The sequence below is a fragment of the Anguilla anguilla genome, chromosome 6 (assembly GCF_013347855.1).
Source record: "Anguilla anguilla isolate fAngAng1 chromosome 6, fAngAng1.pri, whole genome shotgun sequence".
Taxonomy (NCBI): domain Eukaryota; kingdom Metazoa; phylum Chordata; class Actinopteri; order Anguilliformes; family Anguillidae; genus Anguilla; species Anguilla anguilla.
In genome coordinates, this window is record NC_049206.1 from 59,700,538 (window position 1) to 59,825,188 (window position 124,651).

General features: G+C 47.8%; 8 protein-coding genes and 1 pseudogene across 15 annotated transcripts in view; 5 read left to right on the top strand and 4 right to left on the bottom strand.

The window, feature by feature from the left end:
- Positions 1–775: 775 nt before the first annotated feature.
- On the top strand, positions 776–29,118 carry xkr6b (XK, Kell blood group complex subunit-related family, member 6b). Of its 2 annotated transcripts, XM_035422586.1 has the most exons (4): positions 2,097–2,201; positions 12,514–12,599; positions 27,477–27,673; positions 28,112–29,118. In XM_035422586.1, exons 1-4 carry the CDS (start codon positions 2,196–2,198, stop codon positions 29,086–29,088), a joined length of 1,266 nt encoding a protein of 421 aa, XP_035278477.1. In that variant the 5' UTR covers positions 2,097–2,195; the 3' UTR covers positions 29,089–29,118. The 2 variants fall into 2 exon arrangements, with proteins under 2 accessions (XP_035278476.1, XP_035278477.1); XM_035422585.1 differs by lacking the exon at positions 12,514–12,599 and having other exon boundaries at positions 776–2,201.
- A 14,892-nt stretch (positions 29,119–44,010) lies between these two features.
- On the top strand, positions 44,011–55,573 carry ccm2 (CCM2 scaffold protein). Of its 2 annotated transcripts, none has more exons than XM_035422598.1 (10): positions 44,011–44,394; positions 48,385–48,561; positions 49,179–49,262; positions 49,636–49,819; positions 50,089–50,225; positions 50,769–50,904; positions 51,183–51,240; positions 51,442–51,586; positions 51,963–52,101; positions 53,172–55,573. In XM_035422598.1, exons 1-10 carry the CDS (start codon positions 44,365–44,367, stop codon positions 53,450–53,452), a joined length of 1,371 nt encoding a protein of 456 aa, XP_035278489.1. In that variant the 5' UTR covers positions 44,011–44,364; the 3' UTR covers positions 53,453–55,573. The 2 variants fall into 2 exon arrangements, with proteins under 2 accessions (XP_035278489.1, XP_035278490.1); XM_035422599.1 differs by lacking the exon at positions 44,011–44,394 and adding an exon at positions 46,553–46,686.
- LOC118229975 (transport and Golgi organization protein 1 homolog) lies at positions 55,483–60,475 on the bottom strand. 2 transcript variants are annotated; one of them, XM_035422600.1, is made up of 12 exons: positions 60,002–60,473; positions 59,690–59,721; positions 59,420–59,558; positions 59,051–59,121; positions 58,641–58,772; positions 58,407–58,494; positions 58,057–58,195; positions 57,562–57,682; positions 57,414–57,449; positions 57,166–57,230; positions 56,805–56,905; positions 55,483–56,722 (listed from the first exon to the last, which is right to left on the bottom strand). In XM_035422600.1, the coding sequence occupies exons 1-12, from the start codon at positions 60,123–60,125 to the stop codon at positions 56,556–56,558; spliced, it is 1,215 nt and encodes a 404-aa protein (XP_035278491.1). In that variant the 5' UTR covers positions 60,126–60,473; the 3' UTR covers positions 55,483–56,555. The 2 variants fall into 2 exon arrangements, with proteins under 2 accessions (XP_035278491.1, XP_035278492.1); XM_035422601.1 differs by lacking the exon at positions 58,641–58,772 and having other exon boundaries at positions 60,002–60,475.
- enpp5 (ectonucleotide pyrophosphatase/phosphodiesterase 5) lies at positions 59,063–76,575 on the top strand. Of its 3 annotated transcripts, none has more exons than XM_035422595.1 (4): positions 59,063–59,188; positions 74,540–75,394; positions 75,677–75,853; positions 76,076–76,575. In XM_035422595.1, exons 2-4 carry the CDS (start codon positions 74,560–74,562, stop codon positions 76,471–76,473), a joined length of 1,410 nt encoding a protein of 469 aa, XP_035278486.1. In that variant the 5' UTR covers positions 59,063–59,188; positions 74,540–74,559; the 3' UTR covers positions 76,474–76,575. The 3 variants fall into 3 exon arrangements, with proteins under 3 accessions (XP_035278486.1, XP_035278484.1, XP_035278487.1); XM_035422593.1 differs by lacking the exon at positions 59,063–59,188 and adding an exon at positions 73,285–73,355; XM_035422596.1 differs by lacking the exon at positions 59,063–59,188 and adding an exon at positions 73,440–73,742.
- fam167ab (family with sequence similarity 167 member Ab) lies at positions 62,986–66,188 on the bottom strand. Its single transcript, XM_035422614.1, is given in 3 exon segments — positions 62,986–64,446; positions 65,772–65,844; positions 65,846–66,188. Coding segments are annotated over 3 exon segments (624 nt in total). The 5' UTR covers positions 66,133–66,188; the 3' UTR covers positions 62,986–64,182.
- Positions 76,576–79,459: 2,884 nt separating the features above from the next.
- enpp4 (ectonucleotide pyrophosphatase/phosphodiesterase 4) lies at positions 79,460–84,874 on the bottom strand. Its single transcript, XM_035422597.1, has 4 exons — positions 84,693–84,874; positions 82,461–83,358; positions 81,563–81,733; positions 79,460–80,973 (listed from the first exon to the last, which is right to left on the bottom strand). Exons 2-4 carry the CDS (start codon positions 83,296–83,298, stop codon positions 80,603–80,605), a joined length of 1,380 nt encoding a protein of 459 aa, XP_035278488.1. The 5' UTR covers positions 83,299–83,358; positions 84,693–84,874; the 3' UTR covers positions 79,460–80,602.
- Positions 84,875–86,446: 1,572 nt separating this feature from the next.
- On the top strand, positions 86,447–105,770 carry LOC118229971 (chloride intracellular channel protein 5-like). Of its 2 annotated transcripts, none has more exons than XM_035422591.1 (6): positions 86,447–87,378; positions 100,209–100,318; positions 101,167–101,292; positions 102,684–102,790; positions 103,330–103,511; positions 103,787–105,770. In XM_035422591.1, exons 1-6 carry the CDS (start codon positions 86,629–86,631, stop codon positions 103,949–103,951), a joined length of 1,440 nt encoding a protein of 479 aa, XP_035278482.1. In that variant the 5' UTR covers positions 86,447–86,628; the 3' UTR covers positions 103,952–105,770. The 2 variants fall into 2 exon arrangements, with proteins under 2 accessions (XP_035278482.1, XP_035278483.1); XM_035422592.1 differs by lacking the exon at positions 86,447–87,378 and adding an exon at positions 95,341–95,696.
- A 7,978-nt stretch (positions 105,771–113,748) lies between these two features.
- LOC118229978 (zinc finger protein 771-like) overlaps positions 113,749–124,651 on the top strand; it is a 74,683-nt gene continuing 63,780 nt past the window's right edge. For both annotated transcript variants that reach the window (XM_035422609.1, XM_035422608.1), the window contains exon 1: positions 113,749–114,162. The gene's annotated coding sequence lies outside the window, so the exon portion shown is untranslated. The remainder of the gene's footprint in view (positions 114,163–124,651) is intronic.
- Positions 121,075–124,651, bottom strand: part of LOC118230214 — a 58,213-nt pseudogene continuing 54,636 nt past the window's right edge.

Sequence of the window (124,651 nt, forward strand, 5' to 3'; positions counted from 1 at the left end):
GATCTTTTGAAACGTGTAAGTGATTAGCATTTCAGCACCGGACAGCTCCCCGGCTCTCGGCTGAAAGAGCGAGGCCAGTCCTCGTGCACGTACAGTGATGTAGCTAGGGGCGCAGGAGAGATTTTTGAAGGGGGGGGGGGGTTCAGTTCTTTGTGGAACCCTGTATGGTAGATGTGAAAGGTGTAAAAGCTCCCAGACTGCACCGTTTTGCACTAGATAGGGTTCCTCTATGGAGACATGCGTGTGCATGTACGTGTTCATCTCTCTCTCTCTTTCTGTGTGTGTGTGTGTGGCTTAAAACATCAAAGCTGCGCGAGACTCCATTTGAGCCGCGCGAGTCCCCTGTGATGGATCTGGCAGTTCAGCAGTACCCATCCTGATAAAAAGCTTTATAACGACCATCCCGGAATCGCACAAAACACACGGAATATACAGTAGGCTAATCAAGACATCAGACTTTCTGGGTTTTTCGTCGGAAGTTCTGTACTTGCATTTTGAACAAAAATGTTCCATCACCAGAACCCCATAGGTGAACAACATATAGGCTATATATTAACCGGAACTTCTTAACCGAACCAGGAAATACCATAGAATACTTATCTCTATGCTTATTATTGGTTTCTAACCCCCAGCTCACGATTCTAAAATCACGATCAGTGCTCGAGAGCTTGGATGTGCGTAATTTAAGCCCAGCACGTGAGGGGCAACACACACAGGAATGGTCCACGGATCACTTACTAGCAGGGGCGTTAGTGGGTGTTCTTAAATGTTCACATCTTTAAGCTGTCATTCGCCAGCACGTTGCTTACACACGTTTTATCCACCACCTATCGCCGCTAAATGAACTGGGAAATAAGAAATGGCAGAAGAATTAATAAATAATTTTGAAAGGGGCGGTGGGTAGAAAAATGACACTGAGTTTATTTGTCATCCCAATGCAGATGCGGGGGTGGGTGGGATTTCACGAAAATTCCCACTCCACAGCTTATATCAGCCTAGAAGCCTGACTGGCTTTAACTCTCCCACGCGCTGCCTTTTTATAAGAATTACAGGAGGAAGCGAACCAAAGGATTTTGCGTCGTGATTCTCTAAGTTTAAAAGTCTGGAGTTGTGCGACCGTTAACACATTACATCACCTTCTGGGTTCTATGCCTGGTGTATTAAACGAAACGCTAGGTGGCAACACTGACGAGGCGGGGAGAGAGAAAAATAAATTACGTCAAGGGAAAGTACGGGTGATCATTCATGGCATTTTGTAGACCTCGGTGAGAGGAGCGGAGGCTGATACAGCCGCAGTGTCGCGCGGAGGGGCAGGAGGAGTCATTCTGCGCGGGGGCGAGCTCCGCCGCGTGTCCAGACACTCATCTTCATTCCATTTCACCGCCGCGGCTGCTTTGCCAGATGCGAGTGGACTCCGGCGAGGTCTGGTCGAGGCTCCGTCTCCACGGAAGAAGAGGATGGGTTGCGCCGGAGTGCAGGGAGCGGTTTCAGGCACGGGCTCGCTAGCCCCCCGTCCAATTTACCCGGACGCTAGATGGCAACCGTATTTGGGGTAGAGTCAGAGGACAGGTGTCTAGGAAGTGACGTCACTAACCCCGGAAGCCGGAGGTGGGAGCTTCAGAGAGCAAGATGGCAGCGAAATCTGATGGTCTGGGGGTCGTCACCGGTTTCGCCCAACTGCACAACCTGGACGAAACGGCGTGTAACGGCGAGGAGGACCCCGCGGAGGGCAGCTCTTTCCACATCTGTCACTGCTGCAACACCTCGTCGTGCTACTGGGGCTGCCGGAGCGCCTGTCTGCGGTACCTCCTGGGTAAGGGGAAGGACGCCAGGCGGCCGCCGCAGGAGGAGCGCCTGTGGCTGGACTGCCTGTGGATCATCCTCGCGCTGCTGGTCTTCTTCTGGGACGTTGGCACGGACCTGTGGCTGGCCGTTGACTACTACTCCAAGCGGGACTACCTTTGGTTCGGGCTGACGCTGTTCTTCGTGCTCGTGCCGTCGGTGCTGGTCCAGATCCTGAGCTTCAGGTGGTTCGTGCAGGATTACACCGGGGGAGGACTCGGGGCAGTGGAGGGGCTAAGCAGCCGGAGAGCAGCGGCCGGACTGGGCACCGGCGCCCACGGGAAAGGCAGGTGCTGTCGGATATCGGTGTGGATCTGGCAGTCAGTTATCCACATTCTGCAGATGGGACAAGTATGGAGGTATGTAGGGTTGAGATTTTGCTCAATTTTGGACTGCAGACCTGCGCCCCCCTCCCTCTCTTGTGAACCCCCACTCCCCCCTCCCCCGCGCCTGTCTCTTTCTGTCACCTGAAATAACCTGGCGCATGCACGAGGACACACCGCAATCCTGCGCGTGTTTCTGTGTGTCTTGTGGTGGTCAGTAACCCCCCCCCCCCCCCCCCCGCCATGACTTTTATTGTTCTGTGCACCCACCCTGTGCACCGCGACGGGGGTGTTTTTGGTGGTATCTGTGCCGGTGTTGAGTCAGACTAAAGGGTAAAATCTGGCTACCGTGAGCAGAACCCAATCTCGGCGAAAATTTGGCAAGTTCCAGTGCGGTTCATTTTCATTCACCCTGTCCATTGACGATAAAGTCATCCAAAACTTCCCCAGTACTATTAGAGAGATAAAGATGACTGACAGTGGAAGGGTGTTGAGGGTGAGGGGTGAGGGGGCTGGGGTGGGGGTGCAAGGGGCCATGGCTGCACCGTAGTGGCGCGCGCTGCATATGGGGTGCATGTAAGGACTCGGGCGCCTCGCGCTCTTCCTGCATGACATGACTGACTCACGCGAGCAGACAGGGCTTTATTTTGGTTCATACGGATCCGCACTAGACCGACATCGGTCGGTCCGACGAGCCGAGCTATTTAAATGTTTTTCCAGTAATGGTCGTAGTCGTTTTTTGAAGCTTTTACGTATTTATAAAGTGTGGAAGTACATGTCTACTCGATGCCTGCTCGCGCGCGAAATGTGCACATTGATAGTACTACATCCTGGCAAACGGAGGGGGGTGGGGGTGCCGCTGCTAACCGGTATAATGCGGGTTTCCTTCTGGGTACATCTTGTACAATTGTCGATTTGTAGTGAGAACATTAACCCTTTGCCGTCTATTTCCGGGCTGTACTGTTAATGCCTGAGCGATGATTTCAGCTCGATGACCTTTCTTCGTGGTTGGGGGCGGCTGACAGCTTCTTCTTCGTTTCTCTGCATCCAGAATACCAGAAAATAATAAGTAGTGCTCTGGTAAAATGTCATGTCTGCAGTGTGTGTATGTGTGTGTCCACATTTGTGTGTATGTGTGTGGGCACATTGTGTGTGTGTGTGTGTGTGTGTGTGTGTGTGGGTGTTTGCACGTGTGTGTTTATGTGTGCGGTCATGGTGCATGTTTGCGCATGTGTGCGCATGTGTCTGTGTGTGTGTGTCTGTGGGCGTGCATGTATGAGTGTGTGTGTGTGTGTAACTGTGTGTGTGTGTGTGTCTGTGAGTGTGTGTGTGTGCGCATGTGCACGTGCATGTATGAGTGTGTGTGTGTGTGTGTCTGTCTGTGAGTGTGTGTGTGCGCATGTGCGCGCACGTGTATGAGTGTGTGTGTGTGTGCGCATGTGCATGCACGTGTGTGAGTGTGTGTGTGTGTGTGTGTGTGTGCGCATGTGCATGCACGTGTGTGAGTGTGTGTGTGTGTGTGTGTGTAGACTGCCTTCTTGATCCATCGCTGGGGTTAGCGGGTTTGTCTCTGTTCCTGCAGGCAGGGCTGGTTTAGCTCTGAAGCTGCGAGACATTCTGTGCGTTTACTTCTGATGAATTCACAGCCTGTCTCTGCACCACTCTTCCAAGGGGTGCCCGCTGGTTGGATAAAAATGGAAGTGTGAAAATGTGCTGTACTAATGTAGTCTGTGGCCCTGATTCTCTCATGGGAAGCTAAGTGGGATTCCACACTAGTCTGGAGCGGGCGAGTGGGGGAGCGTATCTCTCATCACTGGGCTGAGAGAGAGAGAGAGAGAGGGAGAGAGAGCTGTGTGTATCACCGTCTGTGTGCGGAGGAGTGGAAGAGGAGAGGAGTGGAGGAGGAGTGAAGGAGAGGAGGAGGAGAGGAGGTGTGGAGGAGAGAAGAGGGTGAGAGGAAGAGAGGAGAGGATGGGTGGAGGAGTAGAGAAGAGGAGGAGAGGAGAGAAAGGGTGGAGGAGAGGATGAGTGGAGGAGTAGAGAAGAGGAGGAGAGGAGAGAAATAGTAGAGGAGTGGAGTGGAGCAGGGGAGAGGAAGAGTGCCTGGAGAAAAGAGACAGTGATCTGATCTGATATGTGCTGTCATCAACCCTAACCATTACAGCACTCACACACACACACACACACTCACACACAGACACACCATACAGAAACACACACACACACACTCACACACACACACACACACACACACACACTCACACACAGACACACCATACAGAAACACACACACACTCACACACACTCACACACACACACACGCTCACCATACAGAAACACACACACACACACTCACACACACTCACCATACAGAAACACACACACACACACACACACTCACACACAGACACACTCATACAAATAGCCTTACTTGGTCTGTTCCTACACCCATAATCCCTACATATTTGATCTGCACTCTTATCACTCAAAGACACGTGGGGTTGGGTGGGGTGGGGGTGTGTGTGGGTGTGTGGATTCCCTCAGTCTGTGGGATGAATTATTCAGGTGCAGATAGGGGTGTCATAAGCACAAAATGGTGAAGTCAGATGCAGTGCTGTCACTCCTGGACCTTGCATACAGATATCTCTGTTTGTCTGTCTCTCTGTCTGTGTGTCTCTCTCTCGTTCTCTCTCACTCTCTCAATCTCTCCCTCTGTCTCTGTCTCAATCTCTCTCTCTCTCTTTCTGTGTGTGTCTCGCTCACTTTCTGACTCTCTCTCTGTCTGTGTGTGTCTCTCTCTCTCTTTCTGTCTCTCTCTGTCTGTGTCTCTCTCTCTCTCTCTCTCTCTTTTTGTTGGGTGTGTAGGTGAGGTTTAGTTGTGGTGTTGTGTGCCTTTACCCTGAGTAAAATACTGGCAGCATATGTGTATATCTGTATGTGTGCATGTGATTGTGAGTGTGTGTGTGTGTATATCTGTGTGTGTGCATGTGAGTGTGTGCATGTGTGTGTGTGTGCATGTGAGTGTGTGTGTGTGTGTGTGTGTGTGCATGTGCGTGTGTGTGTGTGTGTGTGCATGTGCGTGCATGCATGTGCGTGTGTGTTTCTATGACAGAAAGTAGAGGAAATGGAATGGAAGGTGTTAAACTAGTAAAATCGGTAATGTACACAGTGAAATCAGACTGTCCTCCGTGGGTCTGTAAACAGGGAGCTGTCCGGTGCTGAAACTCAGCCTGACCGGTTCAGAGCCGTTCTTATGTGTAAACACAGGTGTCTACCTGTCACAGGTGCATTAGACTGAGACTGAGAGGAGCAGCTCTGTTAAATCCCAGAGCTGTGCTCTTCCCCTGCTGCTGTACTGGAAGCGTGCAGGAGGAAACCTGCGCTTTTTGTGGATTTGAATGGGGAGGGGGAGCGAAACAAGAGCGACATTTTGCAATGTTTGCGTTGAGGATTTCAGTAAATCACGTTCCACATGTCAGCGATCACAGGATTAAGTATTATTTCGGTGTGGATTTATCTTGGGAAAGACGATACAGTGGGGTTGTGCTATCGATTAAAAAAAATTGTGAGAATCGTTCTAAAAAAGTTTTTTTTTAAATTTTCTACGAAAATGTTATTAACACATGCAAATGCAAAAGTGTTTCCAAAATAAAATGCTAGCATGCTTGGTTTGGTTGTTGATGTACTTAATGATGAATTATTCCATGCCAGCGAATTCACTGAGCTGATGGTGTTGGGCCACTGCAGGTAGTGACTGTGAGAAAGCAGTACGCTAGGCTAAGCTAACTGCGTGCTGTAGTGTTGGGCCTTCACAGGCAGTGACTGAGAGAAAGCAGGACGCTAGGCTAGGCTAACTGCATGCTGTAGTGTTGGACCTTCACAGGCAGTGACTGAGAGAAAGCAGGATGCTAGGCTAGGCTAACTGCGTGCTGTAGTGTTGGACCTTCACAGGCAGTGACTGTGAGAAAGCAGTACGCTAGGCTAGGCTAACTGCATGCTGTAGTGTTGGACCTTCACAGGCAGTGACTGAGAGAAAGCAGGACGCTAGACTAGGCTAACTGCATGCTGTAGTGTTGGACCTTCACCGGCAGTGACTGAGAGAAAGCAGGACGCTAGGCTAGGCTAACTGCGTGCTGTAGTGTTGGACCTTCACAGGCAGTGACTGAGAAAAAGCAGGACGCTAGGCTAGGCTAACTGCGTGCTGTAGTGTTGGACCTTCACAGGTAGTGACTGGGAAACAACAGGAGGCTAGGCTAGGCTAGGCTAACTGCATGCTGTAGAATACAAAAACTGAACTGACCGTGCCACATTAGCACATCCGCACTGACTCTTCTTCTGTGGTGGTACAGAACACCGATGAGTCATCACCTGATCATGTGACCAGTCATGAGAAACGTTCATGATTTATTTTCATGACACAATTACGCTGAAAATGGCTGTCATTTTTTTTTCTTTGGTTTCTGGTGTTTTTCACTCCTGCAAGGAGTGCATAGTTAATCATTTCTCATGGATAATCGATGTGTAATTTATGGCACAAATTATTTTATGGCTCCTAATTTTTAAAATATATAAAATAACTACAGAAATGACTTTGCCTTTGCTAATTGGACCAATCAAAGGCTTAATAACAGGAACTAAGCTGAGTTGTAATCGCTGTAACAGCTTCCCAGGTGCTCATATGGGATATTATAAATATTATAAAGGATGTTGTAAATCTGTTTTGCGGTTTATGACTTAATCGGATATAAAACAGGCTTATGGACTTAGGAGATGGGATGATCCCCGTGGTGCAGCTGATTCCCTGTGTGGCTGATTCTCTGTGTGGCTGATTCCCTGTGTGGCTGATTCCCTGTGCAGCTGATTCTCTGTGTGGCTGATTCTCTGTGCTGCTGATTCTCTGTGTGGCTGATTCTCTGTGTGGCTGTTTCTCTGTGTTGCTGATTCTCTGTGCAGCTGATTCTCTGTGTGGCTGATTCTCTGAGTGGCTGGTTCCCTGTGCAGCTGATTCTCTGTGTGGCTGATTCTCTGTGTTGCTGATTCTCTGTGCAGCTGATTCTCTGTGTGGCTGATTTCCTGTTCTGCTGGATCCCTGTGCAGCTGATTCTCTGTGCTGCTGGTTTTCTGTGCTGCTGATTCTCTGTGCAGCTGATTCTCTGTGTGGCTGATTTCCTGTTCTGCTGGATCCCTGTGCAGCTGATTCTCTGTGCTGCTGGTTTTCTGTGCTGCTGGTTCTCTGTGCAGCTGATTCTCCGTGTGGCTGATTCTCTGTGCTGCTGATTTTCTGTTTTGCTGATTCTGTGTGGCTGATTCCTTGTGCTGCTGATTCTCTGTGTGGCTGATTCTCTGTGTTGCTGGTTCCCTGTGCGGCTGGTTCTCTGTGCTGATGAATACTTTGGTGGTCTGTACTGATTTTTCCTGACTGAATCATATTGCCGCAAGAGCTTTTCATGGGAGCCAGCATGAACCACAGCCCCCTCATTCGCACAGGGGTGTGCAGAGCTTCAAATTTAAAGTAAATAAATAAATAAATAAATAAATGTGTGACCAAACGTGGTGTTTGTGTGACCAAAGACCATGTGGTTATACTATAGAGGAAAATCCAGTATGGCAGCCATATCATAAGGGCACGTCCTCTGCAGTGCCACTCTGCAGTAACACTCATTTTCATTGGATAAGGATTTGTAACTCAACCAAATTACCTGTCTCTGTGTGTGCGTGTATATATATATATGTGTGTGTGTGTGTGTACAATGTTTGTCTGTCTATAGTGTGTGTGTGTAGTGTGTGCGTGTAAAGCGTGTATATATATTGTGTTCGTGTATAGTGTGTATATACTGTGTTTGTGTGCGTGTATGTGTGTGTGTATGTGTGTACAATTTGTGTTTGTTCATAGTGTGTGTGTATATAAGGTGTTTGTATAGTGTGGGCGCGTTTATAGTATGCATATATATTGTGTTTGTGTGTATGTGTGTGTATATAGACTGTGTTTGTGTGTGTATGTATTGTGTGTGTGTGTGTATATATACTGTGTTTGTGTGTTTGTGTATGTGCACTCATGTGATTGAAGCTCCAGGCTCTTTCTCATTTCTGGGTTGTGGGGGAGAAGTGTTGAGTTTAATGACTCGTCAGGCTGTGGGGGGAGGGGGGGGCAGGCATTCAGTCTGTGTTTGAGAGAGACCCCCAACCCCCCCCCCTCAGCTAGGGTGTGCTGCTCCGGCAGAGAGGAGAGAGAGGAGAGAGGAGGTGGGGGAGAGAAAGGGATACAGATCAGGTGGAAGAGAGAGAGGAGGTGGAGGAGAGAGAGCAGGGAGAGCAGGTAGAGGAGAATGAGGAGGAGGAGGAGAGAGAGGAGGTGGCAGAGAGAGGGAAGAGAAGAGGTGAGAGAGGAGGAGGAGGAGAGAGGGGAGACAGAGGAGAGAGAGTAGGAGGAGGAGAGAGGAAAGAGAGGAGGTGGAGGAGAGAGGGGAGAGAGAGAAGAGGGAGGAGGTAGAGGAGAGGGAGGAGGAGGAGGAGAGAGGAGAGAGGGGAGGTAGAGGAGAGGGAGGAGGAGGAGGAGAGAGGGGAGGTAGAGGAGAGGGAGGAAGAGGAGGAGAGAGGAGAGAGGGGAGGTAGAGGAGAGGGAGGAGGAGGAGGCGCTGGTGCGCTGCCGGTGGGGGCTGTTTTGGGGGTTCATTATCCCTCATAATGCTCTCTCCCTGGGCACAGCACCACCACTGACCTCCATTCTGCCCGAATCTGGAGCACCCCCCCCCACCCCCCCATCACTGCCTGTCCACCTGGCACACAAAAGAGCCCCCCCGTGGCCCATAACTGTGCCCCCACCTCCCCACTCTCATCCTTTCTCTCCCTCTCTCCCTCACTCCCTGGCTTTCTCTCCTTGGCTTTCTCTCTCCTTTCTTTCTCTCTCTCTCTCTCTCTCTCCCTGTCTGTCATAATTAAACTCTTGTGTCCAGATCAGTGTGTAATTAAGGTTGCTGGTGTGTGTGTGTGTGTGACTGTCTGTGTGCCTGTGTGTGTGTGTGTGTGTGTGTGTGACTGTGTGGACTGTGTGTGTGTGTGCGTGTGTCTGTGTGCCTGTGTGTGTGTGTGCGTGTGTCTGTGTGAGGATCAGTGGATGTTCTGTAGGACTGAGAGGACTCTTGGGGTGGGGGTGGGGATGAGTGGTGGTGGGGGGGGCATGGTTGGAGTGTGTATTTGTGCAGTACAGTGTACACAGGGTGGCTGGAAGGGTTTTTTTTAGGACATTAACATTGCCCTTCAGTGGGACAAGGGGGCGCCTGACACCTCATGCCTCCCAGCCTTCCCCTGGTGTGGTGCATTGTGGGTAAATTAATTTAGCTCTTTTTCATTGGAGGATGTTTAATCGCTTGGGCTCTGAGCAGCTTCAGGCTTGCGTGTGAGAGGTAAACTCCACAGGCCAGTCCTCTCACTGTAACCCAACCACTCGCCCTGTGCACCTGACCACAACCCGACCAGCATCACCAGACTGCCCTGGTGATCTGACCACAACCCAACCGGCATAACCCAGCTGCTCTGTGGATCTGACTGCAAGCCAACATAACCTGACCGACTTGCGGACCTGAATATAACCCAACCAGCGTAAGCCAACCGCCCAAATATTTGTTTGGGTCGCGGGTTGCTGGGTCACGGGGTCGTTGGGTCACAGGGGGCTGGGTCGCTGGGTTGTTGGGTCGCAGGGGGCTGGGTCGCTGGGTCGCAGGGGGCTGGGTCGCTGGGTCGTTGGGTCGCAGGGGGCTGGGTCGCTGGGTCGTTGGGCCGCAGGGGGCTGGGTCGCTGGGTCGTTGGGTCGCAGGGGGCTGGGTCGCTGGGTCGCAGGGGGCTGGGTCGTTGGGTCGCAGGGGGCTGGGTCGCTGGGTCGTTGGGTCGCAGGGGGCTGGGTCACAGGGGGCTGGGTCGTTGGGTCACAGGGGGCTGGGTCGCTGGGTCGTTGGGTCGCAGGGGGCTGGGTCGCTGGGTCGTTGGGTCGGATGGTGGCGCTGCGTCTCCTGTATGGAGCAGCCGGACGGGCGGGGTAGAGAGCGGTGTTGGCGTAATGAACGCCTCGCATTCACCAAAATATTTACGGCTGTAAATTCTGCAATGGAGGATCTCCAGGGCAACAAAAGCCTCGCGGTTAATCATATTCATCTTCTGTTATCGTTAATCAAGAACGCCGTCCAGGCGAGCGGGGCAGGCCAGCTGAAAGAACGCTGCACAGAGCTGGTTCAGTCAGCCATCGCGTGGGCTGGGATACACACTGCTGCTCATACACTCACACACACTGCTGCTCCTACTGCTGCTCACACACACACTCACACACACACACACACACACTGCTGCTCACACACTCACACTCGCAATAACACTGCTGCTCCCAAAGCTGCTCCCACACACACACACACACGCTGCTGCTCCTACTGCTGCTCACACACTCACACTCCTGCTCTTACTGCTGCTCACACACACACTCACACACACTGCTGCTCCTACTGCTGCTCACACACTCACACTGCTGCTCTTACTGCTGCTCACACACACAATCACACACACACACACTGCTGCTCACACACTCACACTCGCATAAACACTGCTGCTCCCAAAGCTGCTCCCACACACACACACGCTGCTGCTCCTACTGCTGCTCACACACACGCTGCTGCTCCTACTGCTGCTCTCACACTCACACTCCTGCTCCTAATGCTGCTCTCACACACTCACACACTACACTGCTGCTCTAACTGTTGCTCACACACACACACACACTGCTGCTCCCACTGCTCAATGTGTTCTGGGTAATGTGGTGCACAGAGTCTCAGTGTGTTCTGGGTAATGAGGTGTTCAGAGTCTCAGTGTGTTCTGGGTAATGAGGTGCACAGAGTCTCTGTGTGTTCTGGGTAATGGGGTGCACAGAGTCTCAGTGTGTTCTGGGTCATGAGGTCCGCGGTATATCACTGTGTTCTGGGTCATGATGCCTGTACAGTCGGGGATGACAACGTAACAGCTCAGTTTCCTGTTGCAGACACAGCCAGGGTGTTACGGATGTGCGGAGAGTTATCTGTGCTGGCAGAGAGAGAGTTTTAGCAGGTTGCAGCATGAGTACCTGATCTGCATTAATACATTCATGAGTCACTTTTGCACCTGTGACTCAAACTGTGGATTTCCCACCCTCACTGAGCTGATACTATTCAGAGGAGAGGTATGTAGATGTGCGAGTAGGGAGACATTTGATGATGATGATGATGAAGATTATGATGATGATGATGATGATGAAGATAATGATAAGGATGGTGAGGATGGTAATAATGATGATGATGCTTGTTATTATTATTAGTTTTATGAATATACATGTACCCTTGAGCAAGGTACTTAACCTGAATTGCTTCAGTATACATCCAGCTGTATAAATGGATGTAGCCTATATGAGGAGGCAAAACACCCCACAAGGACATACACACACACACAGACACACACTCACACACACACACATGCCTTAACAGGATGAGCCACCCAGCAGCCATAGTCATGACTTGCTTTTAGCTTGTATGCACTGGTATGTTAAACACATTTACATTTCGACATTTTACAGATGCTCTTATCCAGAGCGACTAACAGTGATTGTTTTTTTTTTTTTTTCAAAAAACACACAATCCATTTATACAGCTGGATGCTCACTGAAGCAACTTGTAGTTTGTTTTAAGTAGCTGTGCTCAAGGGTAACGACTGCAGCACCCCTGCTGGGAATTAAACTTGCAACCCTTGGGTAAAAAGCCCAGTTTGCTGGCCACTACACTACAGTTAAATAGCCCGTTCTTTGCAGCCAGGAGTAGGTGTTAGATGAAGGTGTCAGCAGTGAACCTTTTTTGTTTCATAGTGGTGGGGGTCCCATGATGCATTTCCTCAATATAAATCTCAGGGCCTTTAGGAACGCTGTTGAGCTGCACAGGTGGAATCCCAGCCCAGTGACTCATACGTTCTGTCCTGCTGGACCAATCGTGCCCCACAGCCACTGTGACATCATCAGTGTGTCACAATGAGTCTGAGAGCTGTTTCCAGAGTCCCTGCTGGCCCAAAATTGCCGTTTGCTAGTTTATGTTTGAGTTTGATTTTGAGTCTGTGTTTTGTTTGTGTTTGAGTTTGAGTTTATGTTTGTGTGTGTTTTTGAGTTTGAGTTTCTGTTTGTGTTTGAGTTTGATTTTGTGTTTTGTTTGTGTTTGAGTTTGAGTTTTAATGAGCATTTCTTGTTTTGTTTCTTCATGAATAATTTGATGTCTGCTTCTGTCTGATGATTCTGTTGCTTTTTTTCGTTTCTCTCCTCCCACCCTCATTATTTTGTGTTTGTTTGTTGTAGCTGGCTCATCTGCAGGACCCCTCCCTAAAAAGAGAAGCCCTGATTTTGAGATCAAACACCCCCAGCTTGGGACAGTGGGGTGAGAGGTGTGTAAATGTCCCTCCCCCTCCCACCTGTCCTGTCCCCCTTTCAGGCATCCCTGTGGTTTGTACACGTGTGTTTTAAAGTTTTAAAGGGGTGGTGGTGGGGGCCCCAGATCTGAGCCTTAACACGGACTAGTCTTGGCTGTTGGAGGCCCCTCAGGGGGCCACAGGGGGCCTAGAGGGGGGCCACAGGCCGGTCTGGCGGGAGAATAATGGGTGTGACACGGTTCTGCAGCACACGCATCGTTTGGGTCTCCCTCTTCTCCTTCTTTTTTTTCGTTCTGTTATTTTTTGGGAATTAAAATACGTTTTTTTTTTTTGGTGTTGCCTTGGAAACCGCCCGTCGCGCCTGGTCCGTTTTTTCCAGACGGCAGACGGCAGACGGCGAACAGACAGGCGCCGGCCCCTGGGAGCATCTCTGCCGGTTTCTGCAGGAGCGTTAAACTCAGGGAACGGGCGTGGTTGGCCACCCACCCGTACGAAGCATTCATGCCACGCTGAAAAATTCTTCTGCTGTTACTTTCAAATGCCTGCTGCAGGGCTGGCCGACCCTGCTCCTGGGGATCTACCATCCTGTAGGTTTTCTCTCCAACCCTAACAAAGCGCACCCCATTCAACAGCAAGCTGTTGTTGAGCCGCTAATTAGCAGAATCAGGTGTGCAAAATTAGGGTTAGAATGAAAACCTGCAGGACGGTAGATCTCCAGGAAGAGGGTTGGGCAGCCCTGCTCTAGCTGGTGAATGAGGTGCTCTTTGTTAGGGTTGGAGTAAAAAGCTACAGGACCTTAGATCTCCAGGAACGGGGTTGGGCAGCCCTGCTCTAGCTGGTGAATGAGGTGCTCTTTGTTAGGGTTGGAGTAAAAACCTACAGGAGGGTAGAACTCCAGGAACGGGGCTGGGCAGCCCTGCCATACTGTCGCCTTACAGAAAGCTGCAGATGTGCCGCGGGTTCTGCGGAGAGGCGAGGTGTGTGGTGGAGCCCGTCTGTGAGTCTGTAGTGAATGGGCCTCGGCGTCCTGGCGCTCGCTATCTTTCGTACGGCTCAGGACAGCGGAATGGGTCCCGGCGCGGCCTGGCTCGGCGTGGCACTAATGCGCCCGTTTCATCTCCGGAATAGTGAAGGATGCCGGAGGCTCCGGTGCTGCCCGGCGTTCCCGAAATGCAGACCGGAAAACCGCGAGAAAGAGCTGCGCCCCAAAATCCGGGCCCAGCCGGGAGAAAGGGGGGGGGGGCGCGAAGGGCGGAAGATCAAAGAATTGCGAATTCACAATTGGTTTTCCCTGCTGTCCTGTTTGGTTTTTATTCATATTTGACCTAATTAGTGCTTCTGGATTATTAATGTCTCTGTTGCCGTAGATACACGCTCCGGTTCAGGTTGTGGTACTGTACTGTGAAAAGCCCGAGGCGATCTGTGGGCTTCTGTTTTTATAAAATCTTTACAAAGAGAGAGCACCGCATAAACCTGCAGATACCACGCTGAGGCTTCGTCAGCCCAAAAATGGGCGGGGTTATATTAATGCCCTTTTCAACTGGTCACTGGTCTGAACCAATCACAGTGTTGATGTGGTGGACAACAACAGCTTTTCATTGGTTCTTGTGAGTGAATGAGTGAGTGTGTAATGGAACCTCTGGTACAGGTAAACGTTTTCCTCAACGCGATGACACGCTGGTAAGTTGTTGATGCGGAGAGCTTTTCAAGGACTTGATAACTCCGCCACTCTAATGACACGACGCGTTGTTCACGCGGAAATCCTACGCGTCCTGTGACAGCACCTTTCAGCTCGCCGGCGCCGTCGCGCGCAAAACTGGCGTTGCGAGATTAGCGCGCGAGCGTGCTCTGTCAAACGGCTTAAATCCCGAATTCGTGAGCATCGGGGGCGCCGATAATTGAGGGCAGAAGCGATTTCCGCGTCAGCACTTTGAACACCCCGTGACTCTCGGATGTCAATGCTCTGCACAGTCTCAAATAAAAAGACGTGTCCTCCCCTTCGGTTTTTTTTTCCGTTTCGCAGAAGGGAGGGGAGGGGAAACGGGAAATCCCGTTTGATTATCCTTCCTGTGAAGATTTAATTTCGAAATCGCCCCTCCTTCCATGGGGTTTTTTTTTGCCGACATGTTTGTTTTTCATCTACAGCACAGCTGCCAGGCTTATCGGGCTGGATGAAAGCGAAGCCAGCTGCAGTGAAATGATGTTTCGGGTTTTTTTATTTTTTCACGGTTTTCCGCTCAATCGCTCGGTTCTGCCTCCCGCCCGGAGGGTAGCCTATATGGAGGGGGATGGTATATATCAGGAAAATCTCATTAACGGAGCGTAGAGGTAACACACTTTAGTTACATCAAAGGAAAATATTTCTGAGGGTGCAGCGTGAATTCCACATTTAATAATAAACTATGGAAACTATGGTTTCGCTGATTAATATGTAGTTATTAAAATATGCATCTGCAACTTTTTCATTTGCTCCCCAGTCTGAATCTATTTTTTAAAATCTGATTGTCTGTTTTACATTTATTGCATGAAATTCCAGATTTATGGGATTATCCACTATGTGCATTATTTGCACCAATGCTTAAAGTGTCTGAGCCTACATATGAAGGAAAGAAAATAGGGTCAGGAATTTTACTGAAGTGGATTGTTTGTGTTGCCTTCCAACACTACCACAACATTGCTGTTATCACCTGATCACATAGGCCTTGTGAAGTATTGGCCAATCACACAAGGGTCTCATAGATTATTTGCCAATCCCTAACAGCACTGTACAGCATGTTGGCCAATCGCACCAGGGCTTCATATATTATTGGCCAATCACAGCAGCCCTGCACAGAGTATTGGCCAATCACAGCAGCCCTGCACAGAGTATTGGCCAATCACAACAGCACTGCACAGAGTATTGGCCAATCACACCAGAGCCTCACAGAGTATGGGCCAATCACGGCAGGGCCTTGCCAGGTGAAGCTCATCAGCTGCTGTGTGAAAGCTGTCCCTTAGAGGGGGAGGATTTGGCCCCTGGCAGGTGGTTGATGGCGGCTATCTGGGTTTGGCTGCAGCAGGGCCGTTTGATCTCAGGGGGGGGGGGGGTGGGGGGGTGGGGGGGGGTGGGGGGGGGGGGGGCTCTGGAGCAGGGGGGGGGCACACGCGGCTAATTCTCTCTCACATCCTGGTTCTGCCTGAGCCTCCTCCTCCTGGAACGAGCTGATAGGCAAAGGCGCTGCGTGAGAAAAGCTGGCTGGCTGGTTCGCAAAGCGCTTCAGAGTCTTTAGTAGGGAAGCTGGGAAATATGTCGCGCGGATGAGTGAGGCTCCGCGTGATTGGCTGTCAGCTGTGTTCGGGAGAGCCCGGGCCAAAACCCTACCGCAGGGCCGTCTTCGACCAAAGAGCTCAGCCCCGCTGCGTTCAGGACCGCGTCCCGTCCCCACGCTGGTTTGGGGACTCCAGCTCGCTGCCCGGTGCCTTGTTATTGTTTAAGCGATTAATTTTGGGTTCCCGTTAATCTCGCCACTTTGATCACCGTCGCCCCTCGTTTCTCCTCGTGCGCTGAGCCCTCACAGGTGCATGCTGGGTAAATAGCAGCAGTTAGCCTGCAGGTCACCGCTGATATTCGCCGCCTGATGGAGGAAACAGGGCCCAGTGTGGAATCAGGCCACAGGGCACTTAACACGCTTAACACTCTTACACTCAAACACACACGGGCACACAGCACTTACTGCACCGAGGCTCAAACACAAACACACTGCCCTTATAATTCCTGGAGGTCTACCTTCGTGTAGGTTTTCATTTCAACCCTTAATTTAGGACACATGATCAGAAGCTCAGTGGGATCTCTAGCTGTTGAATGGTGTGTGCTTTGTTAGGGTTGGGGTGAAAGCCTACAGGATGGTAGATCTCCAGGAACAAGGTTGGGCAGCCCTGCTCTTGCTGTTGAATGAGGTGTGCTTTCTTTGGGTTGGGGTGAAAACGTACAGGACTGTAGATCTCCAGGAGCGGGGTTGGGCAGCCCTGCTCTAGCTGTTGAATGAGGTGTGCTTTGTTAGGGATGGGGTGAAACCCTACAGGACGGTAGATCTCCAGGAGCAGGGCTGGGTAGCCCTGCTCTAGCTGTTGAATGAGGTGTGCTTTGTTTGGGTTGGGGTGAAACCCTACAGGACTGTAGATCTCCAGGAGTGGGGTTGGGTAGCCCCGTCTTAAACACTAAACACTCACGCGTCCTTTACACCTCAAATTTGAACGTCCGCTTACAACTCTGAAGCTTGAACACTTAAATACATGACAGTTGGGCTCTTTTAAAAAAAAGAAAAGGCATACGCTCTTAAACGCACGGACACAGGAACACGCGGTCTCCCTGGGGAACCGAGCGGGAGGAAAGCGGCTGATTGGCTGCGGCTCCAGTGTCTGGCGTCAGCAGATTTCCCAGCATGCTGAGCTCCCGCCTGTCGGCTCCCATTTCCTGTTTAATGTTTCAGTCCGACAGCTCCTGGCTCTCCCCCCTCGCCCCCTGGGGAGCTGAGGCAGGGGTCTGGGCGTCCCGGACACGGGGGTGGGGGGGGGGTAGTCTCAGTCTCTCCCCTGTGAGGTGCAGGACTGGGTAGGAGTGAGTGCAGATGAACAGGCTCTTATTCTGCCGTTAGGGCTTTAACCGCTTATCATCCAGCTCAGCTGCAGCGCCCCCCAGAGGACGGAGGCTGCCCAGTTCAGAAACGCATTGGAAGCTTATTTGGCTTGGTGCTCTTGGTGGGCGTGATTTAGCTGGGTCAGTGATGTCATGGGTGTGGTTTAGTGGTTGTGGGTGTGGTTTAGAAGGCTCAGTGATGTCATAGGCATGGTTTAGAAGGCTCAGTGATGTCATAGGCATGGTTTAGCTGCGCAGCTGCAGTTGTGTTTGAGGCTGTTAGCTGCAGCTGCAGCTGGGATGGGGACATTGTGGTGGGCGCAGTGCTACTTTATCGCTGCAGTACAGAGACACTGCCTTTCACACCCTATTACTCACTAGCCCATCTCAGCACCCGCTACTCCACTCTTATCTGTGTGGCTGTGTGACTGACTCTCTCCTTCTCACTCTACTTTCCTCTCTCTACTCTACCTCTCTCTCCCCTTTCTCACTCTCCCTCCCTCTCTGTCCCCTCCCACTCTCCCTCCCTCCCTCTCCCCTTTCTCCCTCCCTCCCCCCTTTTTCTCTCCCTTTCTCCCCCCTGCCTCTCTCTCTCCCTTTCTTCCCTTTCTCTCTCACCCTCTCTCCCCTCCCTCTCGCTCCCTCCCTCTCTCTCCCCACACCTTCTCCCTCCCTTCATCTCTCTCCCCTCCCTTTCTCCCTCCATCTCTCTTCACGGATTGACAGGGGATTAGTGATCTGAACATACTGGTGTGTGATTAGTGATCTGTAAAGACTGGTAGGGGGTTAGTGATCTGTGCCAACTGGTGAGTGATTGGTGATCTGTGCAGATTGGTAGGGGTTTAGTAATCTGTGTAGATTGGTAGAGGATTAGTGATCTGTACAGACTGGTTGGGGATTAGTGATCTGTACAGACTGGTTGGGGATTAGTGATCTGTGAAGACCAGCAGGAGATCAGTGATCTGTACAGGGGATTCTCTATTTCCTGTTGCTGATAAATTTTTAATGCTCAGGTCCAGTGAGGTTGCATTATGCCTGAAAGAGAGAGGGAGGGAGGGGGAGGGAGAGTGTGCATGTGAGAGAGAGAAAGAGAGAGAGAGTGAGGGAGAGAGAGAGAGAGAGAGAGTGTGTGGGTGTGTGTGTGTGCGTGCGTGCGTACGTACTTGTATGTGTGCGTGTGTGTGTCACTGTTTTTGTGAATGAACACCAGGCTGGATTGAAGCCCATGTGCTGAGCTCTCTCCCTGCTAATCTCCACTCAGTCAGAGATGAGTCAGATCAGAGTCTGTCAGTCAGTCTGTCTGTCAGCACCTCACTCAGCTGGATAAGGTCTTTACTTTCACCAGCATGCTTAATCGACAGGAAATACATTTATAAACAGAGCCAAAGGGCACAGAAATACATAGGAACATCATCGCATGTAGGATATCTGTGTGAGTGTGTGTGTGTGTGCGTGTGTGTGTGTATGTGTGTGTATGTGTGTAAGGTGTGTGCACCCCTCTCCCTGTGTGGAGCTGTCCACGGGTGCTGAAATGGTAGGATCTGATAGTGTGGACTGAGACTGTGTGTGCACATGAGAGAGAGAGAGCGGGCGAGCGAGAGTGAGAAACAAATGGTTAAAAAAAACCTTGGAAACATGGGGGGCAGGGGGGGGGGGGTGGCAGGAGGAGAGGGCGGGGGGGTGTGGAAAGCAAGGGCACAGAGCCAGAAAATTGCATTGCGTGGCTGGTGATTAGTTTACCTCCTGGCCTTGCACTCCCTCCCCCTCTCTCTCTCTCCCTCTCTTACTCTCCCTCTCCATCTCTCCCTTTCCCTTCCTTTCCTGTTCTCCGTCCCACTCCTTCTCCCTCCCTCCGTCACACTCGTTTCGGTGTTGTGGTTTGCTTTTCTCCCTCAGGGTGGGGGCAGGTTCAGGGGAGGGGCGGGCGGGGGGGGGGGGGTTTATAAATAAGTGCATGGCTAAAAGGTGCTATTTGCGTGCTTACTCCAAACAGTGGTCCTTTAAAATCCTTCTCTCACCTCGTTTAACATCTTAACACCACACCCCCCTCATTTTGAGTCAAAATGGCACTTCTCACATTTGACACACGGCCCATCCAGTCTGAACAGCGCAGTGGAGCAGGGAAGGTTGAGGGCCATGCTTGGGTGGGTGGTGCTCTGGTTTTCGCACACAGTTTAGAGGTGGGGGGGGGGGGGGGCTAGCCATGCGCTCCCCCAAATCACAGGAAGATGCCGCTGTGGAGCCGTGTGGTGGGGGGGGGGGGGAACGGGGAGAGGAAGTCTGTCAGTGTTCCTGATATTCAGTTTGCCATTTGTCTGGGATTTCATACCCCTGAATAACAGTTTTTGGGCAAGGAGGGTTTTTGTTTTTTGCATTTCCAGAAAAACAAAAACTCACTGTCTTTAATACTTTAAATCTGATCTGGGAAAGAAGTGTTCGTCTGCAGAGATGTGAGAGGATATGATTGGTTCAGACGCATCCCTGTCCTCTGCCCAATTACAGCTCTGCTTACCGTATGTCAATTTGCAGATGCTAGTATGAACACAGAACACACAAACAACTGCCTTCGTTTGAACTGATTACAATTATGCAAATGCATCATTTGTGGCTTTGATGAAATCACACAGACAGAGAAACCCAGCCTTTGGTGACGAGTTGCATTTATTGCAGAGCAAAGAATCGGAACATATTCTGACAACAGGGCAGATCAGTCGGTCGGTTTCTCCCTCTGTACCCAACTGTCTGTTTACCAGCTAGCCAAAGTTAGCATACCACGCCCTGAAAAGACTGGTCCTATCAATGTGCGCGTGATGGGAATGTTGACCCATATATATATATATATATATATATATATATATATATATATATTTCCATTATCTTGCATTGGTGATCTCTGGATGGATGATGGAATGTATGAGTCGTGTTCGGCTTCTCGTGGCCATAGCCTGGTCACGTGGCCGGCACTGTGGACGACGAGCCTAGTCAAAATAAGGAGGAGCGTGCAGGCACCCCGCATCGGCGAACCTTCCCTAATTGTGACAAATTACTGTCTTTATGCGGGGAGAGTTTTCACAAGAGTCACAACTGGTTGCACACATGTATTTGTCTTGTCTTCCATCCCAGACGTTTTTAAAGCGCGAAAAACTGATGTTTCAAGGGCCTGTTTTTGCTTGGGTGATGGGATTGGCCAGCCATGTTCAAAAGAGCAAACTGCCATTTTCAACCTATGAATGATCGTCGGAGTAAAATATAATGTAATAACACAATAACTTACATTAGTAGGCGATCGTATTTTCATTTGATGCTTGCACTGATAATGACCATTAAGTTGAATACGATGCCGCCGATGGGCAAACGATGTAAATCTGAAACACGAGACTAGACAGTCCACTTTGTTTATTTGATTGTAACAGAAATTAATCATTCCAATAAATATATTTGAGCATAGCTTATGATGACAAAAAGATGCTAATGCATTAAGCCGTTGGACAGCTGCTTGCGGTGTTCCCCCGCGGATCATCGTAAGGCCTGAGATCCTGGCAGCGTTTTTACAGCGGGGCCCATTTCAGTCAATCACTCCAAAATCCATTCACTATCCACCGTAATTCTATCCCATTTTTGTTGTAGTTTTTTTTTTTTTTTTTTTTTTTTGTTGTTGTTTGAAAGTCTTTTGAGGAGTGTTTCAAATTCTGTTCGTTCGCGGTTTCTGGTTCCGTGATCTGGTGGTCACAGCGCTAACACGCAGTAGCACAGATTTGTCTCGTGGTGTTGGATTGTCTTGTCGCTCACAATTTCGTGCGCGTGGGTTTCAAGGGCTGTCGTTTCAAGCGTGTGCTTGTATATGGTTTAAGTATAGTCTACACGGGTCATGACATAGGCTACAGAATTATTATTTTTTGTACATTTTGCATTCACATTTAGACATGCAGCCTACTATGTTTTCTACACTTCATACAGTGCGATGGATGTGGTAATAACACAGTGTGTATAGGCTACTGCAGGCCTATAACATTATTCCATAGGCTATTTCATATTTTGCCACATGATGAGATGTGCCTGTATTGCATTTGGGATGGCCTTAAATGCCCCGCCATTTTAGTTTTTTCCAGTTGCAGTAAGCCTCGGAATGGTCTGCGCGCGATAAACTCCGGAGTCATTAAACCTGCATAAACACAAGCGATGGATCCACCGTAGCCCACCGCCCGTCTGCCCGAGCCTCTGGCGGTAGCTACACTCCACTAAAAGTGGATTTCAGTTGAAAATTGCAATAGCCTACAACTACTGGGTAAGCACTGGTAGTCACGTTCCGCCAGCTAAAATTAATGCGTGTCCTTTCTCGAAATTATGGGGCGCAAAAATGCTCATTTTCGACCGGGAAAGAACTTGTTTTGTTGTAAGCTCCAGGTGTCGCTGCACTTCTGCTGTAGAAGAGATTTAAACCTATTTTCGGAGATCCCACTCGGTCTTCGTTAAACTTCGTTGGTTGCTTTTGATGCATCGAACTCCCTATTACTCCGGCACGAGGCACCGAATGTCCGCTGTAAATCTAGTTTCCTTCATAATGGTAAAAGCCCAAATGTAACTGCTGTGGTTTTAATTAATTGTTTTTAAATTAAATGCGATGGTAAAAATATGTTTAAACATTTCAAACGCTTTAAAGACCTCGTGCTCACCAAGGCCTCCTCGGAGCCGCGTGCGATGGGAACAGCCTACATTAAGCAAGACGGTCCAGACAGACAGGTAAAAAGGAGATGTCAGCGCGAGAATCAGTTCTTTCATTGATGCGAAGCTTTCTGAATAAATTCATTGGGGCTTGGCTTGGGAAATTTCAGCACGATGAGTGACTCGGTAATTGATGTTTTATTTGAAGTGATGTGCGCGCTTCCCATTGCATTAATCACGCACTCTCTGCTGGGATCTTTGCGCTACCTGCTCGTATTGTGCGTATTTAAAAAAATTTTTTTTAGCACACTTAGCTGGGAGTCGTAAGGCGTGTTTGTGTGTGTTTATGTGTTTGTATGGGGCCTGGTGTGCGTGGGGAGGGAGGGGTTGAGTGCGTGTGTGTGTTTATGTGTTTGTATGGGTCTGGTGTGCGTGGTGAGGGGAGGGAGGGGTTGAGTGTGCGCGCGCGAGGGTGGGAGTGTGCGCGAGGGTGTTTCTTCAGTTTGTATAAATGAATATGAATGAGTTCACAATATTCACTGTGACTGGCGCTAGCAATATAACCTGCAATTATGTAGTGCCTTTCAGCATAGAATGGGGGGGGGGGGGGGGGGGGTGACTCAGCCTACTGGTGACTCATCCTGCTGGACCTCCATCCCCCCCCCCCCCACGGCCCCCTTCTTCCCTGAGCTGCGGAGGATGAAGATTTTAATCGTCCAGTTGGGCCCTGCCACATCTCGCTGGTAAACTGGGAGCGGACTCTCTCTCTTACAGACGCTCTTGTGTTAGTGAGTTGCCACCGGCAGATACTTTATTCGGACAGGAGTCCTACTCCTCATCTCCAGTGCTGTGCTCTGGAGCTCCAAAAGCTGTGTGGTGGTGGGCGGAGTAACGACGATGATGTCATGTAGGTGTTTGGCATAGGGAGGCGGGGCCTTGGTGGCATTTTGGGTAGGGGCGGGGCTGTAGGGGGCGTGGCCTGTAGCAGTGTGATTCTGAGTGACAGATGTGCTCTCTGCTCAAGGTGTTCTGTTAGCTCAGCTCATTCATGCTTTCTCTCTCACACTCTTGTTCACAGTCTTTCTCTCTCGCTGTCTCACTCACTCGTTCTCTCTTTCACAGCTGTGCTGTTTTACGATACGTATTTCAGCCCTCCTCTCTTTCTAAGGTTTTAATTTTTTAGAGCTCAGGTTCAGTGTATCCTGAATCTTCTTGGCCAGTTTTGTGAGAGCTCACAGACGTGTTTCTCCCCCTGTACTCTGCACTAAAGTGTTGTCGTGTTTAACCACATTCTCGGCTATATCAGCGGATCAAATATAGTCTCAGATAAGACAGCAAACTAACAGCTGCTAAGATGATAAAACTCTAAAGTTACTGTAGATTCCTGAATGCAAAAGGTGGACTCATGAAATATTGAAGGTGCTGAATTGGTAGTAATCGTGGCATTGGTGGGGGGGAGGGGGGATTATTGTTGGTGGGATTGTCCTCGTCTCATTTCAAAACAGCAGGTCTGTGTTGTACCTTTCTGTTGCTCTGACAGCTCGGCTAGGGGACTGCTGGGGGGCTGCACAGTAACTGTGCAGCTCGGCCGGGGGGCTGCAGAACGACTGCGCAGCTCAGCTGGGGGGCTGCAGAGTGACTTTTAAAATTTTATTTCATGCCTGTAATGCAGTGGTGCGTAACATAACAGTGGTTAATGCTTCAGTAACATAACACTGCCATATCCGGGAGTCATGAAACACTACCTAACATAACAGTAACATAGCAATGCTTCTGTTAACTGTAACTGAGCACTGAAAAACAACCATAAGCCGTGTGTCTTTTGTAACGGATCACGGGAGTTTAATACATTTCCCTTACTCCAAAGAGCACGAGTTGTATGTAAGCGAGCGTTGTACAAACAGTCGAGTCAGCACAGCGCTCGAAAAAACACGACCCTGCGCGGCTGGTACAGATCCCCGGCCGGTAAACGAGGCATAAGCGATCGCTATGATCGCGGGCACAAATAATGCATGAGGAGCCGTGTTCCGTGCTATTCGAGCCGAAAGGAGCAGCGGACGACAGCGGTTGTAGACTCGCGGTGAAACGATGCGGTTTTAATCGGAGTGACGCCTGCGCGAACAGACAGATGTCTGTTGGTTCACGGACGGTCCCCCCCCCGATGATGTCACCTTTTTATAGGGGCGGGCGCGCGCGCGCCTCCGCAGCGCGTTTTGCAGTGCCTCCGTTTCATTGCTGTCGTTGGCCGCTTCACTCGCATTTCTGAACTATTTTGAAAACGTCGTTCGTGTATCTTTTTCTCTTACGGATTTCCTGCCCCTCGCACGCCTAGCATCCGGGGCAGATTCGATTTTGTCCGTATAATCATATCATATGAAAACGTTTGCTTCAGCTGCCATATACAGGACCATGACGGTGATCTTAAAATTGGGCTTTCCGGTGCGCGTTCTGGTGTCAGCCACCTCAAACTTAATTCAGCTATCGAGCTGATCGAGGCGCCACGTGTAGCCTACAATCAAGCTTGCGAATACCCATTTAAAAATAAGTAACCTCACAAAAATAAACAATACATCTCTCCAGGGACTGAGCTACATTACCCTTTACAACTCACCTAATTCCTGATTTGATAGCTAATTAATATTCCAATTAAATACAGTTTTCACTTGACTCTTGTCATAGCACTGGAACTTGGGTAACTTTAGTCTACACTATAGTATCAGTTGTACAGCATGTCCTACTAGCTGTGGATAAATGAGTAGCCTTGTTGGGCTGTAAGGCCTGTTCTTATTATTATATACTTGTAGGCTCCTCCATAGTGTGTGTGTGCGTGTGTGTGTGTGTGTGTGTGTGTGTGTGTGTGTGTGTGTGTGTGTGTGTGTGTGTGTGTGTGTGTGTGTGTGTGTGTGTGTGTGCGTGTGCGTGTGTGTGTGTCTCTTCACTTGGTTCGGGTGGGCACTATTCTGGATGATTTCACACAAACTCTGCCGAAGGCCTGTTTCAGATGATTGCCTCTGGGCACTGTTAACATTAAAAATGTATTATGAATTCCAAAAAAACACATGTAACTTCAGGGGTAAACCTGTGGCACCTGTGAGAGATTTTTTCCCACCGATGGCCTGAGCTGCAGCACTGTGGCGTTTTCTGTTATCTGCAATAATCAGTGGTTCGCTCTTTTTCTCTGAAAATGTGGGAGATATTGGCAAGATATTTAGGTAAACGATATTGGATATTGGTAAGATATTTAGCATAATTGTGTGTGTGTGGGCTATTTGTATCTGGTGCATTTATGTGTGAGTTAGGATTTCGCTCGTTTGGGTTTCTTTGGTTTGGTTTGGGGTGAGAGAGGCCTTTGGTTTGGTTTGGGGTGAGAGAGGACTTTGGTTTGGTTTGGGGTGAGAGAGGCCTTTGGTTTCTAACCCTGGATCTGCAAGGCCTGCGGATAAAGGCAAAACAGGTAATGGAGACAGGTAAGACACAGGTGAGACAGACAGGTAAGACAGACAAGTGAGTAGGGAGACAGGTAAGACACAGGTCAGGGAGGCAGGTGAGCTAGACAGGTGGGTAGGGGGACAGGTGAGCCAGACAGGTGAGTAGGGAGACAGGTAAGACACAGATAAGGGTGAGTAGGGAGACAGGTAAGACACAGATAAGGGTGAGTAGGGAGACAGGTAGGACACAGGTCAGGGAGACAGGTGAAACAGACAAGTGAGTAGGGAGACAGGTAAGACACAGATAAGGGAGACAGGTAAGACACAGATAAGGGAGACAGGTAAGACACAGGTCAGGGAGACAGGTGAAACAGACAAGTGAGTAGGGAGACAGGTAAGACACAGATAAGGGTGAGAGGTAAGACACAGGTGAGACAGACAGGTGAGTAGGGAGACGGCTGAGACAGACAAGTGAGTAGGGGGACAGGTGAGACAGACAGGTGAGTAGGGAGACAGGTAAGACACAGATAAGGGAGACAGGTAAGACAGATAAGGGTGAGAGGTAAGACACAGGTGAGACAGACAGGTGAGTAGGGAGACGGCTGAGACAGACAGGTGAGTAGGGGGACAGGTGAGACAGACAGGTGAGTAGGGAGACAGGTAAGACACAGATAAGGGAGACAGGTAAGACACAGGTGAGACAGACAGGTGAGTAGGGAGATGGCTGAGACAGACAGGTGAGTAGGGGGACAGGTGAGACAGACAGGTGAGTAGGGAGACAGGTGAGGCAGACAGGTGAGTAGGGGGACAGGTGAGACAGACAGGTAGGTAAGGAGACAGGTGAGCCAGACAGGTGAGTAGGGAGATGGCTGAGACTGGCAGGTGAGTAGGGGGACAGAGGGGTGGGGGGGGGCGTGCTGAGCAAACGGGTGTTTCGTTACGGAGCCCAGATCACAGATTTACTCAAACGCCGGCCGTCAGCAGGAAGCAGAGACGGGAGCAGGGGAGGAGAGCGAACGAGGGGAACCGAGGACGGGGGCATCTGAGGAGAAAGTGCTGAGAATGAAGGAGGGACCAGCTTTTATGGCCTGGAGGGGGGAGGGGGCAGGAAGAGAGAGGGGGAGGAAGGAGAGGGGGAGGGGGAGAGATTCATATTCATTACAGTCAGTATCTTTATCACGGCGGGTAAAGAGTACTGTAAAATCGTTATTTAAAACACAGTCAGTCGCGCTCTGTCTATGCTGAACGATTTTGGGCAGGAGGCCGGTGAACGTGTTCCGAATGCAGCCGAAATCTGAGCCCGCCTTGCCCTCATCGCTCAATGCGGCTCAGCTAAAGAGCGCCCTCTAGCGGCGATTCGCAGTTAATACCGGCAGTGTTCAAACGTGGACTTTTATCTGAGGTTGATGGCCAAGCTGCGAGTTTGAGCTTCTTCTCTGTGAAGCTCTTCAGTTTCTGCAGTCTGCAGGCTTCTGCCTCTCCCGAAGGAGCCTTTGCACTCCTGCATAAAACCAGTGCACTATCGGAAATTACACACTTTCAGACACCATGCTGCAGGAGAGAGTTACACACTTTTACACACTAAAAGTGTGTAATTATTTCACTCCTCCTCTCTCTTCTCCTGTCTCCTCCCCTCCTCTCATCTTCTCTCTCATTCTCTCTCCCCTCTTCTCTGCTCTCCTCTCCTCTCTCCTTCCCTTCCTCCCCTCCTCTGCTCCTCTCCTCTCCCCTCCCCTCCTCTCCTCCTCCTCCTCTCCCCTCCCCTCCCCTCCTCTCCTCTCTTCTCCTCTCCTGTCTCCTCCTCTCTCTCTCCTCCTCTCCCCTCTCCTCTCCACCTCCTCTCCCCTCCTCCTCCTCTCTCCTCTCTCATCCTCTCCTCCCTCCTCTCCCTCCCCTCCTCACCCCCTCCCCTCTCCTCTCCTCCCCTCCTCCCCTCTCCTTCCCTCTTCTCCCCTCCCCTCCCATCCTCTCCTCCCCTCCTCCCCTCTCCTCCCCTCCTCCCCTCCCCTCTCCTCCCCTCCTCCCCTCTCCTTCCCTCTCCTCTCCTCCCCTCTCCTCCCCTCCTCCCCTCCCCTCTCCTCCCCTCCTCCTCCTCTCCCCTCCCCTCCCCTCCTCTCCTCCCCTCCCCTCCTCCCTCCTCCTCTCCCCTCCTCCCCTCCTCTCCCCTCCCCCCTCTCCTCCTCTCAGGTATATCCGCACCATGTACCTGGGCATACAGAGCCGACGGCAGAAGGACCACCGGCGGCGGATCTACTGGGCGATGATGTACGAGTACGCCGACGTCAGCATGCTGCGGCTGCTGGAGAGCTTCCTGGAGAGCGCCCCCCAGCTGGTCCTCCAGCTCTGCATCATGATCCAGAAGAACCGCGCCGAGACTCTGCAGTGTAAGGGTGTGTGTGTGTGTGTGTGTGTGTGTGTGAGTGTGTGTGGGGAGGAGGGGTGTGTGTTTATGTGTAGGGTGTGTGGGGGTGTGTATGTGTGGGGTGTGTGAGTGTGTGTGGGGAGGAGGGGTGTGTGTGTATGTGTAGGGTGTGTGGGGGTGTGTGTGTGTGGGGTGTGTGAGTGTGTGTGGGGAGGAGGGGTGTGTGTGTGTGTGTGGGGTGTGTGTGTGAGAGAGAGTGTGTGTTTAAGAGGGGAGGTTACCAGGAAAACTAGGAGTTTCAGATCTCGTATAATTATTACTATATATATATATATATATATATATATATATATATATATATAATTATGACCGCCCTACTCTCTCTATCTTTCTACATCTACTTTCTCCCTCTATTCATCTCTCTCCCTCCTCTCTCCCCACCCCCCTCCCCCCCCTGCAGGTGTGTCGTCCGTGGGCTCCCTGCTCTCGCTGGCCTGGGTGCTGGCCTCGTACCACAAGCTGCTGCGCGACTCGCGCGACGACAAGAAGAGCATGAGCTACCGCGGCGCGCTGATCCACCTGTTCTGGCGCCTCTTCACCATCTCCTCGCGCGTGCTCTCCTTCGCCCTCTTCGCCTCCGTCTTCCACCTGTACTTCGGCGTCTTCGTGGCGGTGCACTGGTGCGCCATGACCTTCTGGGTGGTGCACGGCGGCACCGACTTCTGCATGTCCAAGTGGGAGGAGGTGCTGTTCAACACGGCGGTGGGCGTGGTCTACGTCTTCTGCTGGTTCAGCGTGAAGGAGGGCCGCACGCGGTGGCGCATGCTGGCGTACTACTCCCTGGTGCTGGCGGAGAACGCGGCGCTGACCGGGCTGTGGTACGCGTACCGCGACCCCGCCACCACCGACGCCTACGCCGCCCCGGCGCTCTGCGGCGTCTACCTGAGCTTCGCCTCGGGCGTGGCCTTCATGCTGCTGTACTACGGCGCGCTGCACCCCGCCGGCCCCCGCGTCCGCCTGCTGGCCAGCTCCTGCTGCGCCGAGCTCCTGTGGGGGCTGCCGCTGCCCCCCGAGGCCGAGCCCATGGCGCCCCCCACGCCGGGGCCCCGCGGCTCGCAGGCCACGCCCACCCGCGGCTCCGTGGGCGAGCAGGCCCACCAGGAGGACGACCTGGCCGCCGACACCTGCCTGCCCGTGTTCCAGGTGAGGTCCACCATGCCGGCGGCGGCCCGGGGGCGGGGCTACCGGCCGGAGGGGCCGCTCATTAAGATCGACATGCCCAGGAAGTGCTACCCGGCCTGGGACGCCCACTTTGTGGACCGGCGCCTGCGCAGGACCGTTAGCATCCTGCAGTACATCACGCCCAGCGCCACGGGCATCCGGTACCGCGACGGGCCTCTGCTCTACGAACTGCTCCAGTACGAGTCCTCCCTATGAGACCTCCCCCCCCCTCCCTCCCTCCCTCCCTCCGTCACTCTCTCTCTCTCTCTATCTTCAGTTTACCTCTCCAGCTCTCTCTCTCTCTCTCTCTCTCTATGTCTCTCTCTTCCCTCACTGGGTTTTTTTTTTAACTTTCGGATCTTTCGCTTCTGTTACCCCACCCCAAGGGTTATGAGAGGAAGGTCTTTGTTTAAAAAAAAAAAAAAGAAAAAAGAACAAAACTATAAAAGATGATGATATGGTTTTCACGCCACGTCAACAAAATTGGTCTACATTAAAAAAAAAAAATCTATGTAGACAGGGGGAAAAAAAAACGTAAATGTAAAACTATATTGATATGAACCTGTATTACAGACAGTTGCAGATGCCCTGTTGTTTTTTTTGGTACTGCAGTGTATATATTTTTTATGTACAGGAAAACAAATCGAGCATTATGTCCTTTTTTTTCTTTTCGAGCTGTTTCAGGTTTGAGTTTGACGGATGTGGCGGTGTATGGGACGTCCCGTTGGCATGCAGGAGCGATGGGGGGTTGGGACACGAAACAGGCACGCCCCCCACCGGCACAGTCTCATTCCCAAAACGCTTCTAAACAGCGACTTCCTCGTTCAGGGAGAGCAGCGATTGGTTCAGATTACATGTCAGTCTTGAAAACACGTTTGTCTTTCTTAGTTTCTCAAACCAATGCAGAATCTTCTGAAGTTGCAAGTCATCTTAAAAGTATTTTTAAACCACCCCCCCCCCTTCCCTGTGGAAAGGGGGGCTTTCTCTGTCGCTGCCTTAACTCGAGATTTGCCATGCCTGCTTGTCTGTGATTGGTCACAGTGAGCGTGCCTGGAACTCACAGTGCCCCCTGGTGGCTGGAATGCACAGTGACATTTCACCAAAGCTCTAGTGACTGGTGCTAAAAAGAAAACAGCGTCTTGCCTTAATTCACGTCTGTTGCTTTGAAAGAGAGGCCAGCGTGAGGCGGTGTGATACAGACCCTAACTTAACCGAAGGCAATGATCACTACAGCAAAGCCTTTTAATTACAGGGGCTTCAGAACCAGGAAACCAGGAAACTCTTAAACAAAGTAAAAAGGGACATATCTGCTACGGATATAACTGGAATACATTTATTAGGCAAGATGCAGAGACATTGTGCATGCTTTTTCTTTTTTTTTTTTTTTTAAAGAAATGTCAAATTCAGCACTTTGGGGAAATTTTCTCGATCATCCAAAGCACAACGTGTATTTATCTTCATATTTGCAGGGCTCGTAAGTGGATCAGTGATTAACAAGCGACGCGTTTCGTTTTTGTCGGTGCTACCAGACAGAGCTACAATCTCTGGACTTTGGTGCAAGCCCTCGGTGCTAAAACTGGGCTTTAAGGTCTTATTCAATCCAACCACTGAGCAATTTGGCCTTACCTTTGAACGATGACAATATTATGCAAATCAACCCGGTATTCTTTCAGTTTTTTGGTCATTTGTTCGTTCGTTTCATTTCCCGATCACAGACATGGCATTCTAAGTTCAATCTGCAACTATAAAAATCCCTTATGCAGAGTTAAGGAGAATGTGCGTTTGCACCAGGATTGAATTTGAGGATGTGCCTCGTTTGTAAAAATCTTGCAGGAGTGTTTTTTGTTTTACCCAAGCTTCTCCCTTACCAAAACTGAAGCCGGACCTCCCTTGGGTCTGTTCTGCTGAAGTACAGACCTGTAGTGCAGACCCAGTCGATTAGTGAAACAGGAACAGGTGCAATCTCTACAGTAAAATCAGCTTGTAACAGTAAGCCTGTTCTGTGTACAGCGTTTGTTTCAATATCAGTCCCACACTGTAATAACTAAATTCTGTTTTTTGTTTTTTTTTTTTTTAATTGGGGGTTATAAATACAGATCCTGATACTGGCATGTTATTGAAATCAATATGAGCATTAGAGTTTAACAAATGGAGCACATGTGGACGGTCTCATTTTTACACAAGCAAAAACGAATGACAACACAAGTCGTCCACAAGGAAAAGAGGTCAACAATCGTTCGTTGACAGGAAAGAAAGCTTGCGTTCCTTTATTTCATTATGTACAGTTGAGTATGTATTTTCGTACGGCAGTGGAAGAGGTTATTTAAGAGAGCACAATATTTTGCTTTTGCCCCATTGAGGCCCAGGTTGCCAAGTTACGTCTTTTATTAAGCACATTAACGGAGAGGAAGGTAGTGAGGCAGGTCCATCCAGACCTGGAGCCATTGACCCGCTGCACACAAACAGTTTCCAGATAGAGTGATGATGAGATGGTGTGTGTTTACAGTGCAGGTGTGGGGTGGGGGGAGGGGGGGGAGGGGAGGAAGCATAAAGCACAGGAACGCTCAGAGACTGTGGGGTGGGGGGTGAGGTTGTCTCTGTCCGAATTTCCATCCTCCTGCTGCCACTGAAAGCTGTGTTTTTATGTGTGAATTATTTCTTTTTTTGTTTTCTTTTTTTTAAAACTTTCATCTTTTCTCTTTCTCCTCCTCCTCTTCCTCCTCTTCCTCCTCCTCTCTGGTCAGAGGTCTTTTATCCCGAAATGAATGAAATTGGAGTAATAAGCATAATTATATTAATAACAAACTTACAACGGTGCAGATACATGTCAGTGGTTTTCCGAATTAACCCTGGCATGCAGATATTTTTATTTATTTTTAAAAATCTTATTTACTGTTATTACGTGTATTTTATTTTATTGGTCAATTTCTTAGATGTAATAATATCAGAAAAAAAACAACAACATTGTTAAGCTAATCAAGCCAGGGGCTATCTTTGCCTGAATATACCTGAATTTTTACACAGTTTAAGAACACGTTCCAGTGTTACTCACTGAATGCTTTTATAGACACCTTCTGCGACAAAAGAGGTTTCTCCCTCGGAACACAGGGCTTGCTGCTATTGGTTCCTGCAAAGGCAGCAACGATTAAGCCAAATCACACCATTTACTGTAACTGTAACCTTCCACCTGTTCCTGGTGCACCTAGACCCTCTCCTAACACCCTGCTTCGCAAAGCAACTCAAGGGAACTATGGGTTAGTGTGTGGCTGGCCAACAGCTTTTTTTTTTGTTTGTTTATTTCTTTTTCTGTGTGTATGTCTTTGTATGAGTTTGCTGAAAAATGAAAACGTCTTTTTTGTGCCATTTGAATAATTATTTTAAAGCTCCAGCTGGTGACGTAAATAATGTTTTAGCCTACTGGTTAAGCTTTGTTGGTTAATCAGTTTTAGTGTTTAATTTATATGTTAATTTCTCTAGTTATTTATCTTTTACGATTGTTTTGTTTACCTGTGAGTTGCCAGCTAACTGTTAGCACTGTGGCTATAAGCATTGGCACTAAAGCAACCGTGCGTTAGCACTGCAGGTGTAAGCATTTGTGCTACGGCTGTAAGCTGTCGCTGTAAATGTTAGTGCCGCAGCTGTAAGCATTGGACGCTGGAATTGTAAGTATTAGCGTGGCAGTTGTAAGTGTTAGCGCTCAGGCTATAAGTGTTAGTGCTGCAATTGTAAGCGGTAGCGCTGCGGCTAGTTGCGTTAGCGCTGCAATTGTAAGCGGTAGCGCTGCGGCTAGTAGCATTAGCGCTGCAATTGTAAGCGGTAGCGCTGCGGCTAGTAGCGTTAGCGCTACAATTGTACGCGGTAGCGCTGCGGCTAGTAGCGTTAGTGCTGCAATTGTAAGCGCTACCACTGCAGCTATGAGCGTTAGCGCATGTAGGCTGCCAGAGGGGTTTAGGTGCACCACTAAGAGGAGGCCATCTTACGAGGTTCTCCTTGACCCTTTTGTGCTGCTAAGATCTTTGCAGGCAGATGTTGTGCCGGTGAGCCCAGTGGAGTGAAGGGTTCTTGCCAGGGGTGGAACCACAGGGCAGTTTGTGGGGAGAACTGTGGGTGCAGCCAATCACATAACAGCTTCATGCTAACTAACCAATTGGGAGGCAGCTTCGTGGTTGCTAACCAATGGTGTGACATGGTGGTTATACCATTTTATGGTTCTTGTTCTGCTTTCACCCCTTCTGCTGTCAAACACAAACTCCTGCCAGAAGCTCCGGCTTCTTCGTTATTTATGTTGGCAGGATTTTGTGCGTGGTTTTGCAGGCTGAATGGGAGGTGCTCACTCTCGCCCACGCGGGACTCTGGGGGGTGGGGTGGGGGGGCCACGCCCTTTTGCGCGCAGTCACACTGGTGCTACCTCACAAGCTGCCCTCCTGCCCCGGCTCCGCCCCTCGGTCGCTGCTCACCCTTCACCCCCCTCTCTCTCTCCCCGCGTGTGTGTGTGTGACTCAGGTGTATTCTGGTGCAGAGATTCTCTTTTCAGGAGTCATTCTGCTGTCTGATTGGTGCATTAAAACTGCTCCAGAGAGAAAGAGCAACAGAGAGATGGGGAAAGAGAGAGAGAGTGAGAAAGAAAAGAGCAAACTCTGAAACATCTCGGTCTGTGACCGCCGACTCATTCAGTGCCCTCCACACCAGCTGACCCGCAGCACTTTAATTTGCAGAACCGCGGTTCTGTCTCTCTCTCTCTCTCTCTCCGTCTGTCTCTCCCTCTCTCTCTCTGGGGCATTCCCCTTAAGGTTCCGAGGGGTTCCGTTTCTGTCACGGTTACGACACGGTTCTCTGGTTCACTGTTGTTTGCTGGGAAACCCTCCCCACCCCCCACCCCCACCCCCACTGCTGGCCATTTGTGTTTTCCCGATCGGCAATTAATTTACATTTCGTTTTGAGAAACGCTGACCGCCAAAAAAAATGAACATATGTTAAAAATATTGGTGCACGGACAGGTTCGTGATTTGTCCTACGTTAATGTGTTCCCATTGAGGAAGGGGAGAGAGAAAGCACACTGTGACTGTTCATCTACACACTCACACGCACACACACACACCTGCCCAATTCAGGCCAGGAGACGTGAGCTGAACTCACAGGAATATTTGGGCTGTTTCACTCAAGACAGGAGTGTGGGGGGGGGGGAGGGGCGGGAGGTGGATGGGAGGGGCGCATCAGTCAGAAGATAGGCAGTTCCAAACGCTGACTTTAAATCCCTTATTAAACCAAGGTTTTCCCTTTCTTGCTTCAATTCTTCTCCCGCAAATTTAACGCTGGTTTGGAAAATTGGCAGTTAAAATTAAATCGATAATTAAATAGTGTAGCAGATTTTCACGATGAAATCTGCAAAATACCAAGTGTAGGATCCAAACATGAAACTCATAACTCATACAAGGATGGTTCAGCCACATACGTAAAATGTTTTTTGTTTTTTAAACGATATATATATATATGTAAAATTAAATATTAATAAATTATCAGAGGAGAACATTGTCCACTGCCTACCCTCTCCCCACCAAATTATAATCTGTAGCTATTTGCACAATAACAACAGCAACATGTCCTTTATTTTACTGTTTGCAAAGCACATCAGTGAGGCACCAAAACACGTGACTGTGGGTGAAGCTTGTTGTTCCTGTCCGACACAAACACAAACACACACGCACACAATGCTAAAAAGAATTAAACAGCAAAGTTTGGGTTCTCACACCTCGCGGTGCCTTGTCCTATCGGTGCTAGAGGCAGCCATTTCAGCAAACGACAACAATAGCTAGTGTTTCCCCCCCTCCGTCCGTGTTCCGCCAGCGTCGTCATGGCAACCATTGTTCATAAGTGTGACATAATCACACGTGGAACCGTGTTCTCCAATCGTGACACCTTCTGATGTGATTATGAAATTCCAAAATATATATACGTGTGATTGGTGCAGCAGCACGGAATCTTGTTTATTTTTTTTTCTGTTGTGGTTGTGGAAGACAAAGGCAATACTGGACATCTGGTGGTCAACTTGAATTTCCTGTTCCTTTGTCTCCTCTTTTGAGAGGATTTCACCTTGATTTAAAAAAACAAAAAAAAACAAACCCTGTTATTTCAGCATGCAGATGTATTTGGGAAAATTAGATGAAAATACATGGTTTCAAAAATGTTGTAATTGGCAAAATGTAATTCTTACTGGGCTTTGATGTAACGGATCCTGTTCTTCTTGTTTTGTGGCAGAGTTGAGAAATTAATTTTGAAAGGTAAATCAGGTTTAGTGCCAAGATTCACCAACGTTACGCCAGACTAACCCGATGGTCAACTTTTGCGTTCCCTTCACAGTGTTCCAGGTGGCTCGGTTTAGGAATGAGATTTTCCGTTGCTATGACAAAAAAAAAAGTAAAATTTGGCCTGTTTCAGCTTTGATGGAAGGTAAACGGTACTGTCAATGTAACGAATCCGGAGGTGACCATCTGGTTGATCGATAATATCTATGGTAAGATTTTCTCAACTCCTTCGTTACCTTTGACCTGAGGGCTTCCACAAACACAGGAAGGTGGTGAGCTGACAGATCTCGCCACCTTTCAGTGTCCCTGCGGTGTGGGTTTATTGGTATTTTTTTGTTTTGTTTGTTTGTTTGTTTTGTTTGTTTTGTCTGTTCTTGCATAATGGTGCATTTCAGCGTTTCTAAACCTGGTGCTGACGGACTCTCCCGTAAGGTGCTACCACGGTACGAACTGCAGGGGGCGATGTTGCAGTGCTGCCCGGAGCGCCGTGCCACAACCTGCCTCAGAATCCTGCAGTCTTGCTCTCACTCTGGAAGAACCATACCCCCCCAACCCCCCAACCCCCCAACCCCCCGGATGAACCCCCCCCCCAACTCAGTTTACAGCGGAGCGCTCTGCTCTGTGTCAACGGTGCCACGTTTCCAAACCTGCGCGTATGTAACGACGAGATTTCACACATGCATGCATGCGCCTTTCTCCCTTTCTTTACACTTTGGGGATGCTTTCAATTATTTTAAATCAGTTTTTTGTTTTTTTTTTGGAAGCCAAATCTTAATTTTGTCCTTTAAAATGTGTTGATGGTTTTTTGTCTGTAAGACACTTGTGGTGTGTGTACCTCCTCAAATCTGTGGAGTCGGCCAAAATGCTACGGTATGTATGAAAACACTTCAGAGTAGAATCATTTGATTTTTAAAAATCTATCAAAATCCAACAGCTGTCAAAATGATTACTGCTATTTATTTATTTATTTATTTATTTATTTATTTATTTATTTATTTATTTATTCATTCATTTATTTATTTATTTAGTTGGTACATTTTTTTATTGCCATTGCAAGATTAATTTATTATGTTGGGAGATTAATTTATATATGTGGATTGTCTGTGCATTTTTGAATCTTTTGAATCTGTAAATTAAAATCTGTCATGATAAGGGGTAGTGTAGCTGACATAATTCAGAGGTCTGTCAGCAAATCCCCTTTGCTAAATTCTGACCTGTGTCACATTTGTGTTATACTGTTGCTCCGGGGTAGTGTTGCATTCAAGTACTGAAATAATCTACCATTTTTATGTCAGATATTTAAGTTATGAAACGTGTAAAATATCTTCTGATGTCCAGTATTGCTCACTTGTCCACTTTTAATTTTGGGAACAATATTAATAACATAAGGTGCTAAAGTTGAAATTCTTTTTATATACTTTGGTTTTTTTTTAGATGTAAAGAGAAATATTACATTAAAAAATTAATGTGAAGCCTTACTCTAGATGGATATATCATATAAGACTGTTGATCCCCAAAACAAAAAAAGTGAAAATGATAAAGACAGTTGTATATAATGTATGAAAGTAAATTCATTTTCTTATATACCAGTAATTGTACACTGTACATTGAAAAGCTGTTTTTTCTTTTTTGTTATTTTTTTTGTTATTATTTTCTATACATACATTCATTTTGCCTTTTTTGGCACATTCAGTGTTTACGTACACATGTGTGAATACATATGTATGTGAATACAGCAGATAGGAAATATATATATATAATATATATATTAATGGTGTTTCCAGTCATAAGAAATGCTGTTTGTTTGATTTGTAGTTACACAAGGGCAATGGTTACTTAGCCAGTTTTGCTTTGCTCTGATTGGTTGGCGGCGACAGTATGCAAATAAAGGCCAGTGTGCTGCGGAGCCAGGGGGATTCTGGGAATTTGAGTTAAGTACGGTGCGTTTCAGAATCCGGAGCTTACCAGTCTGGCTCCCAGGCAGCATTCAGAGAGGGAGAAACGCCTACTGGTGCGTCACGCAGCCAAAGTTAGCAACTTTAGCGAGAATCTCAAGTCCAATCAAAAGCACCAAATCTGCAAAACTGGGCTGGGTGCCATCTTGGGTGATCCCTGGCTGAGTGGCCACTGCCTCAGAGATATTTCCGAACAGATGCGCTGACTTCTCAGCTCTGCGTGTGAATAGATCGAAAACATCCCCTCGCACAGGAAGTAACTGTTGTTCTGTTCTGTTCTTTTGGTTTTTTTTCTGTTACATTTCTTTCCTTTTCTGGGAATTTCCTAGAAATGAGTACCACAAGAGCATCTGATAAAGGCAACTGCAGGCTGTACATTGAGCTTGTAACGTTGAGCTTTGACTGTGAATCTATTTTAACTTCTCTCTCCGGTCTCTTTGTGACATGTCAGTGAACGTCTCTTACCTCAAAAGATAAATGGGAAAATGAGGAAATACAAATATTTAAAAACACACACACAGACAGACAGCAGATGGTGTGTGTGTATGTGTGTTTATTTCTGCACTAGGTGCTTTCTGTGACACAAAGAGAGGCAAACTCAATCAGATTGTGTGTGCTAAAACAAATACGACTGAAGTGCATATAAATCTATTGGTTGTTTAAAAAAAATAAGTGCATGAAGACAATGGCTGGATTGAACAATGTAAACAGGGAGTCTGATCCAAGCATGCGTGTGTGCGTGTGAGTGTGTGTGTTTGTGAGTGTGTGTGTGTGCATGCATGCGCGTGTGTGTGTGTGTATGTGTGTATGTGAGTGTGTGTGTATATTTGGTGTTACTACCTTTCAGAAGATAATACAGCAGCCAACGCAGCCTAGAGTAAAGAAAAAGAAGAAAAAAATAACAAAACATTAAATGTTTAATTTAAACAGGAAACAAAATGCACTTTCTCACCTTGATGCAAAGCCACCACTCAACTATGCAATGAGTTTTATTATTATTATTATTATTATTATTATTATTATTATTCCTGAAATTCTGACACTCTTTTCCACTCTTCAAAAAATATGTACAGCAGCTTACTCAATAACAGGTTCAAGGTGAGATTTCTCAGATCAATCATTTGAAACGTAAACAAATAAATAAATCAAAATCGCCAACAAATCAGCAACACAGCAGCAGACCCTGTTAAACATTTTCTTATCAAGAGAATTCTGTTTCTTTCGCTAATTTGTTATAGTGGTGTGTGTCTGAGTTTACCATCCATCACTGGCTCCTGCTCTCACTGTCTGATAGAACAGTTGTATTTTCTCCTTATTTTTTGTGCTTTGTCTGAGAGTGTGTGTGTGTGTGTGTGTGTCTGCTGGATGTTTGCAGATAATGGCCATACTCTGGAGGAAACCACTCCTGTTAACAAAACCATGGTGCACAGTACTGCAACGCAAAGTTGGAGTACTGTGTTACATTAATAAAGCATTGCATGCATAAAGCATTAATGTAACACAGTTTTAGGGACTACAGTGGTGTGAGTTTTTTGTGAGCACGATGAACTGGTATCAATTCGCTCATAGCTCGTGTCTGATACTGTTAGCTGGTGTCTGATGCTGTTACCTGGTGTCTGATGCTGTTACCTGGTGTCTGATGCTGTTAGCTGGTGTCTGATGCTGCTAGCTAGTTTCTGATACTGTTAGCTGGTGTCTGACACTGTTAGCTGGTGTCTGATACTCTTAGCTGGTGTCTGATACTCTTAGCTGGTGTCTGACACTGTTGGCTGGTGTCTGATGTGGTTATCTGGTGACTGATGTCCACCTCTTTCACTCCTTCATAGCCAGATTCTCCTCTGTCAGGTCCATCCATTTATCTTGTTCTCTCTGTTTTACTGTTTTCTTTTTTTGATGTTTTCTCCCCTCTATACAAACAGTAAAATCCCTCAGTGAATTAAAGTGTAAACATGTTCAAACCGTTACAGTGCATCATTTGCCACCTGACTTTACGGTTGGGAAGGGTGACATCACTCTGTTGTGTGCCGAATAGTTTCACAGTAACAGTGTCACAGCCTGATGATTACACCACTTCCTGTAGCTCAGGATCTGGCTCTTTTCATTCCCTTATTTTTATATATATATATATATATGTAATTTAAATAATCTCATTCAGGACCACAAGCACCAAAAGTGCATGTGGGTGGCAGTTTACAAAAAAACGTGTCTTTACAGACAGCTAGTCTTCATCTATCACTCAATACTCACTCTGGTTCTATACCATGAAATCCAGCTATCTAAAGTCATTACAGACAACATTGTAGCTTTGTTTGTCTATTTTTGTATTGTCGTTGGGAATAACTTTAACATAATTAGAAATTATGATAAAATTACATCTCTAATACCCTGTTTACGGCAAAGTTTAGTCACACACACACACACGCATGCATCACGTCTAAGGAAAAACAGTTACGCATCATTCAGATACTTTCTCAGTCAGATTTTGGGCCAAATTCAGTCTGATCGCAAATGTGGACTTTTTCCAAATTTGAATTGAGAAGTACTTACATTAAACATGCATCATTTTTGTGACGTGAGTCACCACTAAATACACTGGTTTACATTTTGGTGAGATAGTGTGACATTTTGTCAACTAAGAACTGCTCCAAAAGAAAATAAATAATAAATTGTAAATGCATAAAAAGGCAGATTTCCCCATCGACTCTGCCCACTATATTCTCAAGGTTTTACAAGTCAAAACATTTTACAAACATTAAGCTCAGTTTATAAATTCAGCAAGAATTTAATATTTTTGAAAATCAATGGGTTTTTTTTTCATTAAACACAAGCGTGTTCTTGTCTGATGACAATTAACATTTGGCTATAAAGGTACAAAAACATAATTAACATTTTTTAAAAGAACATTAGACACCTAATTATTTTAGAAGCATTAATAGTACCTAACTACAGTGCTCATTCTCGTGGAGGTGATTTTGGGTTGTGAAGTGACGCTTATTACTGAATATTATTATATTAAACTACATTTCCCCAAAAAGATATTTATTTAAGAGAGAAAAAACAAATGAATTAGAAAATATGTGGCAGCAGGATTTTTATTTTGTGTTTTTATACTACATCTATACCTTGCTGTGTTTGCTGTCTTGGTGTTCTTCAGCTTTTAAAAAAGAGAATAAAATATATGAATATATAGTCATTCATTGTCAAGCTAATTTTAGGCCATTTTAATGAGTACTGTGACTGGAAATCTTTTTTATCCGTTATTTTGGAGCGTTTTAGGTCATAGTAATTTATTTTCAGGTCATGTTTGATATAATTTGCACTGATCGATGTCTTCTATTGCTGATTTTGTTAATTTGTTTATTAAGTTCACAGTTATATTCAAAACAAATGAAGAATAATGATGAAAAACCTGTTTTCTCGGATTGTGTAATGTTGTGTTGTCCGGATTCTGTATAAAAATCAAAAATGTAAATGATGTGTTGCGTATCTGCCAGTCGAATGATGGCTGTGTCTTTAACTGATGTAATTAACAGAAATGCATAATGTCAGTGTTTTGAAACACATTTTAAATATCTTTTTTAAAAAATACATTGAAAAACTCTAGTTAAGATGTTTGTGTACTCTTGCATGGTTAAGATGAGAATTGTCGTTGAGCTCTTCTGTGAAAGGAGTGGTTTGGATTCTTTTTCTCCTTCATCGACTCCCATTCGTCAGGTGTCTGTCTTCATCATCGTCTTCATCACCCAGTTCTTTCCTTTTTTTCAGTTTTTACTCTGGACCCACAGCAAGTTCAACACCCTCCCTGTGAACACCCTTGCATTGCATTGTTCAGTAGTCTACTTAATCGACCCACTGATCACCTTCAATAAGAAAAGATTGAGGTTTTTTTTTTTTTTTTTTCTTTTTTCATTTTACCGGAAAACTAGCTGTCTGTATGAATGACAAAAGTGGTAAAAATGCTTATGGTTGGTTCATTACTTTACCCTTTAAGAAAAACATTTACTCATACAAAATTTACATTTAAAATATTTTGTGTGTATGGTTTAAAAAAAAATTTTTTTTTTACTTCCCAGTATGCAGGGACATGTTGCACTTATTAGCTTATGATATTTCAGAAACTGTAATTTTCTCTTTGGCTACAGTATCATCATTGCAAAAAAAGATTGCATAACATCTTTATTGATCTCTTTTTTAAATACAGCACTGCTAGCACTCTGACTGACAAAATCACATCTGAACACATAGCTTGGTGCTAAATAAACTCCAATCGTGACATGCGATTTTCTCTTTGTACTGTAAGAACACGCGTCTGTGATTGGCCCAGACATGTCACATGGGACGTCTAGGGCCCGTATTCCTCTATGACGCTGGGAATTAAGTTAAATTTGGGAAGTTAATGAAAAAGGAGTGGAACTCAGAAATAAAACCAAACGCAGAAACCTACCTGACCTATGAAATGACATCAGGACATCATGAGGGCACTGTACAAGAAGACTAAAAGAGGAGCAATAAAAATGCAGAATCTTTTGTTCTTTGGTTTATTAGCACTACCCACTCGTTACCCCATTACTACTGATTTACTTTGGAATTACATCCATTTTTGCGGTTATTCATTTTTTAACAAAAAGTCAAGTCAAGTCATTTAATTTAAAAAAAAAAACTAATTTCTTATAGTCTAAATCCTCCATCTATTCCAACTGATCTGTGGCCTGAACACACAGAAATAGACAGGTGAAACAGCGTGAGACCTGAACGTGTTTCACACTGTGAGGGTGCAGCCGATGTCCTGTTGCTTTAAATATGTAAATCTTAGAGGTAAAAACTAAGCAAATCCTCATGAATGTAAAGAATGTGCAACATTGTTGCAGTGTTTTTTGGCAGTTGCAGTAGTAATTTACCAATTGGCCTTCTTTGTCCTATCATTTATGCATAAAATACATAAATGCATTGATCCATTTAGTGCAAGCCTTTCTACCCATATAGGCTGAATGACCACTGGAGAAATAACACAAATTTTCTTCAAAGCAGGCTGTACAGTGCCAGCCAACTGGCGTGCTATTTTTAGGCAATTTGCCAATGTGCTGTTTGTATAGCTACTTGCCCTCAAATACCGAGCACAGTCTCTTCTCTTACGTTTGTGACATCATGACCCAGACATTTGGGTCATCAGCAGCTTGTATGTCATTTTTTTAAATAAGCTTGTATTTATTCCATGGAAATTACCCACAATTAGACTGTATTTTACGACTAAAAAATACTTCCTGTATTACATGACCAGTTATGAATTCAGTATGTGAGATGTGCATACTGAATGTACTGCATCTGAGTCTGTGTGTTAGACACACATGGACTTTAAATTCAGCTACATAAAAGAAGAGATTAAACAGACTCCCAATCCGACACCTCTTAAATGATACATTCCTGATGATCCACAGTATCAATCTGGCACTGAGTGCTGTATTTAAAGCACCTAATGGTGAATAACTTAAGATGGAGTTGTGCAGTTAATTGTCTGTTAACAGACATGTTCTGCGTGGAGAGAGAAAGAAGAAAAAGGGTCAAAAATTATTGTATCTGAATTCCCATCAATCAGTGTCTTTTTCATTATTATTATTATTTTTTTGCCTGGTTGTAACTTCCTGTTTCCTGTCATGTGACATGTGCATCACTCTCCATTTTACTAGAGTTTAATCTGAGACTGTCTTCCTTTGGGACAATAATGAATGTATCTACTGCACACAAAAAAAAGATTACACAGAATGACTGATTGGAATATTAATCTCCTGATTTATGCGTTCTTCTTCAATTGTACATTACGAGAAAGGGATTACAGAACATTTATTTACCTACCAAGTCATGTATTTTTATTGAACCTAGCATAATTTTCATAACAAAACTGATAACATGATTATGATTGCTGTTTTTTTCTTTTGTTATATTTTTTCTGCGAGAATTGCTATGATGAAAATATCAGAGGTTTTGGTAATGAAAACAATGAAAAAAAACATGTACTTACTCAGTTCACCTGGACAAAGAGATATGATTTATACATGAATCAGACAGTATTTATTTCAATTTTGTATCTTTCCATTTTAATACATTATAATGTTGTGACTGAAATGAAAAATATAAACAATTCATTTTATTATATTCTGTGTGGCGTTTCATTTTAAATATATATTTTTCTGCAATGGAAATGGATGTGCAGATTTTGAATTTTAACATGAAAAAGGTTTATTTGAATAATAGATTCACGTGTGCAATCATTTACAATTTTACTGACAACAAGTTGAAAAGTAGAAGTGAGATTCAAGAACATTTGCTACTGATTTCACAACACAAAACGCTCCTGCAAAGTCACTATTGTTCTGTATTTTTTGGAATTAACCCTGCATAAGAAAAATAAAGATATAGCTACTTGTTAAAACACAACAAACAAATGCAAATTTCCTAAAACACAAACACATATAGCTATTTCTAATCAACAGAGGAATCAATAAATGTCCTTAACGATAGACAGATGCGACATATTTATATAACAGTAAACGCTGAGTTCTCGCACTGTGATATCTTGTTTTACCCCCTCGACATCGCCATGTGCCCAATAAAGGATAAGCCACCCACCACAGATCCCAAAATAAGTGTATTTGGTTTTTCTACATTTGTTTGGGTAGCAATGTCAGACTATTAACCAGTACTTACATATTTTTTCCAAAAACGCATGGAAATTTTAAACATGCTTTTCATAAACTGTGATTTAGGGAAATTGTGTGACTTTAGTTTTACTGGTTTGATGGGCAACTTGCTCTACTGTAACCTGTCATGTACTGGTCCTGTCACCTGGGAGCGCAGCGCGCGACAGAAAAAAGTCTCTCCAGCGCGATGCATGCTGGGATATCGCTCTACGCCCAAAATGGCGGCAGGATTGAAAAGTTGGTGATGTTTTTACCCCACTTTGAAAACTCCTCATGTTTGAATTACCGCGTTTTCTGAATGTAAAAAAGGTCCCGATTACTGGGAGACAATAAAGACTCGCAGTAGAGCTAGTGATGAAAGCAGACGGAAGTTGAAGTTCGTGAGTAATCTCCGCTCTTGTGCCAGCCCGGGTCCGGTGTTTTGCTCTTGGGAAAGTGGGGCTGAATTGTGTATCGGCGGCGGCGCAGCGATGCCAGTAACACGGAGAGATCCGACGCCACATCCCTTGAATCCACAATGACGAGGATCTTCGGATAGACATGGAGGATGATGTGAAAAAAGCAAAAAAGGTGACTGCCGACTATTTCAAGGGCTGAATAGCGAGTTGCTAGCTGGCTAGCGGGGGCGCCTTGATTTACATTATAGGGAGCTAGCATTAAAGCTAGCTACCGTTAGCTTGGTAGCTGGCCAGATTCCTAAGGCTAATGCTGGGCGCTAACCTTCAACTGACAATGTTCTCCTGCGTATCAAGCTAACGCTAGTTTTATGTGCGTCACATTTTAAATAATATTTCCACTTGCAGTACTGTAAGACTGTGGACTGGCTCAACTGGTGTCATAGCGCTTTGTCCGTTCGTTGTTGTCCACGAGAAGTGTCATTCGCGTCTCCGGAACTCCAGCAAAGCAAAACAAAACAATGCCGTGGCAACGAGCTTCTTTTCACTAACACCGGCTAGATGCGTGGGTGACGTCGTCCTTTCTAGTTTCTGAATATGGCTTGCCTGCCCATTTGCTTGTCAGTTGAGTCTGCTATTGTCTAAGTCACCCCCTCCCGCCTCGTAAATGAACTGGGCAGTAAAAAGGCCCAACTCAGCTGTCAAAAGAGTTTAGGTTTTGGAGATGCTGAAGATGTGAGGCTAAATACTCCCGCAATGGGAATTCAGAGATGAACTGGCTTTGTTTAGTTTTAACAGACTACAGCACTACCTGTGCTGTTGCCCCTTAAGTAGCCACGTTAAGTGTTTCGTCAAGGTTTTGCACAGCTTTGTGCTTTTAAAAAGAATTCTGATAAGTTTTCTGTTTATACACTAAGTTCAAATATTAAAATAACGTATTTGCATAGTATAATATAATAATATATACCCTATCTCTTCCTATTGCCTGTGTTGTTTACTGTAGTAATTGCAATTATAAATTAACATAGAAAACGATAACTTAAATAACTTTGCATTCAGAAAAGGTATTTTAGGTAGACAGTCTTGGTATTCCCATGTAATGTCCCAGTGTAATGTGTGATTCTCTGAGCTGAAACCTGTGCTCGATTTCATCACATATCCTCATACAGTGTGAGACTTTTTAAATATCCACTTACTTTGGCTCAGAAGACAAGCTACAGTTGTTCTGTAGGAATAGGCTTTGCCACCAGTAGATTTATGCAAAATGCAATGATATTTACTGTGCTTCTTCAAAAATCACTCCTGTGTTGGTGGCGTAGGACACTTGTGACCACCAGGTGGCGCTGGTGCACTGCAGATATGCTTTCAAACTCGCTCCTGAGCCCATTCAAGTCTACTGGTCACTTAAGCATCTTGGGGGGGGGGGGGGGGGGGGGGAAATAGCTGTTTTTTCATTCATAAATAAGTTCATTTTGTATTTAATTTCAAGACTCTTCGCCCTCCATTCAAAGTCATGATTGATCAGGTGTTTTTTTTGCTAAACCTTTGCACAAATCACAGTGGAGCACTGTTTGGTATGGCTTTTGGAAGTTGTGTTCCAAGTTGTGATTGTTAAACTCGATGTCAGTTTGTCAGCTGTCCAGCAGAGGGCGCCCGTGCTGCACTCGACTCTCGAGTTACAGGTACAGATGGTGGTGACACATTAATGTCCTCATGACCCTACTGTCTGCTCGCGTGCTGTCAGGTGTCATGGTCACGTGATACAGGTTTAAAAAAAAAAAAACTCACCTGGGATCGGGTGGGAGACTAGTCACATTCATTCTGAAATGGAACAGGGGTGGAGAATTTCACATTTATAATATGGGCTAGGTTCATCGAGGGGAGTAAATTACGGATGGAACAGCGAATGACGAAACAAAATGACGCGCACCCACTTTTGTGCAATAAATTTAAAAAAGTACTTCAGTGTGTCGTTTAACACTTGAGAAACGATCGAGCTCTCGCCAGCTTTAAAACTCACACTCTTGTGTTTTGTGGAGTTGCTTTCAGTTTCGTGCATTCATCGTTCTGTTTGGTATTTCCCTGTCGTATGTAGTGTTTGTAATTGCACTCCGTGTTTTTAAAGGGAGCTCCGGGTGAGTTTCCGGCTGGGTGTGATTGAATCTGGGGGGGGGGGGGGCAGGCTGGCTGGCTGTTGCTGCACAGCTGTGTCTGTGAAGAGGAGCAGGCAGTGAGCATCGTTACAGGAAGTGGTGGTGGCTGCTCTTCCTGTTTCGCGAGAGAGCGAGGGCGGGAGGGGGTGGGGGGAGGAGGAGGAGTCTGTGTTAGCATACAGTCAGGAGCGAGTGTTGCGCACGCGGACCCTCTCTCTGCTCCACACGGCTCCAGCTCCGGCTCCCGGCCCCCGCCCTGGCCCCGCCCGCTCCTGCATATTTCAGGCCCCGTATGAGGTTTCATGGAGGCTGAGGTAGGACCCGCCGCTGCCGGGAGAGGCTTCTGCTCCGAGCTTTAGCACTTTAGCGTTAGCCTGGTGTTAGCCCGGCGTTAGCCTGGTGTTAGCCTAGCGTTAGCTTCACGCCTCCTCCCGTTCCATGTTTGCGTGCGGCTGGGTATTTCTGCAGTAGAGCTGCAGCTCTGCGGCTTCACGGAGGTCTAAGGCAGCGTGCGAGTGTGCTGTTTCATGTGTGACTGCAGTGTCAGCTGTGAGTGCGTGTCAGGTGAAAGGGCTGTATCAGGTGGATGGGTTGTGTATCAGGTGCTGTGGCTGTTTGCAGCTCCTGTTTGAGAGATAAGAGGAAGGAAAGGAGCAATGCTTAGGTCACTTCTGCTCTGTGTTCTGTGCTGCTATGTTTAGTGCTGCGGTGTTTCTATGCTGTGGTCAGTGCTGTTGTGTTTCTGCTCTGTGTTCAGTCTGGTGTCACCTGGCCGGGATGAACAGCCAGCTGTCCTCAAGTTTCTTACCTCTCTTGAAGTTGTGTGTGTGTGTCTGGGGTTTGTGACAGCGTTGTGTGTGTGTGTGTGTCTGGGGTTTGTGACAGTGTTGTGTATGTGTGTGTGTGTCTGGGCTTTGTGACAGCGTTGTGTGCTTGTGTCTGGGGTAGTTGTGTGTGTGTGTGTCTGGGGTTTGTGACAGCGTTGTGTGAGTGTGTCTGGGGTAGTTGTGTGTGTGTGTGTCTGGGCTTTGTGACAGCGTTGTGTGCATGTGTCTGGGTTAGTTGTGTGTGTGTGTCTGGGGTAGTTGTGTGTGTGTGTGTATCTGGGGTTTGTGACAGCGTTGTGTGTGTGTGTCTGGGATAGTTGTGTGTGTGTGTGTGTGTGTGTGTGTCTGGGGTTTGTGACAGCGTTGTGTGTGTGTGTCTGGGATAGTTGTGTGTGTGTGTGTGTGTGTGTGTGTGTCTGGGGTTTGTGACAGCGTTGTGTGTGTGTGTCTGGGGTAGTTGTGTGTGTGTGTGTGTGTGTGTCTGGGGTTTGTGACAGCGTTGTGTGCGTGTGTCTGGGGTAGTTGTGTGTGTGTGTGTGTGTCTGGGGTTTGTGACAGCGTTGTATGCGTGTGTCTGGGGTAGTTGTGTGTGTGTGTGTGTGTGTGTGTGTGTGTGTCTGGGGTAGTTGTGTGTGTGTGTGTGTCTGGGGTTTGTGACAGCGTTGTGTGCGTGTGTCTGGGGTTTGTGGTTAGATATGATGTGAGAGGGTTGTCTTCAACTGTCACTTGCTGACGTAAACCGACATTGTTTTTTGTTATTGTTTTTGAAGTATTTTGATTTCGTTGACTATAAAGTATTCTTAATATCAACCCTTTGCCGTGGAATTATTCAGAAGTAATATTGGGATTATTGGAATATAATTAACTAATGTGCAATGTGATATTGACTGAATACTGTAATATTTCAATATGTTATTATTCAATGCTGTAATATTGATTGAACTGTGATATTGACTGAATGCTGTAATATTTAAATAACGTGTTAATTTTGAATGCTGTAATATTTAAATAATATGCTAATATTGAATGCTGTAGTATTTAAATAATATGCTAATTTTGAATGCTGTAATATTTAAATAATATGCTAATATTGAATGCAGTAACATTTAAGCGCTATGCTGTGAGCTGTGACTGATTGGACGCTGTAACGCTGCAGTGGCGCGGTCTCTCTGTCGCCCCCTGCAGCCTGGCATCGTGTCGCCGTTCAAGCGCGTCTTCCTGAAAGGGGAGAAGGGGCGGGACAAGAAGGCCCCGGAGAAGCTGACGGAACGGCGGGCGCTGCACACGGTCCCGCTGTCCCTGCCGGACCACCGCGTCGACCCGGACATCCTGCTCAACGACTACATCGAGAAGGAGGTCAAGGTACCGGCGCCCTCTGCGGCCGAGCGCTCGCTCTTATTAGTGTGTTTTTAGTACACCTGAGTGTTGCGTTATGGTGTGAGATTGTTCTGTTGCAATGTGAGCATTGTGCTGGTGCACTTTGAGCATTGTTGTAGTGTGAGCGTTGTGTTGCATTAGTGTGCTGAGAGTATTGTGTGTTAGTGTGCTGAGAGTATTGTGTGTTACAGTGTGCTGAGAGTATTGTGTGTTACAGTGTGCTGAGAGTATTGTGTGTTAGTGTGCTGAGAGTATTGTGTGTTAGTGTGCTGAGAGTATTGTGTTGCATTAGTGTGCTGAGAGTATTGTGTGTTAGTGTGCTGAGAGTATTGTGTGTTACAGTGTGCTGAGAGTATTGTGTGTTACAGTGTGCTGAGAGTATTGTGTGTTACAGTATGCTGAGAGTATTGTGTGTTACAGTATGCTGAGAGTATTGTGTGTTAGTGTGCTGAGAGTATTGTGTTACAGTGTGCTGAGAGTATTGTGTGTTACAGTGTGCTGAGAGTATTGTGTGTTACAGTATGCTGAGAGTATTGTGTTACAGTGTGCTGAGAGTATTGTGTGTTAGTGTGCTGAGAGTATTGTTTGTGTTGTGGTTGCAGTATTTAGGGCAGCTGACCTCAGTCCCAGGGTACCTGAACCCGTCCAGTCGCACAGAGGTCCTGCAGCTCATCGACAACGCCAGGGTGAGGCCTACTCCTGTTCCTCTCCTACTCCTCTTCAGTTACTCAGACCTTCTCCTCCGCTCCTCCACCTCTTCTGTTATTGTGCCCTGCTCTCCCCTTCTTTCTCCTTCAGTTACTCACCCTCTCTGTGCCTCCTCAGTATCTCTGAGCTGCTCAGAGTGATGTACTCTGGTGCTGGTGCTGCTCCAGTGCGCAGTGCCGGTCTGTGTGAGCGGTAAACTGCAGTAGATCTCAGCGTCTGTGTCGCCTGAATCCCTGCAATCGCACACTGGCCCCCCAGGACCACCCCTGCTTAACACCCTCAAACCTGAGCTGTGCTCTGAGAGCGGTCATGTGACAGGTCATGTGACAGGAAATGCCCTGCCCCCGGCAGAAATGCCACCAGATCCCGGGTCAGCTGACGGCGGAGCTGGACGCTGTGGTCAGCCTGTCGGCGTACAACGTGAAGCTGGTGTGGAGGGACGGCGAGGACATCATCCTGCGCGTGCCCATCCACGACATCGCCGCCGTGTCCTACATCCGCGACGACTCGCTGCACCTGGTGGTGTTCAAAACGGGTACGCCCCGCCCCCAGCCCTGCTCTGCCCCGCCCACAACCCTGCTCTGCCCCGCCCCCAACCCTGCTCTCTGCCCCACCCCCAACCCAGCTCTGCCCCGCCCCCAACCCAGCTCTGCCCGCCCCCAACCCTGCTCTCTGCCCCGTCCACCCTGCCACCAGCCTCACTGCTGCCCTGCCCCCCTCTCCATATAATTGTAGTGCTGATAGATTTGTGATTTGCATTGGAAGACTGGCACGGTTAACCTTTGACCTTTGACCTGTGTGCAGCCCAGGAGCCGGGGGCGTCACCGAGCCCCAGTGCCGGTGCAGAGGGGTCTAAGTCCCCAGCGCTGAGCTGCCTGACTGAGACTGGAGCCGTGCTGCTGGAGCTCTGCAGCCTGCTGGTGCTCGCTGTGGAGAACAAGGTGCAGTGTGTACACACACATCGGCTGTATACTCACACTATACACTCACGTACAGTATACACACACACACACTATACACACGTACACTATACACTCACTACACACACTACGTGCACACATTAGCTATACATATACACATACATACACTATACACTCACTACACACACTCTACACACACACATATAGTATACACACATACACTATACACTCACTACACACACTGTACATGCACACATCAGCTATACATATACACATACATACACTATACACTCACTACACACACTACACAGACACATACAGTATACACACATACACTATACACTCACTACACACACTCACATACACAGACACACACCAACACTCTCACACACACACACACACGCATACAAACACACACACACTCACACTCACACAGCTTTCTTACATGTGGTAATGTTCAGATATATTTCTGTGCCCTTTGGCTCTGTTTATAAATGTATTTCCTGCCGATTACACACACACACACACACACACACTCTGACTGCGGTGCCGCTCTCTCTCCAGGCTGCTGCTGAGGAGCTGTGTATGCTCCTGAGTCAGGTCTTCCAGATCGTTTACACGGAGTCCACCATCGACTTCTTAGACAGGGCCATATTCGATGGAGCGTCTACTCCCACCAGACACCTCTCACTCTACAGTGGTGAGTGCAGCACAGACACCTCTCTCTGTGCAGCACAGACACCTCACTGTGCAGTACAGACATATTTATCTGCTGTACAGACACCTCTTTCTCTGCAGTACAGACACCTCTCTCTCTGCAGTAGTGACTGCTGTACATACACATCTCTGAGCAGTGGTCAGTTGTCTAGGAAGGGCTCTTGTATTTGGAGGTCAGTCGTTGAGGTAGTTGAGCAATCTGTAGCTTGTGGATTGCTCTGATAGATGTGATGTTTATGAAGGTTTTCTGTTATGATTCAGATGATTCCTCCAGCAAAGTGGATGTTAAGGAGCCGTTTGAAACGGAAGCGAGTACTCTGTAAGTACAGCCAGAGTTTGACTGCCCTGTGGGGGGCTCTGCTTAAATATACGCACATGTGATTACACCAAGTCTTCATTCACGATAGCCTGCTGACATCCTAAGCTAAACCATGTTTAATTAACATCCCTCTCCCTCCCCTTCTCTCTCTCTCCCCTCTTTCGCTCTGTCTCTCTGTCCCCCCTCTTTCTCCTGCTCCAGCTCCTTCCCCGGGTGTCTGGATGGGGGGGGTAACTCCCCCCCCTCCTCGTCCTCCTCCACCCCGGCGTCTCCTCAGACTAAGACCGTGAGCGAGGGGGAGCTCAGCACCACCGCCGCTGAGCTGCTGCAGGACTACATGACCACGGTGCGCCCCCTACTGGCCGGACCCTGCATATACACACGCACTGCACACATGCACATTCATACACATACACACACACAAATACTGTATGCACACACACACACACATACCGTATATACACACACACAATACACACACACAAATGCAATACACACACAGACACACACACACATACCGTATACACACACACACACACACAGATACATACATACACCCACATATACACGGACACACACAACACACACACAATACACACACACACAAATGCAATACACGCACACACACACACACAATAAAAACTAGTTTTAGTCCCTGTGTGCTGTGTGTCTCTGTGCTGGCCCTGACCCTGACCCTGAGCGCTCCTGGTTCCCTCCTGCAGCTGCGCACCAAGCTGTCCTCTCAGGAGATCCAGCAGTTCGCCATGCTGCTGCACGAGTACCGCGACGGCTCCTCCATCCACGAGTTCTGCATCAACCTGCGCCAGCTGTACGGAGACAGCAGGAAGTTCCTGCTGCTGGGTGAGGCCACTGCACCGCCCTGCCGCACACACACACACACACACACACCGCCCTGCCACACACACACACACACACACACACACACACACTGCCCTGCCACACACACACACACACACACACACCGCCCTGCCACACACACACACACACACACACACACACCGCCCTGCCACACACACACACACACCACCCTGCCACACACACACACACACACCGCCCTGCCACACACACACACACACACACACACACACTGCCCTGCCACACACACACACACACACACACCGCCCTGCCACACACACACACACACACACACACACACACTGCCCTGCCACACACACACACACACACACACACCGCCCTGCCACACACACACACACACACACACACACACCGCCCTGCCACACACACACACACACCACCCTGCCACACACACACACACACACCGCCCTGCCACACACACACACACACACACACACACACTGCCCTGCCACACACACACACCGTCCTGCCACTCACACACACACACACCGCCCTGCCACACACACACACACACACACACACACACACACACCGCCCTGCCACACACACACACACACACACACACACACCGCCCTGCCACACACACACACACACACACACACTGCCCTGCCACACACACACACACACACACACCGCCCTGCCACACACACACCGCCCTGCCACACACACACACACACACACAGCCCTGCCACACACACACACACACACACACACCGCCCTGCCACACACACACACACACACACACACTGCCCTGCCACACACACACACACACACACACCGCCCTGCCACACACACACCGCCCTGCCACTCACACACACACACACACAGCCCTGCCACACAGACACACCGCCATCGGGTTTACTGCTCACTGGGGCCATCCTGTAGAATTTAAATTGATCATTGTGAGCTACACTTACTGTGCTCTTCAGCCATTTTACAGGCTTCATTTTCCTTCTATTCTCCTCCATCTCCTTTCTTCCTCTCTTATTCTTCTGTTCCTCTCATTCTCTCTCTCTCTCTCTCTCTCTCTGCAGGCCTGAGGCCCTTCATCCCGGAGAAGGACAGCCAGCACTTTGAGAACTTCCTGGAGACGATCGGCGTGAAGGATGGGCGGGGCATCATAACGGACAGCTTCGGGCGGTACCGCCGGGCCATGGGCTCCGCCTCCGGCTCCACTGCCAACGGCAGCCAGGCCGGGGAGGACGGCGAGGAGCGGCTGGCGCCCTCCGGGGGCGACGAGTGGGACCGCATGATCTCGGACATCAGCAACGACATCGAGGCCTTGGGCTGCAGCATGGACCAGGACTCCTCCTGAGGGGGGGATTTACGGGTCAAGAGTCCTCCTAAAAGGGGGGGAGGGGGATTGCTGGACCTGGACTCTCCTCTTAGACGGGGGATTTAGACTGAAACATGGCCACCGTTTTCTCCCAATCTCTGTTGCCATTTGCAAAGTCGGTGGCTTTGATTGGCTTAGCACAATATGAGAACCCCTTGAGCTGATGGGCTCGTCATCTGTCTGCACCTGGCAGGGTCTGCCAGAACGCACCTGAGTCACGATGCCTCTGGCAACCCGGTAACTCTGGACAACGCAGGGTAACCTTCAGTAGCGAACCGTGGTGTTAGCCTGCTAGCCTCAGGCTGTGTACTGTTATGTGTGGCCTCCGTTATTGCCCCTCCTTATGGTTAAAATGCCTCCTCCCGGGGCAGTTCCGGTAAGTAGTTTGCCCCAGAGCAGACTCTCGTTATACATCACACCCAGCTGTGCAGTTTAACGAGCTCTTACCTGCCGCGTCTGCGCGCGAGCCAGAACACAACGGCGGGGGCTTCTGTGCTGTGGAGCTACATGAGTTTCCCCTGAGATCCCCCTTCAGGAGGATTTCTGCCCTTTATTCGTGACTGATGTTGGGATCTCAGAGACCCAGAGGTGCCTCTGTAGCACGTGTGTGTCTCGTGGCTGATTTAGGAACCTTTTCGGAATTGCTGGTCAATCGATCATAAGTTCACCGCAGGACAGAGCGGTCCTGGAGCAGGGCTCGTTGTCTGTGGGGCGTCCATTTTATGATTTAACTCGTTTTTTTTCCCATGATGGAAGGGCAGCTTTCAGGAAGGTATTTTTGTATTTTTTTTTTAATTGTCATTAGTGGTAGCGTTAGTGTTTTGGATTGGTTACTGAAACACCCCGGTTCCCAGTCAGCCTTAGCCCCGCCCATATCTCACCAACAGTTCTGAAACAGGAAGTTAAGAGTCTTGGGGTGTGTGTACCAATCAGACGTGCAGGAGAGGGCTAACCTCGCCTGATTGGCTCTTCCCTCCTGGCTGCTGTTTCAGGCTGTGAGGGGAAAAGCCACTTTCAGTCACATGTCCTATCAGACGTCCTATCGGAGTGCAAACTTCAGGCTTCACCGCGATTGGACGCCATTTTGATTCTTCAAGTGATGTTTCGATATTTGGAAAATCCGAAACGATCCAGTATAGTTGGAAATGATCAGTACGTATGATCCAGCTAATGCAATCCTGCTTACAACGTACACATACAGCCAAAATGTCTGAGTGATCATGAGGTCAAGACGGAAACGTAAATTATGATGATGGCGGTGTCTCTAGAGAGCAAACTGCTGTAAGATTATGGACATGAAAATTTTTTTTTGCCATGAGTGATAACAATATGGATCGATTTATCCATGTTGTATCGATTGGACCAAATTGTTGCCCTTTGAACCCATATATTGATCTGGACTGATGTATCATCACACCCCCCATGTCCTAGTGTCCTATCCTAGGTCTTGGTGTCCTATGCTACGTCTTAGTGTCCTGTCTTATGTTTTAGCATCCTGTTCTACATCCAAGTGTCCTACCCTGTGGGCCATACTGTCCTGGCCCTGTTGGACCTAGGCTGTGAGGTCTGTAGGGTTGGAGCTGACCCCCCATTTTAAATTTTATACAGTGTCCCAAGAACCCTTTAGGAGGACGCAGTGACCCCTGGGTTATTTGGGGGGAATGGGGGAGGGGTGAGAATACCGAGAGTGCCTGTGGTGGGTGGGTGGGGGAAGCAATAATGTTATTTTAGGAAGGAGTTTTTTTTTTTTTTTTTTTTTTCTTATCAATATAATATCCACAATTCACAAGCAAAACTATATATATGTATTTTATTTTTTATTTATATTGCGATTTTGAGCAGGCAGATTTGTATTGGTGCTGTGGAGAGTGGAGTTCAGTTTGCTGTTCTGCATTAGGAATGCAGTGCCATGTGTTACCACCAGGGGGCAGGACCTGCACATACACACACAGGCCCCTTACAGTCCTGAGCATTTCCCTTTGGCCTTTTGTTCACTGATATATATGATCTTGTATATATAACCACGCTTTCATTTATTTTGAGTTTTTTTCTTTTGTTTTTACTTTTGTTTAATGTGATAAAAGATCTTATGATACGCGAGTCGGCTGTCCGTGTCCTTTGTTTTGGTGTCAAAGGAAGCAGAATATCTGATTTTTAGGATTTTTGTTTCCGTTTCTCTGGAAGATTTTCAGTTTAAGAGGTCCCCCTGTTAAGGAGTCAGACCTGCCTCATTTACAAACATTGAAGTTTTTAAACTCAGAGACTACACTGACCAGAGTGCTTTGCATGCGATTTATTCTTAAAGATCTGAACAGATTGTAAACACATCAGGGTGTTGGTTAAAGAGTGGGACATGTGTGTGAACAGGTAAGTACAGACACATGGTGGCCTAAAGCATGGGACAGGTGGGTGAACAGGTAAGTACAGACACATGGTGGTCTAAAGCATGGGACGGGTGTGTGAACAGGTAAGTACAGACACATGGTGGTCTAAAGCATGGGACGTGTGTGAACAGGTAAGTACAGACATTGTGGTCTAAAGCATGGGACGTGTGTGAACAGGTAAGTACAGACACATGGTGGTCTAAAGCATGGGACAGGTGGGTGAACAGGTAAGTACAGACACGTGGTCTAAAGCATGGGACAGGTGGGTGAACAGGTAAGTACAGACATGGTGGTCTAAAGCATGGGACAGGTGGGTGAACAGGTAAATACAGACACATGGTGGTCTAAAGCATGGGACAGGTGTGTAAACGGGTAAGTACAGACACATGGTGGTCTAAAGCATGGGACAGGTGTGTAAACGGGTAAGTACAGACACATGGTGGTCTAAAGCATGGGACAGGTGTGTAAACGGGTAAGTACAGACGAGTGGTGCTCTAAAGCATGGGACAGGTGTGTAAACGGGTAAGTACAGACGAGTGGTGCTCTAAAGCATGGGACAGGTGGGTGAACGGGTAAGTACAGACGAGTGGTGCTCTAAAGCATGGGACGGGTGTGTGAACAGGCAAGTACAGACATTGCTGTGAAGCATGGGACAGCTGTGTAAACAGGTGAGCACATATTCATTGAGTGCTGGGTACTCAGATGTGCAGTCCCAGGTTGGTTGGGAGGGATCTGTTTGCAGGCGTGGCCAGGGCAGGAGTCTGTCCAATCAGGGATGTGTTTACTGCAGTAGGTCTGAGGGGCGTGGCCAGGTCAGGAAACAGACTGTCTGTTGGAGAAGGCTGAGAATGGACCACAGAAACATCTAGAAGAGAGAGCAGAGAGATCTGTCAATCACAGGGCAGTACAGTGGTCACCAGCACATGGGCTTCTGTCCTGCTCCTCACCTGTTTCCCCTGTCTCAGGTATGAGGCTCAGGTGGTCCGAGCCGGTAGAGGTGTCCATGGAGAGCTGGAATTGGGCCAGTCTCACACTGATCGCAAGCAGCCTGTAAACCCACCAATCAATGAGGACGTGGAAATATGAGCCATCGCAGCCCTTTCTGTGTGTCCCTACCCTCCCTCGTTCACTCAGATATTCACATCTGTGTCCTCAGGTAAAGTTACCTGCACTTCAGCCCTCAATCTGTGTGTGTGTGACCCATTTAAGGGGTGCCCTGTGCCCCTCCCTGTGTGTAAGTGCCTCCTTTAAGGTGTGAGATCCCAAATGTGTGATTAGAATGAGCTTAAGAGGGGTAAGGGCACTCACTGGCGCAGTCTCTCGGTCTCGCTCCTCTCCTGCTCCAGAGCCTGCTCTAAAGCACACACCTTCATCTGGGGGGGAGAGAGAGGGAGGGAGAGAGAGTCACACCTGCCACTGCCAAAAATTGTACCACACACAGGCACACACACACCGCCCCTGCCAAAAACTGCTCCTCTCTCTCTCACACACACACACACACCACCTCCGCCAATAACAGCTCCACTCACACACACAACTGCGGACGCTACCCTTACTGAGTTCTCATACGCTCTCCTCTGAACGTAGTCAATCTAGAATGAGAGAGAGAGTGAGGTTAGGTGGGGTGGGGTATTAGCGTTGGTACTGATGTTCATATCGCCACAGGTAAAGCCACAGGTGAAGCTGCAGGTGCGGCTCGCTCACCTGGCCCCTGTAGCAGTGCTCACTCCTCTGCTTCTCCTGTCTGATCTCCTGGATGCGCAGTTTGTAGGTGTTCAGGACCGTGTCCATTTCCTGCCGATCGACCTGCTCCTGGATAAGCTTCCTGCAGCAGAGACGGACCGGTCCCTCAGCGTCCCACACACAACCCTGCACCCCTCCCTCCCAAACACAGCCCTGCCCTACCCCTCCCCCCCCCCAAAACACAGCCCTGACCCCCCTCCCTCTCAAACACAACCCTGCACCCCTCACTCTCAAACACAGCCCTGCCCCTCGCCCCCCCACCCCAAACAAAGTCCAGTCCCCCTCCCAAACACCACCCTGCCTCCCTCCTAAACACAATTCAGTTAATTTATCGCATTGCCTCATCTCCTGGTTCCCCAGTAATTCCCCAAATATCACTGCACCCATCCCTCCTCCCCATCCCTCATTTCCACCCCTCATCCCTCCCTCCCTCCCCAGGCCTGGTCTGGTTCTCACTGCTGCAGGGCGGAGTCCTTCTCCCGGCAGAGCTGGTCCAGCACCTGCAGCCTCTGCTCCCCGGCCTCGGCCTGGGCCTTCAGCTGGAGCCTCTGCCCCTCCAGAGCAGCCCCGTCGCGCTCCAGAGCCTCCACCCGCTCTGTGGTACAGACAGGAAATACAGCATTAATAATCACTCGCTCTGTGGTACAGACAGGAAATACACCATTAATAATCACCAGCTCTGTGGTACAGAGACACACACCTTTAATAATCCACCCGCTCTGTGGTACATACAGTACTGTCAATATGACAGGCACTTCATATGCGGATAATTATGTCATGGCGATTATGGGTTACGTGTGATGTACCCTGCAGCTTCTGGATCTTTTTCTCCTCTGCCAGAAGTTTCCTCACGTAGTGGCGTCTCTCATTCTCCACTTCCAGGTCGGGTGTCTTCTACCGGTCACAAAGAAAAAAAAAAAAAACGTGTGAGCTAAGCTGCTAAGTAGTTCAGAGCAGCTCAGGGTAATGAACAGGTTTCCCACTGCATTAATGAGCAGAACTCTGTAAGGAAACGTGTGCATGGTTATGATGAAGCTCACAGTGCGGACTGTTCTCCAGGTGAACACGAGAAACAGGAGGATCTCTATGGCTGTGGTGAAGACTACAGCTCCCAGGGGCACTTCGAAGGGGGTGGGGCCTGCTTGCCATGCCTCTGGCAGGCTGCCAATGATCTGAAAGTTCAGCCAGGGTTATAGTACCTGTTGCCTGGAACAACACTGCACCAATCAAAACCCGCATTTGAAACCCCTGCACACTGCACCAATCAGAACCTACATTTGAAACCCCTGCACACTGCACCAATCAGAACCCACATTGAGGACACCTGCTTCCTGAAACCACACTGCACCAATCACTGCATCCACATTGAAAACACCTGGAACCACACTGGACCAATCAGAACCTGCATTTCAATTAGGTTTTAATCGCTGAGCGAGTAAGATGCAGTTACCCTGTCAGGGAGTGTCTCCAAATGCTTCCGAACCAGTAGGAGAGCTCTGTGGAACGGGGAGGGGCGTTTACCTGCCGGAGTAGTCAGAAACATCAACCTTATCTACGGGCCCTGAGGATTCCTTTAAACCGTTGAACAGTAAGTTTTTTGGAATATTTTTTTTCTTCATAATTCTAAGCCAGTTTTCTAGAACTCCACCGCTTGCAATTAACCAGCAGTGATTGTGACATCAGAAAAGAATCCTGTTCAGTAAAGAACATTCTAATTACGCATTTGTGATCTCACACCTAAAAGGATTAAACATGAACTAATCACCGTGGCAACAGTACCACGGAAGAAAGAGCAGAAAACAGAGCAGGCAAAGAGTACCTGCCGGTGGTCGATCTGCGTCAAAACTGAAGTCTCCATTCAGACCCGCGTCCTCGGAAATCCGGCGTGGTTCCAGAGTTTGAGGGGGGAAAGATGGCAGGGGGTTGGGGTCTCGGTCCTCAACCGCGAATGCGTATTCCTGCAAGAGACACGCACCATGTGCAACTCCATTCACCTAACTATTTAAACGCATTCACTGATGTGGGGGCCTATGTAAACTCACTCGGCGATGTAGGGGGTATACGCAATCGAAGTCCGCTTTACACTTACCGAAACATTTCCTGTCCCCCAATCCTGCAACACTATAGGTAGAGAGTCACGTGCGTTAGTCAACCAAATTGTGGACAATGTAGTTTGTGCAGAGTTCACAGCCGGTTTCTATTACGTACGTAGGGTTCGGAGCCATGATTATAATAATTATGTATTTGTAGAAAGCTGCTATTCACTAGGTTAGGCTACATATCAGCATGCTTAAGCATAATTGGTCGGGACATATTTAATAACGAAATGCTCATCATTTAGACAACAGTGATACTGTGTCACTTGGAGCCTACGGGTCGCCAACGTCTCTCCGTTGTTTACCTGTATGTTCCGGTCCGGAGAATGGTTTCAGGTCCGGTAACGCGTGATCCACAGTGACATGAGGTACCCTTAAATGACACAACAAAATCAAGATGTACAAACACCGCGTGAGGACCGTTGCCATATTGGCAACTTACATTGCGGCCCTAAACGTTGTCTTGACGGTGAGTAAGGCAACCATACACTGAAGTAATGAGCACATCTACATTACTATAACCACTGAAGAATATCCACACGGTCAACTGGCAAAAAACTACAATGTGAACAAATAAATTCCCGATCCTTTGTTTTTTTCCTTCTATGACGATCCTAGTGTGTGATGTCACAGTGCCATATTCCCCTGTCCTGTCAGTGTGAATTTAATTTTGTGGATTGTTGTGACATTTGAACAACATTTTTTTTCAATTCGGTTTAAAAATAAGCGTACGTTACAATAGCACAGATCGCTGTCGTTGGCTACTTAAGTAGTTCCAACTGTGGCCTGTCAAATAATGTGAAGATGACACCAAACATCTTTTCAGGGCGCAATTGAACGGCATGTCCACTGGTGTCTAACAGTAAACTATGCTCTTTTGTGGTCTGTAGATGGCGCTCCAGCCTCATGTATTATTTGCCTGGAACGAACATTGCTGCAGAGGCAAATAACGTTTGATATAAAATACACATTTTAAAATACACATTTTATATCGTGTATCCGTGAGATCAGTATCCAAACGTAAGCGGTCGACTTCAGTGAAATTAGTATTTTAATGGTAATTGTCATAAAAAAATTTTGAGTGTTTATCACCTGAATTAAACCCATTGACGGCAAGAGTGTGTGTTCGTGTGAATGTTGTGTGTTTCTAGTCTGCAGCTGTGTGTGTGGTTTTGTGTGATTCCGTACAGTTATTGTGCCGCCGTGTCTTCCGGAACGTCCGTGGCCGTTTCAGCCGGCCCGTGATCAGAAGAGATTTCGGCGGCGATGATCTCGCATGAAGCTGCTTTATCTCAAGCGTGAAAACGCGTCTTAGCGAAGTCATTCATGGCATGTAATTCTGGCTCCAACAGAGAGGGGGCGCAAGAGATGCCATGCTCAACATGCTCACTTTGATTCGTAAGCCGCGTAATCTCACACAGAAAAACACACACTCTCGCACATGCCATGCTCATAAATTTGCATTAATACACCACGCGCACACACATACACTATTTTGGAAGAAATATTGAGCATTGTTTCACAAGCTGAAAAAACACTGAGTGAAAGTAAAAGAAAGGAGTGGCAGGTTAGGGTGAAGCTGATATTGTGTAACGGTGTGTATGGGGGGCTGGGGTACGCATCGTCCAGATCACATGACACCGGTAACCCTGGGAAACTCAGGCTTCATGGCTACTAAGGCACAATACTAATAATAAGAGATTTGAATTTCACAAAAGACATTAAAACCCTTATGGCAAAAGCATATTCATAACTACATCACACAAGTCACATAGTACTGCAGAAAGAGAGAGAGAGAGAGAGAGAAAGAATGAGAGAGAGGAATGGGGAGACAGACAGAGGGGAATGGGGGGAGAGAGGAAAGAGGGGAGAGACAGACAGAAAGAGGAGGGTGAAGCATTGTAAAGGGGGAGTGCCTGAGGGTCTTTTTTTCTCATTGAAATGATAAAAGCTCAGCCCTGCTATTGTCCCCTCCTCTCTGCACCTAATCCCTCACTCCCTCCCTCTACCCCCCTCGCCCCTCCCCAGTCTGTGCTGAAACTTCATCTGCTCTTACTTTCCCACTATATGGGCAGGTCCCGTACTCCTCCTCAAATGCTGTTTTTAATGCTGAGAGGAGCACAGTCTGACACTTGTAAGCCACTGAAACTGTGTGCAGAGAGGCACAGACAGAGAGGAGGTGCAGGAGGAAGAGGAGGTGCAGACAGAGAGGTGCAGCAGTAGGAGGGGTGCTCCCAGTGGGAATGTGATCTGTATGGGAATGTGAAACATATGGATTACTGATTACTTCCTGTGTCTTTATGGAGGTGAAATAAGAGCCAGCCCCATTAGCTCCCATGAGCGTTCCCACGGCGATCGTAACCACAGAGCCAGACTGAAAGCGCAGCATCCTCTCCCGGCACTGTGTCCCTCTCCAGCCTCGGGGGCTAATGGAGATGTTCGGTAACTGTAGCGATCGATGGGGGGGGGGGGGGGATGGGGGGTGATGGATCACTCCTAATGAAAGGGGTCTCCTGAAGGCCGCTAAGGGGAGGCTACGGTGGTCCAGGTGCACGTAGGGGGGCAGCCTGTGGAAAATTCCAGAACTCAGTGCAGAGTGCCACGGCAAAAATTTTCCCAGCCTCTTCCCTCCGCCCTCCGCTCCTACCCCCTTGTCCTGGGACCGCACACTCTAAACACATTAAATAATTCATCCAAATCACAGAACATCAGGAATGCAAACGTGGGTGGGGTTACGCTAAACGCTGCCCTCTCATTGGTTCCTGTAGATTGAATGGAGGCATAGGCATCTAGGCGCGTGTGTGTGTGTGTGTGTATGGGATTATCTCTGCTCCACAGCACTATTTATGATGGCTTTATATGCAGGAAGACATAATTGATGACATAACGATGAAACCAATGAACTGTGATTGGCTGAACTTGAGCGTGAACCCCCAGCCCACAGACAGACAGCGAGCATCGCCATTTCTCTGGAGCATCGGCGGTAACGAGCAGCTGACTCTTATAAAGAAACTTTAAACCGTCTTCAGATGCGGAGCAGACTGTCTTATGATTGGCAGGGTACGGCATCTCACTGATTTGGACCCTTTCCACACCAAACTGTTTCAAACAATCCCGCCTATTATTTCCAGAAAAGAACGTTATTGTTACCAAATGCTACTCAAAGCCCTTCAAAACCACGGCTCGATTTCCCCAGAAGCTTACAATGAACCAAACGGCATTTAAAAAAAACAGCCAAACAATATAAACCCACAATAAAACAGCAGCCCGCTCGTAATATTTCCCTTATTATAAATTACCCATTTGTCTAACAGGGTGGAACAGAGGAGAACATTATTGATCCAACTGAAGAGACTACTTCTATTTATTATGACATATCAACAAACTCATTTGACAATATTTTCTGTAGTTTAATATAATATGTAGTACTATAAAAAGCATAGAGCTGTACCTCTGTGTATGCTTCTCTCAAAATTGCTTAGTTACAGGGAAAACCTTTATAAACAAGTACTGTCTCAGTAGCACAGATTGTCTCATAAAAAACATAATGCAGTAATTTGCCAGGGTTTCAGTACCTGACTTTGGCTGAACAGTTGGCAGTGTCACACCAGCATTGTACATATACTTCCTGTGTCAGAGATGGAGTTCCCAAAGGATGGTGGGAACTGTAGTCCAAGACATGAAAACGCAGTGTGACGAGCCATGCTGACGGGGTGTACCTGAAATCTCTCATCTCTGTCCATAACATTGGGACTCAACCATTTGTCCAGTTGCTTTACTCACAGGCGAATCATGACCCCAGCTGTGCATGGATGGGGTTGGGGGTTATGAAAGATTCTGGCACCCACAGGGATCCCAGGGAACATGCACAGGAATTGGGCACTTGTCAACAAGTCTGTCACTAATACTGTTGTGGTGGTGTAGCAGTGTTGTGATGTTATAGGCAAGTAGTGTGATAGTGTGGTGTTATGGTAGTGTTGAGGTGTTGTACTACTGTAGTGTTAGCATTGTGGTGGTGTTGTAGTGTTGTGTTGGTGCTGTAGCAGTGTGGTGTTGTCTTGGCACTGTGGTGTTGTGTTAGCGTTGCAGCAGCGTTGTGGTAGAGCAGTGGTAGCGTTATAGTGTTGTTAGCATTGTGTTAGCGCTGTAGTAGTGTTGTGGTACTGTTGTGTTAGCATTGTGGTAGCGTTATGGTACTGTTGTGTTGGCATTGTGGTACTGTCGTGGTAGCACTGCGTTAGCATTGTGTGTTGTAGCAGTGCTGTGTTAGCATTGTAGTAGCGTTGTGTTAGCGTTGTGGTACTGTTGTGTTAGCATTGTGGTAGCGTTATGGTACTGTTGTGTTGGCATTGTGGTACTGTCGTGGTAGCACTGTGTTAGCATTGTGTGTTGTAGCAGTGCAGTGTTAGCGTTGTGGTAGCATTGTGTTAGCATTGTGTGTTGTAGCAGTGCTGTGTTAGCGCTGTAGTAGCGCTGCGGCGCGGCACTAGCAGAGGGAGAAGCGGCGGGAGTTGATGTTCATCTTGGTGACGCCGATGAGCCGCAGCGGGGTGGACAGGCCGAAGCCGGGCGTCAGCGGGAAGTCGCACAGCAGGTCGGACAGCTCGTCCCGCTCCTCCAGCCCGTAGGTGGCGTCGTTGAGCATGGAGCGGTGTAGGTGGCACGTCTGCTCAATCTTCAGTTTGATGATGTCACTGCGCAGACGCATCAGCTGCCTGGCCAGTTGCTGATCCTGCAGCCGCATCTCTGTCTGCAAGGCACGGGGGGGGGGCGAGAGCAACCGGCCAATCAGCACCAAGGGGGAGGGGCCAGGGGGTGTGGCCTTTTAAAGCAGTGGATCAGGGGAAGTCAGCTGGAGATGTCTCTAGCTCCACATTCCCAGGGGCATGTTAATATATCTATTTCAAGGTGTGTGTGTGTGCGAGTGTGGGAGTGTGGGTGTGTGTATGTGTGTACACGTGTTTCAGTGTGCATGTGTCTTTATGTATGTGTGTGTGTGCTCACGTGTGTCTATGTATGTGCGAGTGTGGGTGTGTACGTATTTGTATGTGAGTATATGTATGTGTGTGAGTGTCTATGTATATGTGTGTGTGTGTGCGTGTGTGTGCATGTACATGTTTTTGAGTATGTGTGCCGGTGCATGTGCGTGCGTAAGTGCACGTGTGTGTGTGTGTGTGTGTGCGTGCGTGCATGTCTCTGTGCTCAGTGGCCGGGCGGTCCACGCTAACAGATGGCATAATTGGGAGGGCGACGATCGCACCCGCAGAAACGGCTCATCGCTCACACTCTCCTGCCCACGTTACTTCTGCCCACTTAAACGGGAATGCCACCGCGGCGCGGCTAAGCGGGCACAGGGGGCACAGGGCACCGCGGGTTCACCCCTTTGTCTCCGTCGTAACTAACTAGCTTATTAGCGGTGGGAACAGGCCCTGGGAAACGAACCCGGAGAGATCCTCAACACCAGCGCGCACGGGGACCGACCTCCCGCTCACACATCGGTTTTGGGCTTCTGTCCCAGGGGTGGGGTGTCCGGCCCTGTCCGAAAAAGGGCCGGTGCGGGTGCGGGTTTTTGTTTTAGCCCAGCACTCTAAGACACCAGATTCTACTTATCAAGGCTTTGACTGAAGACAATGATTAGTTAATTGGTTGAATCGGGTGTCATATTGCTCATGCATATGGCTAAAACAAAAACCTGCACTCACACTGACTTTTTCTGGATAAGATTGGACACCCCTCTTCTGTCCTCTCTCTGTGTTCAGCCATTTTTTAGAGGTGGTCCCCAGCCCAGCCACAGGTGGTCATTTTAGGGGCGCTGTTCGGAAACCCCTTATGACAGGGCTGCCCAACCCTGTTCCTGGAGATCTACTATCCTGTAGGCTTTCATTTCAACCCTAATTTGACACTCCTGACTCAACTAATCAGCAATTCAAAATGATCTCTAGCTGTTGAATGAGGTGAGCTTTGTTAGGGTTGAAATGAAAACCTACAGGATGGTAGATCTCCAGGAACAAGGTTGGGGAATGACCACTGCCTTATGGGGTGTTTCTTTTTTTTAGGGGGGGTGGGGGTCCTTACCAGTTCCTTCCTGAGCCAGACGAGGGCCTCGTCGATGTTCCCGAACCCCTTGAGTCCGGTGGGGGGGGTGGCGGGTGTCGGCGGCGGGGGGGTTGGGTTCGGGCTGCCTCAGGGGGCACAGCGCCTCCTGCTGGCCGGGCCCCAGCGGCGCCTCCGCGGCCCGGGGGCCCCTCGAACCCCAGGCCTCCAGGTGCGCCTTCCAGGCCAGGTACGACGGCCGCCGCGTCTCCAGCCGAAGCTTCTCCGTCAGAGCCTTCAGGCTGCCCAGGTGGTCGTCATGGGCAACCCCCACAATCCCCTGCTGTTCCGGCGGGTTACTGACGTTGTCTACTGTGATGAGGGGCGGGGACATGGTGTCCATGACAATAGCAACAAAAAAAACTACCAAAAATCTGCCAAAATTCGACCAAAATTTAATAAACTGGAAAAACTGCAGCGGTTAATATCAAGTTTTTCAGTATTTTAGTTAGAAAGTGTGAGTTCTGCAGAGCATCAGCGCTGTTGTCCAGAGGTTATTGGTTGTTTTTTGTTTATTTTTATCGTTGCTGGTGCTCCGGCAGTCCGTTGCTCTCTGGGGCGTGTCCGAAACGCGCAGCGCTCAGATCGATGGGACGGTCCCATTCGGTCCCGCGAAGCGACCCGCCGAAATCATGGCTGCCATGGAGACGGACGGGAGAAATGTCCTGACGAGGAGAGAGCCCAAAAACATCTCCATCGCCTCCAACCAAAAACTGCAGACCAGGGGTGTGTTCGGCAGGCAGCAGCTGAAATGACACACAGAATCACACGCTCAGTTCAGCATCCGTGACACCGCGCAGACCAGCACCCCCGTACCCCACTCCCTCACTCTGTTTGCGGGGTTTCGCATGATGTTTGCACACGGCTATGCTAATGCACATGAAGCACATTAATGCCTGGTCGTGCCTGTGAATAATAACACGATAATAATCTTTTCTCTGCAACGACCCGCTGGCCAGTGGGATTGCTGATCTGGTTCTGTGCGGCTGATCTGGTCTGAGTGGCTGATCTGGTTCTGTATGGCTGATCTGGTTCTGTGCAGCTGATCTGGTTCTGTGTGGCTGATCTGTTTGTGTGCGGCTGATCAGGTCTGAGTGGCTGATCTGGTTCTGTGCAGCTGATCTGGTTCTGTGTGGCTGATCTGTTTCTGTCTGGCTGATCTGGTCTGAGTGGCTGATCTGGTTCTGTGCGGCTGATCTGGTTCTGTGCGGCTGGTCGGTTTCTGTGCTGGCTGGTCTGCTGACCGCTTGCTAGGATTAAAGATCACCGTTTCCTGTAATGGGGAAGCACTAGAGACTCGAGGGTTGTGTGAATGCAAACGCCCCCCCCCCATCCCCCCCACCCCAGTGATGTCCCAGAGTGCCTCGTTCTGAAAGCCCGATTTCAATAACGCCGCTTACAAGCAAAGAAACACTTTAGCGCACTGCCAAGAGCCAAGCTGCCCAAAAACGGTCTCTTCTGAGAGGGGAGTGTGGTCCGGTGCCAGCGAGCAGTCGGGACTGGGGCCGGTCCGGCTGGAAAGGCCTTCACTGGGCTCTCTAATCCCACACACACACACTCCTTTATCCGTGGATCAAAGCGCCATTAGCCTTAAATCACCTTAATTAACCTCACATTCAATCTTCGCAATTAGCCACGCTCTGTCAGCATTTCGTCCATTCAAAGACTAGCTCAAATTTGGCTCGTAATTCCAAGGGGAGGATTTAAAAAATAATAATAATAATTTAAAAAATAAATCCTAAATCTCCAGATGGTATTTCTAACGTTTCGAAAGAACAGGAGCCCAAACCCCGGCTGTTAGACAGTTCAGGGGTGCGTCATTAGGATCGTAGAAAGATTTAATGTGAGTTTCTGTACGGTTCCTGGAGAAGACTACACAAAAAAAATAATTTTTTGGTGCTAATTAAAGCAAGAAAATGGTTCTTTGTAATGGTTATATTTTGACGTTAAGGGGCTTTTTTGTTGTGGAATAAAACTGAATGCCCTCATCGTACACGTTTAGAATTTGAGAAACTTTTGGTTCTGGATTTAAAGTGTAGCATCCAGCCCAAAATTCCCACTCCGCTGCTCGTATCCCAGCAGTACAGCGGGAACACGGCGTTCCGGACTACGGAAAAGCCGCCGTCTCCGTCCACCAAGGGCACACTGGGAAAACTCGGGGATTTAAGCTGTGTGGCTTTTCCCCACCGTGCCAAATGAGAAACACAGACTAAGAGTGCCAGTGAGGAGCCTAGCCCACCCTTCTGATTGCTTTACAGTGCCGTTAGCGTTAGCGCTGTGCTCATTAAACCCATTTTCAGACAGAGAGGGGAACCAGGGGATGGCTCAGAGCCAGCTGCTCCCCCTGATGGAGGCCGTTAGAACAGCAGGTATTTGGTGATGGGTGACAGGCTGTCTCAGAGCGGTAGAACCTGTGCCAGGAGTGGGCCTGGTTGGTCTGTCTGTCTGTCTGTACAGCACAATGCAGACATGAGCTAGACGAACCAACTTGCCGAAACCCCGCCCCTTTTCTTTCAACTCTCCCCCCCCCACCAAAGCCTATGACCGCCCTGTACACAAAGCCATGGGAGTTTCCCTCTGAAGATTTGCTGCATTGTCACATGACCCCTTTCCCTCAGCAGGTGGCCATTTAAAACGGTGATTTATTTTGGTGTGCAGTAAACGGCAGACGGGCGTTTTAAATGGAGATGTTTGTTAGCGCACCGTATGGTCGGCCGGGTGAAGGCACGTTAAGATGCTGGCAGAGGAAGAGAGGAACTCAGCGCTTCTCTTTAATGAGAGGACTTCCTGTATCTATCCTGTGTGTCACAGCATCTTTTATTACCGCAGTTGCCCACGGGGTGCATGTTACTGGGGTTGGGGGCTTTCGTGCGAAGCATCGATCATCTTTTCGAGCATGTTACGGGAAATGTCCTGCCATTGTCTCGCTAAATAATGCAGAAGGCTGAGGTATTGTGGGTAATCCCGGCGTTTATCTGACAGGCTTCTGGGGGGTTGGGGGGGGGGGGGGGGGGGTCACGCTGCACAGGGCTCAGGAGTGCTGGGGTAACTTTATGGATGCTCTCCGCTTTCGCTGGAAAAAACTTTTTGAGGAACGAGACCAGTTCCCTAATCGGCACACTGGTACTCTGCTCTTATCTGTTGTGTAAGACAGACAAACTTGCACAAATTCTCAGAGGCATTATAAAAAAAATAGTCACTTAATACAGAAGTATAGGGGGGAAATCAGCACTGGCTTAAAGAAAGTAAACGACTGGAAATGAGGACCGTTAATCGGGGGGATCATGTGGCAGATGTGTCCACAGCAGAAGGCTACTTTCCCCCTACCTGCCCAGCCCCACTGAACTCCCGCTGTTTTAGGAGGTCAGGGCCAAGGTAGGGCCCGAGCCTGCGAGCTCACCGGCGGTAGGGGGGGGGGGGGTGACAGTTACGCCCGAGCCTGAAATAATCGGATCGCCGGTGCCTTCACGTTCTATCGCCATGGTTACCGCTCAGAGCTCCAATTAACCGCGGGAAAAAAGGTGGACCTCCCGCCGTTCCGCTGATTGCCGGCCCCGGCCAGCGTGATTACCGGCGAATCAAAATGTAATCTGTCCGCTATCCGATCGGAGGCAAACGCGCTTATCTGGATGAGGCTGCTCTTTGCAGAAACTCAGCCCTGTTCAGAGATGCAAGCAACCCCGATGTCAGCACTATTTTGCACTTTAAAAAAAAATGAGTTTCGGTTTTTATTTTATTGAATTGCGTGCAGATATATCGGTAATCGTGGATGTGGGCGGCAGTGTAGCACAGTGGGTAAGGAACTGGGCTTGTAACCAAAAGGCCGCAGGTTCGATTCCTGGATAGGACACTGCTGTTGCACCCTTGAGCAAGGTACTTAACCTGCATTGCTTCAGCATATATCCAGTTGTATAAATGGATGCAATGTAAAATGCTGTGTAAAAAGTTGTGTAAGTCGCTCTGGATAAGAGCGTCTGCTAAACGCCAGTAATATAATGTAATGGATGATGTGTCCAGTGCTCTGTACCTCTCCTCCTAGGCACTTGTTTGTGTTTTTGTGTCCTCTGTGTTGCAGGTAATGTGATCCAATTGATTATTTTATTCCTGTTGTACCAAAGCTGTCCTTTATCCCCCTGTTCGGAGGCCCCTCTGTATCCCTGTCATGAATTATTTATTAGGCCTGCTATTTAGACCCACTGTAAACCTGGGAGGGGGACTCCAGGCGACAAAGAGTTCTTGGAGTGAGGACCTCCCTGCTTTACCATTTGCAGAGTGCCGTTTGTTTTCTCTCCAAAGTTTTAAGTCAGTGTTCTAGAACTCCATTGCTTTCAATTACCAGTCGCGATTGTTACATCAGCATTAGAATGTTAAGCTGAGAACGTTCTAATCGCGTATTTGTGATGTCACGCGTTAACGGGTTAAAATATGGCGCATGGTGCTACCACAGTGCATCACTTCACACACCCATTGAGCCGCTGTGCTTATCCAGGGTGAACAGCACAACTCAAGCACAATGATGTCACTGCAATCAAGAAGTCATCATGGATTTATTTTAGGATTGTTATAACGTGCTTTATGGCTTAGTGTGGATGCCACCTGTACAAAAGATTTTGCGGTTCTAGGTTGACATAGGTCAACTTACATTTAGTTCCTCTGATATTACATTTGCTCTCGCAAGTAATTCCAGTGGATACACTCCTCGTTTTCTTTCTTTGTAAGTCACTGACGATATGAATATTTGCTAAATGGCCATAAGGTAAGGAAACGTACAGGAGTGAGTAGATAACGCCCTTCAGAGTCAGTAACGGAAGTAACAAGAAGTGCTTGAACAAAAACTACCACCTGACAAACATTCAACTGATCTGACAGTATACCAGAGTGTTGTGGCAAACGATTTCTACGAAAATAACATACTAAACTATTCTATATGGAAGTCAACTATCTTAACAGCTTATTCAGCATATTTTATGTTACATGATTTGGAGGTGAAAGCAGATGAGCACGTGCCATGCTCTGAAGCACCCGGTGCAAAGAAATAACAAAGAAAATTCACAAGTTTTCAAACGCCAGAAGCTCTAGAAAGGAAACGTGCATCAGATGGCCAGTAGAACGAACAGCCGTCCCGTTAGCAAGAGGAAGGCGCATTTCGTTACTTTTAAAAACTGCAGGCTGAAAAACGGAAAAAACTGTTGCTGTTGGTAACGGTTACTGGCCATCCGCCTGTGGCTTTGTGCGTCTAGCCGCGCGCATCCCGCTCCACCCCCTCCCCGCCAGCAATACTGTAGACGTATGTAATTAACCATCCACAATCCTATCGCAGGGAACAACCAAAAAAAAAAAAGCGATAAATACAACTCTCAACTCTATCCACCCCCAACATCAAATACAAAGTGGCGCACTGCCGGAACTAATTAGCCGGCAGGGCAAGAAAGACTGCCTTAATTAGCCCTAATCTCCATTATCGAGCCATGCGAAAAGCGACCAAATATTTGCTAATATTGTTCGATGTTAATAAAACATTAGTAGTGAAGCAGCAACGTAGACTATATTTAAAAAAACCAGCGCACAGACAAATAGGGGCTTGGTTAGCAACATAACATACTAATTGAATGTAATGCTCAACCTACCACCGCGCTATTGGAATGCAAGTTGTGAAAACTTAGCAGCTTGAATATAACTGGAGAGTTGAGAGGGATAAACTCATCCTGGTTTCTAAGCCCTGTATAATTCATAGACTGCATTATTCTCTAACAGCGCCGACTCACCTGCTTCAGAACATATGCTCCGTTTCGCCTCCGATTCACTTACTGGTTACTTCAGGCACAACTGGTTTGTTCCAAAAGACAAGTCCGCTTCCCCGCACTGCTTTGGCATTTTTTGAGGTTGAGGACCATTCGAAAGAGGGGGTGGGGTGGGGTGGGGGTTGTGTCAGGGTTTTGTTGCCTGGATACGGTTTTGTATTCCAGGACAGGTCCGTGCTCAGTGTCTACTGAGGCGCAATGTGCTACTGCCCACGTCCGGACGCGTCCAACGTCGAAATGGACAAGTCTACGGGACTGAAACCTTGTGCGGAATTGTGCGCCTAGTGGACTGTCAAATGGGATTTGGATGTAGCGGGCTAATCATTCCGATTAAACAGGAACTGCTCATATGAGACAATAATTCGAAGTGCAATTGTTCTCGACAAACATTTCTACTCGAATGCCAGTGCTAATAGTACGGAACTTATACTATTCATAATTCATAAGTAATATGTTCGATTATTTTTGGTTAAAATCAACATATGGTAATATTATTATTGTTGTTGTTGTTTATTATTACTCATTATTATTAATTATTTCCTATTAATGTTGTAGGCGTAGTTGTACTTGTAGAGGTAGTTACAGCATTTGGAATGTTTTAAGGTTTTAATGTTTTAGGCACAACATCAATAGGTTGTTCGAAGAGAGCCCGGAATCAAACTACACTAGCCTGACCCCTTGTGGCCACAACGAGGATGCGCAGCGCCGCGAGAGGTCACGGAATTTTGTGGTTCGGTCCAAGAACATAGAGTTCCAGTGGTCTAGTCTCGCCGTTCTTCCCGTGCAGTCTGTCAGGGCTGGCAATGGTGTCTTTAAGGACACACCGCACAAGTCTGGAAATAGTGTCGCCACAATTTCAGAGCCCCGTGCCACTTCCGACCACAGCATTTACTGATTCTGCCCTACAATTTTAAGAAGCACTTACCCTGAAGCAGGGGAGCTTAATGTTATCCCAAAAGGGTTAATTCGGGTCCAGGTGAAGGGTTTTTTTTTTTGTTGTTGTGTTTTTTCTTTTGCTCAGCACTATGGTACCTGATACTACTTATCAAGGTCTTCACTGCAGGCCATGATTACTTAATTTACTTGAATTAGGTGTTGTAGTGTTTGGCTATAATAAAAACCTGCACCCACATCAGCACTGCCCTAAAACATAACTCAGTGGTGCTCACCGCCTGGTCCTGCTGGCCACAGTGTCTGCAGGTATTTGCTCCAAACATGCACTAAGCTACCAGATTTGACGAAATGTTTTGCCTCCTTGTTTCAGGAAGTAAAGCTCATTAGTGAAATCAGATGGTGTAGTGCATGGTTGCAGCAAATGCCTGTGGCCTGCAGGACCTGGAGCTGAGTAGCCTTGTCTGTTTATCCCCCCCCCCCCACAATATTTGCACTTCATAAATGACTTCTTTCTTTGTCATTTTCCAGAGACCCTGCTTTGCTGAGGATAGTCATTTATTCTTGTTCTAGTCCTAAATGCACATGGGGGTTTTGTGTAAGTACTGTTTTAGTGCTGTTGAAGACAAGCATATCCATCTGCTTGACAAAGGGTTATAGTTTTGTCTCCTTTGGTAACATAAGAAACCTTATTTTGGCATACAGTATGTCCTTTGTCTGGTCAAAGGTAAATGTAGGTAATTCTACAGACTCATTATTTGCAATGTTGTGGGCCAACCTCTACTGTAGTTTCCGTTATAATAGGGTATGGGCGGGACTTCCGGTGTGCGAAACGTCTGTTTATATTCAGCAAGTGCAGGACTGCGTTAACAAGGTAGGCATGTCAAATTGCATTTTACATTAATGTCCTTTCATCTGTTACAGTGTTAGTTTTTAAGGTCTTTTGTAACAAATAAACTACAATTTGCCGTTTAAATGTTTTTCGCTACTGACGTGAGCTGCATTAAATATCATATTTCTTGTAACACGATTGCTGGCTAGCTTAATAGCTTGGGTTAGCAGGCTCGCTAACGTTGAATGATTATAGCTTCGTCGTTGGCTCTCGCCTACCAGGATAGCTAATCCAGGGCGGCAGTTATACAGCCTTACCTCGTATGAACCTGTTTTCTAGACAAGATCATATGATAGCAGGCTGCGTGTTGCTAATTCGCCAGCAAACATTCGCTATACGCTTCAACGACGGTTTTGAGGAATACGCCAGGTAATTTATCAACGATTTGACCAACCTGATAGCGTGCTACACAGCACAATGTATTTTTCTAGCTTAACTACCGAACTGTCAAATTTCATTTTATTTGCAATTGATGTATGGAGTCAATTATCAAGAATGATCTTGCATGTTGTCATCCAAATAACAGACTTGCTTAGCTACGTATCTGTGACATCTGTTTACAAAGTTACACCGCTGACGTCAGTTACATAAGCCTGAAGTTTTTATGCCGTTGGAAATTATGAATAAGAATTTATGTTCAGTATTTTTTCATAATGTTTTTGTTCATGGAGCTATACGTGAGAACGGGTCCTGTGCTGTTTGTTTCGCAAATCTAACGTAGCTTCTTTTTCTTTCGTAATTACTTAAAAAATGGTAAAAACAATAAAAAAATATTCATGTTTGTCAAATAATTTAATTATATGGTAGATTTTGCATTCACGTATGACATTTCGCATTTAAAAACCAATTTGAAATGTACTTATTTTGAATTTATGTTCATTTTATTTCTATTTCATATTTTGAAAATATAGAGTCATTGTGTCAGTTGTGTACTCTGTGTGTAATGTGGCGTGTGTGTTTGTGCACTACTAAGTGTTTAATGTTTGTGTACTCAGTGTGTAATGTGTACTTAGTGTGTAATGTGTGTAATGTTTGTGTACTCGGTGTGTAATGTGTTGTGTGTGGTTGTGTACTCAGTGTGTGTTTGTCTTTGTGTTTTTCCACTCAGTGTGTAATGTGGTGTGTGGTTGTGTATTCAGTGTGTAATGTTGTGCTTTGTGCTCCAGCCTGCTCTGTTTCCTGGTTCATGATGGCGAACGGTCTCGTGAAGGCCATCTGCCTGCTGGGCGTGGTTGCCATGGCGATGCTCCCCAGCTGCCGGCCGGAGGATCCGCCGCGCCTCCTGCTGGTGTCCTTCGACGGTTTCCGCTGGGACTACGTCCAGCGCGTGGCCACGCCCAACTTCCACGCCCTGATGGAGGAGGGGGTGCGGGTGGAGCAGGTGGAGAGCGCCTACATCACCAAGACGTTCCCGGACCACTACACCCTGGTGACCGGGCTGTACACGGAGAGCCACGGCATCGTGGCCAACGAGATGTACGACCCCGACCTCAACCTGACCTTCAGCATGGACCACCCCAGCGCCCGCGACCCTCGCTGGTGGGACGGGGCGGAGCCGCTGTGGGCCACCAATCAGAGGGCGGGGCACGGGAGCGGCGCCGCCATGTGGCCCGGCACGGACGTGGAGATCCGCGGGACCTACCCCACCCACTTCCTGCCCTACAACGCCTCGGTGGGGTTCGAGGCCCGGGTGCGGAGCCTGGTGGGGTGGTTCGCGCGGGACCCGTCCGTGCGCCTTGGGCTGCTGTACTGGGAGGAGCCTGACGTCAGCGGCCACGCCTTCGGGCCCGACAGCTCGCTCATGGACGCCGTCATCGCCGACGTCGACGCCAAGCTGGGCTTCCTGCGGCGGGAGCTGCAGAGGGCGGGGCTGTACGAGCGGCTCAACCTGGTCGTCACTAGCGACCACGGCATGGCTCAGATGTCCGGTGAGAGGGTGGTGGAGCTGGACGCGTACCTGAGCCGGGACGCCTACACCTGGATCGACAAGAGCCCCGTGGTGGGCATCCTGCCCCAGGAAGGTCAGGCCGCACCGCCCATGTTGAGCCATAACCCCCCCCCCCCCCCCCCCATGAATAAGCACCAATAAATAAGTAAACAAATGAGTTACAAAACAAATAAAAATGATGGATTATTGTAAATGTAAAAATTAAATAGAGACTGTAATAAATAGGAATAATTGGAGTTGAAATAGAAGACACTTTGGTCAGGGTTATGGCAGTTTGACCCTGACTGCCGTGTCAGACTGGCGCCCTCTGGTGGTTTGTTTTCGCTCATGCTGGCCTGCGTGTTTCCGCTCTCAGGGAAGCTGGAGGAGGTGTACCGCTCCCTGGCCCACGCCCACCCCAGCCTGCACGTGTACAGGAAGGAGGAGATCCCCGAGCGCTTCCACTACCAGCACAACGACCGCATCATGCCCATCATCGTCGCCGCTGAGGAAGGCTGGACCATCGTGCAGAACAAGAGCGACGGCCTCATGCGTAAGTGCTGGATCAGCCGCCAGACCTGCGGTGTGGGCGCGTGCAGTAAACCCAGTTTTGTTAAAGACCTCAATGTGCACTAATCGCATTTGTCAGTAAGTTGATTATACTGTAGAAATGAGACGGACTGCCTGTCATCTGATGCAGACTCCTGTAATCTGTCTCTCCCCCTTCGTTTCCCACCGTGCACCCGCATTCCCCTCCCCTCTTCTCTTGGTCCAGTGGGTAACCATGGTTACGACAACACCTTACCCAGCATGCACCCCGTGTTTGTGGCCCGAGGTCCCGCCTTCCGCCGGGCCTACAGCAAGGCGTCGGCGCGTGCGGTCGACCTGTACCCGCTCATGTGCCACATCCTGGCCCTGCCGCCCGCGCCAAACAACGGCTCATTGGCCAACGTGCGGGACCTGCTGCGCGAAGCCTCGCCCCCCACGCAGGCCCCGCCCCCCGTCCCGGAGCCCACCTACGCCCGGGTTCTGGGCTCCCTGCTGGGCGTGGTCTTGGTGCTCGGCTTCCTACTGGTCTTCCTGAAGTATGTGACCCTCCGGCAGCTTCCGGCCACGCCCACCGGCAACCCTGAAATCGCCAGGCCCCTCCTGCAGGACCACCTGGAGATTTAACCTACCCTCAGGCCCCTAGTCTCGTGTGTGTGTGTGTGTGTGTGTGTGTGACTGCGAGTGCGAGTGTGTGTGTGAGACAGTGTGCGTCAGTGTGTCAGTGTGTGTGAGTGTGTTAGTGTGAGCAAGTGTGAGTGTGTCTGTGTGTAAGTGTGTGATTTGTACGTGTGAGTATGTGTGTGTGTGTGTGTGTGTTGGACATGATCATTTTAACAGGTTTAATGTCATAACCATTAAAGCAGCGTAGCCACACACTATCAGTATATATGTGTCTCTGCCTTAATGTGAAAGGCTGCTCAGCTCTAACTGGGCCCAGTTTTCAGAATGGAATGAAATTCTGTTCCCGGGGTTCAGCATGAGGGAGATGTGTAACTCAGATTAAGATACAAGGGGGGTGTGGTGTAATTTACAGTTTTTTCGCTGGCTTGCGTGGTTTTGATAGGCTGTGGCAAAGAGAATGTTGTACGTGTCAGTTGTTGCTGAATTCTGCTGCACGTGTTCAGAAGGTCTGCTCCCAGAAACCTTGAGAAAACTTTGCACACACTAAATTATCCAATGTGAACTTTCCTCACTGTGATATAAGGCATTGCTGGGCAGAGCTGAGTACAGTGGAATATAGCAGAGTGTAGTGGAGTATAGTAGAGCACAGTGGAGTGCTGTAGAGTGTAGCAGAGTATAGTAAAGTACAGTAGAGATTGTGTGTGCAATGAGGCCTTGCTTGCGTGAGACTTAACAGTAAATAACAGGAAGTACCCTTTTTGCCTTTTCTGATTGGTTGTTGTCCAGTCCGTCTCCGTGTCACAGAATTACACAGTATTTCTTTGGTTACCTTGCATTACTTACATCAAATTCACACATTCTGAGGACGATCTGTAACTACTAAAGAATTTTAATACCTAAGTACGAGCCGTTCCTTACATTTATATGGTTTACTAAAAATAGACGTGGCTTCCTTTTCCCAGAAAAAAGAGCCATTCTTGGAGATTGCTGTGCAGGTTTTGCGTACAGTATGCGGACATGCCTTGCCCTGCAGAACCTTGGTTTGGTGGAAACCGAGCCATAATGGCGGCTCGAGCGGATCCATAATGGCTTCAGTGGGCGTGCAAAGCCTTGTAGAATCGCCGCCTTAGTGATGGTGTTTCGCGTAACGTTTTTTTTCATGTTGGCCTTCATGAAGCATTTTATTGTCCTTTAAAAATGAGGCATTTTATTGCTTTACCTGTGGTATTGGCATTAGTATTACCTGTGTCCTGATTTATTTTTTTAAAGAGTGTTTTAAGAGCTACTTTTCTGTTTTGCACTAAATGTTAGAATGGGAGTGACCTGCCCTGCTGTGTGCAAAGTGTCTCAGAAGCTGGGGTCACCTGTAGTGTTGAGGTGTTGGCCAGTGTCACATGACACGAGTCACAGAGGACCGTGTCCCATGCGCAGCTGACGATGTTATTGGTGTTTTGCCTTTTGTTTTTTAAATCTTGTTTGTGTGAAAGTAAATGGTGCACGAACAGGGGGGAATTAAAGGCTTTGTTACACTGTGAGGTGATCGCATATGTAACCCAGCAGGTGGCGCTGTTTATGCTCGACACTTTGCCTTGGCTGAAAACACTAGTGCAGCGGTGTCCAATCGTACCTGGAAAGGGCCAGTGTGTGTGCAGGGTTTTTGTTTTAGCCCAGCGCGAAGATAACTGATTCTGCGTATCAAGGTCTCGACTGAAGACCATGATTAATTAATCGCTTTGATCAGGTGTTGTAGTGCTTGGCAAAAATAAAAACCTGCACCCACACCGGCCCCTTTTGGATGAGATTGGACACCCATGACCTAGATCGGAGCTGGCCAATCTCGTTCCTGGAGATTGACTGTCCTGTGGGTTTTTACTCCAACCCTAATGAAGCCTAGCAAAGCACACCTCATTCATCAGCTGGAGATTTCGTCGATTAGTAGAGTCAGATGTGCCAAATTAGGGTTGAAATGAGAACTTACAGGATGGTAGATCCCCAGGAGCAGGGTTTGGCAGACCTTCCCTAAGTGATTTATTATCTTACTGTCACTTAGTTACCTGAAGTGTTCTGACAGCTTTGTCCACAGCAGTGAAATCTCCCATGCAAAGGGACGTTAGCACTGTGATGTAGTTCTATCAGCTACAAGTACCAGGAATTTAAAATAATATATTTTTTATGCATTGTGTGTGACAGTGGCTGCCTTACTAATAATAATTCATGATTTGTTGTCGTCTTGTCGTCGTCCTGCTCCTGTTTAAATCCATTAAGATGTGGCTGATTCTCATTGGAAAGCATGTGCGGGGAATATATTTCAGAAGCTCCTGTTGAAAAGTACCGGAAGGCATGTGACATTGTCAAATGTCAAACGTTTCCCCAAATTCAACATGTAAGAAAAAAAATAAATGAAAAGTTTTCTTTTTTGGCCATTATTTGTTATTTGATTCTATTTGTTTCTGTTGTGTTGGACTAATGGGGCAAGTGCACAATGTGTGCATTTGACCTCTTAATGAGCCTGACTCCTAATTGGTGGGTGAAAGGGGTGGAGTCTGAATTTGCTTAATGCGTAGACAGGGTGGGGGGGGGGGCAGGGGGGGATTCGGTCACACGCTTCAGGGGAGAAGAGTTTGTCTGCGGTCTGCTGAGCCCACAGGGGGAGGCGAGGGTGAGTACTTCAGCACAGCCTGAGCACAATCGGGCGTTCCAGACCCAGCAGAAAAAGCGCATCCATTATCTATACATCATTATCTATATCCGCTTATCCTGGGCAGGGTAGCAGGGGGTTGTGCTGGAACCTGTCCCAGCATGCACTGGGCGAGAGGCAAGAAGGAACAAAAAAAAAGCAGAAATGAAAATGTAACATTTTTATTTCTTTTTGGTGAAATGTACAGGCACACGCCGCACAAGTCACACTTCTGCAAATCTCTGCGCTTGAACACATTTCTCATTTCTTCATTCATTAATTCATATTTTCACTCCATCCAAAACACAACACTTAACGAGAAAAAACCTCCTTTATTTCACAATGTCAAACATACGACGATTTTAAACACTCCCCACTACGTAAAAAGTCTTAATTTATACAACGACACAAGAAACGTACCCGTAACGCTACCTCAAAGCAAATAAATAAATCCACGACTAGTAAGATGATAATTCAAACAGACAGAAAGGCAAGGATGAGTCACATTTAAACAAACAAAAAAAAACGACACATCAACCAAAACATGACAAGCCCTTCGGTGCATTTAAAACGATTCTAACCTTAACCCTTAGAAAAATATCATTCTTTGCATAGATTTGAGTTTGACCAAGATTGCACACTAACAAGTAAGACCTTTGAAAATGAGAATCAAACAATAATTAACCCACATTTAAGTGAATAAAACTTAAATTAACAATTCCCCCCCCCACTTTTCAACAAATAAACACAAGGAAATTTTACAAAGACAAATCCTTTCCTCTCTTTTTTTAAAATGAGAGCAAACAGTCAGCCCTCCTTTCTTACGTTTTGCTTCATACAGCAGACAGTGTAACAGACAGAGGAGAGATCGCAGTGCCATGTTGGGGGAATCGAACCCGCAGCCGAGGGGGGTGGTGGGGGGATATATGAGGTTCGAGAGCTGGCCGTCCTATGGACTGTGCCACACGTCTAATCGTGCAGTCTGCATGCCAACACAACACGCCCGTCAGTAGCCGCACAGAGTAAATATCACCGCCGACCTGTAACTGGAGTCTAAATAACAAGCCGTACCCAGAAGAGTCAAGGCGCCATAAAGTGTCACTTTCGCTTCCCTATTCGGTCTGGTTTCCCTTGTGGCAGGAAGACGCCGCGACGCTTCGTTTACGCTCCCTGTCTCCTGTTCATCGTTGCCATGGTGATATCAATCAATTCAAGTAAACCCAGGTATACATCTTCCCGTGCCTGGTCGGACCTAACATTAAGGCCTACAGTGTAAATATGGTGCTGAGCTCTTTATTTCCTGCAAATTGCCATGCCCTTATCTGATTGGTTTTTTCGAGAAGAAAAAAAAAAAACGTTTTCATTCAACGTGTGCGGAGAAGATGGTGACAACCACCCCCTCCTGTCGATTGTCCAACGGGGCAAATCCAGGCTCCTCCCCCCTAGCCCCCTTTTTCAATCAATCAGAGGGTCGTCGTCGTCGTCTTCCTGCAGCTCCAGGCGGGAGAAGGGGCGGGACCTGGACGGGACCTTGTTCTTGAGGAAGATGAAGAGGCCGGTGAAGGTGGAGAGGAGCAGGAGGACGCCCACCACCAGCCCCAGCACCGGGGCCAGGCTCGAGCAGGACTCCCCAGCCAGGAGGCACCGGGCCCGGGCAAGGCTGCCGTTGTTCGGCCTCTCCTGCAGCCCCAGGAGCCGGCACATGAGCGGGTACACGTCCACGCTGCTCAGCCCCGCGACCTGCAGCCCGTGCCCGAACGCCGGGCCCCGCGCCGCCAGGAAGGGGTGCATGCTGGGAAGGGAGTTGTCGTATCCGTGGTCACCAACTGCAAATTGTAAAGAAAAGAAGTATTATTATCCTTCCTTATTATTATTATTATTATTACACATGGTTGATTTGTTATTTTTGACAGTATGACTGCAGCACCCCAGGTGGTGCAAGCTGGCATTAGGATGGTGTAAGTTGACATTAGGGTGGTGTAATTTGGCGTTAGGGTGGTGCAAGTGTGCATTAGAGTGGTGTATGTTGGCTGTATGTTGACATTAGGGTGGTGTAAGTTGACATTAGGGTGGCGTAATTTGGCGTTAGGGTGGTGTATGTTGACATTAGGGTGGTGTAAGTTGACATTAGAGTGGTGTAATTTGGCGTTAGGGTGGTGTAATTTGGCATTAGGGTGGTGTATGTTGGCATTAGGGTGGTGCAAGTTGGCATTAGGGTGGTGCAAGTTGGCATTAGGGTGGTACAAGTTGGCATTAGGGTGGTGTAAGTTGGCGTTAGGGTGGTGTATGTTGGCTGTATGTTGACATTAGGGTGGTGTAATTTGGCATTAGGGTGGTGTATGTTGGCTGTATGTTGACATTAGGGTGGTGTAATTTGGCGTTAGGGTGGTGTAATTTGGCGCTGTGGGTTCTCACGTCGGGAGAGGTTCCCGTGCTGGACGATGGTCCACCCCTCGTCTGCGACCAGCATGATTGGCTGAACCCTCTCGTTGTTCTTGTAATGCAGCCTATCAGGAATGTCCTTCTTCATGTAGGCCTTCATGTTGGGGTGGCATTTGCTCAGGGCCTTGAAAACCAGTGCAGGGTCTGTACACACACACACACACACACACGAATTACAGCAATGGACATAAAATTCACTGCCAGCACTTGGCCACAATTAACAAGGAAGCCCCCCAACCCCCTTTAAGATTCGCCACGATATTTAGTCAGTTGTTTAAACCGAAGCTCATAAAAAAATTCAAAATGTCTATGGTATTTAGCCTTTTTTTTTACGTTTCCTTTTTTTAACAGCCCAGAAGCCTCTCATTTGCCATGCAGCCACTAGTACTAGTGTTAGCCTCTGTCAGGGCACGGTGTGAAGCTTGGCGTGTGAACGCCTCCCTCCGCGGGGGGGGGGGGGGGGGTGCGGTATTTAGCACAGGCCTGCGGCTCTACCGTTGAGCTCTGGCAGAGTGCCACTTGAGAGCTGCTTGAGAGAGCAGCAGACTCCACGTCACATTGCACACGTCTCCAGATCACTGGGGCGTACTCACAGCTGCATGCCATCCGCAAAAACCCCCCAAAACCCCAAAACTTTATCTCAATATCTCCTGCAATGACTGCCCTCCCCCCCCCCCCCCCGAAAAAAAAAACTGCCCACTGCCTACACCTTTATCCAACTCCCACTACTGGCTGCGGTGTTCTAGAACTCCACTGCTTCCGGCCACCCAGCAGTGACTGTGACATCAGCGTTAGAATGTTCAGTTAAGAACACTCTAACCGCATGATTGTGACCTCACACCTTAAAGGGTGAAATAAAGAACCCCCTCACCACCCAGTGGGATGATGGCCCCCACGGGCGTCAGGTCCACCACCGTGTAATTCTCGGGGTGCAGACAGCCGTCCAATCGGATGAGCCGGTCCTGGGAGCACTGGGCCATGCCGTGGTCGCTGGTCAGGATGATGTTGATCCGCCCCCACAGTCCCGAGCTGTTGAGCTGCTCCACCAGCAGGCCAATCAGATCGTCCACCTCCTTGAGGACACGCCCCATCTCGGTGGTGTTGTCCGGCCCGTAGCGGTGGCCGGAGCGGTCCGGCTCCTCCCAGTACAGGGCGGCGAATCGGACGGCCTCGTCCCGCTCCAGCCAGCCAGTCACGTTGGCCACGCGCTCACGGAAGGTCACGCGGGGGTCGTAGCGCAGGAAGTGGGTGGCGGTGCGGTTCTGGATGGCGATGTCCGTCCCGGGCCACATGGCGGCGGCCGTCTCGAGCCCCGCCTCCTGCGCCGTGACCCAGATGGGCGTGGCCTGGTTCCACCAGAAGGGGTCGCGGTCGTCGGCGACGGAGAAGTTCTTGCCGGTGGCGGCGTCGTGCATGTTGCTGGCGAGAATGCCGTGGCTCTCTGCATAAAGGCCCGTCACCAGGCTGTAGTGATTGGGGAAGGTCTTGGTGATGAAGACGTTGGTGACCTCCTTCACCAGCACCCCCTCCGAGAAGAAGAACCTCTGCAGGTTGGGGAAGTCGTACTTCTGCAGGTAGTCCGCCCGGAACCCGTCGAAGGACACGAGCAGCAAGGGGGCGGGGCCTGCCGTGCCGTTTCCCCCGTGTTCGCTAGCGACCAGCGCCGCGCCGCCCGCCAGGAAGAACAGCAGCAGGCTGCCGCGGAACATCCTCCAACAGGTGGGCAGGACTCCGTGCAGGTCACCCCTCTTGACTCTCCACACGTGACGCTGAAACACAGGTAAATGTTTGAGTGGCATGCAAATTGACAAACAAAACCACAGGGACCTTTGGCTTTGCAGAGTATCGTTTTAGCCCGGATAAAAACAAGACCAGGTCAAAACCTAGCGTATGGCTGGGCCGGACCGCCGGACCAAAGGTGTAACTTCATCAGTCAGTGACTCAGTCACAGACATGCGCGGTGTAACTTCATCACTCACTCAGTCACAGACATTCGCGTTTATAGGGCTGGCCCCGCTGTTGCGGTCCAGCCAAAAATATAACGTACGTGAACTCGAACGAAATACAGTTTCACGACAGGATTTTAAATCACTCACAGCTAATGAGTTTTACCCCATGCACTTACAGCATTGAATGAATAATCACTAGACGCCAGATTAGTTCTGCTACACGAGTTATTAAATTGAAACCATCCCGGAAACAAGAGACGTACGTCAAGCCCCACTCGGTGTGACCTAAACGTGGAGGTTAGATCGCAAATATGGCAGGCATTTCATTAAACTGGGAACAATGTTTGGTGACGCCTGTCCTCTTGACAGCTCCACAAACCGGAATTCAGTTCGAATTCTAAAACAAACTGTGCAAGCGTACTGCGAATATGGCCGAATATATATAATATATTACGAATATAACTGTCAAACAATATGAGCACACCCATTGCGGAAGCGCAGTAAGGATGTTATTGTTATAGGACTATATGGACAGACGAGGCCCGATCAATACTTTCACAGTAAAAATGTAAGCACCGAAGCTTTGAGATGGCTCGATCTGTAACGACTCTCTTCGTCTGTATTAGAAGAAGAAAATTTAATCCCATAAAGCTATCGCCGAGAAAAAGTACTGTCAATACTAGCCGGCGGCGTACAAAAGAGTCCTTTGTGAAGGGCTACAAGGAAAGCCTTCTCAGAAATTACGTTAAAGTTGCAGCATTTGGCTTTCCAATTTAGACAAGCCAACAAATTAAAAGTTCGCAAGACTAAAGAAAGAAAGCATTCATCGACTGCAGTAAAGTGACTGTGAAATATAAGACTCCACAAAATGAACTACGCAACCAAAGTCAACACTTCCATGATTTAAGACACGCGCTACACACTACATGGAACTTTAATTTCGTCAGGATCTGAAGGGGAAATAGGTCATAATAATCAACAAGGTTGCTAGTTAACTGCACGTCGTACGACAATAATATCCGAATAATCTTCCAAAGACCCACTTTCACTTGCAAGTTGTAAAGGCACGGGAACCCAAGATTACGGAAACCGTTAACGTCAGCTAGCCAGCTAAGTGCGTAGTAGTACGTGTTTAATAAAAAGCCATTACTAACCTTACGACGCTACGACCTGACACACGTACTTTACTCCCATATAATGCAGCTAATACATTACATATAGAGGGTTTGTTGCTTGTAGCGCGCTGGTGTAAAACAAAAAGTTACGCAAGCTACTTCAGCCTTCCTCAACTTCGACTCTTGAGTGACGCTCCACAGCTGATTGACAGCTCGTTCTAAACTGCGCATGGTTGGTAAGGGGAAAATAAGTGGGCGGAGTTTGGAGGGTTGTGGGCGTATCGATGCCAAAATAAACATTCTTGCAGACGATTTCCCTTTTTCGCGTTAATTGTACGGTTTTCTGTATGGTATGCACAGTGTTATAATTCCTGTCTAGTCTACTGATTGTGTCACGTTTTCTCCTTTAAGCCCAGTTTTGACCTTCCAACTTCTTTACTATAAAACATAACATAACAGGCCGTTCAGTACAACAATGCTGGCCATTTTCCTAACTATAAATTAGTGCGTACGTGCTTAATGTAGTGAAACGACATTATGTCGACAGTTTCTTCTCTGAGTATCAACATTATTAACCTCTCCTGGTGGAAATTACTGCTACCAGTCTAAGATGGCTTCTGCTGCAGCTGAATGGGCTACTATCCGGAATTAGTGATGGTCGGCCACCATGGTTGCCATCTCAACCATTTATTGAACAAACTTGAACATCTCCAAATCAGCTTCGAACGAGCTGGACCAGGCTAAAGCCAGCTAAATATTGCCATCTTGCGTCATACTTGTGATACTGACATGAATTGTTCCGCATTCCGCAAGAACTTTATTTATTTTTTGTAAATTCCAACTGTCATTGGAATTTTGTGCTTCTGGATTACGAATGACAAGGTGGGGTTTCACCTTTAGAAAATCAATTTGAGTACACATACCATGAACCCTGAAGACATGTGTAATTATTCACCATGGAGTCAACATCAGAGAATGGCCCTTCAGCTGGGGAGGGAAAAGTCTATACAGGTAAATACACAGGTTCAGTCACCTGTATGTGCTGTAACAGCTGGGAGAGAGAGAGAGAGATCGACATATCTGCCCACAATGTGTATTGTAATCAAGCGTTCTTACACAAATAGTCTGTGCTGGATTTAATGAGGAGTTTGGCACTGAATGTTCTTTTTAGTGTTGTTGTTCGGATATGTTTGTTATGATTAATAATATTATTATTATTATAATTATTATTATCTTGTCACTTTCCAAACATTCCATGTTTATTCAGGGTGAGCTCACATTTTCAGCTGATACCGCTGGCCCTACCCTTCCAAAAGTGGAACGTCTGAGACTCTTGATCGTTCTACACCCTCTAGTGGCCCATACTGGTAACAACCTATGTGCAGGAAGACCAGGAGGTTCTGGATTGAGGAACAAGGGGAACCAAAGAACCGGGCTTGTAATGAGGATCTTGGAGTTTGCAGGCTCAAATCCCAGTTTGAACAGGGCTGCCGTACCCTAAAGCCAGATACAAGTGGGTGGAGTATGGAACATTTATCTTAAATATATATTTAAAATTAAGGTAATATAATACATTTGCTTCTGCAGAGCAAAAAATGGCACTACCTGCGAACCTTTGCATTTACGCTGTAGCGTTGGTTACGTTTCTCTTTTAAATAAATGACTGAACGCGGGAAAATGACCTTGTTTTTTAACATTCAGTGATCTCTCTCTCTCTCTCTCTCTCTCCCTCTCTCTCTCTCTCTGAAGCACGCCCTCACCAGCACAGTCGGGGCGGCAGGGCCAACCGATCAAAGTCCCCTCGCTCCCCGAGCTATAAACCACTCATGCGCAGCGCTCGCTTCGCTCCTGCCAGAGACACCAGCATTGCCTGCGTCCAAAGTCCCCCCAGAGCGAACGACTCTGAGCGCCTGCTCGCCTCTTACCACCCCGGATTTTTTTCTTAAAAAAAAGCCCCATCGGCAGAGAGAGAAACATGGAGAACAACGGCAACGTCTACGAGAGCGTGAGGGAGGAGAACGTGTACGAGACCCCGTACGAGAAAGGCGCCGCTCCGCCTGCGGAACCCAAGTACGAGAACCAAGGCGCTATATACGAGACCCTCAGCGACGGGGCCGAGGCGATCTACAGCGAGGTGGAGGTCCACGCGGTGGCGGGCGGCGGCGGCGACCGCGATTCGCCAGACTACATGGACACGCGGGACGGCGACGCCGGGGGGAGCAAGGCGGGGGACGACGGCTCCTCCAGCGACAGCGACAGTGACAGCGACAAGGAGAAGGAGAAGGAGAAGAAGAAGAAGAAGAAGGAGAAGGCCGCACGGGTGAAGAAGGACAGCTCCAGCTCGTCCAGTTCGTCGGAGGACGAGGAGGAGAAGGAGGAGGAGAAGGAGCAGGAAAAGGTGGAGGAGAAGGAAGAGGAGACGGTCGAGGAGAAGGAGGAGGAGGTGGTGGTCCCGGTCCCGCTGGAGGTGAACGGAGATGCCGCAGAGCCAGGAGGCTCTTCCTCCTCCTCCTCCTCCTCCTCGTCTTCCGAGCAGGGCGATGAGCCGGCGTCGCCGATCGACGTGGACAGCGCGGACAGCGACATGCTGATGGCCTACAGCCTGTCCGACGGCAAAGCCAGCGAATCGGAGGAGGCGGTGGACTACAGCCTCAAAGCTACCGACAGCGACACCGCGGAGGACAGTGCAGACCCGAATCAGCCGGAAATCGCTCTCTTCGTCCGGGTAAGAAAAGCGCTTACGCATCAACATTCACCGTAACATCGCCTGCATTGTCCTTTAATTTATTTATTTTAATTCGTAGCCTACATATGACTTAAAATTTTATAGGCCTATCACTGAAGAGACAGAAGTTAATAGCAATGCACTCTGCATGCAGTTGTGCGGAAGCGAGCCTGGTGGTAGTAACTGTTCGCAGTAGCTATTGTCATTGTTGGAACCACTGTTTAAAAAGTGGAGAGATTGCTGGGGACCTTTCCGTTGCTGATCAAGGTCACGGGGGTGTGGCTGATAAGCGGCTATTACCGCTGGTTCGCAAGCCCGTGCGTCGCCGTTTGCGCTGTGGACGCGCACCCTTTATGCAATGGAATGAGTGCGAGGGAGAAAACACAGTAGATGGATGATAATTAAGTGCTAAAAAGCAAACACTCACTGACTAACAGCAACGCTAAGCAAAGAAGCTGGGGTAGAGTTTGGACAGTCTGTAGGTCAACGAAACGTAAAAACGTTATCTATACCGCGCATAATAGAGTGTACCATTCCCTGTGTGTTCTTTAGACTCCAAACGAAAAACACAGCGGCTTTCTCGCCCAGGTGACGGAGGTTAATCAATTTTAAGTGCAATCAGAAGGGGAAGTCAAGATCCACGATCATATCGCGGGCAGCTGTTTACAGTAACGGTCACACGGCGTTGCTAACGGAGACAGCGCGCGGGGGCGTGGGTATGGGAGAGAGAGACGCGCATTCTTGACTTTGCCGTTGTCTTGACTGATGGCTGCGCTGGTTAGAGGCCCCGCTGGTGTGTGTAATCATTAACCGTTATCAGATCGAATGGATGAAGTCTGTTGGAGCACTGGAGACCCATACGAGAAAAAAAATAAAAATAAACAAAGCATATTTTTACCGTTATCGGTGTGTACATTGTGTTCATTAATAGACTACCGATGAGGTACACTAGGAGTTAACAATGAGGGCGAAATTAGGGTTGTGATACAAGAGTGACGACACTCTCACAGACTTGGGACGTAGATCGCGAGACGCACGCGTTGATACTCCTCTTCATGGCGCAAAAAAAAGTGCATGGGGTCGAAGTGCCTGCACTTCAGACCCGATGGAATATGGCCTTGTGCAAATTTTCGGTGTTGTGGTGTAGTAAAGTTGAAAAACAAAAAACTGTTACTGTAGTGGGGTGAAAGGTGGTGGCAATTACATGGGCACACAGCTTTGGGGGAGGGGGTTGTCGGGGTGGGGGTAGAGCTACAGAAATGCAGTTTGTTTTATTAAAAAGGTGGGGCCGGAGCAGAATTCTTTCCAGGGACACAGAATTCCTAGCTACGCCCCCAGCCTGCAGCCAACAAAGTGCCCAACCTGAAATCCTTCTGTGAGATCCTTCTCTCCAGCTAATAGGGTGGAAAAGTTTTATTCAGCAGTGGGCGTCTCAGACATTTAAAGGCCTTTACTGTGGAGAGAAAAGGTCTAATTATTAACCTGCTGCCAATACCTACACACCGAGAGGTACTTCTTACGCACCAAGCCTCCTTACACACTGAGACTAACTCCTTACATACTGAAACCCACTCCTTACACACTGAGACCCACTCCTTACACACTGAGACCCACTCCTGACTTGATATCCTCCACCTCCTGGCTCAGTAGCACCTCCTGTGGTCGGTCAGGCTTGTATGCGCACCATCATACTCGATGGCGTGTCTGATGTTATCGTGTTTGGACCCTAAAAAGGTGCTGATATCGCGCATGGAATCAGCCCGTCCTGGACTTTGGAAAGATCGGTGCCCCGGGGGGGGGGGGGGGGGGCTGTTCTGCAGTGCCCCCCCCCGCGCTTACTGCTCTCCGAGCCTCTGGGCTGTCATGGTCTTACAGGGAGAGCTGGCTGGAGAGGATTTACTCTTACTGAAGGGCAGCTGAGGATTCTGGGACTTTATGACAGGGTGTGGCTGGTATAGCAGCTTTGTATCATAAAACCGTCCCACAATAAATCTCACTTTGTTTGTGGATGCGTGTGCGAGTGACTGTGTGTGTGTCTGTGCATGCGCGTGCATGTGCGTGTGCATTCGTACGTGTGTGTGACATCTGCCGCAGAAGTGTTCATGTTTTTCGGGAGTGACCCCAGGCCCTCTGAGTGGGTACTGAGACCCGACAGGCAGTTCGGGAACACCTTCACCTCCCTCTGACACGGGCACATCAGCAGAGAGGTATTCTGGGAAATCATTTTCCAGGGCGCGATATCCTTTCCTGAAATTATGCGTGGACCTCTGAGGGTTTGGCCTTCTTTCCACAGCTGAGCATAAGCCTGAGAAACATTAACCAAGAAACAAGGAATCGAAACGAATCGCGAAAACCGATCGTCTCTAACACGTGTGAAAAACCATTCAGTCTGTAGCTGAATCAATGTGCCCGTGGACACACTCAATCAGAACCTTAGAGATAAAGGATAGATTGGACATAATAAATCTTTTATTCTTAAGTATAAAAGATGAAACTGGTGTGCGATTATGAGACGTTAGTCGTTCGGTGCAGTGAGAGGGGGGGAGGGGTGTCGCTGAAGGAATTTCTCCGGGTTGCTTAAGAGTGCTTTTTTGCGACAGGTTCAAAGGTGTGTTCCGGAGGTGTGCGCTAACTGTAGCGGTGGGATTCTTGGGTTAGTCATTTAGAAAACCGAGGCCCATCACGGCACAAACAAAACATACCTCCGCTTTTCTGTGAGCTGGTATTCATTTCCGTTTCAAGTCTGAAGAAATGGATTTTTAAAAGATTTGAAGAATGTATTAACACTCACACATATTCGAATTTCACATAGTTGCCTGGAGTAAATATTTGAATAAGGTGCCCTGCCAACCCCCCCTTTCAAACAACATTTTGAAGGCCGTTGTGAAGTCCATGCATTCCTTGCAGGCCTGAAATCATAATCATTTCGGGGGAAATATAATTACAGTAATCTATGCAGTAGTGGAGCGTCTCTTAACATCTAACCCCAAAGGATATTTGTTTGACAGAATTGTAGTTTCATAGTGTTACATTCCCGCTAATTCAAATGAAAAGTTTAGTTTTGCAAATAGAAACACCAATGTCACCTTCAGAACCTTTTCTCGTGGAATTGCTCATTCTGTCCAACGCAGGAGCGCTGAATTAACATTACGTAAATGACGACTGTAACAATGTACTGTCATCTTGAAAGTTGTTTTAGTGCTGAGCTGCCAAACCCTGTTCCTTGAGATCTGCCTTCCTGTAAGATCGCACTTCAACCCCAAAAAAATAATCATTCAAAAGCCAGAGATCTCGTTCAGCTGCTAATTAGTAGAACAGGTTGTGCAAAATTAGGGTTGAAATGAGAACTTCCTGGAGCTGGGTTGGGCAGCCCTGTTTCTGATGTACCGGAAAAATGTTCTGAACAAGCAGGGACAAGGACTGACGGTTGGAATTAAGTCGCAGTCTGCATGTTTCACCACAAGAGGGCTCCTGTGCTCTCTCCACACTGTTTGCTTGACAAACTGAAGCTGAAGGTGAATCTGCTCTTTAAACTGATAACAACTGGGAGTTTTTTTCTGAGTACAGTTAGAGGTCACTGACAGTGAATAGTTTTTTTTTTATTAATTTTTTTTCCTCATTGACTTTTTCATCTTGTCATGCTTTGATTAGGTAATTTGACATTTTAATTTACAACCGTAATGCATAAACAAAACTAACTATGGCAGCCTTGTGGAGAAAATAAGAAAAAAATCTGGAAATCTGAGAGGAAATCGGTCGCCTGGAAAGTTGGCTTTAGGGGAAGCGTACAGCAGACTCTAAAGCCAGTCTGCAGATGTAATGTGTGTAGATTCCCCTGTGACAAACACACCATCTCTTTTTGGACATTATATTCTCCTCTGCAGTACATTTTGCATATAAAACTGTAGCATTATGAGGAATTTTGCTCCTGAAATGCGTGAATGAATTTTTTTGTGAGAGGTGAGCTGATTGGCTGAGGGGGTGGGTCACCCCTGTAGTGGAATGCTGTGATTGGCTCACCCAGATTAATAATTGCTCGATTCCTGCCGTACACCGTGTGCAGCTCACCCAGCCCCCTGGTTGAGTTAATGATCCACAGGCACTGCGCCGCTTCTCTTTGTGAAATCAGAGCTTGCGATGTTTCTGGAAACTCAGGTTTAATTCTGAGAGAGAAAGTTTGAATCTGGGCAGGTGGGTGGTCGGGTTGAGGGTTGGGGGGGGGGGGGGGGGGGGGGGGGTGAAATGACAGTTATGGGGACACATAGGGATGGCGGATGGCGGGTGGGGGATGGGGGTTAGGGGTTGTGTGGTGGGGGGGGGATGACAGCTATGGAGACACACAGGGGTTGGGGGGGGGTGACAGCTATGGGGACACACAGTGACTTGCGCTGTCTGAAGGGACACCTGACCTGCTGTCAGGACCCCCCCCCCCCAACCCCTGTGTGTCCCCATAACTGTCATCCCCCCCCCAATCCCAACCCCCATGCCAAATCTTGAGGTATGCAGTCATTTCGCAAACAGACAGTCTTCGCACTCACGTGCAGTCCTTCTGCAGGCACACTGCTGCCCCGTGCATGAGTATATTACATATGTTGTTGATTAAAAGAACATGTTGCAATCAGTAATTTTTTTGCTGACCCATATCACTAACCCCTGGACGGAAGGAGAATTTTTAAAAACTTGAAAACCTATATTCTCAGGCCACTACTGACTTGGGGGCATCAATAATTCAGGAAGGAACCTTCCTCTCCTGGGTTTCCTGCAGGCGATCAAATATAGCGGCCGACGCATCCTGTGCTTTGTGTGTGAAGCGCTGTAAATAATGCAACTGGCATCGCTCTGTCACACTCAAACTGCCCTGCCAAATACTGCCCCCTCACACTCAAACTGCCCTGCCAAATACTGCCCCCTCACACTCACTGGCCTGCCAAATACTGCACCATCACACTCAAGCTGCCCTGCCGAATACTGCCCCCTCACACTCACTGCCCTGCCAAATACTGCCCCCTCACACTCAAACTGCACTGACAAATACTGCACCCTCACACTAAAACTGCCCTGCCAAATACTGCCCCCTCACACTAAAACTGCCCCGCCAAATACTGCACCCTCACACTCAAGCTGCCCTGCCGAATACTGCCCATCACACTCACTGCCTTGCCAAATACTGCCCCCTCACACTCAAGCTGCCCTGCCGAATACTGCCCCCTCACACTAAAACTGCCCTGCCAAATACTGCACCCTCACACTCAAACTGCCCTGCCAAATACTGCCCCCTCACACTCAAACTGCCCTGCCAAATACTGCACCCTCACACTAAAACTGCCCTGCCAAATACTGCCCCCTCACACTCAAACTGCCCTGCCAAATACTGCCCCCTCACACTAAAACTGCCCTGCCAAATACTGCACCCTCACACTCAAACTGCCCTGCCAAATACTGCACCCTCACACTCAAACTGCCCTGCCAAATACTGCCCCCTCACACTAAAACTGCCCTGCCAAATACTGCACCCTCACACTCAAACTGCCCAGCCAAATACTGCCCCCTCACACTCAAACTGCCCTGCCAAATACTGCACCCTCACACTCAAACTGCCCTGCCAAATACTGCACCCTCACACTAAAACTGCCCTGCCAAATACTGCACCCTCACACTCAAACTGCCCTGCCAAATACTGCACCCTCACACTAAAACTGCCCTGCCAAATACTGCCCCCTCACACTCACTGGCCTGCCAAATACTGCACCATCACACTGAAACTGCCCTGCCAAATACTGCCCCCTCACACTCACTGCCCTGCCAAATACTGCCCCCTCACACTCACTGACCTGCCAAATATTGCACCCTCACACTCACTGACCTGCCAGTTACTTCATTATCATTAGCATTTCCTAGTTAGCATGAGCATTTTCTATGTTTTTGCTGAGTTCAGGAAGTCAGCAGCCTGACACCAAACCCCCCCCCCCCCAGGTACCGAGCCCCCACTCGACCTGGAAGTTATATGATGTCACCCCCGCACGCACACACGCATGTACGCACACACACATACACACACACACATGCACAAAGGCACGCACACACACCACACACACACACACACACACTCATACACGCACGCACTCACTGTCCTACAGCAGATAATTCTAGAAGCTCTAAATTTAGAATTGGACTCATTGGAATGTCCCAGTGCCCTGACTGGGCTGTGCTGTCTAACCACCACCCCCAACCCCCCCCCCCAGCCCAAAACCCTCCCTCCCCGTGTCTGACTCACGCCCCACACACCGTCCCGTGTTGCTACCCGGGCGGTAGTTAGGGACGGCGATAACCATGACGATGACGAGGTCAGTACCACGGTGATTTACCTCCAATCACATGACCACCTCCCCAGCTTCTGAATAGCAGTCTGCGGACTCCTCCCGGAGTTCCTCTTAACTCCATCACTCTCAGTGCTGCTCTGAAGCGCTCAGGCCTTTGAGATCACACCCCTCTGTACACCGGCTTTGTGCTGTAGGGTCATTCAATCAGAGGGAACAGCGAACAGGCTGACACAGAACTGTGTGCTTTACTAAGGTCCACTGATTAGATTTACACCTGAGATTAGATTAACACATCTGATCACCCAGAGAGAGAGAGAGAGAGAGAGAGAGGGAGGGAGAGAGTGTGAGAGAGGGAGAAAGAGAGAGAGAGAGAAGGAGAAAGAGAGAGGGAGGCTTTGTCTGTGTTTGAATCAGTATTCAGTTTTCATCATACCTTTTGTTCTGCCTGTAAATTACTTTTAAAAAAATGTATATCCCCTTGTAGCACAGGTAGGAAAAACTCAGGTAAACATCCTGTACCACTGATTTTGAGACTTTTCAGGGTGCTTTAAAGTTTTTGAAAAAAGGCCATTTTAAAAAGGCAATAAGCTGACTGTGTGAAATGACTGTGATCACTGAACATTCCACAATGTCAGAATTTAGTTTGACCAGTCTGGGCAAAGTTTAAAAACAAACAAACAACCACCCCCCCCCCCCCCCCCCCCCCCCCCCCGCCCCCCTTTCAGCCCAGGAGTCCGTTCAGTCCCCAGAATCAGCAGTGTGGCACTTCTAGGGGAACGTACAGTTCCACTGCGGATGACACATGCAGTCATGTGACTGCTGAGCCTCACTGAGCCCATCGAATTAAACAGGTCATTAATATTTAAGCGTGATTCCCATGATCCAGACTGTTTGCCACTGGGCTGATGCCAGCGATCTGCGCAAGCTTCAGTCTGCTGTTTGGCTGTACATTCAGCTCCAAAAAAAAACAGACCCAGAGATGTGCTGTGTGTGAATCTGTCTGAGAAAGCCTCAGTGGATTTAATATTTCTTGTTGGGAATAATGAAAATGATCTACTTTTCATGTGAAAATACTAGAGAACCCTCTCCCATGGGACAGGTAAATAAGCTATTACCACCCCATCCACACCACACACCTAACAGATATTAAATCACAGAATATTAAAGAATATATTTTTAAAAATAATTTGTAAGTGTGTGTGTGTAGGCTGTCATTTCCCTCAGATACGAGGACTTTGCGTATGGACATAATTAAATGAATGGAGGAAAAGTAGAGTAGAGTAGAGAGTATTTATGTTATTGTTATATTCATATACTGAGCTTACGAATGCGATATATAATATTCATAAAAGCAATGCGAGGATGGACAGATTCACCTGTAGGTTTGGAGGGGGGTGGATTTGGGTGGGAATGGGTTTGGGGGAAGGGGTGGGGGGGATAAGGGTATGAAGTAGATTGTGGTAGATGTTGTCAGGGGGGTTGAGGGGAGGCTGTGATTTAGGAAAGGACAGTAGAGTGTGGGGGGGGGGGTGTGATATTTTAATGAGGAGGACAGTGTCTCTGTGGTGCGCACCAGTGGAGTGGGGGGGGGGAGGAGGGGGGGTGAGCTCCTCCCACAGTGTCACCTATCCCAGCTCCTGTGACTCCTGCCCCTCAGTGTGACAGCAGCAAACAGAGCGCTTCAGTCAAACCAAACTGCCCCCCGCAGAACCAGGACTGTTACCCCCGGGGGCAATTACCTGCACAGGCAGCAGGGGCAGAGAGGGTACTGTAAGAGACCTGTGTCAGAAAGGAGAGAGAGGGAGAGAGAGGGAGAGAGAGGGAGAGAAAGAGGGAGAGAGAGATGAGGCTTCTGTCTCTCCCTTGCTTGTGACTGGACTTTCACGAGGCTGTACGGACTCTTCATTACAACTTCACGGAAAGCTCTAGAGTAAACCCACCATGACCGACCCCGCAAATGGAGAGGACAAGGACCCGGACATCGAGTTGTTTGTGAAGGTGAGAGGGGAGTGCATGCTGTGAGTGATTGAGTGTGTGTGTGTGTGTGTGTGTGTCTATGCTGTTTTTAGGGGTGTAAAGAGCAGTTCTATGTGCAGTTGCAGTGTGTGTGAGCATCTATGTGCATGTGTGTGATTGTATCTATGAGTATGTGTGCGTGTCTGTGTGTATCTGACTGTGCATGTGTGTGTGCGTGTGAGTGTGTGTGTGTGCATATGCGCATGTGTGTGTGTCTATATGAGTGTGTGTGTGTGTGTGTGTGTCTATATGAGTGTGTGTGTGTGTGTGCGTGTGTGTGTCTATATGAGTGTGTGTGTGTATGTGCGTGTGTGTGTCTATAGGAGTGTATGTGTGTATGTGTGTGTTTGTGTGTGCATGTGTGTGTGTGTGTGTGTGTGTGTGTGTGTTTATATGAGTGTGTGTGTGTGTGCATGTGTGTGTGTGTGTGTGTGTGTGTTTATATGAGTGTGTGTGTGTGTGCATGTGTGTGTGTGTCTATATGAGTGTGTGTGTGTGTGCGTGTGCGTGTGCGTGTGCGTGTGCGTGTGCGCGTGCGTGCGTGCGTGCGTGCGTGCGTGCGTGCGTGCGTGTGTGTGTGTGTGTGCGTGTGTATGTGTGTGTGTGTGTGTGTGTGTGTGTGTGTGTGTTCAGTACCTGTACGCAGAGGGAAAGTGTTCCTGCTGTGCGCGGGTGGTTCTGAGGGGGGGGTGTAAGATGATCCTCGCGGTCGGGTTACCGCCATGCCAGTGTTGGCCAGCGGGGTGACAGTGAGGCCCGGGGGGGGGGGGGGGGGGGGGGCACCGGGGGGGTATCAGGGTGGGGGGGGGGGGACACTGTGGACAGCAGATTTACTCATCAATTATTTGGACAGGTTTTGTGGTCAGCAGCGGTTCAGCAGTGGAGAGGGATTTCAGGATTTAGGGGGTGGTGGGTGCCTGGGTGGGGGTGTGTGTGTATGGGGGGGGGGGGCAGTTTTGAAAATGCCAGTATGCCATGCTACAGGCTGTGTCCTTCAACTGTCTTAGGGCAAGAGGTAGCCAGCTAATAGTAATGTCCTATGCTCTTGTGTCTCCAGCTAGTTAGCTAACGTTATATTACTGTAGCCATACTGTTGCGTCTCTAGCTAGTCAGCTAACATCATATTACTGTAGCTATGCAGTTTTGTTTCATCAGAACCAGCTACTGCTACGCTACTGCAGGTGTGTGTTCTGGCTGTGCTCTGGGATGTGAGCTAGCTGGCCGTGCGGATTGGTTGTTATCCCGCAGCTGTATCTGCAGTGGTGTTCAGTGGATGCTACTGTAATAAGGACCTGATAAAATACACAATACAGTACCCTGCCCAGCGCGCCAGGGTGTGAGAGAGAGGGGGTGAGACCTGTGACGTGGTTTAAAGAGCACTGGGGTTTCCTCCTCAAGTGGGTGGGGCTGCTGGGAATCCCCCCCCCCCCCCCCCCCCCAGGTGTCCACTGATTCAGAGCGCTGGTTATACACTCTATGTTGTGAGAGAGTGCGATATTTAGTGAAATATGAAATATCACCTGTGTCTGAATATGCATGTTTCTGTGGCTTTACACACACACACACACACAATTGTACACACACACACGTGCACACGCACACATAAAAACACATGTGCACACACATACATTCATGTGCACACACATATATTCGTGTGCACGCCCACACACGTGCACAGTCACGCTCACACTCACACACACACACACAAATGTAATGCTAACTGCCGCTGAACTGGTAATGCTCACTGAAGGTGAACTGGTAATGCTAAATGTAGCTGAACTGGTAATGCTAACTGTAACTGAACATTTGTTTTGTCACATGGGGCTAGTAGGGAAAGTAGCCTGATTTGAAGATGACATCACCCCTGTAATCTCTCTCTATTGGACAGAGATCCAGCAGCAGTGCACCCTCCCTCCCTCGGCTATTCTTATCTTCAGTTTAACGAGCGTTTAGTGCCTCTGCCTGAACTCTGTCAGTCAGCACAAACTGAACTAATGGATCCAGTGGACCTTGATTGTACCGCTGCTACCCCACAAGCTCACAAATAACCAATTAAAATGATTTTTAAATGATTTTTTAAAAAGAAATATGGTTCTAATACAACAGAGCATCCTGTCCCATTTAACCGTTTTTGAAGAGTAGGTTTTTTTCTCAAAATTCCAAGTCCGTGTTCTAGAACTCGGCTGCTTTCAGTTACCAGTAGTAGCGATTGTGACATCAGCATTAGAATGTTCAGTTAAAGAGCATTCTAATCACGTATTTGTGACCTCACACCTTAAAGGGTGACTGTAAGGTGAAAGCAGAGCCATGGGAGGTGGAACAGGAAGTGGAAAAACACACTCAGCTGTAACATAATCTCTGACTGCACGCGTGTGTGTGTGTGCATTAGTGTGTTCCTGTGCACTGGTGCGTGTGTGTGCGTGTGAGTGTGTGTTTCTGTATGCAATTGAGTGTCTTTATGAATGTAATTATGCAAGTTAATGTAGATGCTGCCCTCACAGAAATACAGAAATGTGCTGCTAAATAGGCAGACATTTTGAAAATATATTGATAACTATATTTGACAGCAGTGTACTTTTGCAATTGTCTGGTGATATATCTCTGAGATTTCTCTCATATGCAGATCACAGACAGTTTGAAAACAGAGTAGCTGAGACTGGCTTTCTGAGCTGAAGTCTATCACGTAAAATGTATGGAAGTTTGGTGGGGGGGGGGGGTGGGGAATCAGTATCAATGGCACCTTTATGTTTCATGTTGATCCAGGCAGAGCTTAGCATTCAAAATTCAAAACCCGGTGACAGACACATATCAGTGGAAAAAGGTGAAACATTAAATCCATACCCTTAATCCCTCCTCACGCATGACACTCATCTGATCAGCATCGAAGCGATGCCCCTGCCAGCCATTGTTCTTCTGTCCTCCCTAGATCTCGATCTCGATTGGCTATTATCAGCAGCCTGTATTGTGTTTCCGTGGTAGCGGTGTGCCCATTCACTGCATTAAAAATGGCTTGTTTCTTGGCCAAACGGGTTGGGTGTCCAGCAGAGGAAGTGACATCATCGCCGAGCGGGTGATTGGCGCGTCTGGAGTCAGGCTGTGTCTGACGTCTGAGGGGATGTCGTGGCCGTGAGCCAGGGGCGTGTCTGTGTCTGACATCTGCCCGTCTCCCAAAAATCTGGTGCATTTAAATATCCCTGGTTAATCAGATATCACTCAGCACTGCAACATGGAGACCCAGCGCCAAAACACGCAGACCCTGTGCAGACTCAAAACTAAAACATGCAGACACTGTGCAGACCCAGAACTAAAACACACAGACCCTGTGCAGACCCAGAACTAAAACACGCAGACACTGTGCAGACCCAGAACTAAAACACGCAGACCCTGTGCAGACTCAAAACTAAAACATGCAGACACTGTGCAGACCCAGAACTAAAACACACAGACCCTGTGCAGACCCAGAACTAAAACACGCAGACACTGTGCAGACCCAGAACTAAAACACACAGACCCTGTGCAGACCCAGCGCCAAAACACGCAGACCCTGTGCAGACCCAGCGCTACCTCGCGCAGCGGCTAATGAAGCGGGTAATGGAACGCTCTGCATTATTCAGTGCCCCCCCCCCCTCCTCCCCCCCGGGGGGGTCGGGTGACGGGCGGCGGGGTCCGGTTTCCCGCCGCTGGTCTTAGGTTGCCGCTGGAATAACCTGATGTGGAAATTTGGATTTGATTCCCTTTTTAAAACGAAAACAAAAGGAAACGAGTCGGCCCCCCCCCCGGTCCTCGGGCTGCCGTCCGGGTCCCAGATTGGGCTTACCGGTTTATTCGCAAGGAACATCCACAGAAAACAGCGACGACTGCAAGGGCGCCGTCCGATGTGCTGCGCGTGCGTCTCCAGCCCAGCAGATCTCAGTTCAGCTTCTGTTTGCGTGCTCTGTGCAGATGGAAATGTCACTGCCACATTATTCTTTAATGAAACCCTGTCCCCGACCTGACCCCTTATATTATGATTGGGTCAAGTTTTTGTTCAGATTTAATCAATCAAATCTATATTCAATATATTCAAGCCAGTTGTGGGATATTAACATGTGGGTTGATGTTTTATATGTATTTTATGGAATTTCATTGGTTGATTTATTATGTGGGTGCATCCTCTGTAGGCAGGCAGTTTTGTTGGTTGGTTTAATATGTGGGTGTGTCCTGTCAATGGGGAGCTTTATTGGTCGGTTTAATATGTGGGTGTGTCCTCTGTGGGCGGGGAGCTTTATTGGTTTGTTTAATATGTGGGTGTGTCCTCTGTAGGCGGGCAGTTTTATTGGTTTGTTTAATATGTGGGCGTGTCCCCTGTAAGCAGGCAGTTTTATTAGTTGGTTTAATATGTGGGTGTGTCCTCTGTCAGTGGGGAGCTTCATTGGTTGGTTTAATATGTGGGTGTGTCCTCTGTGGGCGGGGAGTTTTATTGGTTGGTTTAATGTGTGGGTGTGTCCTCTGCAGGCGGGGACTGATGGAGAGAGCATTGGGAACTGCCCCTTCTCCCAGAGGCTCTTCATGATCCTGTGGCTGAAAGGAGTCGTCTTCAACGTCACTACGGTCGACCTGAAGAGGTGAGAGACAGAGTCCACCTGAGACAGAGTCCACCTGAGACAGAGTCCGCCTGAGACAGAGTCCACCTGAGACAGAGTCACAGTCATCTACCTGAGACAGAGAGAGTCACAGTCATGCACCTGAGTCAGAGTCACAGTCATCTACCTAGAACAGTCTCAGCCAACCACCTGAGACAGAGTCACAGTCAAGTCTCAGTCATCCACCTGAGACAGAGTCACAGTCATCCACCTGAGACAGAGTCACAGTCATGCACCTGAGATAGACAGTCACAGTCATCTACCTGAGATAGATAGAGTCACATTCAACCACCTGAGACAGAGTCACAGTCAAGTCTCACTCAACCACCTGAGACAGTCAGAGTCATCCACCTGAGACAGAGTCACAGTCATCCACCTGAGACAGAGAGAGTCACAGTCACGCACCTGAGTCAGAGTCACAGTCATCTACCTGAGATAGATAGAGTCACATACAACCACCTGAGACAGAGTCACAGTCAAGTCTCAGTCAACCACCTGAGACAGTCACAGTCATCTACCTGAGATAGGGAGAGTCACAGTCATCTACCTGAGACAGAGAGTCAAAGTCAACCACCTGAGATTGAGAGAGTCACAGTCAAACACCTGAAGTCTGAAGACATTCCCTCCATTAGCTCAGAGAAGCAGGCCAGGCTTCTTTAAAATATGCTGACCGCAGAGCTATGCATGCTGGGAGGAGTATGAAATCATGTGGTCATGTGGTCACGCTGGAGCCCAGGTGCGTGCCTGTGAGACGCGGCAGGTGCGTGTGGCTTTGGCCCGAGCGCCGTGGCGGCGGATCTCTCTGAATCCCCCACTTCCTCCCTGCACAGGAAGCCGGCGGATTTGCATAACCTGGCCCCGGGGACGCACCCGCCATTCCTCACCTTCAACGGCGAGGTGAAGACCGACATCAACAAGATAGAGGAGTTCCTGGAGGAGTCGCTGGCGCCCCCAAAGTAGGCCGTCCCAAAATGTGACGCTGGGATTTCTGTGTGTCTGTGTGCGTCTGTGTGTGTGTGCATGTGTCTGTGTGTGTGTGTGTGTGTGTGTGTGTCTGTGTGTGTGTGTTGTGTCTCAGTGGTGTCAGAAGTGCATCTGCTCTTAGACCAGTGGTGACAAACCCTGCTCCTGGGGATCGACCATCCTGTAGGTTTTCATTTTCAATGCTAATTTGGCACCCCTGTCTCTACTAATTAGCAGCTCAGTGCAGATCTCTAGCTGGTGAGTGAGGAGTGTTTTTTTAGGGTTAGGGAGTGAAAACTGTTCAGGACAGTAGCTCTCCAGGAACAGGGCTGGGAACCACTGTCTTAGGAGGGAACCACTGTCTCTGTCATGTAGTAAATGAATGTGTCACTTTAAAAAATTTGCAGCTGCAGTTGAGGCTAAGCTCTGGTTCTGGCCCACTTCCTGTTTGTTGCTTGCTGGTTGCTGTTGGTTACGCATCTCTACCTGGTTTGGTTCTTGCTCTGTTGGCTACGGAGTCCCCGGGGGGGTTAGAACCAATTCCCAATCAGAAGCTGATTTTCACCTGGAGAACTGTGCGTTCTGACTTCCTGTTCATTAAGCAATTAGGCTCTGAAGCATAAAGGAAGGAAACCAGCTGACTCTGCAACTCCTTGCAGTGCCTGCGGGGGCAGCAGAGAGCAGTGCTCAGTGTGCAAGGCCCAGGGTACACTCTGCTCTGCTCAGTTGCTTAGCACTCTGTACTGGAGTTATCTGAGAAAGCTCTGCCATGTACAAAAATATGTTTACAGGCAGGGCTCTAGCTGTTCTGCTGCCCTGGGCCACATCGTGGATCGGGGGGGGGGGGGGGGGGGGGGGGGGGGGGGGGGCGGGTGGGCGTTCCACCCTTGACTGCCCTTGTCACCCAGAACCAGCTCTGTATATGTATATATAAAACTTAAAATATCGATAAAAATTAAAATATAGATCTATATAGATAATAACGGTCCAGAATACATATAATTTAAATGGCATATTTTACACTGACATAAGTAAACTTTGTCTTATTTTCGCATCCTGGGTAACACTGTGATCAGTGGAATTATAGGATATTTATTTTGTACTAAATGGTGGCATGTCTTAAGCAGAACTGCAATGCAATGAGCCCACTGTACTGGAGCCTGTAGAGGATTCTGGGTAAAGGTGTCAGGTGCTGTACGGCCAGCCAAGATGCTAACGCCAGCACCGGCTTTAGATTCAGATCCCCCTGCTGGTAGCTAAATGAACTGCAGGAAGAGAAAACCTCTGTGTAACATCCTGAGCACAGGAAACTAGGCCAATCCCCCCATCAAGGTGTGAGTGAGTGCCTGTCGCTGAATAATGCAGTAAACGATGTGTCTCTCAGGTATCCCAAACTGGCCGCGAAGAACAGGGAGTCCAACACGGCGGGGAACGACGTCTTCGCCAAGTTCTCCGCCTACATCAAGAACACCAACCCGGGCGCCAACGCAGGTAAGGACCCGATTCGCTCTCCGGTGGTTCGGCCCGAGCTCCGGGGGAAGGCACGGGACTGGACGAAGCGCGCTGCGACATATTTAATCTACGGTGCTCTCTGAATAACCGCACTGCGAAGGAATCGGTCGGGAAGATCACGGCGAAAATGAATTATCACGTCCCGATCACCGCAGTTAAATATTTATCATATTTTATGAGCCCTTTCTGTAATGGCCTGTGAATTCCGACAGGAGAGGAGGGAACTGTGTTACCAATGTGTCAAAGCAGATCAACTGAAGTCTTGGCCAGATCACCGGAATGTCAAAATGTGTGGCTCTGCTCCCATCTAGTGGTCATACTGGGGTATTGCACTTTGTGTGCTTTTGGCTGGAGCGCAACAGCGGGGCCAGCCCTATAAACGCGGATGTCTGTGACTGAGTGAGTGATGAAGTTACACCATTGGTCGGCCGATTTATGAAGTTACACCATTGGTCGGCCGGATCACGTGTGTTAGGTCCAGCCATATACTAGGTTTTGACCTGGTCTTGTTTTTGCAGGCCTGGAGAAGGGTCTAGTGAAGGCCTTGAGGAAGCTGGACTCCTACCTGAACAGCCCGCTCCCGGAGGAGATCAACGCCGACAGCATGGAGGAGGAGAAGACCTCCAACCGCAAGTTCCTGGACGGAGACGACCTGACGCTGGCCGACTGCAACCTCCTGCCAAAGCTGCACATAGTGAAGGTAAGACCGTGCCCCCTTGGTGGCCGGAGGGGGGAGCTGCAGGAGAATTTTAATTTTGATACTGACAGCGGTACCCAGGGTTTAAGGCTGTGGTCTGCAGCCCTGGTTTTTGTTGTCACACTGCACTTAATTAACCAATCGGAGCAGCTGATTACACAGGTAACTCACATCGCCTGGTTACCTGGGTCTGAACTGGGTGCTGAATTTAAGGTGAAGACAAAAACTGGCGGAGCTTAAGTAAATACATTAAAACTCTCTCCGCTGATTTCCACCAGATCGTGGCGAAGAAATACCGCAACTTCGAGATCCCGGCGGAGATGGCGGGGGTGTGGCGGTACCTGCAGAACGCGCACGCGCGGGACGAGTTCACCAACACCTGCGCCGCCGACAAGGAGATCGAGCTGGCCTACGTGGACGTGGCCAAGAGGCTGTCCAAGTGAGCCAGCCTGGCCGCCAAGCAGGGGGTTCGGTCGCGAGAAAGAAAAAAAAACTGCGTGCTGATGCCATTTTAGCTACCCCCCCCCACCCCCCGCCCCACCCTCCTGACCTCTGAGTTTCGACTGTCGACGTCCTGCAGCCTGGAGAACGACCCGTGCAAAAAATCTCTCCAGACCGACTTACTATTTCTCTCTCTCTCTTTCTATCTCTCTCTCTCTCTTTCTCTCTCTCTCGTTGTCGCATAGTTCAGGACCAGACGCTGGTCAGTCATACTAGCTGCTTGCTGACACGTGGTGTGACCGATAAATTATTTTTAAACTATTACTATTAACAGTAATTTTTTATTTTATTTTATTTTATTTTATTTTTTTCATTTAGAATCGTCCTCGATTTTGACTGTAGCATGACCGTAGTGTCGAGTATGGCGACTTGGCCGTTGAAGACACTCGCGTTTCGTGTTTGTGATTTTGAAAACTGCACCGCATGACACCAGCACGAAAAACGGCGCTGCCGACTTTGTGTTGTGAGTACGTTAGTTCTGCTTTCGGCTGAATTTCGTCCAAATCTGGGAATATATATATCTGTGTAAGTAGCCGGCATTTCTGTTTTTTTTTTTTAAGCGGCTTGAGAAAAACAATCACAACTTGGATGAGCAATGAAATGTATTTGAGACAGTTCGGAGCAGTGAAGAACGGTCAAAGACTGGGGTGGCTCTTTCTATGGGGAGACAGCGCCACCTGCTGTCAGAAATGTGGTAAATTTCTTCTTCTTTTTTTTCTTCTTTTTCACACATGAAAATCTGCCGTGATTGTCCTGCGGGTTCTGTTTGGCATTCGGGGAAAACATTTTCATCGGCATGATGCATCGAAATGATACCACAGAAAGATTTTATTTTTTAATTGTCAAAATGTTGAGAAAAATCATGCCCTGTAAACCAAGTGCCTTCTTTTTCTATCCTAAAATTTCACGCCAACATTAATCCAAAAAAAAAAAAAGTTTAAGTTTATACGTCATTAGCCATGCAGAGCGGAATGAATGCCTTATATCAGGCGTTTTATTTTCTAAATATGCCGATTATCAATATTTACATATGATACTCTATTTTATTATACAGTGTATACTGATAAAGAATCATTGTTCAGGTGATTGATTTGCAATTACGTTAGTGTGTGAGGATCAAAAGCCTTTGGGACAAAGCAATGTAACCCCTTATATGCACTGCTTTCAACAATCTACCGAATATAAATAAAACTGAAATCAGGCTGAACAATTATTATAAGGGTAGGGAATTGTTGTAGCAGCAGTAGCAGTAATAGTAGCATACAAATATCATTTTAAATCAGGGACAGTGTTAGACATCAGGTTACTATTACTAACCAAACAATGTGTAAATCACACTTATAGACCATGCTCACGAGGTATGGAACAGTTGGTCTGACTTAAAACGACGTCTGGGCTGCATACGATGAACCTGGGGAAATCCCGCGCGCACCGCAGACCCCCTCTTTGTTGCGTCAGACGTTTTTGGCACGCGCGTGCCGGACTCGGGAGGCTTTACCGGCGCGCGTCAGGAGTTCTGCGAATCACTAAACGGTGGATCTCCCAAAAACCACAGCTCGTATAACTGTCTCTTTCAACGAGGTCTGCAGCTGTTTAACGGCCGCCCTGACCCGATCCTCGCTTGGATTTTCAGAAACCTTTGCTCCTGTGTGGTTTCTACGACCGTTTCGATTTGAAAGGGGATCAGTAACGGTACGATAAGGCTTGGGGGTCCTCTTGGAGTGCACTGACTGCTACTTAATAAATTATATTTTCACAAAATCTGATTCACGTCTCATTTTTTCCCCATAAAGAAATGTTTATTTATGCACTGACTCAGTGACGATGCTAGGGAAAAAACAGCATACTATATATCAGAGTATACATCACACAATTCACTGCTTCGTCTAACACAGGGTCTGGGGCGAACTGCCGCAACATTGTCAGGATTGCATGCTAATTTCTGCTTTTATCTTTTTAATTAGCCCAAATATTTGACATAATACTGTAATTAAATTCTTTGAAAAGTTAAAGAATGACAACCGAGGACGGATCATGTGTCCACACAGGCTATTAAACGTTTTGTTGTGCCCTACAGCGGGTGTAGACAGCTAATTAGCTAGCTGAGCCAGGCTAATTGGTGACAACGAAAACATGCATACGTCGGCCTACTCACTGGAACTCGATGGCGGCCAGTCGTGCTTTAGAAGAATGGTCACGAGACTGCTCGGGGGAGAAGACTCTGAACTTCAATGCGGCCGATGTGAGCCACCACTCAGCGCCCCAGGAGCCGAAGTTAGCGCCGACGAATCACAATAAAAGCGACCATAACCCTGTATCGCCCCTCCCCTGGGATTACAGGGGCCACCTGCTAAAACCTTCCTACTAGGAAAGGATCAAGCCGTCTCTCTCTCTCTCTCTCTCTCTCTCTCTCTCTCTCTCTCTCTCTTCATATTTTGCGCAGTCACACAATCCTCCTCTTTATTCCCAAAGGGAAGGGGGTCCTCTTAAAAGGTCTGTGCGCGTCAGACCATTCGTTTCCACAAGGGGCAGGCAAACGTGTAACGCGAAGTTTTCCTGGTTGTTCTTTAGCGTTTAAACATCTCCAGTCTCACAACAGGCTACAGTCGCCTGTGTGCCTGACGCTTTCACATATGGAATAATATACAGATGGACATTAATGCCAGGCACGTCCAAAACAGATCCAGACACATTTTTCTAAACCGAGGCCGCGGTTGATCCGTTAGTCCGCGGGACTCCGCGCGCGCTGCGTTGCGGTAAGGGTGAATGCGGGCTAACAGCCTAGCGCGCGCCTTTGATCTGTCCCCTGTCATCAGCCTATCCCCGATGCTTTCCCGCCAGATGATTAAGGATGGTCATAGGATTTCAGACCGTTCTGCTTCCCTATGATCTCGGATTCCTCATGCATGTCAAACCTCTGCACTCCTTACCGAACTGAAGGCTGAGATCGCTTTTCAGCTTTGGCCTCTGGTCGTACAGGATTACAGACTCCGTGTAAATTAGGGTGGAGATGAGAAATAGTGGTAACTAAGGACATTGACTTCCTGTGAAAAGCAGTTGTAGTCTGTTGTCATCTGGGATGAAGCTCCCACACTATCCCAGATGAGGTACGTGTATCTCATCAGTGTAGACCGTAAGTATTTGGACAGTGACACCTTTTTTGTTGTTGTTTTGGCTCTATACTGCAGCAGATTGGATTTGAAATGAAGCTACTAATAAGAGGTTAAAGTGAAGACTGTCAGCTTTAAGGGCCTTTACATTCATATCCGGTGATCCATGCCTCCACCCTTATTCAAAGATGAGGTGGCATGCTTTGGATTATGAGCAGTTCCTCTCTTCACAACTTCTCTTTCTCTTTGCATCACTTCTGGTACAGGCTAATAATCGCCTCAAACTGTTCATAAGACTTTGTTCCAGAACTCTACTGTGAGTTTTTTTTTTTTAAATGTACTTTTTTTTATATAGCAAACTCTAACCTGGCTGCTCTGAGCATAAATGTATAAATGGCAGCCATGCAGTAAGTGGTGAATATTGCGAGCTGTCATGTTGGATTTCACGGGCAGGACGGGCCTCGAAGTGGCGCAGGCGATGAAGGCGTCTGTAATCCAGGTGTGACAGACGGCCATCTTGGAATCATTTACGCCAACGCCCAGCTGTTCCATATCTTCCCCCCGGGATAAATTCTCGAGGATGTCAGCGCGGTACCAAGCGAGGAGACCTTTATAACCGGCTGCAAATAAAACGCAGGTGCCGCACGTGTGTTTAAATAAGCCTCCGCTTCCTGCCCATAATCTGAAGAAGGTCTTTTTTTTTTTTTCCTTACACGTGGTTCTCATTTCGACCGGAGAACGAGTTTTGGAGAGAAGACAAGAAACGTGCCGCGCGACCGGGAGTCACTTCCTTTCGAGGTGTCCGACGACAAAGAGGACACAAATAGCTGCCTTAAGGAGCCTTTTTTTCCCCCAAACTTTCGGGGGGTAGGTAACAGAGAAGGCCCAATGGGACCAGCTATCACAGTTTAGAGGGTCACAGGGAGCGCCCCAGAGTAGGAACGAGTCTGATGAGGTAAGCAGACCATCCAGGCTCACGTTTTACCTGCTTTCTAGAGAGATGTCCCGCACCCTGTCAGAGAGAGGCCTTCCACACCCGAGGGTCTTTCCTTCTAGCACAGAAGCTAGTAAATTTTTCCAAATTCAGGGATAGCACACAGGGGTGTTAGCCACCAGGAGGATGTTGGGTCTGTGCTCAGATCTCCCTGCTGGGTTCCAGCTGAGAAAATTCACCAAAACGTGATTAATTAACCAAGACGTCCTCGTAGATCATTACAGCCATTCGTCAATCCCTGAATTTAATTACGGTTCACTTCCTCATCTGGAGCGGAACTGACCCAGACTCTACCCGGCAACAAGCTTCCTGCTGTCTGATTGGCCGGTACGTAAAAAGCAAGCCAGGCTCAGTCCTTGAATGAGAAAAAATGGGTAAGTGTGCTGTACTGTATTTTATCTGAGTGTGTAAGAGTGCTGTCTGCTGCCCCTCTCTGGGGATGAGACTTACTGGGGAAAACACACACACACACACACACACGCACACACACACACACCCAGACACACACGTACTGGGTCAGAACACGGACAGGGAACAATCGGCCGTTTCCCTCAGAACAGCGCGTGCGTCGGGGGTATTGGGAGTTTTCTGTACGGGCTGGAACTTGTGTGGCCAGACCAGTAAAGATACGCACCACCACTTTTAAGAAAACCCTTAGAATCGCCGTCTTCCAAAAACCACACTGGAGACAATTCTTCGCTCTTATACAGACAGTCAGGGAGAGAGAGAGAGAGAGAGAGGGAGAGGGTTACGCACAGCCAGCAGATCTCTGTGGGCTGTACAGTGTAATAGTCCCTTAACACACAGCTGCATTGTCTTCGGAGGAGACTGCAGACCCGGCGCTGAACCGGAGAGATTTCGGCTGTTCCCCCGTCTGCCCGAAACCCGCAGAGGCCGCTGAGTCTCCCAGCTCTCACACGTGTGTTCAGTCTGGCGGGGCCAAACCACCCCGCCCAGGTTCAACAAAACTCTCATTACTTTCTGACTTTCCTTTCCAAAGTGTGGAACCAATAGTTCCCTTCCCACTCCTGTGGATTTTGTTTAAATGAATATGTAATACAATAAGCCTTTATAAGGGGTGAAAAAAAACATTTTGTGACTAAACGGTAACAATAATGACAAATGACACTTTACGGTATTAGTAATAGTTATTTGCTCTAGCAGGTTGTTGTCAGTGGCTGCTCCAGGCCTGTTGTAAAATGGACGGTCTTCTTTTTGATAAAGCAGACCCCCATTTACAATGTATGATAATGATTCCTGGTTACAGTATACTGTTAACCCCCCAACAGTGACAGCAGCTTGTTTTAGTGTTGATGTCGTTGTGTGATGTCATAATGTTACTGCATTGCATCATATCTCAAAGGCTAGGAACTGGCATGCAAGTCATGAGGTACAAGTACTAGGGTACCCTTTGAATTGTACATTTCTGAGGTTTTTGGTGGATCTTGCAGTTTTGGATGAATGGTTATAATAAATCAGCCAGGGTAGGACTGTGTGGGCACTGAATTCCTCAAAACTGTTTTGGATATTTTTTCTAAAACTTAGGCCCAATTTAGAACAGCTCTTAACCGACAGGCTGTGCGTGTTCAGGCTGAAATTTTAATTGTGCGCTCTGCTTTTAGGGTATTCTGTTTTGATTTGCGTTTCACTCCGAGGGAGTTACAAGCAGTGTAAAGCTTAGCCTACACAATTCAGTCATTGTGTGTTCCCATAATGCATCAAATAGATGCGAGTTTTAACGAGAAAAGCAGGCGAATTCCAAAGGCCCGTTTCTGGCACGAGTTTACGGTATTGTCCATACCTCGGCAGCAACAGAACCCCCCGAAATCCAGGACGTATAGGCGGGCTCTGGAAGCGATGGTATACGTTGCGCCCCTCGGGAGCGACAGACAAGGCAAGGACCCACTCTTGATTTAAAAACAGCCCTTATACATTTATTACATGCGATCTGCCTGCCAGCGAGACAGCGGCCACCTGGCTTCCGTGCGTGCCAGTGAACACATAACTGCACTGAATACGCTGGGTAATGTAGACCTGTCAACGCCAGGTAACCTTACTTGGAAACCCACTACCGCCACTGGGCGTCTCGCGCTCTCCCATCCGCACAAAAGGCACGCGCTAATGGTTAGACCAGACTATCTGGATACGACGCAGCCGCAGACAGACGAGCATAGAATTAATGTATATTATAATAACTACATATTATAGACGATCGGCGGGATTTTTCACAAATTTCATGCAAATAAATAAATAGAAATATGCTCACAGAGAGATAGCCACAAGTAGCCTCACTTCATTTACCACATTATAGAGCTAATTTTACCTATGCATCGTGTAGCCTAATAATTCAAATGGATCGCGTAAAAAGGAATGAACCAAATGGTGAACACTACATCTACCTCGCTTTCATTAAAATGCAACAGAAGGACGCGGAGCTGGTTAAAGCCTTGTGAAATATCCTGAAAAAGTAATTCAATAAAAAAAAACTCTGATTTGTGTCCGAGAGCAGGTGCCAAAAAACCGTCGTAAACTGAGGCTTTGTTCTCGTTCCTGTCCCAAACCCGTCCACAGGAATTTTGAGGATGTGCGCAAAGGCTGATTTACCTGGCGCGCTGGCACGGCGGTGGTCTGCGCACGACTGGAGCTTGAAGTTCGTGAAAGATTGCAGCTCGACACGTTTACAGTTGACACATTAACAGTTGTTAATTCGCCAAATTACTGTCAGTAGAGCGTAGGCTACTTCGTGTTTCTCAGAGCGGCGCTAAACCAGACAGGCAAACAGTGTGGGCAAATAGTTTTTCTAAAGGAACGTTTTTTATGAAACTCCTAAATTAACGTAATTCTTCATTTATGCTGACGACTATCCTCTGTATTATAAATAGACTGTCTATGCCTCATACTATGGACGCAATCTGTGATGTATGAAACTTTACGGTCATCAGGTTTTAAGGTCATCGGTACAAGTACTGTAGTGTGTGTCACAGCCTTTGTGTGTTTTGCAGAAACGATCTTTTTTGAATCGCAGTAATAATATGTCAGCAGTAGTCCCAGTTTGTTGAACTTTTAAAACAATGTGAGAAGTCCATTGGGGAGTTGCAGGCAGAGGAGGGAGGGCGAAGCTCTTTGAAGTGGTTCGCGTGTTTGATGTGAGTTCAGATCTTATTAAAGCCAACAAATCCTGACACGACTTCAACTTATTTTCATTGCAGATTTTCTGAGCCGTTTTTCCAGACAGTTCTTTGAAATCTAAGGGTTACGCAACGCGCTGTATACAGTTGGATCCAAGGAAGAAAAAAAAAACCCCAAAACGTTCTGCTTCCAAAACAAGCATAGAAATTCAGTGTTGGCTGTCTTTCTTTTTATTTTACAACGTGTATTGTTGTTTCACAATACACTTCTTTAGTATCTGTACTTTTCTATAAACATAAAATCCCATAATTACTTGTAATGACTGTAATTATATAGAGAGCCAAGCATATAATAGACAGGACTATGTGAGCTTTAAATGTAAACTATGTAAGTCAGTCTAGATAGCTGCTTCTGCAAAAATACTGAATATTCAACCAGTGGCAGACAACATACGACACACTGAAACAAAAATATATCAGTTTTATTTGTATAGCACATTTTTTCAGAAAACTGTCACAAAGATGCTTTACAGAGTAGCAGAAAAGGCAAAAATACACTCTCACACACAAATAGAAACTCAATCCCTCTCTCTCATTCTCTGTCTCCCCCTCACTCTCTTTCTCAGTCTCTCTCTCTCTCTCTCTCTGTCTCCCCCTCTCTCTGTCTCCCTCTCTCTCTCTCTCTCTCAATCCCTCTCTCTCTCTCTCTTCTCCCCCCCTCTCTCTCTCTTTCTCTTTCTCAGTCTCTCTCTCTCCTCTCTCTCTCCCTCTCACTCTCTCTCCCTCTCTCTGTCTCCCCCCCCTCTCTTTCTCCCTCTCTCTCTCTAATGTTGGCAGGGCCTACTTAGCGTTTCCTAATCCCTCACCCAACTGTACTGTAGCTGTCAGAATCATTTACTCTTCTGATCAATTCTATAAATCATCACGTGTTTTATTTTCCCGTCGGATGGAGTGTGTCACGGAACGCAGTCGGAGTTCTGAGAGCAAGAATGGAGGGTTGGTTCAAGATCAAATGCCCCCCCCCCCCCCCCCCCCAAAAAAGGACAGCCTTCATTGCTGAGCCGATTTACCCTTGTGAGGGTCTGAATTCACACCGGTCAGAATGGGGATCTAGAGAACCAATAGCAGGCCTGTAGTCTTTCTCACACGGCCGGTCCATCAGAATGCTAGTTTATCAGCAGTTACACAAACACACACATGCATGAACGCGCGCAGGCACACACACACGCACGTACTTACACACACACTCACATGCACACACACACACACGCACACACACTCAAACCCACACACATGCACACACACTCTCACTCACTCGCACACATGCACACGCACACACACACAAACCCACACACATGCACGCACACTCTCACTCACTCGCACACATGCACACACACGCACACACACACAAACCCACACACATGCACACACACTCTCACTCACTCACACACACACACGCACGCACAAACACACAAACCCACACACATGCATGCACACTCTCACTCACTCACACACTCACATGGACACACACACTCACATGGACACACACACACACACACAAACCCACACACATGCACACACACTCTCACTCACTCACACACACACAAAAAAGAGCAGGTTCCGTGGAATGAAAATAAATGCTTTTTTTTCGCCCTATAATTCAAAACTTTTGAGAGTACGGCGACGGTGGGTATTTATATCAGCTCAGCAGAGGCTCGTCGGCTTGATGTCGCAACTTTAATGGCTCGGCACGCCGCCAAGACGGAACGGCAGCCAATCGGATTTATCAGGATGAAATGACTTCGCCTGGCAAGAAGAGCCTGGGAGGCATTAAACTATCCATCACAAAAACCGCAGATTATTCGCACTCCTAAAGAAAAAAGAAAAAAAAGAAAATCCTCTCTGCACTACTGCAGCAAGCTAAAAAAGTAACGGATAACCACATCACAGGCTCCTGTACATGGTATTCCATGCAGAAATATTATTATTGCAACACACAGGTAAAAACCAGGAGGGAGCTCACCTGTGTACCTGTGTTTTTATTATATTTGTGTATTTTTGTATGTATGTATATATTTATGTATCTATTTTGTATGTATTTACATGTATTTTTCATTTATGTGTATTAGTGTATTATGTCTATTTTTAGGTGTATTTATTAATAGAGATGCACTGTTCAGTTGTGTTGCAGTTCAGCCACTGCTACGTTCTTTACAGCACTATGTCTGGAGTGGAATATCATGAGGTTGGTAGATGTGTGAGTCCCACATAAAAAAAACTGTTGGATTCTGGGAAGATCATGTGGTACAGCCCATAGACTGGCTGAATCAGGGCCCAGGGTTAGAATTGTACGCCATTAATTACGTGATGACGCAACACCCAGCCACTCCTCTTGGAAAACGACGAAGATGTGTTCCAAATTAGGGTGGGACTTTAGACTAACGCAATCGCACGTTGTGCGTCAAATTATTTAAAAAAATTACGTAGTTAACCTGTGACCTCTTGAAAGAACAGAGGGGGTGGAGATGAAGGGTAGGGAAGCCAGTGATGTGTAGTGGAGGGAAAATATGAATGAAACGATTTTATTTTTTCCAAAATACGGTGGTTTGAATATTTGGGGTTATACATATACCGCGTGCGTTGGGCGGGAACTGTGACGAACACATTTTTGTGGAGATGCCCTTTTGCTCTTCTTCGTGCTGTCAAAGGTGAAGCGTCAGCCATTTTTGTTTTAAAATTTTTTTCCCGTTTTAAGTGTCTCGAGAGGACTAAGCGTTTTGTTTTGTTATTTTTTACGATCCGTCTTTCGTGGACAACCGCTCCCAAAATAACAGAGAGAAGAGACGCTGCGCCAGGCCCCCCCTTGCCACGGCCTGAAGACTGGACCGACCTGGACAGGAGAACCATTTACTGTTGCGCGGGTGAGTCCATTCGTTTCATTATTTTGTACTGAGGCTGCACACTCCACACGCGCACACACCATTGCCAGACCCCTCAGAGTCCCCCGACCTCGACCCATATCGCTCACCTGTTGAGGAGGTTAGGGCAAATTCGTGACACTGAATTTCTGCAGGTTTGCACAGTGAATGTTTCACAGTGTTGTGATGGGGAGTGGTTGCATAATTCAGTATTTAGTGTTTTATTCTATTTTAAAAACTAACTAAAGATTGAAAGAAAAAGACTTTAATGGATGTTATTTTTTATATATATCCGTGTCATCGCTGTTTATGAAGCAGAAAACGCCCGTTTTCGTTCATCACGGTCAATGGAATGAAGACAGTAAAGTTAATGGCGCGAGCGCCAGGGAAGTTCCTCGGATTGTTATTTGTTTTTTCAGAGTCGTGTAATTACCCCGTGGGCTCACTCCTGCTCGCATTAATCATATTTTTGTCATGTGTTTTCGGAATAAAACTAGAGAAAGAAGGATGATGGAGGCCCAATGTCTCGTGTTGTTGCAGAAAGGAAGCGAAGTCTTGGAAGACGTCCGTAAACCACATTGCGTTTTATAGGGCTGTAATTTCAGACAGACTGGTCTCCTCCGACGCATTAATGTCCAGTAAAGCCGCTCATCTGTGAGGATGACGACCTCTAGGCGGCAGCGCATTTTCAAAAACGGTCCACGATTTAAGCCCAGACTCCAGATTTAAATATTTACGAAATGATCAGCAGAATGACCAGTGGCAATAATTTGTTTCCTGGGGAGTTGTCATAGGACACGTTAATTAAAGCGGCGGTGCCAGACTGGTCAGATTTAATTTTCTTTGGACCGGATAACACATCCCAACTATTTTATTTCACAGAGCGTGAATTTGTCATGACTGAAGCGGCTAGGTTGCCTCGGCGCTCGTAGTTTCCTTACGCGCGTGGAGGACTTTTCTTTTACAGCAGACCGCTCCCCATAAACCGCTGGCTGCCCGCACTGCGGCGCGGCTCGCGCAGGGGCGCTCACCGGTTGTGGGGAGGCCGCAGCGCGTGTGCGCGCGGGTTTAACTGCAGACTCGTGCCACGGGCCTCCTCGGTTTCCGAGACGTGGCTCTGCGGTGCGCTCACAAGCCTTGGCCCACCTTGACTCTCAGCAAAAACGGGCCACGTCCTTCTTTCCATCCATCCATCCAGACAGAGAGGGAGAGGAGGGGAGGGGAGGGGGTGTAGGGGGTGTAGGAAGGAGGAAAACCCAAGGACATGTAAACGTTGAAAGGCTCCAAACCCCAGTTTGGTTTGAGTTATAATTGCCCTAATATTCACAGGCCCCGCAGATACGCCGCAGGCTGCACTTCCACAGTTTGTGGCGCCTGTTGGGGTGCCATGGGAACAGCTGCCATGGCGATCACCCCCCCCCCCCACCCCCTCCCCCCAGTGAAGATCAGCTCCATCCTGACCACAGCCCCCCCCCCTCCCTCCCTCCCTCAGCCTGTGTGCTGTAGTGTGGCTGTGCAGTTATTGGTGGCTCGCTCCTGGACGGGTTTTCACACTTCCTGTGTCTGCTTAGTGCTTCCCTCCCAGCAGCAGCAGCAGCAGCAGATCTCTCATCAGGTCCGACTGCAGGGCACAGAGCATCAGTCAGGCCCCAGACCCCACCCCCCACCCCCCTCCAGACTGCAAGGGCACTGGTATCTATCAGGCCTGGATTCCCCCCCCCCACTCCCCCATGGTCAGAACTGTCCCGTAAATAACAGCGCTGTTACCCTAAGCAAATTGGGGTGGGGGTTGAGTTTGGCACCATTCCAGTAATGTGAGGACCACAGTGTTCCAGAGCAAAGCTGGATCTAAACCACGGGTGTCCGATCTTATCCAAAAAGGGCCACACCACGAAACCTACTGATTCAGCTACTTAACTAATCACAGTCTTCAGTCAAGACCTTGATAAGTGGAGTCAGGTGTCGTAGTGCTGGGCTATGACAAAGGCCCTTTCCGGATAAGATTGGACACCCCTGACCTAAACCTGCTCAGTGGGGGGAGGGTGCTCTGTGTAGCATCAGAAGACTACATCTGTGATAAAAACAAACAAACAAACAAACAAAAAATAAATATATGTGGGGATATGTACGGGTGTGTATGTTGGTTTTCAGCAAATGGCAGTTCCTTACTTTATCCCTGGAGTGAGAATTGATCCCTCCTCTAGTGAGGATGGAGAGAAATTTAGAGAGTGTGGCTTTGTAAGCGAGCGGCTTTCTGGTGGCTGGTAAACGGTTGGTTTGGAGTGTGTCTCGCGGTGATGCGATCCGAATCAACGGCCTTGTGGGTTCCCCTCGCACCAGGCCAGTCAGTCTCCTTGGTGATGTTTTTTGTTCTTCATTCAAGTTTCCCGTGTTTAACTGCTCCTCCACCGGGGCTGGGCTCCGGAGAATATGTGCAGGTGTTTTTATTGGACGCTGGCCGTAGCGATGGAAGAGCCGCTAGTGCTCCCACCAGCGCTCAGCCGACTGTGAGCCCGGCGCATTTATTTTGTATTATATTCGGCAGCTAAAGTTCCGACTTTGATCTGTAAACGCGCTGGACCTGCCGACGCTGTTTGCTTTGATCTTCGTCGTCTGTTTGCGGTGGGTTTTTCCCGGAACCCGAGTCCCACGAGCTGGGCTGAAGAGAATACTACACCTCACATCTCCTCGTGGTGACGACAAAAACGACACCAGCACTGTTTCCGCTAGGTGTTAAAACTGCTAATTTATATTCAGAGTAAATGTTTGCAGAACATTTGTATGAAACTCAGAGCGGCGGCTGACATCGTGGGTTTCGGAGGAGAGCATAGGCTTGTGTGTACTATTGTGAATCACGAGAACTGATATAAATGATTATGCATTCCTAACTGGGGAGAAAAAAAAGCAGAAAATCATTTAAAATATGTGCTTACGCAAACACAAATGTCAAAACAAAACATGAATCTTTGTATGAATCATGTCTCAATCTTTGTACGCGTTTTGGAAAAGATTTTCTCAGGCATGTTGTGAATCCTCAAACTATTTTTTTTTGACAATAGGTTGCAGAAACAACCTGTGGACACTCATCAGACTGCTTGTGAGAAAAACATTTTTTTTAAATTGCCACCAAACTATCCAAACAATAGAGCAAGAAAAAGGGGGCGAAATGATACGCTACAAATACTGTACTGTATATCTAGTGAGTCATGCGCAATGTCAAGAGTTTAATTTAATGTTGAATTATTTGCGGCGGCTTACAGAACAAAGTAAACAGGAAGTGAAGACCCAGTTGTCTGGAGTACCCGGCACTGTATCGAGCCCACTCTGCTGGAGTGGTCTCTGGCTTCAGCGATGCTAAAGCTACATCCTGCCCTTACGAGCTTGTTTGTACATTAACAAACAAATAAAGCCCGAGTAGAAGAGCAACATTGGCCCTTTTTTTAAATTTTCCGTTAGGAACGAGACGCAGGGACAGTGCGCGGGCAGTGTTGCGCGCAGCCCGGCTCTACTTATTTTCCACTCCCGCTTATAGGAAACGTGAGGAATATTCCCAGAGCTTCTTAAAAATACATCTCGGCGCGCGGGTCCACGGTGTGTCTGTTATGTCTTGAAATAATGTAAAACAGGCCGAAAAAAGCCTCAGATCCGGGGCCACGGGGCACGCCGTTAGTGCGAGATACCTGCCAGGAGCGCGAGATATCTCTTGGTGGTTTCCTGCCCGGAGCCATCCAAATCAAACGTTGATTCTAGCTGAACTTTTAAAAAAATGTATATTTATTTATTTTACGTTTGCGTTCCTCGTTGATGCTGTTGTAATAAAGATACAACCTTACTCCAAGGGGCAGTGGCCGTGTTGCTCTGTCCTATTGTTAACATCGCTATGACCCCCCCCCCCCCCATGCACACCTACATACACATAAAACATTTATGGAGGTTGATAGTGAATGTGAATGATAGTTGGTGTTCAGTGTGCAAAGTTCATGTCAATCGCACAGTGACAACTCATTTGGCATCCACACACAAACACAGGCTAAGTACACGTCTGAAAAAGATCCCACAGCTTTTACAAATGTACAAAAAAAAGCCTTATTTTTATTGATGCGAAACAAACAATACCGGCAGAAGAAGACGGCAGTGAATGCCAATTGTTGTCAAAACGTCGATCCCTTATCACCTGAAATGTTTCCTCTCCTTATCAATGGAATTTTTACGCGGCAAAAACAAAATGGAAAAACAAATCAAAACCAAACAAACAAAACGAAGAGGAAAAAGGATGTGTGTGTACAGCACGCGAATGGAAAGCAGGGCTTCGGTTTACAAACTGAACAGAAATCCCCTCTCGTACCTCAGCCGTGTGATGGACGACCAGCATAACAGGAAAGCTGCCCAAAAATGGATTAAAAAGTACGGAGTATGATTCCTCAATGATACATGCGTGTGTGCATTATATATATATATATATATATATATAATATATTTTTATATATTTATGTATATATTCTTGCAGTTCTGTAAACACTTAGCATTTTGTAAACAAGGTTCAGCTGTTATCACAGCGAAAAGAAAGTATGTGTGTGGATGTGCAGGCGGTGTATATTGTGTATATATTTCACATATATTTTATATATATGAAATATATGTATACAAGTTATTTGTATACACACACACATACATTTACTTCAACGACTCTCCAGAAACCCCAGATTAATGCATGTGACACAGAGTCCGCCAAAATGCACATTTCCACCAAAAAAGCTACGGGCACTTTGGCCAAACAGGCACAAACTTGGACGTCATAAAACTGAGGTTATGGCAGTTAAAACCAAGGGTGGAAATATGAAATGTATTTTTTAAAAAACCTTTAAGGTATGTTTTAAGGAAGTTCCCCTCGTGTGCAGATGTAAATGAATCCACCGGTAGAAAGTGCTGTTTTGCAGAATTTAAGGCTTTTGAAATGTGTCTGATTTTTCCATTTGATAAAATGCTTGCCTTATTCGATCAGATGAAAAACACTTGGAATGTTAAACGATTATCGGACCAAAACAAAACGAGGGAAAAATAACAAATCAGATGTGATTTTTCTCAGTTAAAAATAAATAAAAAAATTCTTACAAAAGGTTCCCCGAGGTTGCTGCCTGCAGCCATTGAATTAGATTGTACAAAACGTTTTAGTCAGCCTTTTTTTGTGATTGATACCAGAAACAAATACATTTTTGTCTAAGCCCTTCTCCAACACAAATTAAGTTATTAATATTCTGGTTCTTTCTTCTTTTGATTTTTGATTTACAATAACTGAGATTCAAAGATGGTGTATTTTTACATGATACTCCAATGCGGTGGGTGTGGCCTGCCCAATAATGGCTTTTCATCTCAGAAGAGAACGTCTGTCCATCATCTGTACCGAAAACTCATGAGAGCAAAACCTTGCACAGTAAATCAGCACTACTTCCCTTCAGCACAATTAACTTTCCAAATTTGTTTCTCCTTCAGAGAGTCATTGAGGCAGGTTGTGGGGCCTGGGGCTGGTGAACTTTTCTTTCTTTTGGTATTGCAATAATACAGGTTTTTATACTGCAGGGAAAAAGACTGACTCATTTCTTAATGACTCAGAACTCCATTGCCCATAATTCACGGAAACCGCATCCAGTTTATGGAGTGTCCAGGTGATTAGTGATAACGAGCTTGACAGACAAACTTCGGCACGTGAGCAGATATTTAGCATTGCCTGAATGGGTTAGAGATTAGGGCATGCCCTGAGTGTGCTAAAGCAAGAGTATAACGTCAGAAGCGGGGGGGGAGGGAGGCGAAGGCCCAGTACCACAGCGCCCCCTCTGGCACAGGCAGTGACAGTGCATCGATCAGTGACGCCTCCTCTGTGACGCACTTGAGAAGGAAAATGGCGCCAGACACGCTGCATTCAGGGTTGCCAGATGTCCAGTTTTTTCAGCCAGAATGTCCAGGTTGCGGTCCTGACCAGACATTGCAATGTCTGATCTGAGTAATTTGTGGTAGAAATTTGCTGGTAGTTTGTAATGAATTACGACTTTGAGGCCCTATCAGTGACGCCCTGGACCAACGATGCTTTCATCTGTGCATGTTTCCCGGCGTTGACAAATTCTAAATCTGGCAACCCTGAGCTTCAGTCCAGCTAATAAGAGGGCTAAATGGGTGATTTGCAGCTGGAATGTCATTCAGTCGACAGACATGTTATTTGGAGACTTGGCGTACACATATGACATATTAAAGCTTTTTTTTTTTATACAGGTGCAACAAGGCAATGCACTGCATATTTATGGAAATATAGAAATATTTGCACGTGGATCTATATGCCGGCTGTGCATATTCATTAGGCTGGATAAGGGTTTACAGCTTCTGTTACTGCGAATGAGTTTAAGTGGCGGGGATGTTTAAATGTGCTGGACTTATTCGAAAGACAAACAGACATAAGTAAGAAAAATAAAAACAAAATAAATTAAATTGACAAAATTCACCAAAGAAAACATCACGTTTTTAAAAATAATTTCTAAAATATGGTAGATTTTCCTCTCGTAAGTTTTTTGTGTTTTTTTTTTTTCTGTGTGATATTTTAAAAGAACTAAACATTATCGAGTGTGCTTTTTCCCCCAGTCTTGCAGTAAGGGCTGTCTAAGAGTCCATTTTTACGATGCTCCTGGTGCATAATGGATCTTTGTGTGTGAATTAGTGATTCAGATTTAGATTTATCTCCTGGAACGGTGGTGCTCAGAAAGCTGTGCTGTTTAATTTGGAAACTGAGTCATTTAAAACCTCTTATTCCATCTTTTTTTTCCAACTAAAAGAAAGTCAATAACACTGCGATTTTGGGTACTCCAAAATAGACATAATCTTTAAATTACTTAAGAAGATCACTGTTAATTTAAGAGATTAATCCAAAAATATTTTTCAAAACATAATATAATTTATGGCTTTTATAAGAGATTATTTCTCAACCAGTACCAACTTTGTAGTTACAATTTACAATTTTAAATTAAATGAACAATAATAGACCTCCACACTGCAGTTAGTGTCGAGTGCCACAGATTACACAAAAATATATATAATAAGCAGACTGTCAGTGCTAAATTTGCAGCATTAAATTTAATATAAAAAGTCTCAGCAAATAGGCTTGAAAATAATAAGTTTGGTAGGATGAAAAAAATGGAAGCTCTTTTTTTTTGTTTTTTGCTTTCTTTTCTTCGCTTGGCTAACTGGTCCATTTCGTTTGTCCAAATATATAAAAATAGTAAAATAATGGCTGTTTTATCCAGGAAAGCATCATAATCCTCCTCCAGACCACCGCCTGCTTCCTGGTCTGGAACCACTGCAGTCTGTACGTATTGGAGAGAAAAAAAAAAGTCTCTTCGATCTTATCCCAAATGTAAAGTCGGGACAAAAAAAAAAAAAATACATAATTGGACGTAATCATTCCTGCCCAAAAGAAAGAAGAGCGGCGGGTAAAAAAAAAAAAGAGAAAGCGACGAGCGAACGGAATCCTTGCGGAATGTTGTGCTTCCCCGCGGGCTCCAGTCAGAGTCGGACGCGTCGGAGCGCGGCGGGCGCGCTTCAATATGGCCGCCACACGGACTCATCCATGCGGCCGCTGGCGCTGAGCACCGTCGGGGAGCTGCTGTGGCTGCCGTCCCCCTCCACGCCGTCCGCCGGGCCCGGCAGGCCGGGGTTCGCCACCGAGCCGCCGGTGGAGGCGCTGGTGCACGGCGGGAGCATCCGGGACGGCGAGCGGTCCCCCCCGGGCACCATGGAGAACTGGTACGACCCGGAGGAGGCTCCATAGTAGAGATAGGGCGTGCTGCTGGTCTGGAAGGGCCCACTCTGGTTCTGGGCGGACCCGGGTAGGCGGCGGCAGGTAGGTGTGGTAGTGGGCGCCGCCCAGCGACATGCCCGAGGTGACGGGCGTGGGCGTGTAGGTGAAGGTGGCGGGGTAGTGCATTCTGGGATTGGAGAAGCGGTCTCGGTGGGGGGGAGCCCCGGGAACTGCCGCTCGAACTGCCGCGGGTCCGAGAACGGACTGAGGTCCGACGCCCCTGCTGGAGAGGAGGAGCAACAACCCGTCAAACCCAAAGTGCCCCTGTGACCCCCAAAGTAGCTCTGCGCCCCCTAAAATATCCTGGGGCCCCACAAAATATACTGGTGCCTGACAAAAATGCACTTTATTCCGCAAACTAGCTCTGTGACCACCAAAACCAGCACTGAAAACTAGCCACCCCCCCCACCCAAAAAAACAGCTCTGTGAATCCCTAACCCTCTCCTCAACAGCTATGTGACCCCACAGAATCCACTCCCCTGCTGTAACCCCAAATAATGTATCCCTGTGACCCAAAAAAAACAGCAATGTGCACCAAAGGAATATCCTGCTGTTAAATGGGAAGTGTGTAAAAAAAAAAAAAAAAAAAAAATTTAATAAAATATAATTTGTGTGAGTTGCCCTGGATAAGGACAGTTGCTGAGCAAATAAATATTGTGGTGTAGTTAAGGGTTGCGTTTGAATGGGATGAGAGGCCCTGTAAACTCAGGCAGTGATGTCAGAATGACTGAAGTGTAATAGATGTGTTTATCAGGGTTGGAGTGCTAACACTGTTACACAACACACAACGCACAACTGCTGCAAAACCATGTGACAAGGGTTCGCCGTAAACCACAGGGCCGCAAGCACGCTGCTGGAAAACGGGCAGCTTAAAACCCCTTTTAAGGTGTGATGTCACAAATGCGCGAATAGAAGGTCCTCGACGGAACATTCTAATGCTGATGTCACAATCGCTGCCGGTAACTGGAAGCAACGGAGTTCTAGAACACGGACTCAGAATGTTGAAAAGACGTTCCAAGAAAACCTACTGTTCAAGGGTTAGTCATGGGTGCTGTGTGGGGGGGGGGGGGAACTAGATCCTGGGGAGATTTAAAAGTGGATTTTAGTGGTGAAATGTGAGGGGGGAAATAAAGCTTGCTATTTTGTCAACTTAATGTAGATGGATAGAGGGCCTTTTCTTTGTTAAAACTTTACTTGCTGTCCCTCTGCTTGGAGTGGAAGTGCTTGTTCTTGCACAGAATCCACTGCAGGTGAGGAACAGGATTCTGTTCCACTAAAGTTCTGACAGGAGACGTGGTGTTGAATGGCCAAAGCCCAGAATATAAAAGGCCTTGTGTCTCGATTTATAAGAAAATGAATTCCTTCTGGAGGATCTGGCCCAGAGCGTAGAAAGCAGATGCTTTTAGACACTTAGAGGTGGTGTAGCCGGGATCCCTGTGAAATGCAGTCCGGTTAAATTAACTGCCGTCTCAGTGATCCCCGGTCGACCATGATGAAAAGGCCTTAGCCAATCGCAGCATGCTGGAGAGCTTTAACCAATCACAGCGCGTTGGAAAACTTTAACCAATCACAGCACACTGATGGTACTCGAGAAAGCTGCTCGACAGGGTTGGCATGTTACTATGAAATGCCTCTTGATCTTTTTTTGCTTTGATGTAATGTGATATTTTAAAAGGCAGATGAAGGTATGCAGTCATTAATACATATACACACACACACACACACACACACACAGAGTACTGCATTAGTCTTTGTTTCTTGATATTTACAGACGTGTATATATATTCCCTGGCTGTATGCAAGTTAGGACAGTAAGCAGTAATGCTCTTATTGGTTCCTGCATATCAATGGACTTCCTCCATTGCAACACCATAGCGTAACTGTATGTTTTAAAAGAGTTCTGATTGAAAGGAACACTTAAAATATAGTGTTTCCTCAATGATATGACTGAAGCTACAGACTCTCTATGTGGAAATATTGCAATGATTACATTTTTTTGTTGTTGTTGTTTAAAGGAGCTCTTTGAAAACTGATAGTACTCTGGGACTAGGAAGCCGGAGACTGTGTCTTTAAGAAACGGGCCACACAAGCAGTTGTTCAGAAGTCACATCCTGATCCAGAGGCAGAAAGTGTGTGTGTGTGTGGTGTATGTGTGTGTGTGTGTGTGTGTGTGTGTGTGTGTGTGTGTGTGTGTGTGTGTGTGAGTGAGTGTGTGAGAGTGAGTGAGTGTGTGAGTGTGTGAGTGTGTGAGTGTGTGAGTGAGTGAGTGAGTGAGTGAGTGAGTGAGTGAGTGAGTGAGTGAGTGAGTGAGTGAGTGGAGTGAGTGAGTGAGTGAGTGAGTGAGTGAGTGAGTGAGTGAGTGAGTGAGTGAGTGAGTGAGTGAGTGAGTGAGTGAGTGAGTAAATATGTATGTGTGTGAGTGAGTGTGTATAAATATGAGTGTGTGTGTGTGTGAGAGTGAGTGAGTGTGTGTGTGTGAGTGTGTATAAATGTGTGTGTGTGTGTGTATGAGAGAGAGAGATAGTGTGTGTGTGTGTGAGAGAGATTGAGTGAGTGTGTGTGTGTGTGTGTGTGTGTGTGAGAGTTGAGTGTGTGTGTGAGTGTGTGTGTGAGTGTGTGTGTGTGTGTGTGTGTGTGTGTGTGTGTGTGTGT

Coding starts and splice junctions, on each gene's coding strand:
- ccm2 (XM_035422598.1), top strand. CDS start 44,365: ATGGAGGATGATGTGAAAAAAGCAAAAAAG. Junction 49,263..49,635: donor AGCTCATCGACAACGCCAGG/GTGAGGCCTACT, acceptor TGCCCCCGGCAG/AAATGCCACCAGATCCCGGG. Junction 52,102..53,171: donor CAGGAAGTTCCTGCTGCTGG/GTGAGGCCACTG, acceptor CTCTCTCTGCAG/GCCTGAGGCCCTTCATCCCG.
- xkr6b (XM_035422585.1), top strand. CDS start 1,630: ATGGCAGCGAAATCTGATGGTCTGGGGGTCGTCACCGGTTTCGCCCAA. Junction 2,202..27,476: donor CAGATGGGACAAGTATGGAG/GTATGTAGGGTT, acceptor TCCTCCTCTCAG/GTATATCCGCACCATGTACC. Junction 27,674..28,111: donor CCGCGCCGAGACTCTGCAGT/GTAAGGGTGTGT, acceptor CCCCCCCTGCAG/GTGTGTCGTCCGTGGGCTCC.
- enpp4 (XM_035422597.1), bottom strand. CDS start 83,298: ATGTTCCGCGGCAGCCTGCTGCTGTTCTTCCTGGCGGGCGGCGCGGCG. Junction 81,734..82,460: donor GGCCATCATCCCACTGGGTG/GTGAGGGGGTTC, acceptor GTGTGTGTACAG/ACCCTGCACTGGTTTTCAAG. Junction 80,974..81,562: donor GCACGGGAACCTCTCCCGAC/GTGAGAACCCAC, acceptor TACAATTTGCAG/TTGGTGACCACGGATACGAC.
- LOC118229975 (XM_035422600.1), bottom strand. CDS start 60,125: ATGGCAACGGTCCTCACGCGGTGTTTGTACATCTTGATTTTGTTGTGT. Junction 57,450..57,561: donor AGCACTGCTACAGGGGCCAG/GTGAGCGAGCCG, acceptor CTCTCATTCTAG/ATTGACTACGTTCAGAGGAG. Junction 56,723..56,804: donor ACCTGAGACAGGGGAAACAG/GTGAGGAGCAGG, acceptor TCTCTCTTCTAG/ATGTTTCTGTGGTCCATTCT.
- LOC118229971 (XM_035422591.1), top strand. CDS start 86,629: ATGGAGAACAACGGCAACGTCTACGAGAGCGTGAGGGAGGAGAACGTG. Junction 102,791..103,329: donor CAACCCGGGCGCCAACGCAG/GTAAGGACCCGA, acceptor TTGTTTTTGCAG/GCCTGGAGAAGGGTCTAGTG. Junction 103,512..103,786: donor CAAAGCTGCACATAGTGAAG/GTAAGACCGTGC, acceptor GATTTCCACCAG/ATCGTGGCGAAGAAATACCG.
- enpp5 (XM_035422595.1), top strand. CDS start 74,560: ATGATGGCGAACGGTCTCGTGAAGGCCATCTGCCTGCTGGGCGTGGTT. Junction 75,395..75,676: donor GGGCATCCTGCCCCAGGAAG/GTCAGGCCGCAC, acceptor TTCCGCTCTCAG/GGAAGCTGGAGGAGGTGTAC. Junction 75,854..76,075: donor CAAGAGCGACGGCCTCATGC/GTAAGTGCTGGA, acceptor CTCTTGGTCCAG/TGGGTAACCATGGTTACGAC.